General features: G+C 43.7%; 1 protein-coding gene across 1 annotated transcript; it reads left to right on the top strand.

Annotated features, from left to right (window-relative positions):
* The first annotated feature begins 13,391 nt into the window (after window positions 1-13,391).
* Window positions 13,392-104,495, top strand: BMP3 (bone morphogenetic protein 3). Its single transcript, XM_063919956.1, has 3 exons — window positions 13,392-14,230; window positions 67,300-68,198; window positions 100,788-104,495. The coding sequence occupies exons 1-3, from the start codon at window positions 13,927-13,929 to the stop codon at window positions 100,977-100,979; spliced, it is 1,395 nt and encodes a 464-aa protein (XP_063776026.1). The 5' UTR covers window positions 13,392-13,926; the 3' UTR covers window positions 100,980-104,495.
* Window positions 104,496-106,545: the final 2,050 nt, after the last annotated feature.

Below are 106,545 nucleotides of genomic sequence, written 5' to 3'. Positions count from 1 at the left end.
ATTGAGGCCCCAGAGTCTCTTAGGCCTTCTCCCTGCAGGGGTCCCACGTGGACTGGCTGCAGGTGCCTCCACATGTTGTGTAGGGGCTGTTTGGCCATGCAGGTGACTCTCTCCGCAGAGTGCACCTGTCTCTCGCCACACTCCATCGGACTGACTGGAGGGGGAACAGTCTCTGTAGGCTCATCTCCTCTCGTCAAACAAGCGAGCCGGGCTCCAGCACTCGGATTTGGGGCACGAGTCTGGGGTGCTTGGGATGCAGGACAGTTCATCCTCAGATGTCCGATTTTCCCACAGCCGTAGCACTTCTTCTCCAGTCATGGCACCGATGATCTCTGATCAGTTGCAGGGAAGCTGCGGTGCGGTTGCTGGCCAAGAGCACCTGGGTTGGAAGATGCTTGTCTTTGGGGGTGATGAGCTGAAGAGGGGGGTCCCCTTGGTGGTGCAGTCTTTTGGAGCTGGCCGCTGGCTGGGCGCTTCTGCCCCTGCGGCCGAATTGCCACATACTTGTCTGCTAACTGGGCAGCCATCTTTAAACTGGGTGGCTCCCGATCTAGCACCCACTCCTTCACTTCTGGGGCGCACCTGCGGTAGAACTGCTCCCTGCAGATCAGGTCAATCAGTGCGTCCCATGTAGTGGCTTCCGAATCCTTCACCCACTTCACCACGTACTGCCGCAGCTGGGTGGCGAACTGCTCATGGGTGCTGCTAGGATTCTTGGGCAAGTCTCTGAACTTCTTCCTGTAAGACTCTGGAGTGATGAAGAATCGCTGGAGGAGGGCCTTCGCAACTTCGTCGTAGTTCCCACAGTCCTCTGTGGCCACTCCTCGATAGGCCTCCAAGGCCTCTCCATGCAGAGTGGGCACAAGGTGTCTCACCCTCTCCGACTTGGGTAAATCGTGCAGTTTGCAAGTCCTTTCAAAAACTTGCAAATGTCCATCAATGTCCCCATCACTGTCTGCAAACTTGGCAAACTGAACGCGTCCCGATCTGTGTACAACAGCTGACAATGGCTCCTGCGGTACCACGGCCTGTGGTGCCCGCTCCGCATGCCACATCCGAATGACAAGCATGCGTTCTTGCTCCGTTGCCCTTTCCCCCAATTCCGCTAGCCGATCTGCTAGGGTATCCGGGCCACCCCCTCCCCCCGGGACGTTGGGATCCTGGCCCTGCTAGGGATTGCTGGGAAACATTGCTGCTGTGAGAGAGGGCGGGGCTTGTGGGTCTCAACGGTTCTGTACGAAGGTCCACTGGTGGGCCGTCCTCTGCGATGCTGACGCCATCAGTGCTTTCCACCTCCGCCCGATGGGACTCCTCCAAGCTCATGAGCGCCGCCTTCTTGACGCTTCTGGACGCGTTGAAAGGGATATCCACACCCTTCTCCTGGCACACGATCTCCAGATCGCCCTTGGACATTCCGCTGAATTCCACCATCTTGTGCGTTCTCCTGCGCTGCAGTTACTCCTCTCCTGAGTAACTCGGCTTCTCCAATCTGGTGATGAAAAGCCGCCTGGGATTATCCCACCGCTATGCCACCAATTTCCGTGACAGGACGGTCCCGTACGAAAGCACTCACCGCTTTCGTGTCCCGTCGGCTGCGCACAGAATGGAAGATCAAGTCACACGAGGCCTGACCACATAGGCCTGACCACATAGGGGATTCCCGCTTACCGTCAGTAACCGCCTGTTACTGACTCCACCCACTGCGTTGTGGGCGGGTTTATGCTGCCACCACCAAACTCCTAACCTGCCGTGGTGTTTGGAACCACGGTTCTGCTCTGTATGTGCCGACGCACTGCCTCACCACACCTGTGTGGTGTTGACGAATCCCCACTAGCCACTTGCTAGGCCTCTACCGGTAGCTGGCGGAACTTGGAGACGTTAGGTGCTTCCCTGGACAGCCGGAGGACGGGGCTATGTTTGGCATAACCCTGTAGGTCACAAGATGTAGCAATCTTCTTGAGGCAATGATGTTTATTTGCTCAATAATAACCTTTAAAAAGCGCCTCCCTATTGCTAGGGGCAACAGCATACAACAAGATGTTTCAGCAGAATAAAGATGGTACAATACAATTTCCATGGGGCAACTGCCCTCCTTTTATCCTACTCCAATACACATTACCACAGGGGGTAAGCCCGCCCTGTGGTGTACAACCAATCAATGTTTACCCATGAGCTGTGCATGCCTTGGTCACATGCACAGCTAACATTGTTCCCTATGGACAGTGGGGAGTGGTCACTCTCCTTTGACTGTCCCATCCTGGAGGATCAGGATACGCCCCGGTGCCGTTCAGTCTAGGCTGGGGGAAATTTTCCCTCCTAAACTGACTTCCAGAAACCTGCCCGGGACCTAGCCCACTGCCTGCAGCCTGGATTTGGGCTCCAGAGCTGGGCAGCCTAGCTCCCCGGTCCAGGTTTCCGGGCCACTACGGGTGATCTCCATGGAGCTCCAGAAAACCACTCAGCTTGTTTCAAAGCCGAGCTTCTTCTCTCTCTCCCAATGCCCCTTTCAAGTGTGAGGCTGGATGGGAAAGTATTCCGTTTTTGGGGAAAAGGTCTGGGAGAATCCATCAGCCTGCACAGCCATGGATTCCCCCCTCCTGGGACACACAACCAAGTAAGTGCATTTACCTTTAAATACATTTCATTTAAAACACACTGTACATTCCCCTTTAAGTACTGTGCCCAGCGCTCAGCGCTGGGCTCCCCTAGCCCTGCAGCCAGGCTGCTAGGGCTCTCTCAGCGCTGGAGGTATGGGGCTGGCTTCCCCCATCCTCCAGCCGGCCTCTGGGGTCCAGGGAGCTGGCGCTCCCTGTCCCCCCATTGCGGCATTCATTTTTGTAGCCTCGCCGCACGGAGCGGCGCACCCCCCCTGATCCGAAGCCCGGCGGCCCGGGACACTTGTCCCGGCCGCTGTGGCTCTGTCTGTTGCAGCGCTGAGGTGCCGGGAGCGTAGCTCCCGGACCCCAGCACTCACCAACCTAGTCATCCCCCCCGCCGACAGGGAGCCGGCTAGCCCGGTCCCCTGTGTGCGGCGCTGGATCTGTGGCCTCGCCGCAGCGTCCGGCGGGGAGCCGGGCTGCGGCGCACCCGCCCTGCCGCCTGGCAGCCCGGGACGTTCGTCCCGGCTGCCGCGGCTGGCCGCCTCCAGTGTGCTGAGGCGCCGGGAGTAGAGCTCCCGTCCCCCAGCACAGGCAACCCCAGAGCGCGCTGCAGCGGGAGCTGAGCTCCCAGCCGCAGCGGCTCACCCTTCTCCCCCGGCGCACACACAGCTCAGTGCGCCGGGGGCTGTGCTCACCTGCTGCCGTTGCTGCGAGCAGAGCTCCCGGACCCTGGTGGTCAGCGGCGCACTCCGATCGCTGCAGCGGGAGCTGATCTCCCGGCTGCAGCGGTTCACCTCTCCCCCGGCGCGCACACTCTGCTCAGTGCGCCGGGGGCTGCCCTCACTGCCGCGGTCGCCGGAGAGGTCCGGGACCGCGGCACACCATTAAAATACAGTTTTAAACATTAATAAAAACACGGCGCCTAGCGCCCATTTTCCCGATAATGGCGCCGGGCACTAGGGGTTAACCCCTTCAGTGCCGCGGCGGCCATTTTCCACGTGGGCTGGGGGCCTCTCCGGCCACACCCCCACTTTGACCACCTTTATTCTGTCGGTCAGAAAGTCCACGATCCAGGAACAGGTTGCTTCTGGAACCCCTTTGCGGAGAAGTTTGTGGTAGAGAATGCTGGGGGAGATTGTATTGAAGGCCGAACTGAAGTCTACAAACCGCATCCTCGTGTAGGTTCCGGGCGTGTCCAGGTGCTGCAGGATGTGGTGCAGGCCCAGATTGACAGCATCAATCTAACTCTAACTCTGCACATGATATATCTGCCCCCCCTGCAATGCACATGGTTTTGCCCAACTGCATTCAAATTTGCTGCTGCGATCAACTCTGAATTAGTCCCTTAATCCTTTGAGTGAATGCTTCTTTCATTAGGCCTGTGTCACAACTGAGGGCTGGAACTGACGGGAGGAAGACTCAGTTGCAGGGGCTGAGGTATACTTAAACCTGGGCGGTAGTATGGGACTTTTAGACATGCAGTATCCCTTCCCGAAGGCGTGACCACGACAACAGGAGTTAGGTTAAAAGTTTTATTCAAGCACTGTTCAGGTGGTACATCAACAGCAACGTGGATAAAATAAAAGAATTAATGAAATACAGTACCTGTGACTACAGCAATAATGCAGATGGTGATGGGTGTGGTAATAGTAGGTATCCATCTAGGCAGACTTAGGAGATGGAAATGTCCTTAACCTACACCCAGGTGCTTGAGTGGTGGAATAACAACAGGAACTGACCAGCAGGTGGGCCTCTGGAAGCTGGTAGTGTAGACTAGAAGATGAGTTAGCTGCTGGGTAGACCGGGTAGAACCGGACTGAATGATAGGATGAAGTGGAGTGCTTGATAATCCGATGTAGCTGGAGAGTAGCTAGATACACTGGTGATGCTAGAGTTTGCTGAAGGTCAAAAGAACGGTGACTGAGCACCGATGATTACTGGTAACTGATGGCGAGGCACCGATGATTGCTGGTCACCGATGGCGGAGCACCGATGATCACTGGTAACCGATGGCGGAGCACCGATGACTGTGGGTCACCGATGGCGGAGCACCGATGATTGCTGGTAACTGAACACCGCTGGAAGCTTGCCGCTGGAAGCCGGTGTTTTGGGCACTGCCAATTGCAGAGGGCAATGTAAGGACACTGCGGAATCAGGCTGCACCGCTTGATGTTGAACTGGTGCGGGTCTCTAGTGGAGTTGGAAGCAGGAGCTGGAATACCTGAAATAGCAAACAACCACACAGTGCCGTTTCTTGCGGCGGGCGAACCGTGCAACCGCACGAGGCGCCCGCCGGGGCACTTCCTGAGCACTTTTAAACCCCCCTCCCCTCTCCTCCCGAGTGCCCAGCTCGGGGGGCGGGGTTTTGCGGAATGACGCGTTTGCGTCGTGGCGTCACGACGCAATTGCGTCATTCCGCGAAACCGCGCCCCCCTAGCTGGGCACTCGGGAGGAGGGAGAAGGGGGAGCCAAGCCGGCCAGCGCTGCGCAGACGAGGGAGAGGCGGCTGAAGAGCGGGAAGAACCACTTCAAATGTAAGTCAGCCCCTCTCCCTCTCTCTCTCCCCCCCCTCCCCCCCACCTGCCGTACTGTGTAAAATGGGGACACTTGTCTGCCGGAATGTGTAAAATGGGGACACTTGTCTGCCGGAATGTGTAAAATGGGTACGCTTGCCTGCCGGAATGTGTAAAATGGGGACACCTGTCTGCCGGAATGTGTAAAATGGGGACACTTGCCTGCCGTAATATGTAAAATGGGGACTCTTGTCTGCCGGAATGTGTAAAATGGGGACACTTGCCTGCCGGAATGTGTAAAATGGGGACACTTGCCTGTTGTACTATGTAAAATGGGGGCACGTACCTGCTGCAATGTGTAAAATGGGGACACTTGCCTGCCGTAATGTGTAAAATGGGGACACTTGCCTGCCGGAATGTGTAAAATGGGGGCACGTGCCTGCCATAATGTGTAAAATGGGGACACTTGCCTGCCGTAATGTGTAAAATGGGGACACTTGCCTGCCGCAATGTGTAAAATGGGGTCACTTGCCTGCCATGCTGTGTAAAATGGGGGCACGTGCCTGCCGCAATGTGTAAAATGGGGGCACGTGCCTGCCACAATGTGTAAAATGGGGACACTTTCCTGCCGCAATGTGTAAAATGGGGACACTTTCCTGCCGCAATGTGTAAAATGGGGTCACTTGCCTGCCATGCTGTGTAAAATGGGGGCACGTGCCTGCCGCAATGTGTAAAATGGGGACACTTTCCTGCCGCAATGTGTAAAATGGGGACACTTTCCTGCCGCAATGTGTAAAATGGGGACACTTGCCTGCAGTACTGTGTAAAATGGGGGCACGTGCCTGCCGCAATGTGTAAAATGGGGACACTTGCCTGTTGTACTGTGTAAAATGGGGGCACGTGCCTGCTGCAATGTGTAAAATGGGGGCACGTGCCTGCCGCAATGTATAAAATGGGGACACTTGCCTACCGTGCTGTGTAAAATGGGGACACTTGCCTACCGTGCTGTGTAAAATGGGGACACTTGCCTGCTGTAATGTGTAAAATGAGGACTTTTTTTTTTTTTATCCTGTGGTGGCCGTGATGATGAGATCAGATGAGGCCACGCCTATCTTGACAAAGCCACGCCCATTTTAATGAGGCCACGTCCCCTTGCCGGGAGCGTGCGCGGCTGCGGCGCGCGCATACTTTTCCTCTTTATATCTATGGGGGGGTGGGCGCATTTTTTCTTATGTGAATGGGGGGGGGGCGCATTTTTAAATCTCGCACTGGGAGCCAAATTGGCTAGAAACGGCCCTGCAACCACAAGCAAGGAGACTGGTAACACTGGGATGACAACCAAAGCACTGACAGGAACAGGACCTTTATACCTGCAGCATTGCAGGGATTGGATGGTCAATCAGGCAGAGCTCAGCGGTGCAGCGGATTGGTGGAGATAATGTCATGTGAGCAAAACCAACATGGCTGCGCCCATGCTAGCATTTGGAGGGAAATCTGGCTTGTTGAACCATGTGAGGAATTGCAGCAATGGCAGCGGAGGTCGCAGAAGGCAATGGACGCCAACATGTTTCACAGAGATGGCGGCAGCGGCCGCGACGGGCAGGGATTGTTTGCGCATATGAAACATAGAGACAGCAGCAGAGGCCGCGACGGGCAGGAGACGCCATTCTATCCACATAGGTACACTGTGACAGCACCTGCAGAGTGACGGAGAGGAGATGAGGATGTCAGCAGCACGACTGAGACCCGGCCCTGGAATGCTTAGCCAGCTTTAGGAGACACCTAGAAGGTAGATAATGGCGTCCAGTAACCCCGGATAGTGACAGCCTGATTCTGATTCGCAAGCGAAGCAAAAAAGCAAGCAACTGGGCAAAACCATATTGACACTCCATATGGGCATGGGAGGGCTTGGCAGGGAGGCAGGGTACCATTTGCCCCCCAGGCCAGTACACTTTGCATATTGTATATGTGGTTGGCTGCAGAACGACAGGAAAGGGGTGTACAGTACAGTGAATGGGTCAAGGGAGTACTGTGAAATGGACACTGAAGGTGCTGGGGGCATGGAGTGCTGTAGGGGGGGGTGCTGTGGGTTGGATAATAGAGTGGGAGGGGGAGTGCTGTTATGGGGGCATTGAAGGGGCTGTGAGTTGTACAGGAAGGGGTCAAGGGAGTACTGTGAAATGGACATTGAAGGTGCTGGGGGCATGGAGTGCTGTGTTTGGGGGGGGGGGTGCTGTGGGGTGGATAATAGAGTGGGAGGGGAGTGCTGTTAAGGGGCCATTGAAGGGGCTGGGAGAGTGATGTGAGGTGGTTATTGAAGGGAGGAAGTGCTGTGTGGTAGACAGTAAAGGGATCAGTGGGAGTGCTGTGAGATAGACACTGAAGGGGCCGGGGGTGCTGGGACATGGACAGTGAAGAAGAGGAGAGTGCTATAAGGGTGACTTTTTCACTTTCAATTAGGTGCAAGAATAACAAAAAATCTCACACCTGCTGGGTTTTTGCTATTCAATTGGGCGGTGGGTTATTGTTTTTTTGAGCAGCTAGGGATTTTTTTTTCTGCATCCCCAAAACATGAACAATTTTTCCTAATATCCATATTTTTAGGAAAAATGGTTTGGAATTGCTTTGGAACTACTGCGGCAACAACAATTAACTTAATTAACTTAACTCACCTTCTGCAGCACTGCTTCCTCCACCAGTTCTTCTCTCCAGCGTCGCAGACAGCTTCCAGGGGGTGTAGTATGTTATGCCAGCGGTCGGGCTCCCGGCGGCCAGCATACCGGCGCCGGAATCTCGACCGCCGGCATACCGACAGCTGGGCAAGTGCAAATGAGCCCCTTGCGTGCACGGTGGCATCCTACGTGCGCCACGCTATCTATTCTCCCTCCAGGGGGGTCGTGGACGCTCAAGAGGGAGAAAGGCTGTCGATATGCCAGCGGTCGGGATTCCGGCGCCGGTATGCTGGTCGTCGGGAGCCCGGCCGCTGACAAACTGAAGACCATCCCTTCCAGGCACCAGCTGGACATAAATCATGGCTCCATCTGCGACTAGCTGCACCCCACCGGGTGCACCGCCGTGAACAAGTGGGACGCGTGTGCGTCGTAGATGCGCACGCACCCCATTCACTTTGAATGGGAGCATATATGTGCGCTCGGCGGCGGGCCGAGGCGCAGGTGCTCCTAGGTACACCACTTGCCCCCACCTGCGATGCAGCCACGCTCAATGAGCGTGGCTCAATCTGTAGGATAGGTATTCACTATCCCTGCACCCCCTCCCCACACACTACACTACCTCTCACCCTGCATCCCCCTCCCTGCACACTACACTACTGCCACTATCCTGCGGCTCCCTCCCCACACACAGTACACTCAATGGCGTATTTATAATGGGTCCAGGGGGGGCCACACCGCACACCCTGCACCCATTAATAGAAATACTTACCCTCCGGAGTTCTGTGGCACAGCAGCAGCGCTGGCGAAATCACTGGGAAAATGGCGCAGCACCATTTTTCCAGTGTTTTGCGCATGCACAATAGGTAAATCACTGGGAAAATGGCCGCCGCACCATTTTCCCGGAGATCTGCGCATGCGCTGTAGACTCTGGGACAGCATTTGGGTACCCTAGGGACCCTAATGCCTAGAGTCTACACAGCGCTGCCGGATAGAGAGGAGGGGGCCCAGCCGGAGCCTGCACACGGGCCTCCTCCTCTCTAGAAATGCCTCTGAGTACACTACCGCCTCTTCCCGAACACACAACACTACTCTACACTTACCTTTTCTGGACGGCTTCTTTCTTCATGCAGGGGAGCACAGGAGGGGTCAGAGGATGCAGAAGTCAGGCACAGATGTTAGCAGAGTGTCCATAGCAAGTGAATAGCAGAAAACCCTGCATGCATTATTTTAAATTGTATACCGCTGGTATTGAGAGCGCGCATACTGATGTAATCTAAAATTGAGCGCAAGGTCTGCAAGAGTTTTTTGCGGGTAAAACCTTGCACCTAATTGGATTTACCCCAAAGTTACTTTTTTGCTTTATTTACAAACATGAATCAGGCCCATTTATTGGATTTTTTTATTTATTTTGTTCTATTTAATATTAAGGGGTCTATTTATGAAGCAGTGAAAAGTGTGGAGAACTGAGCAAGTGGAGAAGTTGCCCATGGCAACCAATCAGCATTAATGTAACATTAATAATTTGTATACTATACAATTGTTTCATGAATAGACCTCCTCTGTAGAACCATTGTCTGGAGACAATGGCCCTCATTCCGAGTCGATCGCTCGCTAGCTGCTTTTAGCAGCAGTGCACACGCTAAGCCGCCGCCCTCTGGGAGTGTATGTTAGCTTAGCAGAAGTGCGAACGAAAGGTTAGCAGAACTGCTCCAAAATATTTTCATGTAGTTTCTGAGTAGCTGCAGACCTACTCCTACCTTGCGATCACTTCAGACTGTTTTGACGTCACAAACACGCCCTGCATTCGGCAAGCCACTCCCGTTTCCCCAGGCACGCCTGCATTTTTTAGCACACTCCCGGAAAACGGTCAATTACCTCCCAGAAACGCCCCTTTCCTGTCAATCACTCACCGATCAGCAGAGCTACTGAAAAGCGTTGCTCGACCGTGTGTGAAACTGCATAGTTTTATGTGAAAGTACTTCACGCGTGCGCACTGTGACCCATACGCATGCGCAGAAATGCAGATTTTTTTGCCTGATCGCTGCGCTGCGAACAACGGCAGCTAGCGATCAACTAGGAATGACCCCCAATGACAAAATACTTTTTCTGACTTTTCTGTGTTCATTAATTTGTCAGGAGACAGCAACTATGGGAGAAATGTATCAAACCTCCTGCATACACACCTATACAATCATCTGCCCATTCACCCCGATATAGGGGGCCATAGATTGTATAGCTATGGTGGTCATTTCGAGTTATTCGCTCGCTAGCAGTTTTTACCAGGCATGCAAACGCTATGCCGCCTCCCACTGGGAGTGTATTTTAGCTTTGCAGAATTGTGAACAAAAGGATCGCAGAGCGGTGGCAACAAAAAATTCTGCCGTTTTAGATTAGCTCAATACCTACTCAGCGCTTGCGATGACTTCAGACTGTTCAGTTCCTGTTTTGACATCATAAACACGCCCTGCGTTCGCCCAGCCACGCCTGCGTTTTTCCGAGCACGCCTGCGTTTTTTCGAACACTCCCTGAAAACGGTCAGTTGCCACCCAGAAATGCCCACTTCATGTCAATCACTCTGCGGCCAGCAGTGCGACTGAAAAGCTTCGCTAGACCTTGTGTGAAACTACATTGTTTGTTGTAATAGTACTTCGCGCGTGCGCCGCATACGCATAAGTGCCTTTTTTTGCCCCTATCTCTGCACAGCGAACGAATGCAGCTAGCGATCAACTCGGAATGACCACCTATGTAGGGTGCACCTAGTATAATTAATTGAAGCAAAAACAAACTCCATTATTAGTACCCTGAAAAAGCAGGTGTTTGATTCAACTACAAAACCAAACCACACAAAATAAATGAATCATTAATATGCAATGCTTACTGGATTTATCTTAATTGTATTTATCACATATCACATTTTTAATTTATTGAATGCCCTGAGGGTGCCCACCTGTTTCTGATTACCAGGAACACCAAGTTCTGCTTTGCAGTTTATATTCCAATTGAAATCTCTGTGGGTACAAAAAAAAAATAACATACTGTATATAAAGAAATTGTGTTTTGGACAAGAACATTTGAACTATTAATCAGTGGCACACTAGATATAAAGCTACATAGCATGTTGCATGTTGTATGATGTGAACTCAGGACTTGAGAAATCACGTGAGCGATTTTGAACTTTACTAAAATATTTCTTAATGCTAAATGAAAAAGCCCCACTAATACAGCTACTGTCTAAAAATAAGACCAGCACACAGTAGTTCAGGGCCGGATTAAGCCTTGGGGGTGCCCATGGCACTTAAAACACGGTGGCCTCCCCGATGGAAGGTGGGGGATGTATATTGAATTGTGCATATCTCCCAACAGGTCCCATTCCAGGGGGAACAAAATGCTCTCTACCTAGACTTCCCACTTAATATATGATTGGCGTCACCTGTGTTGAACTATTTAATTGATAAGAAAGGTACTTCAACACAGGTGATTGCAATCATAAATTAGAAAGGAAGTCCAGGTAGAGAGCATGTTGTCCCTCCTGGAATGGCTCATGGTCTGAGGTATAGATTGTTTATATGAAATTAAACCAATGGTGTATATTAGTTTTAACTAATAGTTTAAAAATGCCTGGGTACTGTTTTTAGCTCCACCTAATTGAAAGACAACTATTTTATAAACTTTTCTTGTAGTGGAACAAAGACAACTTAACCTTAAAATAAAATAAAATATCTTGTCACATGCAAGAATAGCAGCAGCCTCTGTACTACTTACACACTGGAACAGGACTCAGGAGGACTCTCTGTATGTGTCTCTATCTCTAAACCCAAATGGTTTAGTTGCAAAACAGTTTGCATAGGACTCAGATAAGATACCCAAGCAGGGAGGAGAAGAAGCTGGAATCCCTGTGTCACTTACAGCTCTCTCCACCCTCCTATCTCTCCTCTGGTCAGAAAGCTCTGTCGGTAGCTCAAGAAACATGATATTCCTGTGTCTCTGCTTGCACTGCATACTGTCCTGCTCGCATTCTGGCTGCTGGTTGTGCTGCTGCTCAAGAGGGAAAGCTAGTGATGTTAGTGGGCTCTGGCTGGGGGGCCCCCTGACAAAGGGGGGCCCGGGTACAGTATTCCCTTTATCCCTCCCTTAATCTGGCTATGCAGTAGTTGCTGCAGCAGCATCAGGAATTGTTAATTTGTGTGTCATGACGTCTGATAATTCAGTCAGTGCATGCAGATCCCGCCCTAGGCATAGGCAAACGAGGCAAATGCAGCTTCTGCTGATTAAAATGATATGCGGCATGCCTATATTCTGTGTGTGACTGCAGCTGTATCTGCATACGAAATGCTACGCTACAGTGTATTCCTGAAAATCACTGTAACGTAGCATTCCGTATGCAGATACAGTCACATTCACACACAGAATATAGGCATGCCGCATATCATTTTAATCAGCAGAAGCTGCTTGTGCATCCTAGCCACATAGCAATGCAAATAAGATGCATTTTCATCAAAAAAGGCACCCGACGTTAGCAGAGCTGCCAGCTGGCTCATGCCAGGCATCTCCTGCTGCATGGTGTATTGAGGCAAGATATATGAGGACACATCTGTATCCAAGCAGAGGCCCCTTACCAGCAAGAACACATCCCTTTTTGGGCTGTGCACCAAATGTGCGCAGTCTTCCTATTTAAAATAGAGGGGGTATGAACACCAAAATGAGGAGTGCAATGGGTGAGGGGTGATAGTGCTGAGAAAGGGGTGTAGGGTCAGAGGCGGAACTAGCGGTGGTGCTAGGGGGCACCAGCCAAAATCTTGCCTAGGGCATCATATTGGTTAGGGCCGGCTCTGAGTGCATGTTTCAAGCAAGAGGAAAAAAAAGTAGAGTTCTTTAGATACACCATAAAGTTATGTATACAGGAATACATAGGAAGAGGGGGGTGAGGCGGGGACTTGGGGAGTTAATCAAGCCGTAAGCCAAATATTTTCATCAGTGGTGCCTCCCATATATTGAGCCTAATTGGGGCAAATAATTCATAATTCACTTGTATATAATGAATATTCAGTATGCATTATAAGGCTTTTTTCTCAATGAAATCAACTGTTACTCCTACTATTATTATTATTATTATTATTATTATTATTAATTATTACTATTATTATTATTATTATTATTATTATTATTATCATCATCAACATCATCATCCATTACAGGTACTACAGTTTTACACAAAACTGTACATTCATTTTACAAACATATGATACAATATAAAGTAGTCCAAAATGAAAGCTAAAAGTATACGGATTAAAAAAGTTAAAGGGAAGAGAGACACCTGGATAGGTGCAGGCTGTATGAAGTGTTGGTGTCAAATACACTTGTGAGTTGCGATGCAAGAAACAGGGAGATTAGAGGAGTTCACGATAAATGTAAAAGTTGCAGAGAACGGGGACTGTTCCAGGGAAATACTGCTGGTATTCTCCATAATGCTGTTCATAGACAAGGGTGGCGGGGGAATTAGGCAAGAGAAGTGTTCAGGAGAATTAAGATCTATTAGACGATTGGGAGGCACCATCAGTACATAGGTGGAGTTGAGAGGTGTGGTTGGAGCATGAAAGCAAATGAACAGCAACAAGAACACACATCCACATACAGCAGCAGCGACCAGCACCAGATCTGCAGCAGCACTATACAGTCCGCTGGCTCTAGCAGTGCAGGTTGGTCAGAGCCAGGGAGCTGCCATTGGCTGACTGCTGGATTGGATCATCCCTGAGCTCGCACACAAAACCCGGCCAAGCAGCTCCTCTCGCAGCAGCAGTGACAAGCCTGGCAAAGGTCCGCCGGGAAGCACAGAAAACCATTACAGAGGCAGCGGGGACTGACCATCACTCTGTCATGCACAGGATCACTATGTTCACATAATATCTGCACCGATATTGATACAGTATCTTTTCTAATTATTTATTATATACTTTTTTTTTTTTTATTAATTTCTAAGCACATTTCTGGTAATACATCGGTGGATTGTAAATTAATAAAATATATTATTATTATTGATTGTTCTGACAAAAGTGAATGCGATCCCTTCATCAGTGTGGACTGTGCTGACTTCAGGTAGTTTGTCATACACTTATACCTGTCTTCGTGCGCTAACATCTGGAGATGGCCACTGAGTGCCCCCTCTGGGTCCTGCTGTGGCTGGGGTGCAGCAGCTGCCTGTGCCTTGGAGAACTGCTAAAGGAAGGTCTGGCTGGCATCAGGAGTGCTGGCTCCGGGACAGTGCTGGGTGCAGGTGACCATCAGAAGCACGAAGAGGCTGTGCTGCCTATGGGGGACACAGTGTCCGAACATATGCTTAGGCTGTATGATAAATTCCGAGGCGGCGGAGGAAGGGGCAGAGACAGCTCCAGGCATCAGCTGCCCCTGCAGGACGGTAATACAGTGAGAAGCTTCCGAGCCCTGGCTGGTGAGTACACAAGTCTTATGCATACTGTCTCTTGCCATACTTTCATAGCCTCCACAATAATACTGTACATCGATATGGTCTCTATAACCAACTTACCACGGGGGCGAAATAGTATTTATTTTAATGTTGTCCTTTATGCCCTAGATATGAGGAAATGGCAAGGTGAGACTCAGGTGCACACAGCCTACAGTACTTGTCCTAGTACTATATAGTCCAGAATAGTTGATATGTGTGAATGTCCTCTGCTATCAGCCACTTCTCTGCCCATATAAATAATCTAATTCATCCTCGATTTTTTTTTTTTTACTAAACAATTCAGATAATTTCTTAAATTATAGTTGTTATGTTGTTAATTATTATTGTGAACAATATTATTATTGATCAACTCACCATTAAATGATACTTAAGAAACGTATGAAGTGTGAGCTGACAACTATCTGACAGTAAGTGCTCTTAGAAGTTCATATACAGTAGTTGTTTGGAGCTTGTAAGTGTTAAGTAACCTATATTTAACTGTTTGCCATTGTTATGTAGATCACCTATTGCTTTAAAAAAGAAAAAAAAAAAGATTATTGTGTGTCTGTGACTCATTTATTGAGTGACATTATAGTGTTACAACTGTCACAGCTCCTAAAATAATACTGAGCTAGTTATAAATGATCTCAAAAGAAAACACATTCTGTTGCTTGTATTTATATTAATTTGTTCTATATCAGAAATTCACACGAGAGTTGTAAATAATACTGTAGTATAAATTATGTTTATAGTCCCTGTGTATGCTCAATTATATTCTGAGATCAACTACTGCCTTCAAAAATCATATAGTAAATGCTTTTGAAAGCAATTTACCAAAATTCATCAGTGGATGATATAGTTAATGAGTGCTCTATCTATCTATCTATCTATCTATCTATCTATCTATCTATCTATCTATCTATCTATCTATCTATCTATCTATCTATCCAGGTATCTGTGGGTGAGTGAGTGAGTGAGTGAGTGAGTGAGTGAGTGAGTGAGTGAGTGTCTATCTGTCTGTGTGTGTTTGTGTATGTGTTTGTGTGTGTGTGTGTGTGTGTGTGTGTGTGTATATATATATATACACACACACACACACACACACACACACTATATATATATAAATACTATATATATATATATATATATATATATAAATACGCTATACATATATATATATGTATATATATATATATACACATATATATATATATTGTATTTTTTTGTATGTGTGTGTGCCTGTATTTGTACTACTCTTTCATATCAGTAGATTGTGCAAATAACTCCTATAACACCCATCCTAATCAGTCTGTAGCACTCCTTACTTTATACTGAGGCGACTGTGCCAATCACAATAAAACTGTTTCAGTTCATTTGGTTCTGGCCTGATTAAGCAAAATAAATAATAAAACAAACATAGTTACATGTTTAACTGTTGTGAGAGGTTTAATCTCTGATGCACTGTTAGACTGTATGGGGATGTAAGTGTTGTGTGTGTAATAATGGGTACTAGGTTACATTTCTGTAAACCTGTCAGGGTAATGTATGTTGTTGCACTGTCACAATCCTGTTTATTTGCCTTACAATGGTCACATTCACAGAATAAGTGGAATGCTTGCAAGCATGTGTTTCTTATGATAATGTGGAAATGAAGCATCTTGACAGGATATTTGGAAAACTGTCAATTAATTTGCCTTACTTTCAGTCAGGGCTTCATTTGTTATTTAATTTCAAGGTCAGTTTTTTAATAATGTAATCATTCATGCTGAAGTTTTTGTGTGAGCTCTAAGAGGTTAATGTATGTGATGACGTTGTTGATAGGATCTCTTTGGTGTGTATGTGTGCAGTAAAGAACACTTCTAAGTAATAACACTTAGGATACATGTTGAATAAATGAGGTTGCTGAAGAATTCTGCCATGTAGTAGTGCTTGTAAAATGCTTGCAGGGATCCACAATACCTGCAGTCATTCACTCTCTCTATGGATCAGCAGTGAATCTCAGCTTTTATCAAGCGTCCACTCACATTTCAGACATCCGTTTATCTTTTCACAGTGGAAAAATCTGCAGAATATGCGCTCTAGCGCTGATTGTGATGAAGCCATGCTGTGTTGTATTTTGATCACACCTTTGGCAGCGGAGAGAGTGTGGAGTTAATTACATTAATCCATTCTCTGCCAGAGTAAACAGCAGAGAGTTGGAAAGGGCAGCACATGGGTAAGAACTCCACTGGGACATACTTTGTACATAGTGATACAGTGCAGAATAATCCCCTTTGTTAACTGCACATTGTTACCTCCATCTATTTTGTCTTTTAACAGTGGATTAGATCCACATTGTGAATATAGAATAGATGTTTTTAAGGCTGTTTTAAGATCCTAATTAGAGCTGAGACATCTGGGATACTAGCAATCTCAGTCAGATGTTTTGGCAGTGAGGAAAGTGTTAGGTCAGGCACAATAATCCACTCCACGTAATGTGAATTAATTAAAACATATACACCTTGGCCTGAGTAATCATTATCAAATTGTTTTTGGCACATTAGACTGCTGTTTAATCAGTACTTTTGTATCAAATGAAGTAATAGTTTTCACCATTCCCGTCTACGAGGGGGGGATTTTCTGTACTATAAATTCAGGGAGATTTCCATTAAACAAGTCAAATATTCCATCCTTTCATAAAAGGCATAGGGCATCAATTTACTAGTTCTGGTCATTGGAGGCTTATGGGTAATTGCATCACAATCAACATATTTAATGCGGATGTTATCATTTTTTTTTTATGTTTTTTTCAGAAATAATGAATATTTTCACATAAATGTATCATTCTGCTGTTGCTGGGAGACGGGCTGCAATAACAGCCCACCCCACAAAGAGCTGGAGGCAGACAGGTAGTTTAGGCATTTGGTAAACCTGACTGCATAACGGTCCCTTTTGTGGCTGGAAATGGAGGGACCGCGGCAGATTCGGAGATATCCTCCTTGGTAGATTCCGGGGATCCTTGATATTTGTGGGTAGGACCCAAAAACTGGAGATATCCCGCAAATAGCAATTGATAAATATGCCCTTTAGTCTATCTAAACCTCACTAGTGTATATCCCACAGAGAAAAACGTTCTCACTGCATCGAACCACCCAAATAATTCAGTTTTGTATATCAGCTTCTGGCAGTTCTACAGTTTCATTGACATGCCACCACATATATCACAAACGGGGCACAGCTCAAAATCCTCATATTATCCTACAGTTACAGTGTTAGAACTATCACATTATTAACACTCCTCCCTAATCTCTAAATCCCATACAATTTGTAACCTCTGCTCCGCACATGACCTCCTCCTCTCTTCCTCTCTGGCAACCTCTTCTCACCCACACTTGCAGGGATTTCTCTTGTGCTGCACTTACTCTCTGTGTGTTCTTTCCCTGGTGTCATAGCAGACACTCAGTCTTCAGGCTTTTCAGTAATCCTTTAAAACTGATTTTATACCTGTATAACCTTAAAGTGGTCTAAACTGTCTCATTTGGGCCTCAGACCATCATTTGAACTGTCCTGATGATTCTGGTTAAACTAAAGTATATTTGTGTGCTATCTTAATATAATATCTTACCCAGTATTCTTAAAATAATGTTGTTGTTGTTGTTGTTGTTGTTGTTTCACAATACGCACTTAGAAACTAAGTTGGGACTGAAATGAAGATTTTGAAAGGGGACAAATTCCCGTCTGATGACCCCCAATTCCTGAGAGTTTAAGATCTTTGTGGATTGCTAGCAGAAGTTTTAGTTTTGCCTTAAACTCAAGGAGAATGGGGGTTGCTGATGATATTGACAAAGTAACTGTTACATTAGCTCTCTTTATAATGTCACCACTTGCTGATTACAGTTGTCTGGGAGACCCCTTCACTTGCGGGTGTGTAGTTCAGTTCCTTGCCCCAGTGAAAGGTGCTAGCTGTGCAGGTGAAGTTTATCTTAGTAAACAAATATATATTTGCAGAAAAGCAAACAAAGCAATACCAACTGCCTAGAATTCCCATTGAATGGGGCTGTTATAATTTCTCAACAATAAAATAACTTTTTATTGCCTCACACAATTGTGTGTACACCATGTCACTGTACAGATTGCATAATGGGTGGAAACAGTACTTGTGTCTCCCAAGGATCATGTGATTTACCAACATTTATCATCTGCCCTTTTAACCTTACTCTGGGCGTCTAATTATTAAAAACATATGTTAGTTTAAAAAAAAAAAAACCCTATCAGCCTCTTAAATTGTCTGAATGTCTTTGCTTAGACACATAAAATCAGGCATTGTGTATGCAACACCTGCTTTGAATCTTAAGTTCCTTATCTGTTTGATACAGCATACATTTTCCAGATCTGTGGCTTTCAAAGTCATGTTTGTGTGATTGGTGGGAGTTATAGTTGGCTCTCTATACTCTTTATTCATTTACGAGGAACACAATTCTCTAGCCACACTAGCCCTGAACCTGGAGTTCTGCGTGTGCGTAATGTTTCAGATCAGACATCATATGATGTTTCTACAACTCTTTGTCTAGGCCGTGATTCCGTTTCTTATTGTAACTTTGTTATACATAGTGTGTTTCTTTTTTTTTTCAGTGTTAGTAACTTCTTCAGGGTTTTCAAAGACAATATTCAGATAGCTTTACTCTCAATAATACATCTCTATAATATTAAAGTGAAAAATTCTTAATTTATGGCCTTACATTATTTTTGGGAAATCTTTCTAAAGGTAACATGTTGTAAAGTTGCTGGCGCCTGATAGGGCAAATTGCGGTCGCATCGCGATTGCGATACAACCTGAATAAGACCCAGCGTTCCTTAGTTGGGATTTATGCATAATGCTAGTATATAGCTGTATAGCTATATCCTGCATGAGGCCAACTGAATGGGGAGACCATAGTCCCCATTATTCTGAGACTCTCTCTCTCTCTCGCTCTCTCTCTGTGTATATATATATATATATATAGTACCTTATTGCCCCGGCACTCCAAATATCCACTCAGGGATATGTCTCGCTCCGGTGCCTTCCTCCGTGGAGAGCTTTGGTGAGGCCCCCCAGGATATGGCGGTCACAAACGAGGCGGGACTCAGAGGCTGTCACAAATTCTTGTAATAGTGCAAACAGAGAAATCAACGTTTCGGGGACCAGTTCCCCTTCTTCAGGATATGTGTAAACACTGCACAAAAAACATTTAAATACTTAAACGAAGTACTTACCCCCCACCTCACACCCAATCACCTGGCGTCTCCCCTGGTCTCGCCGCCGTTCTCACCGCCCGGCACCGCCGGCTGCGTCCACTTCCGCCGGAAGTGACGTTGCGGGAGTATGCCGCGTTACCATGGAGACGCTAGCTAAACTCCATAACAACAACAATACATCTGTGAACCTTGTATTACAAGCAAATGCAGTGCGGATCAAGAACTGGTTACATCTTAGTGCATATCACTATAAGGTGCTAATATCAGCTACAAACATTAAAAAAGAAACCCACGTTTAAAAACAATATTAGTGCCTTTTAAAATCCCCTACTAAAAAGTGTCAATACCACATAATAGAATTATTTCTTACTCATAATAGCGCAAGCCGCTCCTGTTCTTCCTTATCATGAACCAACTTACTAGCAAATATCTACATACTCTGCCATTGTGACATATACGGGAATTTTTGTCTTTATGTTTATGCTTGACTCCCTCACTATATTTTAACCTATTCATCTGCTGGTTCCACGGGTGCAGGGACTTTATTCACTACTAGTACCCTGACCAGCTGCGGACCTCCTACCCACTACGTAATTCCTCCCCCCTGTCCATTTTATGAACCCACTGAGGTGAAAACTGTCCCACGACTAATGCTACCCAACCCCCTGGCGTCTAAAATCTACCTCCAGAGGTAGAACTAAAGAAAATTAATGAGGCCCAAATTTTCATTCAAGCCTCCAGGTTTCAGGGTTTGTAGTCTGTGAATCCACATGGACTCTAACTGTAAGAGCTTTTTACCTCTATTTCCCCCACGGGGGGATTCTGGCACGTGGTCAATAATTCGATGTTTAAATGTGGCCATGCTGTGTCTGAACTCGACAAAGTGCTTGGCGACTGGCTGTTCACCACTGCCCGTCGCCAAAGCGTTCCTAATCGCTTGTCTATGCTGAGCCATGCGCACTTTAAACTGGCACTCGGTCTTCCCTATGTAGTACCGGCCACACGGGCATATAATGGCGTATATAACAAACTTGGTACTACACGTTAAGGGCCACCTGATCTTAAAACTTTTTCCGGAGAACGGGTGAGCAATACTGTCTCCTGGAGACATATGCGCACACGTCGTGCAGCCCGTGCATTTAAAGCACCCGTTTTTTCTACTTAAAAAGTTTACCATAGGTATTAATGTCACTGAGAAGTCTCAAACACTCATTCGTGTAGTCAGGAGTACTTTGGATCACCACGGAGCCACCCTTATCCGCTCCGCGGATCACTATATCCTTTCTTTCACTCAGTGCCTTCAGAGCCCCTCTTATATAAGAAACCTACGGACCGTAACACGGTTTTGAGGTACGATAGTTTCCATCCAACCTCAACCATTAGGGGACTGCCTTATTCACAATTTCTGCGGGTCTGCAGGACCAACACAAATGTTGAGGTCAGAAACAAACAACTTGATGAAATGGAGGGCAGACTTCGGGACAGGGGCTTTCCCTCAAAACTGCTAAGTAAGGCCCGTCAAAAGGCCACAGCAAGAAGGAGAGAAGATACTCTCCAAACAACACCACCCAAGGATATCACCAGCAGTATCCCCTGGGTGAGTGCATATGATGTCAACAGTGGACAAGTTAAGAAAAGGATGAAAGGTTTGTGGCCGATAGTCACATCGGATCCCGATCTGACAATCTTTAAGAGTAAGCGCATTATGCCAAGCTATACCAGAGGGCGCAGTATAAAAGATCTTGTCGTCAAAACCGACATGGCCAAATTGAAAGCAGCCCCCACCCACCACTTTTTAAGTAGAAAAAACGGGTGCTTTAAATGCACGGGCTGCACGACGTGTGCGCATATGTCTCCAGGAGACAGTATTGCTCACCCGTTCTCCGGAAAAAGTTTTAAGATCAGGTGGCCCTTAACGTGTAGTACCAAGTTTGTTATATACGCCATTATATGCCCGTGTGGCCGGTACTACATAGGGAAGACCGAGTGCCAGTTTAAAGTGCGCATGGCTCAGCATAGACAAGCGATTAGGAACGCTTTGGCGACGGGCAGTGGTGAACAGCCAGTCGCCAAGCACTTTGTCGAGTTCAGACACAGCATGGCCACATTTAAACATCGAATTATTGACCACGTGCCAGAATCCCCCCATGGGGGAAATAGAGGTAAAAAGCTCTTACAGTTAGAGTCCATGTGGATTCACAGACTACAAACCCTGAAACCTGGAGGCTTGAATGAAAATTTGGGCCTCATTAATTTTCTTTAGTTCTACCTCTGGAGGTAGATTTTAGACGCCAGGGGGTTGGGTAGCATTAGTCGTGGGACAGTTTTCACCTCAGTGGGTTCATAAAATGGACAGGGGGGAGGAATTACGTAGTGGGTAGGAGGTCCGCAGCTGGTCAGGGTACTAGTAGTGAATAAAGTCCCTGCACCCGTGGAACCAGCAGATGAATAGGTTAAAATATAGTGAGGGAGTCAAGCATAAACATAAAGACAAAAATTCCCGTATATGTCACAATGGCAGAGTATGTAGATATTTGCTAGTAAGTTGGTTCATGATAAGGAAGAACAGGAGCGGCTTGCGCTATTATGAGTAAGAAATAATTCTATTATGTGGTATTGACACTTTTTAGTAGGGGATTTTAAAAGGCACTAATATTGTTTTTAAACGTGGGTTTCTTTTTTAATGTTTGTAGCTGATATTAGCACCTTATAGTGATATGCACTAAGATGTAACCAGTTCTTGATCCGCACTGCATTTGCTTGTAATACAAGGTTCACAGATGTATTGTTGTTGTTATGGAGTTTAGCTAGCGTCTCCATGGTAACGCGGCATACTCCCGCAACGTCACTTCCGGCGGAAGTGGACGCAGCCGGCGGTGCCGGGCGGTGAGAACGGCGGCGAGACCAGGGGAGACGCCAGGTGATTGGGTGTGAGGTGGGGGGTAAGTACTTCGTTTAAGTATTTAAATGTTTTTTGTGCAGTGTTTACACATATCCTGAAGAAGGGGAACTGGTCCCCGAAACGTTGATTTCTCTGTTTGCACTATTACAAGAATTTGTGACAGCCTCTGAGTGCCGCCTCGTTTGTGACCGCTATATATATATATATATATATATATATAAAATCTTCATCAGGCTAATTGTCCGTATACTGTTTATGTAGTTAATGAAAGGATAACTGAATGTTGCGTGCTCACCAACTGTTGTAATCAATTTCCAGTAATGCTTTGTTGTTGGAAGGTGAATCTGTAAATGTTTTGTGTGGAGCTCTCTATGTAAACATGCAGTATATTTACTATCTACTCAACGTGACCTGACCACTGCTTGTGGTTAGATTTTGATTCAGTTTTATTTTAAATACTTATATTTATCATATTTTAAAGGAGGGTTACACCTTAAAAGGTAAATTGTATATCTCCACATAATGTAAGAATTATTCTTCACCTAGAATTACTTTTATTATTCAGTTTATTTTTCCACTCTTCTTGGTTTATTTTTCTTGTTTCCAGGGTCAACCATAGAGCATCAGTCAATTCATTTGAATGCATTTTGGCCCCATTCAGCAACATCATCCACTGACCGTCAGTTGCAGACTGTAATCAATACTATTACTGGGGTTGTGAATTAGTGTATGATGCTGCTGTGGTGACGGCGGTGGTGACAGAATTCAACCTCCAGTCTAACCAGCTGACGTTCTGTGGTTATGGCTGAATATAGTCTCCCGGAGTCTGAGGAGCTTCCTCCAGTTGATTCAGTTTCCACCCACACTTTCACACTACAAAGAACATACTGATAGGTTAATTGGCATTGGACAACAATAAATTCTAGTGTGCATATGTATACATGTGGTAGGACATATAGGGGGACATGTACTAAGCAGTGATAAATGTGGAGAAGTGAGCCAGTGGAGAAGTTGCCCATTGCAACCAATGAGCTGCTCTGTATACTTTTATAGTATGCAAATTATAAATGTTACGTGGATGCTGATTGGTTATCATGGACTACTTCTCCACTGGCTCACTTCTCCACTTTTATAACTGCTTAGTACATCTCCCCCTTAAATTGTAATTTTCACTGGAGTAGTGACTGATATGAATGAGTCAATATTCTCTGTAAAGCACAGTGTAATATAATACGTACAGTAATTAATAATTGCAAAAAAAATATATAAATATTGTCATTTTGCTTATCAGTGATTTTATAGTGTATTACAGCATCCCTTACACTTCTGAAGTATGGCATGCATGGAAACACTGGAGAACAAACCATGTTATACATTTCTTTGTGTTTGACTAGCTCTATATGATGGGTCATATACATACCTTTGTACAATTCCTGCTTAGTTTCTTATACTTCCCCTATGTATGATTCAGTGAGGGTCCTCCCCCTGTGACCTCTGCAATCAGCTGTATCTAGCATATCGCAAACAATAGTAGTTTGGAAAGAAGAATGCATCAAATGTTCATAGAACATGTAAATTGTTACTGTAACACTTAAATTGATAGAATACATAATCGGTCCACTCACGAGACTCACTTACTATACGTTCCAGTAAGCAGGTAGGACGGTTGAGTCAACACTGCAGGACTCGCAATGGTCGCAACTCAAACTTTTCAAAACTTGATTGCAGTAACAGCCGCCATCTTCATATAGCTTTAGCCCCTGCAGCCTCTCTTATCGGAAGGAGGACCTGAATACAAAAAGGGATCTCTTCGTATCCCTCCACCTCCACTGGCCCTCTCTGTTCACATGAGTGAACTAAATTTGCACTTGTATTTCCAGACGTCCATTGAACTTCATAATTTATAGGCTTCTTAGAATTTAGGTGTTAGGGACACATGGGTTACACAGGTGCTGTGACTGGTTGATTTGAACCGATAGTAAGATAAAGATTTTAAAAAATAAACTCATCAGCTCCCAGTCTGCGAGCACAAAATCTATGTAAATCATGTTTTGCATTGGCAACCCTAACACGTCTGTAACACCGCTGTAAAGCCTACTGGCTACATGGGTAGCCAAATTGTATAAATGGACTTTTACATGCATATCCTTCTACTTTCTCTACCAATAATCTTTTGGGACAAATCTGTAACTATCTTAGACTTGACATGGAAAATAGTGACAGTTCACAATTATGCAGCGGGATGCAATAGAGTCCGAGATCGCTGGAGGTGCGAGTCGCCGGCCAATCTTGGACGCTTTTTTTAAAGGGACAATCACTTACAAAGCAAAACCACACCTTGTAAGTGATTTCCCCTTTAAAAAGTCAGCCAGCAACCCGCACATCCGACGTTTTCATACTCCATTACATCCTGCCGATGATGTTTATATGACCGTAATGCTCTTAGTTGTATATATAATCAAAAAGACATAACATTTTTGTATTATTATCAGTAGGGTTCTTTAGTAATTGTTTTTTTACTATTTAAATTTTGGAAAGTGTGTGTTGTATGTATGCAAGTGTGCAAATAATGTAATGTACATCTATTAAGATTCAAACACACAGATTAGGATTTATTCAACTAGATCACAGGTTCTCAAACTCGGTCCTCAGGACCCCACACAGTGCATGTTTTGCAGGTCTCATCACAGAATCGCAAGTGAAATAATTAGCTCCACCTGTGGACCTTTTGAAATGTGTCAGTGAGTAATTAATACACCTGTGCACTTGCTGGGTTACCTGCAAAACATGCACTGTGTGGGGTCCTGAGGACCGAGTTTGAGAACCCCTGAACTAGATGTTCTAAAGTGCATTACAGGAAAAGTTTGTTTAATTAACTATGAGCTATGTAAATTACGTCTCTAACTTATACCTTAAGTGACACTTGAGCTTGAATGTCACCAGCAGCATCATTATACCCTGTGACGGGTGTAGTATGTGTTACCGGCGGTCGAGCTCCCGGCGACCAGCATACCGACAGCGTGGCAAGCGCAAATGAGCCCCTTGCAGGGCTCGAGGCACGGGCACGGTGGCACGCTACGCGCGCCACGCTATTTATTCTCCCTCCAGGGGGGTCGTGGACCCCCAAGAGGGAGAAAAAGTGTCGGTTTGCCGGCTGTTGAGATTCCGGCGCCGGTATACTGTGCGCCGGGATCCCGACAACCGGCAAACTGAAGACCACCCCCTGTGACACCTGGTATGCTTTAAATACCAATGTCTCCGTAGGTGAGCCAGGTGCATCGTGATATCCTAGCCTGCACTTAGTGTTATCAGGCAGAAGGCAGAGAAATCCCTTTAGTACGGATCAATAAGCAGTATGTACAGGGATTTTCTCTACCTTTTACATTTTGATCCCTTATCTTCACTTACTGCATGGACTCCTTTATCTCTCTCCACTGTCTCTCTCTCCAAGGCTTGATACATCTTCCCTCTATGAGAGTATGCAGCATACGGCAGTAGCCAACCCAGTTCTCGAGAGCTACTAACAGTTCAGGTTTTCCCGACCACCTAGCTGGTGCACAGGTGTAGTCATTACTAACTGTCACATTTTCTAACATGCGGTGCATTTATTCCTAACCAACGCATTCTACAGATCCATAGTTTTTATGCAAAACATGAACTGTTGGTAGTTCTAGAGGACCAGGGTTGGCTACCCCTGCACTAGATTGAGGTGGGAGCGCAGACTCCAGGCTAGGGCTGATAGACAGCTCTGTGGAGGAACAGATCGTGCAACATATGTAGCTGACTGCGGGTAGCAGTGGGGTGGAGACCAGAAGGGGATGTGCGTGTCAGCAGGGAGTGTAAAGATGAGGGACAAGTCAGCTGAGGGCATGTTTAATAAGGTGAATGGTCCCTTGGGAGGTGCCTGCCGCCAAAAAAGTCAGGACGCTACTAATAGCTGAGGGCCAGCTGTGATTACAATAATGCTTTATAAATAAGTTATGGTCATATGTAGGCTTTCCATAATATCCCTGTATTCCGGGACACCTATGATTTACACAGGTTTTGTGGCTGATCAGAACCAGGTGAAATGCAGGCTAGCCACAGTCTGTCTGTCTGTCTGTCTGTCTTTCAGATTTACCTACACATATACACACATTTTTATACACAGAGACATATATGCTGAAAAATGTTTACCTAAGGGTGACCTAATTGAACTGTTCCCAAAACACTTGTATGAGAAACATTTATGTGTGAGCTCAGAGGCCTAGTAACACCCGAGGAGCACGTGAGCAATGCCCTTCTCTGTAACTCCATTGTTCCAGTGATATTTCCGTGATAGTACATGCTGAGAAAATAGCTAAGGCTCTGATACAGTGCCAGTGTCTTTGCAACCACCAGCACCCATATAGATACCCCGCTGTGTAAGCTACACCTGGTCAGCTGTTACCTACTGTACATTTGTGACCTTTTTGAACTTCTGCTAAGCACAACATTGGTTACAGAATGGCTACTAATCTTATCCTCAAGAACTCTTTAATGTAAACTCTACATTTTCAATCTGTTATAGTATCATACTTACAGTATTTTAGAACAAAACCTCATAATACAGTATTATGACATTAATGACTACTTAGGGTCTCCTCAAATTGAGTGAGACTTTAAAGCACCTGGTACAGTACATTGGGCCTAATTCAGCGTTGATCGCAGCAGCAAACCCACCCAAATCTAACTCTCTCTGCACATGTTATATCTGCCTCCCCTGCAGTGCACATGGTTTTGCCCAATTGCTATCAAAAATCCTGCTGCGATCACCTTGGAATTACCCCCATGCTTTGGCCCAACTGTTAACACATTAGGTGCCACAATCAACTCTGAATTACCCCCATTGATCGCTATGAAGACTGCATCCTCAGTGCACATACACATTTATGAGGTGGAACCAGTGAGGGATATAAGGGCAGGCTCACAATGCGGCACCCTAGTGGCTGGTGCAGCTCTATATCTCAAAAGTGATGGGCATGCCCCAACACTATGTGGCCAGGCCCGAGTAGTGTGACCTTACCCAATCTTGTAGACTTACAAGATTGGTACAATAACAATGTCACATTTCCAAATAACTTCAAGTAAGAAGGTGTTTATAAAAGGAGGTATATAAAAGGTGTATGAAAAGGGAGGTATGTAAAAGCTTTATTAGCTTTTATATACATAGTGCATGTTAGAAAGTGAATGAAAATTTGTTGTTATAGTTTAGTGCAAATTTCACACCTAAATGCAGTGCTAGTAAATTGCCTCTCTGGCTTAGTGGCTCTCCTATAGCTAGGTTTAGGATATGCTTGATAAATTGTGCAAACACTGCAGGTCAAGAGGATGCAGTCAGGGGCGCCGACAGCTGTGGTGGTCAATGCAGGGAGGTGTGACCAGCCCCCCTTCTTTAAAAATATTTTTTAAAAATTGTTTCTGTGTGCTGGACGGGGGAAGGGGGGGTTGACCGGGAGACTAGCAGTGTCCTCTCTCCCTGCTCCATGTCGGTGCTGTCTACATCGGGTGAGAGGAGGTGCAGCAGGACCTGGGCCCCTTCAACTGGCCTGGGTAAAGAGTACCCCTCTCTCAGCGCCACTGGATGTGGTAACCAATGAAAATAGAGGGACTGCAAGAGAAATCAATGATTTATCTGTATTATCACCTCTTCTTAACTCGGAGGACACAGTGATAACCCAGAAGCCAGAGAAGAAATAGAAATAGGGTTATCACTGCTGCATCATAAATAGAAGCCTGTTTTTCAGAAAATACATGCATTTTCCCATATTTAAAAGTCATCTGGACAGCTTCGGCAAAACAGAAATTTTGGAAACGAGGAATAAATATAAGTTTGCAGAGAGTTTAAAGAAAAATAAAGGAATACAAAATATACATTAAGTGAAGCAGACAATAAATCATAACATTCTCTTATTTTTTAAACAATTCTTAAAAGTTTAATTTATTTCTTCTAGTTTGGCACACCTGCTGAAAACATACTTGAGGTTTTGAAAACTCATGTGATATTCATAAAGACTCTTCATGGTATTGCATTATGGTCTGGCTACCAGAGTTATACATCACCCTGATACTAAACACAGGGATATCTTTTGGTGAGATCTTCAGATTTAATTTACATTTTAATACCAAAACATATACATGGTATATAGAACTTCAGCAGGGCAGTAAGTGATTGAAAAGATTATTACACCAGATAGCTTGTAAATATTAGCTTAGTGTTCTTTGCTTCACACAGTTTTATAAAATGTGATATAGGCTTTTGGGGCATGTTTAAAGATTGCTTGTTCCACAAGTGAGTTTGCAGATAAGGGGCTATTACGCACAATAACAAATCAGTGCAAATGGTAAAAGAACTCTCAATGGGATTCAGGGGGTCATTCCGAGTTGATCACACGTAGCAACTTTTTGCTGCTTGTGTGATCAACTAGACGCCGCCTATGGGGGAGTGTATTTTAGCATATCAGGGCTGTGATCGTTTGTGCAGCCCTGCTATGCTAAAAAAGTTTTGTGTAAAACAAGACCAGCCCTGCAGTTACTTACCCTGTGCGACCGATCCGGCGATGAAGGTCCCAGATATGACGTCAGACATCCGCCCTCCAAACGCCTGGACATGCTTGTGTTCGGATCTCCACTCCCAAAAAACGGTGAGTAGACGCCCCGGAACGCCTCCCCGCTGTCAATCTTCTTGCGATTGCGCTAGCGATCACTTTCTTCTTTATTCTGGCCGCTACCCGGCGACAGCCGTCACCAGGAAACGACGAGCGTGCGAAATGCGCCCGCCGCGCATGCACAGTTCCAACCCGTTTGCACTGCAGCGATGAACCGCTGCGTGTAAATGGGTATGAATGACCCCCTCAGTCATCTTATGCTGTCCCAGCATGCTGTTAATGATAAATTGATCAATGCCTTGTAAAGGATTCATAGTTACCTACTTTGTTTTGGCTCCCAGAGAGGAGAGATGTAGCCTGATACTTCAGGGGGCGGGACCAGAGTGCTGCATCACTAGGCCCCACCCCAGGGGCGCTTTAAGAGAGGAGGAGGCCCGGGTGCAGCCTCCTCCATTCGGGCCCCCTCCTCTCTGCCGGCAGCGCTAAGAGTCTGAGCACTAGAGCGCTCAGACTCTACTGCGCATGTGCAGATCTCTGGGAAAATGGCACGGTGGCCATTTTCCCTGAGATTTCTCTACTGCGCATGCGCAGAACTCCGTGAAAATGGCCGCTGGGCCATTTTCACAGAGTTTTAATACCGCCGTGGACGTCACCGCGGGGTGAGTATTTAGAAAATGGGTGCAGCGTGTGCGGTGGGGGCCCCCTCTGGACTCAGGGGCCAGTGTGCACCGCACACACTGCCCCCATTATAGAAACGCCAGTGACCCACCCCCAAAACATGGAAATGTCTGTGATTTGTGGGTCTGCGGGGCTAAATAATGTGATCTCTGCTTTTAGCCCCGCCCCTTCCACCCAGCAGCTGTGCTTTTAGTGTCTTTATCTTCATCCCTATCGCTTCAGTAGGAAGCGGCAGGGTGCAGGTGAGTTGCGGGAGAGCCACCTACCCTACCGGGGTTGCGGGGGACTACCACAAAAATCGTGAGTCTCCCGCAGCTTCCAGGAGGGTAGGCAAGTATGAAATGATTACCCCTTTAAAAAATTGTCCGAGTTTGGCCGACATCCCGCAGGTCTGTCGAACTTGGGTGTCCTTACATCCAGCCCATGTTCTGTATCACCAAAGTATTTTCATGTAGGTCACCAAGTTCATATTAATTTGATTAGTCTATCAAAGCTGGACTTAAAATATTAGTGCAACGTGACCTGTACATTTAATAAAACACAAGTAATGCACAGTATTAAAAGCATGCAATGAAATTATAAGATGTGTGGAATTAATATTGACAGTAAAGCTGTTATTTATTCATTGTTTTAGACTTCAGGCAATAGAATTAGATGTGCAGTCATAACAGGAAAACTTAATAAAAGGAATTCTTTTTTTGTAATAGGAAATAATGAATTCCAATAGTATTTTGATTTTGTAGTCTACAAATGTAAACTGATATCTGTGCTAGAGATCCACGTCTCTGATCTCTAGGGGGTCTATTTATTAGTAAAAATAATGTAAAAGTAAATTAATGTGAAAAAGGGTGTTTTCACACCCTTTTCACATTATTTTAGTATCACCTGAATGTATTAAAGGGCATTTGGAGCAGTTTTCATGAAAAACTGCTCCAAACCCTTTTTTCACTTTTTTTTTAGTAACCCACATCGCATTCCCCATACTTATAATGGGAAATGTGATGTGGCCAAACTTACTAAAAAAAAATTTTAAAAAAATAACGCAGTGTGCCCTGTGATAATCTCGCCAGCTCAGGCTGGCGAGTTCACAGGGCAGCACTGCGATGTGTCCAGCTTTCTCTGCCCCTGTCAGAGAAAGCTGAGCGGGTACCCGGCAGAGTGATCAGCTATGTGTGTCCAATGGACACACAAGCTGATCACAGTGTAAAAAAAAAACATACTCACCTGTCTAGGGAGCTGGTGTCCGCTGCTCCGGTGAGCGCTGCCGGGCGCCGGGTCCCCCATATGCTGCGCTGTGACCCTGGTGCAGTAAAGTGATGCTGGATAGCGGCAGCGCACATTACAGCACCAGGGTTCACAGCGTAGGAGAAGGACCCAGCGCCCGGCAGCCTCCTGAAGCAGCGCGGACGGGCTTCCTAGACATGTGAGTATATTGATTTTCTGGGGGGGTCCGCGGCGCGCGAGGGTAGTCGCAGCGGAGGGTGGGAGTCGACCGGGCGGCGGCGGGTAGCGCCGATGTCTGCGGGGGAGGCGCATGCACAGCAGGACATCGGGGTATTTTTTACGAAAAAATACCCCGATGATGCTGCGAAGTGGCATCGCAGGGACAGAGCTTGACCGCAAGCTCTGTTCCTGCATGTGATAATTGATACATCCCTGCAATGTAATCAATCATCGCAGTGCGAGTTTGGGCGATTTTATCACCTGTCAACTGCATCCTGGATGCGGATGGTGATAAATAGGCCCCTAAATCAGAAATACTTTATGAGCACAGTATATCAATAAAATTATCTGTCACATTAAGGGCTAAAGTACAGTTGGATGGAAAAGCAATGTGTGTCTCCCTCTCGTTTCCCTGCAGATTGCTCTTTTTTACTGTGAATCAGCACCAAAACTACTTATGCATACATTACATTACATAGCCATGCAAAATGAGCTACTGACTCCTTACACTAAGGGACTGGATGGGTGTTGGAAGGGATGTGTAGGTATGAGCTGTTAAGAGGCAGGTCACTTCAACATGATCAATCACTGGTGCACAATAAGAACTGTTGATTATAATGACTATTGGAGAATGTATATGACTGGCTGAATGCACTGGAATCCCTCCTGACTTATTTGCATTATTACATTGATATTTGCAATTGGCCCTCAGAAATAATGCTTATTTCCTTATATTGTACTAACAGGGAAGGCAACAGATGTGTGTGTTCATTTGATTTTGATTAAATATTTATTCTGTCTTTGTGCCTAAATACTTTTCATTTGGTGAATGCACATTTATTAGTTAACAATAACACTTATGTACTGTTTTGTGTATGACTTGTATACTGTATTTTAGCACTTAATAATACCACTGTGAAGCCACACCTCCTGGGGTAAACCAGGCTCATATGGTTCACTTGTCGATCTGGCATATACAGTCAGTCCTTGAATAACAGACAGATACAAACACTATTCTGAAATTGTATATACTGTGTCTTAGGATCTCATGTGGGCCACACACTATTGGCTTGTGTGTACAATCATAATTTCATCACACAAACAGGCTCCAATTATGCCAGAATTGAATGATCACATTTAACATAGACAGACATGACACTTTCCGAATATGGTTATGCCAGTAGGTGCCCAATATCATGAGATTTAGCAATTCTGTGCATTGGCTGAGCAGCCAAATCACTTCTGAGACAGTAGGACCTGTTAATGCGGGGTCAGAAGATTACACACACTGATATCCACCTTCTGACTTCATTTATCACCATGACCAATAATAATCCAATCAATTTCAAGCAGAATTTTATGAGTTCACCATGTGGACACATACTGGGGTTGATACTTGGAAGCAGCAGCAATGCTAAGATCTCATAATGCAGCGTCTGGTATAAGTAGACGTCTCCTGCATGCATGTGTGATTCAGTGCTGTATCCGAGGATTGGATCACCTGCGACACCATTGGCCAGCAGAAATTACTGCTCCAGGTCCTACATGCTGAGCGGAAGATAGAACACCCCCTAAGCACCTGCAGGATATCAAAGCTACTGCTGATAGCACCCATCACCCCTACCGCTGGAGGATCCGACGGAGAGGATCCGACTGTTCATTATTCAATATACGGCATTTCCGACAGGTTTTGTCCATTTTCGACAATGCTGATTCGACTTATTTTTGTCCGACTTGTCGGAAATGGCCGCAAATTCGACAAAATACGTGGATCCGCGGCTAATCCACCAATCCACGTGTTTTCCGACAAGTTGGAAAAACGGCAACTCAGTTGAAAAGGTCGAATCCAGATTCGACCCAAAAAAGTCGGAAACTGCAGTTTTTCCGAATTGACGGCAATTCCAACTTTAATTGAATAGACCTGAATCACCCCCACCGTGTGATATGGAACCATTGTTATGATCCATGATACCCTGGAAGACAATGAAGAATTATTGGCTAGATTCACTCTGTATAATGCTAAATTGTAGATAAAATAGCACTTACCAAAGAGACAATTTGAACTACAGTAGGATTATATTCTACACTGTGGTCATTTTGTAATGGAGATTGTTTCATTACCTGTGTATTCTTAAAGAGGAACACCACTTTTAGATAATCCAGTTTTGTAGACATGTCTGCAGTATGGAGTGAACACCATCGCATCTAATCACAGATTATTATCTTGTAGGACAATTTAATAAAAACAACAACAACAAAAAATACTTCTGCCCAGATAACAAAAGTCTGGGAAGGCAAAATTTCCTTTTAAATTGCACACTTTAGAAAAAAACACAGTGTGCAGCGCTTTCATGAACAGTAAATTCTCAAAACAAACTTTTAGTGTAGAGTTTCCATTTACAAAGCTTTTTTGATAACTTACTTCCAAATGGTTTAATTTAGAGAGGAACGCCGTCCTGCAGCAAAGTCTCTTATACTTGAATTCAAATATTGCCTGCTACGGAAATACCAAACAGGCACCATAACAGAGCACCTGCTGTCATTTACAATCAAGTCCGCAATGCAGAACTCTTGACATAATAAACCAACATTATTCTCCTCACAGATAGTTCACTTTGATAATCTGTGAGGGAGGCTGCAAACCTTTACAGACAAGTGCAAACCAGGCATGTTCTCCTTTATTGCATGTAAAGATACTCTCTTAGCTCTGTAAAAACCTGAACAGAAAGCGATAATAGGGATTATTAAAGGATTATTAAAGGAGTGGCTCATTCTTTGTTCTTTCACAACAAAGCTTGTTAGCACACTTAGCAAAACAGTTGCCTTTTTTATGTAATCAGTTATTTGATTTTCTATTTATTTTTACATGAGTAAATCATAATTATCAATGTTTTTATATATATATATATATAATTTTATTGATGACTTTTTATATGCTGTAAGCAAAATGTACAGAGAATCATAAGTCAAACAAAGTCCTCTTTACTCTTTATGTGCATTTGCCATATCCTTCTAGTGCTGCAATAGCTATAACACACTCAGGACCTTATTCAGTGATGAACGCAGATCGCTGCATATGCAGCCCGATCTGCGTACATCTCCTCACATGCTGGGGGCCGCCCAGCACAAGGCAAGGCCGACCAGCATGTGTGAGGTCGCCTCCCGATACAACCACAATTAGATTGTGGAGGCATTGGAACTAAGGTTGACCCCTGACAGCACAGCCTGGCTACGCTGTGAAGCGGTCTTCCGACATTCTTTATTCGGAGCAGCTGCGTGCGATGTCACGCAGTCACCCCGAAAATTGTCCTGGCCCACCCCTGTTCGGAACGCCCCACCCCCCAACGGCACCTATCCCCCGACTGCTGCCGCTGTCATCCACACTGCGGCTGCATCCTTTCTGGATGCGGCCGCAATGTGTAAGGTGGAGCACGCGCACAATGACCAGTGCGTGTGCACAGACTACCTGGATGTGGTCGCTGCGTGTAAACGCACGGCTGCATCCACGTCTCAATAGCCCCCTCAGTATCCACTTACTCCTCAGTATGCACTTTCCCATGATCTTTAAAAAAGGAATTTGCATGCATGGTAAGTGTTTTGATGAGTGCCTGGAACTCTTAATATAGAACATAGAATTTGATGGCAGATAAGAACCACTTGACCCGTCTAGTCTTCCCCTTTTTTATCCTTTAGGTAACCTCAACCCTATTTGATTTTTGTTAGTTTTTGTAAGGATATTCATATGCCAATCCCAAGCATGTTTAAATTGGTCTACTGTCTTAGCCTCTACCACCTCTGATGGGAGAATATTCCACTTATCCACCAACCTTTCTGTAAAGTAATCTTACATTTCCCCTGAACTTACCTCCCTGCCAGTTTCAGTGCATGCCCTCGTGTTCTTATACTTCTATTTCGTTGAAGAATGTCTCTCTCCTGCACCTTGTTAAAACCCTTGGTATATTTGAAAGTTTTTATCACGTCCCCCCTTTCCCTTTTCTGCTCCAATTATACATTTTCAGACCTTTTAGTAATTCCGGGTACGTTTTGTGGAGTAATACAAGCACCATTTTAGTTGCCCTTCTTTGTACGCTCTTTACTGTATTTATATACTTCTGAAGATATGGCCTCCAGAACTGGACACAGTATTCCAGATGAGGCTGTACCAATGGGGATGTGGTCAATTTGCCGGCTGTTGGAATCCCAACGCCGGAATCCCAACAACCGTCTCAACCCCGGCGCCAGAATCCTGAAATGGTCAGGACACTGACGTCGGAATCCCAAAAGACTGCTTCGCGACTTATGTAGGTATAGTGCCTGGGTTATGGTTAGGTCCGGGGGGGGAGGGGGGCTATTTAGTTTAGCTGACCCTGGGGAGGTTAGGGTTAGGCTGCGGGGAGGGAGGGTCACGGTTAGGCACTCACGGGGAGGGTTAGGCTGCGGGGGAGGGAGGGGCTGCGGTGAGGGGGGGGTTAGGTTTAGACACCTCCGCAGGGAGGTTAGTGTTGGGCTCTATAGGGGGAGGTTAGGGTTAGGCTGCAGGAAGGGAGGGTTACGGTTAGGGGAGAGGGGAGAACATTACCAACTCACCCCTGTTGGCATTGCAAGCTTCGGGATCTCGGCATGGGTATTCTGACAGCTGGGATCCCAAGCGCTGGCATATCATACTGAGATATGATCGTAGCAGCAAAATTGTTCTCTAGTGGGCAAAACCATGTGCATTGCAGGTGGGTCAGATATAACACATGCAGAGAGATTTAGATTTGGGTGGGTTATATTGTTTCTGTGCAGAGTAAATACCGGCTGCTTTATTTTTACACTGCACTATTAGATTTCAGTTTGAACACGCCCTAGCCAAATCTAATCTCTCTGCATATGCTATATCTGACCCACCTGCAGTGCACATGGTTTTGCCCATTAGAGATTTTGCTGCTGCGATCAGGTCTGAATTAGGCCCTGAATCCTACCAGTGACCTACAGTATACAGTGGCATTATTACTTATTTTTTCCTGCTACTGATTCCTCTCCCTAGGTAACCAAGCATATGACTTGCCTTTCTCGTTGCTTTGTTGCATTGCTTCTCTGTTTTTAAGCCACTTGCAATAGTGACTCCTAAATCCCTTTCCACTATAGCACCACTGATTTTAACATTTGGGTTTTGGAGACCCCATGATTTTGCATATTTTAGCATTAAACTGTTGTTTCCACGTTCTTGACTGTTCATCAAGTCTACCTAGATCATCAATCATTTGTTTTACCCCTCCCAGTGTGTATGCTGTTGCATATCTTTGTGTCATCTGCAAACAGGCATACTTTAAATTCAATACCATTTGCAATGTCACCAATATTAAATAGCACTGATCCAAGCACAGATCCCTGGGGTACTCCACTGGTAACATAAAATCTCTCCATAAAATGCACTCTATTTACAACTGCAACCAGGTTCTTATCTATTCAAATGTTTTAAAAGGTTTGCGGTTAGCATACTGATCGTCGGGATCCCAGTGGTCACAATACAGACACCGGGATCCCGACGGGGGCACCATATATACCGGCAAGGTAGGTGATTCCCCCTCTATGGGTGTCCACGACACCCATAGAGGGAGAATAGAACCTGTAGCGAGCAAAGCTTGCCACCGAGCTCGCCCCTTTGCCAGCATTCGCCCGCTTGGGATGCAGATGTCGGTTTACTGACATCCAGCATCACATGCGGTGGTAAATCATACCGAAACCGTTTTTAAAATCCAGTCCTACGTTTTTGAGTTTATTTAGCAGTCTATTGACTAGGCCATTTTCTCCTCAGCTTCTGCCTTTGCACGCCTGATCACTTTCTTTTCCTAACCCTTTTGATATAAAGGTCTGTTGCTTTTAGTATCGCACTTTTTAGTTATTTCAACCTCTCCTGCAGTCCTTCCAAGTTCCTCCAATCTGCCAATGAATTGCTAACACATCTCCCTTTGTTTTTGGGTGGCATGAGTTGGACCCTGTCTTTATACTAAACCGTACTGCTGGATGGTCACTGAATTCCAGGGTCTCATCCACATATATGTCTGATATCCTGTCACCATTTGTGAGTATTATATCTAATATTGCATCTTTGCGAGTGGGCTCCCTCACCAATTGCTTGTGGAATGCTCCCTGTAAGGAATTTAGAAATGTGGCACTTGTAGCTGAATTTGCAAAAGCCCCTCCCAATTTACATCAGGTAGATTAAAAAAATCTCCCATGATTGTGCCCTCTTTGGCCATTTAAAACAGAACAAGCAGTAAGACGCGCGCAGTGTGATATTGTTACAGCAACAATCCAGCTAACGGTGCAACACAGGTAAGTAAGGGGGTGATTCAGATCTGATCGCTGCTGTGCGTTCTCGCACAGCGTGCGATCAGCAATAGACTGCATATGCACCGCAATTGCCAGGCACATCGGCAAACAACAACAGGCATCACTGGTCAGTGACAGGCTGATGCAAAAAATTCTAATCGCACAGCCATTCACATGCTGATTGACAGGACGAGGCCGTTTGTGGGTGGTAACTGGCTGTTTTCTGGGAGTGTCAGGGAAAACGCAGGTGTTCCCAAGCGTTTTCAGGGAGGTTATGTGACGTCAGCTCCGGCCCCGATCAGCCTGTTCTCATCGCACTGTAGGAGTAAGTCCTGGGCTGCGCACAGATAGCACACAGTGGAAATTTGATTCAATGGTGAGTGTGGTGTGAATGGGTTTGCAGCTGTCCGCTGACTGAGGGATTTTTAGCAGCTCAGCATACACATGCGATCGCACACATGCACAGCGAATACACACTCCCCTTGGGCGGCGACTATCTGAACGCACCACAACAATTTTAGCAGCCCAGCAATCCGGTCTGAATCACTCCCTAAGACTGAACTCGCTGTACTACACTGAAATAATTGATTTAGATTTGAGTGATGTTATCATTTAAGTCTGACTTTTTGGACATTTTAAGCGCCCCCCTTTAATTTTCAGTTTTTATGTTACGTCTATGGACCATTTATCTCTGACTCAGTTTTTTGTTGTCAAAGCTCAAAGGTTCATATCTGCACTAAAACCATAGTGGCTAATCCACAATTATCTTTTATCTATCAAGTACTGATTAGACAATTAAAGTAAACAACTAAGTGGTTGCTATGGTTTTATTGCAAGCTGGCACCATTAAGCAGTATTTCTAAATAACCACTTAATGCCACTATGAGTGGCAGCCTTATCTCCCGTAATAAGAGTTCTAAATACAAATATGGGCACATATGGGCATACCGATGCCGGGATCCCGACAGCCGGCATACAGACAACTATTCTCCCTCTTGGGGTGTCCACGACACCTCTGGAACAAGAATAAATAGCGTAGCGCATCACCGTGCCCGCAAGGGGCTCTTTTGCGCTTGTCCCGCTGCTGGCATGCCGGCGCTCGGAATTCCAGCACCGGTATGCTGGGCGTCGAATTCCCAAGTGTCGGTATAACATAATCCACACAATGTGGGTGGACAGTACTTTCGTTACTGTGTATGGAGTCCTGTTAGTGTGAAAATTACCATCATATTAAAGGAATATTGCACAGTGGTTGGTACTGCTGCCTCTAGAGTCATGGATTAAGTTCTGACCAGAGCCGTATCTGGGTGGAGTTTCTGCAGTATGCTCTCCTGTGTTTGTGTAAGTTACTTCCAGGTGCTCTAGTTTCCTTCTACAATCTGCAAATCATACTGGTTAATTGCCAAGACAAAATTAACCCTTGTGTGTGTGTTTGTGTCTGTATGTAGATCATAGGCGTGCGCAGACGCCGACATGCGGGTGCTGCTCCGGACTCCCCCCCCCCCCCCTTCGACAGGTAACTGACTATGTCCTCCACCCCTTCCACTGGGACATAAGACTGCTCACCTGGGCCGCCCAGGTAAGCAGTCTATATCCAGGACAGGGCAGGTGAGAGCAGACTATAATGCCGCGGAGGGGGGGAAGTCCGGAGCGGTACCCGCATGTCAGCGTCTGCGCACGCCTATGATGTAGATAATATAGATTGTAAGCTTCACTGGGGCAGAAACTGAAGTCGGTGGGCATTCTCTGTACAAAGTGGTGAAATACTGTATGTGAGCACATATATATATATTCCCAGAACAGTCCACACTCTGGCCTTATCCACATATGCTGGGGTGACTTCCAGAAACTGATAAATCCTCCAGATCCATCAGTACCAATATACATTCAGTAAATAGGAGCACTCACCAGTCTTCATAATGTTTCTTATTTTTATTGTTAGCAGCAAGACATCAATCAAGGGGTGTAATCGACGTTTCGGTTCCAAATGGAACCTTTGTCAAGATCATAAAGCACAGTAAATGGTCCCCTTATAAACCCTAAAGTGACCCTCCCCCTAATTAATCAATTATAATCCGTCAAGTATTCATAACAGTGTAAAATATGATTAAAATCTGTTTTACTGCCATTTTTGCACATGTATTGGGGCTGATGCAGAGTTCGCAGCAAAACTGGCATAAATAACAAAGACACAGTGGACGCAAAAATAGATCAGTTGTGCAAATACAGTATGCAGTGCTGTATTCATTTTGAACAAATGCCATATTTGCCTACTCTCCTAAATGCCACCCAACCTGCAGCCCGCCACATCTTCCAACACCCCCACTCGGCAATAGTCCACAAGTGAGCGGTCCGATGATGTGATTTGCTGTGAATAGCATCATCGCGGTCTGCCTCCTGCTTCACAATGCCAGTAATCTCTGCATTGTCTAGCAGGGGCGAGTGCATGATGACACGGTCATCGTCCCCCTGTTCTGTCCCCTATTTGGCATCACGTCACCCACACCATTCCTCTCCGCTGTGCCTGCAAGTATGGCATATGTCCTGTCAAAGTTGAAAAATATTGCAGTACACACATAATGTACAAACTACACACAGGTGGCCTCCGTGCGCGTACTTGCTCTGCTGTGCGTGCGCATATTCGCAATTTGCGTATGGTCGCTCCCACGGTCCTGCGCATTAGCGCGTGGTATGAGTATTTACGGTAGAGTTTGTGAGCGCATGGAAGGCTATCAAAACACATTACATATTTAATCCAAATAGTGCACAATGTACACATAGTCTCCTTGCACCACATCAGAAATTAACAGCAGTTTAAATGGTAACAGAACAAAGGGATTCACCTTTACAGGATAGGAGGGGACAGAACAAGGTTACAAGGTGGTGTTTGGTATCCAGCTGTAGGGTATTTTAAGGGAAACATTCCGGTGTTGGTTTGAGGAAGATCGCATGTTCCTGCGGATAGTTATGTGCAGGAGCAGAATATAGATATAAACTGTATTTACTGTACATTATGTATGCGGCGGGAATCCAGAGGAGACCACCCACAAGAGCAGTGAAAATAGACATCGCCCACCTATTCAAACAGACCTATGACCTCTCCTGTACTGTAAATGACCATCCCTGTGTCCAATGGACAAAGAGATTACAGTATCCATTGTGTTATGTTTTGGATGAAGTGAATAAAGAGAGCCTGCAGCAGGCCTGGTCAGACACAAGGCTCACAACGTTATCTATCAGATGACCGAGGACCGGACCGGGTTGCGCAAGCGAATCCACTCACATATGTAACATTGACTGTAGCCATTTACTCTGTTATATTGTATTGTATTGTTTGTATTGTAACCCCCTTTCAGCAATAATACGCTGTGGTGTCGGAACCCAGTGGTTTAACTACAGACTGGTGTTGTGTATTTCTTTCTCTGCTAAGGTTTAAAGTGTAATAGCATCACACTGCATTGCTGCATAAGGTTTAAAGTGTAATAGCATCACACTGCATTGCTGCATAAGGTTTAAAGTGTAATAGCATCACACTGCATTGCTGCATAAGGTTTAAAGTGTAATAGCATCACACTGCATTGCTGCATAAGGTTTAAAGTGTATTCATTGGGTGTGTACGCGCTGTGTGTACTTTGTACCGTCAGCAAGGCGTTTGTACGCAAAGTCCGTACATGATACGGGACTCTGTACGCTAACAGCGTAAAAAGTACGTAAAGTGTGTTTAAGGTATAGCTTTCATTCCTGTATATAAATCAGCATTGTCAATTGGGGGCTCTCACGGGATATCACGTTCTTAATGATGCACTGTACATTACAAATGCGGCTGTAATTGACCGGCTCCAATGGACGCATTGAGAAGCTGATGAAAATAACATCCACGTTAATGTAATTTTGTGGTATCAGTAAGCCGCTGGTATGAAATTCAAGGGACAATGCGTTTCTCATAATATTTAAGATGCTAAAATGTATTTTTATTGTTGCAAAACAAGGTTCAAATAAGTCATATTGTGTTTGATTCAGATTGGATTGTTTATCTGTTAAGTAGGTTTAAAAGTACATTTAAAAGTTGCTGCATAGCCTTGATATAGTTTTTATTTTTAACTCAAGCCTAAAATAACTTCTGGTACTTGTATGATGTGTGATTTCTTTGTGACAAAGGAAGTCGCATGGTCTGTCCTCCATTTTGGACTAACCACATGGCCTGTCCACCATTTTGTGTAACGCTCATGGATGTGGAAGGGGGAGGAGCAGCGGCCATTTTGGGAAGGTCATTTTTCTAAATGGCTGATTTTCAGTCTGCTCAGAATAATCAGCTTTCCTTGGTCACATGAAACACGATTTATGAGTTACCAATGCATTTGTTTAACCCATGCCATAGTCAATTACAAATAGTTTCAATAGGGCCTAGTGAAAGTTAATAGTGAGATGAATACTTGATGTAAGAATTACACACAGATATAAACAAAGTTTTTTGTTTGTTTTTTTACCTCTAGGATTTAGTTAACTCTGCTTGCTATAAGATAGCCATTGAAATGCAAATTAACCTGTGTAACTGCTTTTTCCTAGCAGTGAAAAACCACCTTTACAGGCAGCCAAAAGCACATAGCATTGATATGCAAATTAGAAGCACTGAATGGGTAAATGAGTCCCATAGGAGACCAGTGAATAGTACATATATATAATATTATAATTATGTGTGTGTTTATATCAATGTATGTTCTGCAAGATGGCTATCCAATCTGAATCATATCATTTAAATTATTGATTATTGCTAGAGTCATTATAGATCTGTGTGAAATAGGATACATTTGTTGCTATATAGGTAAATTTATAGGTAAATCTGAAATAACAGTATTTTAAGGAAGTAAGCGTAAAGCACAAACACAGTCTGGCCTAGTTGTAAAAGTTTATACGGAACAAGTGTGTGTTGTGTTTAGTGGGCAATAGTAGTTTTATTGCTCACATTTATAGAAGTTGTGTGATCTGTTTTATTGCGTACGCACATTGGTATACGTGGTACGGAACGTGTGGCAGGCGTACAAAAACTTGCACGTAGCGCAAGGCCGCACACGTGGCATAGAGGTACGCACGGTTGCGTAATTGCGCAAGCTTGCGTAGGGTTGTGTGCGCATAATAAATCCACACGATAGGTTCGTTTAGTTTAAAGGTGGGACAGTAGCTACGCTACAATAGCACCAAACCACCCGGTTTCTAAAGAAATTTAGTATAAAAACAAAATTTAGTATAAATAATTTTTTTTTAATTGCCTCTGGGGGTAAAGCTGCCAACTTGAATGAATCCTAATTTTCTGTACAGAAAAATAAAGTGTATTTGAGTGAGCGAATGCAGGAGTGAGTGGATACTGAACCCAAGAACTGAAGTGGTCTAGGTGGTCTAAGCTAGGTGGTCTAGGTGGACACACTGGGTTAGTAGAGGCCCGGTGGCATAGGGTTCGCAACCCTGCGTTATTAACTAGGTGGTCTTAGTGGACTGAGTGGTATCCCATACAACTCTTAGTGGTCTGAAGTGGTCTAGGCTAGGTGGTCTACAGCAATCGTAGGGCATATAGATAACTAGTATCTATAGGCTGTGCTATTGCATCACATGTCTGATACTAAAAAAGATTTGGATCTCCTATCCACTGCGCTCCCCAAATATATAGATACGTGAAGAAGGGAATAAACCTCTACTTATCTTAGGCGGTCGGTATTATTTTCACACGTCCCACCTTCTTCTCGTTAGGTTTTATTATGAGTATTAATGGATGGTGTTATTCCAAAAAGGTCCAACAATTCATGTAAGAGAAAATAGAATACAATCTAGTGTATTACCGTCATACAGATCCCTTCATTAAATAAAAATACAACATGGGTCTATGGATTCAGATCAATAATAAGTGTGATCCACACGTATGTATAAAATACAATTTTTTAATACTAAAATAATTCCAATTATCAAGTATGCTTCAGTCACATTGATATATGACACATGTCCACTTTTACATCCAGTAATATGTGAGGGTGGCTTCCTACCAGATTTTGGAATTTAGAAGTGCTTATAAAAAAGCTGTGCAGATGTCTCAGCAGCCCCAGGGAAAACCAGCTTCAATGGTCAGCACCCCGTCTTCTCCTCATCTGGTATGTCCATCACAGATCCTCACCGTCAGCCAACGCGTTTCGATCAGATTCGCTGATCTTTATCAAGGCATAGTACTGATGACCTCCTCTTCCAACTCTTTATACCCTTGTGAATTAATATTCCTAATTGCTGGGAGGAGCCACTCTCACTCACAATCAATGACATTTTTACATTTATTAAATCATCCCAGGCTAATCTAACATAAAGGAACTACTCTACAAGGTGGTATGATATCCATATATATCATGTTAAAAAATACTAACACAATCATAAATGAATTAAAAACATAAAACATAAAATTTCGCTAACCGGAAGTGTCCTGTGTAAGCAGGATCAACTTCCGTCTTCTACTATTATGAGGGTTCCACACAGCGGAAAGAAGGAGTCCTATCCCTCTATCTCAGCGTCACATCCTGTCACGTGATCGCTCCCCCTCCAAGGAGGGGATTTAACAGCACATCTCCTCATTACTACAATATTATAAGTGTAGAAGGGCACTTATAATATTGTAGTAATGAGGAGATGTGCTGTTAAATCCCCTCCTTGGAGTTTTAAAAATGGCCGCTAAGGGACTTCCGGCCGAGGAGTATAACATGACCGGACATATTTTCGGAATGAACATGAGATACATTGATGCGGACCGCAGCGGTCACGTGACGGAGCGATCACGTGACAGGATGTGACGCTGAGATAGAGGGATAGGACTCCTTCTTTCCGCTGTGTGGAACCCTCATAATAGTAGAAGACGGAAGTTGATCCTGCTTACACAGGACACTTCCGGTTAGCGAAATTTTATGTTTTATGTTTTTAATTCATTTATGATTGTGTTAGTATTTTTTAACATGATATATATGGATATCATACCACCTTGTAGAGTAGTTCCTTTATGTTAGATTAGCCTGGGATGATTTAATAAATGTAAAAATGTCATTGATTGTGAGTGAGAGTGGCTCCTCCCAGCAATTAGGAATATTAATTCACAAGGGTATAAAGAGTTGGAAGAGGAGGTCATCAGTACTATGCCTTGATAAAGATCAGCGAATCTGATCGAAACGCGTTGGCTGACGGTGAGGATCTGTGACGGACATACCAGACGAGGAGAAGACGGGGTGCTGACCATTGAAGCTGGTTTTCCCTGGGGCTGCTGAGACATCTGCACAGCTTTTTTATAAGCACTTCTAAATTCCAAAATCTGGTAGGAAGCCACCCTCACATATTACTGGATGTAAAAGTGGACATGTGTCATATATCAATGTGACTGAAGCATACTTGATAATTGGAATTGTTTTAGTATTAAAAAATTGTATTTTATACATACGTGTGGATCACACTTATTATTGATCTGAATCCATAGACCCATGTTGTATTTTTATTTAATGAAGGGATCTGTATGACGGTAATACACTAGATTGTATTCTATTTTCTCTTACATGAATTGTTGGACCTTTTTGGAATAACACCATCCATTAATACTCATAATAAAACCTAACGAGAAGAAGGTGGGACGTGTGAAAATAATACCGACCTCCTAAGATAAGTAGAGGTTTATTCCCTTCTTCACGTATCTATATATTTGGGGAGCGCAGTGGATAGGAGATCCAAATCTTTTTTAGTATCTGGTTAACCTCATTGGGGTGAGGGTAACGCCCCTTTTTGGATTACCATTCCCCTGCTGCTCTAAAGCGCTTTTTTATACAGGTGTTTCTTTCTCCTTGCATCACATGTCTGTTTGTTCTGCACAGCGCAACGTGATATTATTGTGTCATATGCGCTGTGGAAGAGCATACGCAGACGTGATTGTATAGACAAAGGGGTTTTTCTTTGATGACTTTGGGAAATCTCCCTGGTGGGCTTCACTGGAAAGGGTGAAAGATAGTTATCTTATTTCTCTGTTTTTCACCCTACAAACAATTCCAGTTGAAAGATACTGAAAAGGAAATTTTCACTGCCTCTCTCAGGAAAATATTCCAAACAGAACTTCCACCGAAAGAAATTACGGTGTAAGGTCTGATAGGAGCCCTAAGTTGGGTACATTGCGATCCGCTACCAACAGTGTATCGTTGTACTGGCCAGCGTGGGCGAGAGCGAGTGGAAGGCGCTCGGGTATACTTCCACCGTCTACTTATATTGAGTATTTTGGTGTTTGTGGGAATTTTTTTTTTTTCATTATTAGAAGAGACCCACAAATATGGGAGCCAGTTGCTCAAGTAAGAGACGTTTAGACAGGGTTCAGGCAGAATTGTGGCCAAAAGGCTTAGCAAGGTTTATCATGTGTGAAAAATATGGTTCACACACAGAAGTTTTATGCAATGAGTAGGTATGTATGACTAACAATGATAGGGTACCATTCCCTAGAATGGGCAGCTTTGAACCAGAGGTATTACAGAACTTAAGGATAAGGATATGTCTGATAAAATCCAAGAAACAAAGGAGTAGACATACAGATTGTTTAAATTTATGGCAACAGGAGGGGGATATGCAAAGGGAATTAGCTCGCGCAGCAGGTTCCAAACCTAGCGGGAAAATAATGGCGACCGCACCACCACCACTACCGTATATTGCAGGGGAGAAGATGGCTACAGTCAATGGTATATCCGTAAAATATAGTAGTATGTAAAAACAATGTATTAACTAGAGATGAGCGGGTTCGGTTTCTTTGAATCCGAACCCGCACGAACTTCACTTTTTTTTTCCACGGGTCCGAGCGACTCGGATCTTCCCGCCTTGCTCGGTTAACCCGAGCGCGCCCGAACGTCATCATGACGCTGTCGGATTCTCGCGAGACTCGGATTCTATATAAGGAGCCGCGCGTCGCCGCCATTTTCACACGTGCATTGAGATTGATAGGGAGAGGACGTGGCTGGCGTCCTCTCCATTTAGATTAGATTTAGAAGAGAGAGAGAGATTGCTGTGATACTGTAGATTAGAAGAGAGTGCAGACAGAGTTTAGTGACTGACGACCACAGTGACCAGTGACCACCAGAGACAGTGCAGTTGTTTGTTTTATTTAATATATCCGTTCTCTGCCTGAAAAAAACGATACACAGTCACACAGTGACTCAGTCTGTGTGCACTGCTCAGCCCAGTGTGCTGCACATCAATGTATTGTATATAAAGCTTATAATTGTGGGGGAGACTGGGGAGCACTGCAGGTTGTTATAGCAGGAGCCAGGAGTACATGATAAATAATATTATATTAAAATTAAACAGTGCACACTTTTGCTGCAGGAGTGCCACTGCCAGTGTGACTAGTGGTGACCAGTGCCTGACCACCAGTATATTAGTAGTATTGTATACTATCTCTTTATCAACCAGTCTATATTAGCAGCAGACACAGTACAGTGCGGTAGTTCACGGCTGTGGCTACCTCTGTGTCGGCACTCGGCAGGCAGTCCGTCCATCCATAATTGTATAATAATATATACCACCTAACCGTGGTTTTTTTTTCATTCTTTATACCGTCGTCATACTAGTTGTTACGAGTATACTACTATCTCTTTATCAACCAGTGTACAGTGCGGTAGTTCACGGCTGTGGCTACCTCTGTGTCGGCACTCGGCAGGCAGTCCGTCCAACCATAATTGTATTATATACCACCTAACCGTGGTTTTTTTTTCATTCTTTATACCGTCGTCATACTAGTTGTTACGAGTATACTACTATCTCTTTATCAACCAGTGTACAGTGCGGTAGTTCACGGCTGTGGCTACCTCTGTGTCGGCACTCGGCAGGCAGTCCGTCCATCCATAATTGTATTATAATATATACCACCTAACCGTGGTTTTTTTTTCATTCTTTATACCGTCGTCATACTAGTTGTTACGAGTATACTACTATCTCTTTATCAACCAGTGTACAGTGCGGTAGTTCACGGCTGTGGCTACCTCTGTGTCGGCACTCGGCAGGCAGTCCGTCCAACCATAATTGTATTATAATATATACCACCTAACCGTGGTTTTTTTTTCATTCTTTATACCGTCGTCATACTAGTTGTTACGAGTATACTACTATCTCTTTATCAACCAGTGTACAGTGCGGTAGTTCACGGCTGTGGCTACCTCTGTGTCGGCACTCGGCAGGCAGTCCGTCCAACCATAATTGTATTATATACCACCTAACCGTGGTTTTTTTTTCATTCTTTATACCGTCGTCATACTAGTTGTTACGAGTATACTACTATCTCTTTATCAACCAGTGTACAGTGCGGTAGTTCACGGCTGTGGCTACCTCTGTGTCGGCACTCGGCAGGCAGTCCGTCCAACCATAATTGTATTATAATATATACCACCTAACCGTGGTTTTTTTTTCATTCTTTATACCGTCGTCATACTAGTTGTTACGAGTATACTACTATCTCTTTATCAACCAGTGTACAGTGCGGTAGTTCACGGCTGTGGCTACCTCTGTGTCGGCACTCGGCAGGCAGTCCGTCCATCCATAATTGTATTATATACCACCTAACCGTGTTTTTTTTATACCACCTAACCGTGGCAGTCCGTCCATAATTGTATACTAGTATCCAATCCATCCATCTCCATTGTTTACCTGAGGTGCCTTTTAGTTCTGCCTATAAAATATGGAGAACAAAAAAGTTGAGGTTCCAAAATTAGGGAAAGATCAAGATCCACTTCCACCTCGTGCTGAAGCTGCTGCCACTAGTCATGGCCGAGACGATGAAATGCCAGCAACGTCGTCTGCCAAGGCCGATGCCCAATGTCATAGTACAGAGCATGTCAAATCCAAAACACCAAATATCAGAAAAAAAAGGACTCCAAAACCTAAAATAAAATTGTCGGAGGAGAAGCGTAAACTTGCCAATATGCCATTTACCACACGGAGTGGCAAGGAACGGCTGAGGCCCTGGCCTATGTTCATGGCTAGTGGTTCAGCTTCACATGAGGATGGAAGCACTCAGCCTCTCGCTAGAAAACTGAAAAGACTCAAGCTGGCAAAAGCACCGCAAAGAACTGTGCGTTCTTTGAAATCCCAAATCCACACGGAGAGTCCAATTGTGTCGGTTGCGATGCCTGACCTTCCCAACACTGGACGTGAAGAGCATGCGCCTTCCACCATTTGCACGCCCCCTGCAAGTGCTGGAAGGAGCACCCGCAGTCCAGTTCCTGATAGTCAGATTGAAGATGTCAGTGTTGAAGTACACCAGGATGAGGAGGATATGGGTGTTGCTGGCGCTGGGGAGGAAATTGACCAGGAGGATTCTGATGGTGAGGTGGTTTGTTTAAGTCAGGCACCCGGGGAGACACCTGTTGTCCGTGGGAGGAATATGGCCGTTGACATGCCAGGTGAAAATACCAAAAAAATCAGCTCTTCGGTGTGGAGGTATTTCACCAGAAATGCGGACAACAGGTGTCAAGCCGTGTGTTCCCTTTGTCAAGCTGTAATAAGTAGGGGTAAGGACGTTAACCACCTCGGAACATCCTCCCTTATACGTCACCTGCAGCGCATTCATAATAAGTCAGTGACAAGTTCAAAAACTTTGGGTGACAGCGGAAGCAGTCCACTGACCAGTAAATCCCTTCCTCTTGTAACCAAGCTCACGCAAACCACCCCACCAACTCCCTCAGTGTCAATTTCCTCCTTCCCCAGGAATGCCAATAGTCCTGCAGGCCATGTCACTGGCAAGTCTGACGAGTCCTCTCCTGCCTGGGATTCCTCCGATGCATCCTTGCGTGTAACGCCTACTGCTGCTGGCGCTGCTGTTGTTGCCGCTGGGAGTCGATGGTCATCCCAGAGGGGAAGTCGTAAGCCCACTTGTACTACTTCCAGTAAGCAATTGACTGTTCAACAGTCCTTTGCGAGGAAGATGAAATATCACAGCAGTCATCCTACTGCAAAGCGGATAACTGAGGCCTTGGCATCCTGGGTGGTGAGAAACGTGGTTCCGGTATCCATCATTACTGCAGAGCCAACTAGAGACTTGTTGGAGGTACTGTGTCCCCGGTACCAAATACCATCTAGGTTCCATTTCTCTAGGCAGGCGATACCGAAAATGTACACAGACCTCAGAAAAAGAGTCACCAGTGTCCTAAAAAATGCAGCTGTACCCAATGTCCACTTAACCACGGACATGTGGACAAGTGGAGCAGGGCAGGGTCAGGACTATATGACTGTGACAGCCCACTGGGTAGATGTATGGACTCCCGCCGCAAGAACAGCAGCGGCGGCACCAGTAGCAGCATCTCGCAAACGCCAACTCTTTCCTAGGCAGGCTACGCTTTGTATCACCGCTTTCCAGAATACGCACACAGCTGAAAACCTCTTACGGCAACTGAGGAAGATCATCGCGGAATGGCTTACCCCAATTGGACTCTCCTGTGGATTTGTGGCATCGGACAACGCCAGCAATATTGTGTGTGCATTAAATCTGGGCCAATTCCAGCACGTCCCATGTTTTGCACATACCTTGAATTTGGTGGTGCAGAATTTTTTAAAAAACGACAGGGGCGTGCAAGAGATGCTGTCGGTGGCCAGAAGAATTGCGGGACACTTTCGGCGTACAGGCACCACGTACAGAAAACTGGAGCACCACCAAAAACTACTGAACCTGCCCTGCCATCATCTGAAGCAAGAAGTGGTAACGAGGTGGAATTCAACCCTCTATATGCTTCAGAGGTTGGAGGAGCAGCAAAAGGCCATTCAAGCCTATACAATTGAGCACGATATAGTAGGTGGAATGCACCTGTCTCAAGTGCAGTGGAGAATGATTTCAACGTTGTGCAAGGTTCTGATGCCCTTTGAACTTGCCACACGTGAAGTCAGTTCAGACACTGCCAGCCTGAGTCAGGTCATTCCCCTCATCAGGCTTTTGCAGAAGAAGCTGGAGGCATTGAAGGAGGAGCTAACACGGAGCGATTCCGCTAGGCATGTGGGACTTGTGGATGCAGCCCTTAATTCGCTTAACAAGGATTCACGGGTGGTCAATCTGTTGAAATCAGAGCACTACATTTTGGCCACCATGCTCGATCCTAGATTTAAAGCCTACCTTGGATCTCTCTTTCCGGCAGACACAGGTCTGCTGGGGTTGAAAGACCTGCTGGTGACAAAATTGTCAAGTCAAGCGGAACGCGACCTGTCAACATCTCCTCCTTCACATTCTCCCGCAACTGGGGGTGCGAGGAAAAGGCTCAGAATTCCGAGCCCACCCGCTGGCGGTGATGCAGGGCAGTCTGGAGCGACTGCTGATGCTGACATCTGGTCCGGACTGAAGGACCTGACAACGATTACGGACATGTCGTCTACTGTCACTGCATATGATTCTCTCAACATTGATAGAATGGTGGAGGATTATATGAGTGACCGCATCCAAGTAGGCACGTCACACAGTCCGTACTTATACTGGCAGGAAAAAGAGGCAATTTGGAGGCCCTTGCACAAACTGGCTTTATTCTACCTAAGTTGCCCTCCCACAAGTGTGTACTCCGAAAGAGTGTTTAGTGCCGCCGCTCACCTTGTCAGCAATCGGCGTACGAGGTTACATCCAGAAAATGTGGAGAAGATGATGTTCATTAAAATGAATTATAATCAATTCCTCCGCGGAGACATTGACCAGCAGCAATTGCCTCCACAAAGTACACAGGGAGCTGAGATGGTGGATTCCAGTGGGGACGAATTGATAATCTGTGAGGAGGGGGATGTACACGGTGATATATCGGAGGGTGAAGATGAGGTGGACATCTTGCCTCTGTAGAGCCAGTTTGTGCAAGGAGAGATTAATTGCTTCTTTTTTGGGGGGGGTCCAAACCAACCCGTCATATCAGTCACAGTCGTGTGGCAGACCCTGTCACTGAAATGATGGGTTGGTTAAAGTGTGCATGTCCTGTTTTGTTTATACAACATAAGGGTGGGTGGGAGGGCCCAAGGATAATTCCATCTTGCACCTCTTTTTTCTTTTCTTTTTCTTTGCATCATGTGCTGATTGGGGAGGGTTTTTTGGAAGGGACATCCTGCGTGACACTGCAGTGCCACTCCTAGATGGGCCCGGTGTTTGTGTCGGCCACTAGGGTCGCTAATCTTACTCACACAGCTACCTCATTGCGCCTCTTTTTTTCTTTGCGTCATGTGCTGTTTGGGGAGGGTTTTTTGGAAGGGACATCCTGCGTGACACTGCAGTGCCACTCCTAGATGTGCCCGGTGTTTGTGTCGGCCACTAGGGTCGCTAATCTTACTTACACAGCTACCTCATTGCGCCTCTTTTTTTCTTTGCGTCATGTGCTGTTTGGGGAGGGTTTTTTGGAAGGGACATCCTGCGTGACACTGCAGTGCCACTCCTAGATGTGCCCGGTGTTTGTGACGGCCACTAGGGTCGCTAATCTTACTCACACAGTCAGCTACCTCATTGCGCCTCTTTTTTTCTTTGCGTCATGTGCTGTTTGGGGAGGGTTTTTTGGAAGGGCCATCCTGCGTGACACTGCAGTGCCACTCCTAGATGGGCCCGGTGTTTGTGTCGGCCACTAGGGTCGCTAATCTTACTCACACAGCTACCTCATTGCGCCTCTTTTTTTCTTTGCGTCATGTGCTGTTTGGGGAGGGTTTTTTGGAAGGGACATCCTGCGTGACACTGCAGTGCCACTCCTAGATGGGCCCGGTGTTTGTGTCGGCCACTAGGGTCGCTTATCTTACTCACACAGCGACCTCGGTGCAAATTTTAGGACTAAAAATAATATTGTGAGGTGTGAGGTATTCAGAATAGACTGAAAATGAGTGTAAATTATGGTTTTTGAGGTTAATAATACTTTGGGATCAAAATGACCCCCAAATTCTATGATTTAAGCTGTTTTTTAGTGTTTTTGGAAAAAAACACCCGAATCCAAAACACACCCGAATCCGACAAAAATAATTCGGTGAGGTTTTGCCAAAACGCGTTCGAACCCAAAACACGGCCGCGGAACCGAACCCAAAACCAAAACACAAAACCCGAAAAATTTCAGGCGCTCATCTCTAGTATTAACCCTAATTATTTTTTTGCAAGATGTATCCTGTTTTTGAAGTCTTTTCAAGGTTATAGGTCACAAGAGGATGATGGACTTGCTGGCAGATCAGTTCCTGTATTTATTTACAGAGACGGAGAGACATAAGATGCATTGGAGGGAATGGTAATTGTATCGCTGGCCTGTAACTGTAATTGTATGTAACTGTATGTTTTAACTGCTTACTGTATGAGTTATAACTATAGGTATACTGTACTTTGTAATATATATATTGAATCTATATCTTTTTTTTAATAACAAATATATCCAGCCAAATCGCAGCTCTCCTCCAAGCAGTCACCTTGCTGCAGGAAACTCAGGTGGGGCCTGTCCGACCAGGTAGAGCAGTAACAATATTCCCCAATGAAAGAACTGGTGAGGTCACAGCTACCGGTAAGTGTGAGACAGTTCATTGCACAGAGACAACAACACCTCACAGTAAACAGATTAGGAACGGAATGGTAGGATTACACCCTGTCTTGGAAATAGTAACCACCAATGGGGGAACCGATAGTCAGGGAATAATCCTCACCAGGAATAATGCAATGTATTGCCTGTGGCCCACAGATGAGCTGCGATCAATCATTTCAGAATTCCCCGACCCTCGGAAGCATTTAGCCAGATGTCAGAAATTTTTCACAGATCTGGGTAATGCGTATGAACCGACAAACAAACACTGGCGGATATTTTTGAAAGCGTGCCTACCTCCTAATATTGACACCCAAAAATGTATCACTGATTGTAGATTAGAGTCGGATAGTCTTATGACTGACAAAACACAATCTGGAGAATTTAGAGCAAATTAACATGCAACTAGAGTTGTATTTCCCCACAACTGTTAAGTGGAGAAAACATTTTCTCCATAAAACAGAGGGAAAATGAAATGACATCTGAATACTTCCATCAGGACCTGCAAATAATAGATAGATACATGGGGGTATCAGATACAGGGAACGATGCGAATTACAGGAAGGTAGCTGTTTCTGTATTAATGGACGGACTCAATCAGACAGTAAGGGACAGGGTACAAACATTTTTTGCCTGATTGGAGAGGGGCCACAGTAGCTTGTCGTAGAGAGTGCGTGATTGAACACCATAAGAATATTGCTAGGCGTAGAGAACTGCAGGAGGAGAGGCTGGGGATTGAAAGTATACAGGCTCTTACACCAGAGTCTCATCAGCCTAAACCCCAAAAACCCTGGTGGTAAGAAAAGACCTAGAAATTGTTACATTTGTAAAAAAATAAAGGACATTTTGCTAGAGATCGCAAGAGTAGTAGAGCACATAGCCAATATAGACCCCTAGACAGAGAAAACAAGCCACGTTATTAAACACATAGACGGGATCAAGGGACATATAGTAAGGAGTCACGAGCCATATAGAAAACACAGATTCGGTTAATGGGAAGAATGGAATAAATGCAACTTTACCCTTTTGACAGAACTTATTAGGGTTAGGAGGAGGTCCCTAAACTTCTGCTTCTTTCTCTAGCAGAAGTGACCTCTAATTAATTTAACAGAAGTTTTGTTAGAGATGGTATACATATAGCGTGCTCCCGCCCAGCAAGTACGAATTATGTTGGATACCCACGAAGACTAAGGTTGCATTTCGCTGTTCTAGATACATGTCCATCACAGGTAGAGGAAATTATCTAAAAGATACCGGGTTCCCTATGAATTTAGAATGGACAGGACACTGGATTGATGGCTGGGATAGTCCCAGTAGAGATATAACACACATAGATTTTTTTTTTGGGGGGGGGGCAGACCGAGTAGAGAATCATTCCCCTTAGTGCCCAATCCAGATGTCAAACTTTGTAAAATCTTCTTTGCCTCTACCAACTTATCTGTTACTAAACTCTATGTGATTTGTCTTCAAAGCTTCCTCTTCATCTCTTACGTTCACCGACAGGGTTACAGTTGAGACGCCACAGGCCTACTCAATCTTTCAGAGTTCTGCCCAAATCCAGTATATCTCACCAACATAGGGACACCAGTATTAGTGTGCCTGGTCATGCACAAAGGGTGGAGAATGGGAATACGGGTGAAGGGAGACTGTATATAGACACCGATATGCATGATGGCGTGACAGCCTGATGGTGAACGCAAATCTGAAAAATTTTCTTTTTATTATTTCCTTTCTCTTTTCACTCTCCACAGATGGTTTACGTCACACAACTGATAATACACAACAGTTAAACACATTGAAATGCAAGATTTATGTTCCCTACAGAAAGGTCGTTGACCCGGAGAGAACTCGTGACAAAGAGCAGAGTGTAGAGAACCATGTATCACAAAAGTGTCTGTTCCGGGAAGGTTGAGAGGCAGGACTGTTGAAGGGCATCCGAGCACAGATCTAGAACGGTTGTAGTATCATTTTCCTGTCTTTTCCCCTTCTTATTTTCCTCCTTTCCCTAAACGAAATGGATCGATCACAAGAGACTGCGTTTAGGGTTCTATTAGTAATTCTGGTTTTCAAGACAGTTTGTTTTGGTGAGGGTCCCAGAGAGGTCGAGCAGGGATCTGGAATGGGTTCTGATGACGAGTATGAATTTGTAGAATCTCAGGAGCGGCACATCGCTCAAGTAAAGGATAGCATCAGTATGTGCTCTGGTAGTCAGGGAGCTCGGAGGCACTGTGAGGGGTTATTGTCTGATGAATATTGTATTTGTAGGAATTGTGAGAATATAGTTGAGGATGGGTGCATCCAGAGATGTCAGTCCAACCTTAATATCGACATGGACCGTCATCCGTTGAGTGATTACCACTCACTAGTGGGTAAGGTCTTAAACCAGACAGAATGCTGGGTGTGCTCACAGGTACCTCAAGGTCAGAGCAAGTCAGGATTAGTACCGTACCCTTTAGCAATAGATGAGGAACTCGAATTACGGGGTGGGAGACCGGTGGACAAGAAATTCAATATCTCTAGGCCCCCTAGTTTGAAGCTCCACCAGTATCATGTAGACAGGTCCTTATTATGTTTTAATATTTCCAATTACCGAAAACCGGGAAATTGGGAAGTGACGTGGAATAATCAGACAATGACCTTTTCACACAGAGCTGATAGGATACCCATAGACTCTGAACTTGTACACCAAATAGCCAACAGTGGGAGGTATTTTGGTATAGGTATACTCGTGGAAGCAAGACCATGTGGGTTGGAAAAGTATCGCCAGGTTATTGTGCCCATATCATCCAGCCCGATACTTGTACTGAGCAGATGGGAGAACTAGGGATTGGTTTCTTCACTTGGAAAGTTTGTAATATGGTGATGTCATATTTTGTCCCCTATGTTCTCCCAGATGATGCCTATTTCATATGTGGGAGGAAGGCGTACAAGTGGCTTGCCCCGAGCTCAGAGGGATTGTGTTATATTGGGAGAGTACTGCCAGAGGAATTATAAATTATAGGTATATCCATGCGCTAGCGAACTTGATAGATAATATCACTGAGATGTATGACGACACCTTCAGGTATACGGGAAGGGAGATACAAGCTTACAAGCAGGAACTGATTCCACGCAATTGGTTCTCAGGTTTAGGAGAGTGGGCTCAAAATGTCATCATGAGTGTAGGGAAGTTTCTCCTTTGTATCCTGGGAGGCGTCATAATTATTGGTTTGATATTTAGGTGTGTTCGAATTCTGACGCGGCGCAAGCACGGCACAAAATTGATGAGTCTAAGGAGCAAGGGTACTGTTACAGCAGCAGATTTAGTTTACGACCCATCCATAGAGACTGTGATATGATAAGGATTGCAAATGAATTTCATGGCCTGTTTCGTTCACCCGTTTTTCTTTTGTCTCCCCCTCTGCCCAGATACATCCATCCGGAAAAAGACATCAACCCTACCCAAAATGTTTATGTGAATGTATTTTATATATGTGACTTATCTTCATCTCTGCAACCTCCAGTTAATGACACACATAGTCGACAGGTGATATTCACACATACTAGCACTCACATACACTTCCCCCTCCATGTATCATCAACTAAATGTGCACCCCATTTGTTGGAACAAGAAGCCGAAAAGAGCTCGGTAGTGTTTGTTGGCCCATTTACAGACCCTTAATACGGGATGAGAAGGATTTAATGTATACTTCGCAATACCTTGAAGCTTATGTAGAACATATAGGGAACGATGATACATGCCCCTCAGACATGGATTCATACATACATACTTTTACTATCCCACTAGGTCATACATTTCCCACCTACAATTCTCCTTTGACAACTCCAAGCTTCTGTAGATATTGTGTAGATATTTTTCTGTTTAGCGATTAGATAGTGGCAGTTATTGGTGACTGCCAAAGGGTGGACTGTCAAAGTCGAAAAATATTGCAGTACACACATCATGTACAAACTACACACAGGTGGCCTCCGTGCGCGTACTTGCTCTGCTGTGCGTGCGCATATTCGCAATTTGCGTATGGTCGCTCCCACGGTCCTGCGCATTAGCGCGTGGTATGAGTATTTACGGTAGAGTTTGTGAGCGCATGGAAGGCTATCAAAACACATTACATATTTAATCCAAATAGTGCACAATGTACACATAGTCTCCTTGCACCACATCAGAAATTAACAGCAGTTTAAATGGTAACAGAACAAAGGGATTCACCTTTACAGGATAGGGGGGGACAGAACAAGGTTACAAGGTGGTGTTTGGTATCCAGCTGTAGGGTATTGTAAGGGAAACATTCCGGTGTTGGTTTGAGGAAGATCGCATGTTCCTGTGGTTAGTTATGTGCAGGAGCAGAATATAGATATAAACTGTATTTACTGTACATTATGTATGCGGCGGGAATCCAGAGGAGACCACCCACAAGAGCAGTGAAAATAGACATCGCCCACCTATTCAAACAGACCTATGACCTCTCCTGTACTGTAAATGACCATCCCTGTGTCCAATGGACAAAGAGATTACAGTATCCATTGTGTTATGTTTTGGATGAAGTGAATAAAGAGAGCCTGCAGCAGGCCTGGTCAGACACAAGGCTCACAACGTTATCTATCAGATGACCGAGGACCGGACCGGGTTGCACAAGCGAATCCACTCACGTATGTAACATTGACTGTAGCCATTTACTCTGTTATATTGTATTGTATTGTTTGTATTGTAACCCCCTTTCAGCAATAATACGCTGTGGTGTCGGAACCCAGTGGTTTAACTACAGACTGGTGTTGTGTATTTCTTTCCCTGCTAAGGTTTAAAGTGTAATAGCATCACACTGCATTGCTGCATAAGGTTTAAAGTGTAATAGCATCACACTGTATTGCTGCATAAGGTTTAAAGTGTAATAGCATCACACTACATTGCTGCATAAGGTTTAAAGTGTAATAGCATCACACTGCATTGCTGCATAAGGTTTAAAGTGTATTCATTGGGTGTGTACGCGCTGTGTTTACTTTGTACCGTCAGCACAGCGTTTGTACGCAAAGTCCGTACACGATACGGGACTCTGTACGCTAACAGCGTAAAAAGTACGTAAAGTGTGTTTAAGGTATAGCTTTCATTCCTGTATATAAATCAGCATTGTCAGTCCTTAGGTACAATAAGCATGGGTGCAGCAAATCATTCAAGATATGATATGCTCATTAGAGTCATATTTACTCAGCATCAGCCCCATAGGGAGGAATTCCACTGGGCACGAGGCTTAGTGAGGTAAAAAACCTTGCTTACCTCACGCCCAATTTTGGATTACCGCAGGTATGCGCGCTCCTAATAACCGCAGCATCCAATAAAAAGAATGGTTGCAGGGTTTTTAGTGGTGAAAACCCTGTTGCACGTGAAAAAAACAACAACTAAAAACACACTCACCTGTCTGGTGGTCTCTTGGGCTCCCTGATGTCTCCCCTCCATCTTGTCATTGGAGAGGGGGCTGCTGGGAGGCTCCAGGGTGCTGGGAGGCACAAGAGCTGCTGGCATATGTTGTTCTCCCAGCAGCCGGATTCAGGTGAGATGACACTCGCGAGGGATGGTCACACACACTGGGTGTCACTCACACACAGTCATGCACACTTACACTCACACACTTGCAAATACTCACACACACTTCATACATACTCACTGCTAGAGAGGACTGGCTCCTGACGGTGGAGGAAGAAGACCCCGCTTTGGAAGGTGAGTAATAACTGACTGATTAAGCCAATAGGAAACTTCCAGTTGCTTAATTAGTCGTCAGGGGGTGGTGCCACAGGGGTGCCAGAGCAAGTCTTTGTGATTTTTCTTAAAAATAACGATTTTAGAAAAAATCAGACTTGCTCTGGAGGAACATGAAAATAGGTTGTGCTGATTTCTATAAAAACCACCGCATCTCATTTCCTATCCTGAATATTGAATACCAAAACCCTGCGGGTGTGGGAATAACCCCATACTGCAAAGTGTTTTAAATTTCCCACCTGCAATTGGATTTCCCCATAATATTTGCTCTATATACTGTATGGTACTTGTAGAGTATGTATATACTGTACACAGAATATGTTTTAGTGTAAGGTAAATTTGGAAACCAATTGATAAAATGTACATGCCACTGCAATATAACATTCCTAAACATTTCAAATCACACGAATACCCCTTTTCCACCTAAAACCCGGGTCCATCCTGGATAACTAAACACGGTTTTTGACACAGCGGCTTGAAACCCCGTTCACACCGCAGGCTGGACCTGGGTTAGTTGCTGGTCTTCAATCTGCCGACACTTGGAGACATCTCCAAGCATCCGTGATCTGGCTCTCCATAGGCTTTTACTGGGACCTGGGTTTTCACTGCACTGTTACCGGGTCTAACCCTTGTAGGTACCCAGGTCATATTCCCGGGTCACTGGACACAGGTTATTTTTCAAGAACCCTTTTCTACTGAGCCACAACTCGGGTTGACCCGACTATAACCAGGGTTATTGTGGTAGTGGAAAACAGGGACGGATCTAGACTTTTCTTTAGGGGGGGGCGGTTTACTGTTTAATCTTGACTCCTCCCTCTACAGTCCCAACTCCTCCCATCTGCAATCCTAACTCCTCCTCTCTCAATTCTGACTGAACTTTTTGAGTGAGACTGAGATAGAGCTTTGTGATTGTTCTATGTACATGTGACTGTGCTGAGGGGTAATTGTATTTATTAGCCCTAGTACCCACACACCAGCAAGTGAGGGGCAAATACTCTGTAACCCTTGCTCTCCTGGATCCTCTATGCTGCTGTGGTATAAGCTGCAGCACATCGTTCTGCCTAAGAGCTCTCTTCTGCTCAAAAGTGGGCATGGCTATGACTGTGTTGGGGGGGGGGGGGGCGGTCGCCCCCTTCACCCCCCCCCCCCCCACCCCCACCCCTAAATCCGGCCCTGGTGGAAAAGGGGTATTAGTAGTAAGGTCTGATATTTTGATGTTATGTAATTTATTTTGTCAGTGGGATGCTACAGCGTGTTTGTGTATGGACACACTTTCTAATTTACAGTAGGGCGTGCATTATTCAGTCTGCTCACTGATTAAACTGTAAGACTCACTCTTTATACAGAAAGCATTTAGGAGAGTCTTGCATAATTTGTGTATAAAACTGTACATATATAAAGACATAAAGACAGTGGGGTAAATTTACTAAGGGGGTTCTATTTAACATGGGATGTTGCCCATAGCAACCAATCAGATCCCGGGTATTATCTTCTAGAAGGTGCTACATAAATTAGAAGTAGAATCTGACTGGTTGCTATGGGCAACATCCCATCTTAAATAGAACTTCCATCTTAATAAATTTAGCCCACTATTTCTTGAATTTTCAGAGCTCTATGCATTTTGTCCAATGAACAGCAATATAAACATCACCTATAGGTGGTCGTAACTAGTGAAAACTAAGAAAATGGTAAAGTGCAGTCAATCATACAGCAATGAAAGTTTGCATATTTTATATCTAAAAGGCCAATTTTATTACTGTTATCCTTAATTTATATAGAGCCAAAGTGTTCCACAGTCTCTCTTATGTTAACAGTGTGTAATTATAGTATTAAAAACTGGACTCATAAGGAAATTCCATTGTGTGGGATTGCATTGAGCTGTAGATTCTTGAATCAGCCCTTCATGGTGGGTTTCTCATTAGATTAGGAATAGTAACTCTTTTATTTCTAGATTGCTCAATTTAGAGTTAGCAGTGGTCTACAGCAGTAGTTCTCAACCTCGGTCCTCAAGTACCCCCAACAGTTCATGTTTTCCAGGTCACCTAGCAGTTGAACAGGTGTATTCATTACTCACTGACACATTATAAAAGACCCACTGGTGGAGCAAATTATTTCACTTGCAATCCTGTGAGGAGACCTGGAAAACATGAACTGTTGGGGGTACTTGGGGACCGAGGTTGAGAACCACTAGTCTACAGCACAATACAAAAAAAAAGTTAAAACCATCATAAATCATACTACTGCTATCAACAGCAGCTGGATTATACCAAGGAGACAGCGGCTGTCAATATGTTCATTAGAACTTGTCTTAGGGCAGGGCAAGTCATTTTGCTGTGGGCCTTCATTTTAACATTCAATAAATGAATAATAATTTTACCTACATGGGTTCTGTCACTCCTCCAAGTCCAATGTTCAAAACAGACCATGAGTTGTCAATACCCCTCCTCTGTAAACTCGCATGTATGTATGTATGTATGTATGTATGGACAGATCACGGAGGAAGAGCTTTGACAACACTGCTGTATGAGATATATGTATTAAGCCTTAGAAAGTGATAAAGTAAAGATGGATAAAGAGTGATAAAGTACCAGCCAACCAGCTTCTGTCATTTTTCAAACACAGCCTGTAACATGGCAGTTAGGAAGCTGATTGGCTAGTACTTTATCACTCTTTATTACTCTTCACTTTATCACTTTCTAAGGCTTAATACATTTGGGCCCATGGAGAAATAAAGAATGCATTCTTGGGCAGTGACAGAGCTCAGGGGACCCAGCAGATTGGGTGGATTGTTCATTCTTTGTATATGTCCCAAATGTCACTATTTTGGTGAACAACCACGATTTGTGAGCTTTGTCCCGCAGTCCTAATATAGATGTTTGGGAGGTATAGCCCTTTCACCAGAGAAAGGGTGCAGCTGTGGTCGACACTTAAAATGTACTGTAGTTTATACACAGTGAAAGGGACAGGGATGGCCAGTGCGTAGTAAGCACTGAGCATACCCTTGTGACACGTGGCCATGTCCCTTATCATATCAATGCCCAATTATTCTGATGAAAAGTTGGGAGTTATAGTATAATTTGTAAACCAAACTTCTTGAGCAGACTCCACTTACCGAACTTCATTAAAAATGTTATTATTAGTTATGGGTGATGTTTGTTTGGATATGGTGCACTTTGTGCCTGTCTCCTTCTGTTTATCAGTCTATGGGTGCATCCCCTAGTGTTAGACCTCTAGTGCTAGGAGTCGCTCGGAGACGGAGTTATATGATGTAGTTTCCTGTTCCTCCATCTCAGAGAGAGAGTGAGGAGAGTTTGACACACAGAGAGACTGAGAGACAGAGTCCTGGTGTACAAGTGTGCAGAACTGAGACTGGGAGCAGATCTCAGCTACAGAGACTCACAGTGTTCCAGTGCATACATCATCTTCTCTACAGTGGGAGTCAGACTGCACGGCTGTGCAGTCCTCCATGCTTCACCACCACAGACATCTCCTGATAAGTACCACTACCTAATGCTGTTACCTTGTGTGATATATGGGCTCCTGATTATCGCTATCAGTGTTACATCTGAGTCACCTGTGTTCACTAAATAAACCTGCATTACTGTTTAAGTCACAAAGTGTGTGGACTCGCGTCACTGACCCAGATAGCCCAGAACACTCTGCCAACAATGTTATCCTTTAGCAGTAGCTCCTACAATCAAAAATTTTGGCAGATCAAATTTACTATTGCAGCTGTATTTGTGATTGGTATGTAGTCAAAATGTCATTATTCAGAATGTTGATATGGACATTATGTCGATAGACAAAATGTTGACATTCACAGTTTACACATTGACATGTCAACGGGCACAATTCTGACAAGTCATGTTAGTGCTAGAGTTAAGGTTAGGCGGCGGTTAGGGTAGTGTTAGGGTTAGGGCTTAAATGCACGATAAACGCTATATCAACATGTGGAATGTCAACATTCACAATGTCCCTATTCTGGCATTACTAATATAGTGAATGTCGACATTTCACATGTCAGCATAAAGTCCATGTTTGAATGTTCACATTTTCTGCCACATCCTTTGTAATTGATGTATATAATTTTCATATGCATGTTAGATATGTTAGGCTTCATACTAATGGGCATTCCTTTTAACAATGTAATATTCATTTTTAAAGTTTATTTATCACAATGATCGCAGCTCTCGGCAGGACTGTGTAAACCAAAGCTTACTCACAGTGGCTGTCAGAACTGGTGAGCTGGGCCCAGGAAATCTGCCTTTGATAACACAGACCCTAGGCTCGGAACACATACAAAACAGGGGCGACGTGCTGCATTTTGTAGTATGGTCCCCATTGCTGCCCTCCACATGCCACAGCATGTCAATCATGTAGAATTATCAATGCAAAAACATGCCAGATCCACCTACAAACAGGACTTGCATGCAACTCTTTTTGTTCAATAATTCTGTAATATTAGAGCTTTCTCAGAGCACAGCAATTAGGTTAGTGTAATACAGCACATTGAGCAGCAATGTCTTTTCAGCCAAAGAAAGAAAGCATTCAGAAGTTATTTGACCGGCACGTAATATTCTCCAAGGGGGTAATTCTGAGTTGATCGCAGCAGCAAATTTGTTAGCAGTTGGGCAAAACCATGTGCACTGCAGGTGGGGCAGATATAACATGTGCAGAGAGAGTTAGATTTGGGTGGGTTAATTTGTTTCTGTGCAGGGTAAATACTGGCTGATTTATTTTTACACTACAATTTAGATTTCAGTTTGAACACACCCCACCCAAATCTAACTCTCTCTGCATATGTTATATCTGCCCCCCCCCCCCCCTGCAGTGCACATGGTTTTGCCCAACTGCTAACAAATTTGCTGCTGCAATCAACTTTAAATTAGGCCCTATGCTGCGGCAAGGCGTTATGAACGCACTTCTAGCACTGCTAATAGCGAGGACAAATACAAGGTTTCGGCTATACATTTGCATTTACTTTTTAACTTTATTGAGATAATGTTTGACCACAGACATGTCTTGTGTGCTCTTTAGCATCACTGTGATCCTATGGTGTCAAACAAATTAAACCACTGTCCTAAGTATAATTTTAAATTCTATTCAGTTAACCACAATAGGCCATTTTCAAGGTATTTCCTTGTGTGATCACATATAGGAAAATTACAGATGCGGTCACTTGTGAATGATCAGGGATATACAAGTTTGGGTATAAAGGTTGATGAAACACTGCAACAAATGTCTCTCTCTTTTCTGCTATTGCAAATGTGTAATATTGAAGTTTCAAAGTTAAGCAATTGTGTCCTGTACATGATTGGTTAAGCCAATAGTGTAGCCTTTGCTTATGGTGTTTTAGGCTCTCTGTTATTGCAATGTTTTAGAATACATCGCCATCTACTGGTCTTCACTATATTTTGTTACCACATGAAATCTGCAAATTCTTACAGCAGCACATACTTAGTGAGGTTTGTCTCAAACATGTTTGTTATATATTCATATATTCATTAATAATAACCAACACATCTTTCCGTTATCAGTTAATTTATATAGAAGGCAATAATAAAAGCATGCAAACATTTGGTGGTGTATAGGTTCATGTAAATTACAGACCACAATGGATTTGTACTCAGCTTATATTTATATCCCGTTACATGTGGAAAGCCAGCTTGGGCCATGGTAAGTTGTGTATAGTAAGGGACTGGTCTTATGGCATAATCAGACTTCATTACATTATTATATTGTATACATTATCGCGCTCTACACTATCAATGGGAGTAGGTATACACATTTGTATGCCTGAAGTGTCACTTTAAAATACTTCTGTTTAAGTGTGATATATCCTGCTGAGCTATATATCTCAGCATACACACACCTGGACAGATCGTATTATAGAATGCGCTACACATTTTTATTATTTTTTTATTAAATTAAACCAATTCAGTTAATTAACTGCCAAATGCAATGAATTTTTACTGCACCCCAGCTTCCCATAAAAAGCATTAGATAGTGACAAAATCATAGTCACGTCTGCTCACCCCAAGAGGACTGGTAAGAACCCTGTCTTAGGTGTCACCATCCAAAGGTACGGGGCTCCCAACATGTCTCTCTTCACCCAAACCACCACTCCAGTTACTGCTATGGTGAGTATGGATAGCATGAGGTACATAGGGTCAGGAGAGGGAATGATTGTACCTGGAAATAAACAGATTACTACTTTCCATTCCTGCCTCTCCCCATCTCAAAGTCAGTCACCATATTCACTCTGCAGTGAGTGGTTGATGACCTGAGGGGAGTGGGTGAGGGGGGAAGGGGGGTGGGGGGGGGGGGGAAGAGACAGACCAGGCTTTGAATGTCAATTAAACAAAAAATATATGTCGCACACACTACTGGACACACAGCACCCTGCTGACGCTGGCAGTCGCAGGCAGTATCTGGGAGTGTGTCCCCACACACAGCAATCCACTGCCTCTACAAGCTTTCCTCAGCACTTCATTCATTCAAACTGTCACACTTTACAATCAATCTAAAATCCTCAGGCAAAGCACTGATTGTCCAGCAATGCTTCGCGGTGAGGATTTTAGATTGATTATAAAGTCTGCCACAATCTGGATAAATGGAGCTCAGAGCTTGTAGGAGGACAAAGTTCTTGCAGGCACTCTATGTGCTACAGGGTGCAATATCGGCGGGCAGGGGTGGAGGTGCAGTTGGCAGAGGGAGATGGGTGGGGGTCTCAGTGCCCCCTCAAATCCCTCACCCGGGGCACGTGACCCCCTAGCCCTCCTCTAGTTGCGGTCTTGGCATTATACAGTACATAGCTTGCCAGAATTTCAATAGAGAAAATCAACCATCAGAGACATTTCAGATAAATGTGGATGCTGCGCTATGGTGTAGATCAGTGGTTCCCAACCTCAAGTACCCCCAACAGTTCATGTTTTCCAGGTCACCAAGCAGTTGAACAGGTGTATTCATTACTCACTGACACATTTTAAAAGACCCACAGGTGGAGCTAATTATTTCACTTGCAATCCTGTGAGGAGACCTGGAAAATATGAAATGTTGGGGGTATTGAGGACTGCAGTTGGGAACCACTAGTGTAGATAAGGCTTTTACAGTTGACAGTCACTTAGTAATCTTAAGAGGGAACTATTTTTAACAAATCTTCCACTTCATATTAAAGGGATTACTGCATAATTTAATGTTCTTATACTAATTAGTTTCTGTTAAACATTTATGACGTTTCATTTTTCAACTGCGCTTGGAGGATGAACACCGTATTGAAAGAAACATATAATTAGATTATTAAAAATTGGGCACATGGTGTCTGAGTGAAAGACTAAGCCTGGTTCTCATATTCTTTGGTCAGTTTCCAGTCCAGGCTGAATGTACACACATGCTGTACTTTACTTATATTTTCCACAAGACTCCGTTTTACAGCTCTCCAGTGTTTCTGAGCATAAGAGTCCGTGTTTCTGCCAGTTTCGCCAGTGTGGGCGCAGTCACAGCCCATGAAGGGAGCTTAGCAAGCTGGATAAAAAAAAAGTATGTTTTTCTCTTTGTATTGGAATTGTATCCATGGACTTTTACTGTTAGGGAAAATATCATATGTGGTGGCTTTTTTGCATGATTGCTTCAGAAATTAAATAAACTGAAGCAGCGAACGGAAAGTTGCTGGCTATTGTCTAGGTGATATTATCCTACATGTAAAAATCTTACTCTCTTGTATAGATGGCTTAATGAGAAAGGGCAACTATTTCTACAGAAAGCAGGTCTAAGGGGTTAGAGCTCCGATGTATGATATACATCACCAGCATCATTACTAGAACGAGTATAGATGCCTATGTTACTTTGCTGAATCTCAGTAGCATAAGGTCTTGGGACCCAGGCGATAACTTGTGCTTTTACAGAACTGCTGCTTACCATCATTTTGGTATTGGATACTTTGGGTCATCTGTGAAATATCCCCTGTTGTGTTTTGTTGACTTCATGTGCAGTTGACATATCCAAAGTATGTTAATCTTGTTAATGCCCTGGTTAAACATAAATGAAGTATTGTAACTTGTCAATATCAGACAGCAAAATATAACTGCAATACCAAAGAAAAGAGAGAGCAACATTATATACTGTAGGCCACAAGCTCAGATTTCTAAAGCCGTATTTTTAGGGGGGGGGGAAGAAGGAAACTCTCAGATCATGGACACTCTGCCTATATTTATAAGTAGAGTGCCACTTACCTGAGAGTTTCCTTTTCCTTTGTTTCCTAACTTGCTACAGTTTTACTCTCTTGGCGCACCTCCACTATTTAATATCTACATTGTTATATATTTACTAATTTGTGATACAGTGGACAGTCCTATAACTCCTACCATTATAACAAGGAGTACCAGTGCTCAACTACTCCCCCCCTACTCCAACTACTCCCCCCTACTCAAACTACTCCCACCTACTCCGGTTTGTTACTGTTGTCTGGGTTGTTATAGAAGCCATATTTAGTATTCCACAGATTGTAGGTAGACATGACAATAAATGAATATATGGTTGATGCTGTTGTGATTTTGAAGATGATTAATTGTTTTTCTTATGCCATTTTTTAACAGGGGACATAGAGAATTCAAGTCGACACATTTTCAATTTGACCTCACTTACGTCTTCGGAAAATATACTGTCGGCTACATGTCATTTTTACCTGGGAGATATTTTAAACAGCAGCTTAAGATGTCTACATTCACCCCAGTGCCATCGACGTGGGCACAGAAAGCCCGAACTATCCATTGATTTAACAGTGTCCAGTTTCTCATCTCTTGAGAACCAAACAAGAGTTTTGGGAAATTTTCTTATAAACATTTCTACATCCTACCGTGACTTTCCTTCTTGGCAGTGGAAGGACATTACTCAAGTCTTACGTGAGGCCAAACGATATGGAGAAAACCTCATTGGAATCAACATAACTATTGATACTCCAACTCAACGAAGGAAGCAAATCTTAGGACATAAGCCTTATATCTTGGTATATGCTAATGACTCTGCCATTTCTGAACCTGATAGTGTTGTTTCCAACTTGCATGGACAACACAGTCCTAGAGTTCAAAAAACACATCATAAAGTTGGACTGGTAGAGCACAGGAGTAGACGATCAACTGATATTCTGTTACCACTGCAAAACAATGAGCTACCGGGTGCTGAGTACCAGTATAATGAAGATGAAGAGGGTTGGGAGGAGAAGAAGCCCTACAAAACACTTCAAGTACAGCCAGCAGAGAAAGGAAAAGCTAAGAAAAAGCTAAGGAAAAGTGGGCGACAGAAAAGCCAAACACTACAGTTCGATGAGCAGACCCTGAAAAAAGCGAGAAGAAAGCAGTGGAATGAACCACGAAAGTGTGCACGGCGCTATCTTAAAGTAGACTTTGCAGACATTGGCTGGAGCGATTGGATTATTTCCCCTAAATCCTTTGATGCATATTATTGCTCAGGTGCATGCCAGTTCCCGATGCCAAAGGTACTGTAAATATTTTTATAGTATTTTTACACTAGCTTTTATATCAACATATATTTTCATGCAGTGCTGGGCAGGAAAGTGCATGTCTTTTTTATGAACTGTTCATCTTTTTTTTTTAATCAATAAAATATCCCAGCTGTTTTATTAGGGAGCCCTCTGAAGCCGTAAATAAGTAATATTTTTATGTCTGTTCTATAAGTGTAGTTGTTAAAATAGTGAGATTTAAAAACTGAAGGTTTATGTGAAGGAATTTCTTGTACAGTATCCAAACACTAATGCCTCGCTATGTAGAAAAGCACGACCTTTTGTCCGCTTGTGGAGGTTCATGTTCCACATCTTTTTGCATTTGTTATTATCCACATTTCACACGTTTACCAAAAACCAGGCAAGCTCTTATTCTCTCTCTCATCAAGTTCTCCTTAAAGGGAAAGTACATCTTCACCCATGCACACTTATATTTATTTTATATGCAGTAATATATATTTGTGAAACTTTTATTTAGGGAACTATAGCATATATATACCTGCATACCGTGTACAATGTATCCAATCCAACTGCACTGAAAACAGACATACTCGGCGGGATGTAATGGAGTCCAACGTCACCGAAATGTGCGGGATGCCGGACGATCTTGGACATTTTTTTAAAGGGGCACACACTTACAAGGCAAAACCATGCCTTTTGCCTTGTCAGTAATTATTCCTTTAAAAAACGTCCGAGATCGGCCAGCATCCCGCACCTTTCGGTGATCTCGAACCCCTGTATATCCTTCCGATCATATCTATATAGAACTGAGGGGAAAGGAATTAAAATAAAAGTGTAGCTATAGAATAACAGAAATATGTAAACTGAAATTTTTGTTATATATTTGGAACTATAAACATATATAGGCAAAAAAATTAAATAAATTATATATATATATATATATATTTATATTAATGAAATATATTGCTGACTGGTCACTGGTCTGGGAAAATTAAAATACAGCTTATACCTGTATCAAATACACCTGAGCCAACGTATACAAGCACAAAGCTGAAATGTATAAAGTATGTAGTCTAGTGAAAATTCTATTTTCCCTGTGATTTCATTGGTTTTAAAACAGTAATATTTACCAAAAGCAAACAACTTGTATTCAATTTGCCAGATTAGATGTTGTTGTCCAGATTTATTTTTATTGTCAAAAATAGAAAATATTGTGGTTTAAGAAACAGCAAAAAAAAAAACCCTGCAGTAAATAAAGTGGTTGTTGTAAGTGGCCTGATAGCTCAGTGGCATGGTGCCTGGGATACAGTATCTTTTCTGTCACATAGCAGAAAAATAAATAAAGATGAAATAAAGAATTAAAATGGAAACTTACTCCCTCGGCTTCTATAATTAATAGTGTTACTTGGCTTCAGACCTGGTCACCTCTGCACGCACCTAGAGATGCCCAGTCCAATGCTAAGCAGCTCCGGACAACATACAGTACCCATGTGGGTACCAGAGAAATAGTCAATAGTTAACTCACTAATAAACAGAGGCGGCTGCAGCACCGTTCAGAGGGGGCCCTTAGCACATATAAACATACGTGTTATGCTGTATGTAATATGTGTACTGGCTGGTTATCCTGGGGATTGGCAATGATGTGTGTATTAAGCTGCCGTGCTGCATACGGGACTCAGCATTAAGCTTCACTCTCCTTCTAAGCCAGCTCCCAGACTCCAATGGTAGTCTGGGGTGGGCTTAGAAGGAGAGGGAAGCCTAATGCTAACTCCTGGGTGCTTAATACACACAGTGCTGATCCCCAGGTTAAAATGCCAGCACATATATTACACACCACATCTCCTTCCCTCCCAATCCCCCGCTCTGTGTGGTCGGCGCTCCAGCCCACCACTGCTAATAAAGTAATAAAACATAGGGGGTCATTCCGAGTTGATTGCTAGCTGCCGTTCACTGCGCAGCGATCATTGAAAAAAAACGGCTAATCTGCGCATGCGTATGCACCGCAATGCGCACGCGCATCGTACGGGTACGAAGTCCTTTGTGGTTTTGCACTGGTTCTAGCGACGATTCCAATCGCACAGCCGAATGCAAGGGGATTGACAGGAAGAGGGCGTTTATGGGTGTCAACTGACCGTTTTCTGGGAGTGGTTGGAAAAACTCAGGCGTGGCCGGGCGTTTGCTGGGCAGGTATCTGACGTCATTACCGTGTCACTCGTCGCAGCAATCATCGCACAGGATAAGTAACTACAGGGCTGGTCTTGTTTTGCACAAAATGTGTTTGCAGGCGCTCTGCTGCACAGGCGTTCGCACTTCTGCAAAGCGAAAATACACTCCCCCGTGGGCGGCGACTATGTGTTTGCACGGCTGCTAAAAACTGCTAGCGAGCGATCAACTCGGAATGACCCCCATAGTTCCCCCACTGATCAAATAGTTCATAGTGCCTGACTAAATAAATAAAACATAGTGCCCCTGCTAAATAAAGTATAGTATCCCGGCGAGGTGTATTTTGTCCAGCGAAATAATTTTTTTTTATTATAAATGATACCCGTACTGATGAATACATCAAAGATGAATACACCATTGTCTTAATGAATACATAAGATACATCTCTAGGACTTCCACAGCTATAGATGCCCAGCCTAATTTGGTTTTGGCTCTAAACCATGGGTGGTCTTCAGTATGCCGACTGACGGGATCCCGGCGCACAGTACACCGGTGCCGGGATCCCGACAGCCGGCATACCGACACTTATTCTCCCTCGTGGGAGTCCACGACCCCCCTGGCGGGAGAATAAAATAGTGTGGCGCGCGTAGCGTGGCGAGCGCAGCGAGCCCGCAAGGGGCTCATTTGCGCTCGCCACACTGTCGGTAAGCCGGCGGTCGGGCTCCCGGCGCCGGTATGCTGGTCGCCGGGAGCCCGACCGCCGGCATATCGTAGTGAACCCCTAAACCATATGTAATTTGGAGGATTTCAAAACGCCACCCAATCCGCTGGATAATAAATCTTGCCGGCTGGAGGCGAAAACCATTGGCGATGTGTAGTGGTTTCAAAAACACCAAAAATGTGACCTAGTATGTTTACCCCAAGTATTTGTTGTCAAATTTGTTATATACTGGACTGGAGTAGAGAATGCTGTATAAAACATCACACTGTCTCTTGGCAATGCTTTATTTGGTTGCTGATATTTAACTTATGTGTAAAGTAAAAGTTTGCAGCATCTTATTGGTATCATTATTACAGAATTCATAATAGCATGTAAGAAAATGAATAGAAAATAGAAGTACTATGGGGTTATGCCTAACCACTAATATATGTCATTCCCCTTTAAGCTAGAGATGAGCGGGTTCGGTTCCCTGAGAACCAAACCCCCCGAACTTCACTACCAGAGCCCGGATCCGAGTCAGGCTGGGGTTTTCCCACCTGACTCGGAAACCAGAACGAGGCAAAACGTCATCATCCCGCGTCGGATTCTCGCGGGGTTTGGATCCCATATAAGGAGCCGCGCGTCACCGCCATTTTCACTCCGACTTTGGAGAGTGTAGAGAGAGGACGTGTCTCCGTCCTCGTGTCCTGCATCAGTCCAGTGGTGCTGTCTTGTGCTGCATCAGTCCAGTTTTGGTGTCTTGTGCTGCATCAGTCCAGTCACAGTGGTGGTGTCCTCTGCTGCCATATGTCCAGTGCTGCTGTATAAGTCCAGTCCATTGCAGTGGTGCTGTGTTGTGCTGCATCAGTTCAGTGGTGGTGTATTGTGCTGCATCAGTCCAGTCACAGTGGTGGTGTCCTCTGCTGCCATATGTCCAGTGCTGCTGTATAAGTCCAGTCCATTGCAGTGGTGCTGTGTTGTCCTGCATCAGTACAGTGGTAGTGTCTTGTGCTGCATCAGTCCAGTCACAGTGGTGGTGTTCTCTGCTGCCATATGTCCACTGCTGCTGTATAAGTTCAGTCCATTGCAGTGGTGCTGTGTTATCCTGCATCAGTCTAGTGGGGGTGTCCCTGTGCTGCTGTATATGTCCAATGGTACTGCCGTATATGTCGTATAAATACAGTGATACCGCCGTATAATTCCAGTGGTACTGGCGTATAATTCCAGCGGTACTGGCGTATAAATCCAGTCCAGTGATACTGCCTTATAATTCCAGTGGTACTGCTGTATAATTCCAGTGATACTGCCGTATAATTCCAGTGATACTGGCATATAATTCCAGCGGTACTGGCGTATAAATCCATTCCAGTGATACTGCCGTATAATTCCAGTGGTACTGTCGTGTAATTCCAGTGATACTGCCGTATAATTCCAGTGTTACTGGTGTATAATTCCAGCGGTACTGGCGTATAAATCCATTCCAGTGATACTGCCGTATAATTCCAGTGGTACTGTCGTGTAATTCCAGTGATACTGCCGTATAATTCCAGTGTTACTGGTGTATAATTCCAGCGGTACTGGTGTATAAATCCAGTCCAGTGATACTGCCATATATGTCCAGTGGTACTGCCGTATAAGTCCAGTGGAACTGCCGTATAATTCCAGTGATACTGCCGAATAATTCCATTGATCCTGCCGTATAATTCCAGTGGTACTGGTGTATAAATCCAGTGATACTGCTGAATAATTCCAGTGGTACTGGCATATAATTCCAGCGGTACTGGCGTATAAATCCAGTCCAGTGGTGCTGCTATATAAGTTCAGTGGTGCTGTCCTGTGCTGTATTTTATTTACTCCAAATAAAGGGGTTATTAATATTTAATCCAAATAGTTTTCACAGGGTTTGCCCTGTGTGGTGTAGAGGTATGCTCTCCTATGCCGCAGATTGTTATATAACTCCAGAACAAATAATGGAGAACAAAATTTGTAGCATAAAATAGGGAAAGATCAAGAACCACTTCCTCCTAGTGCTGAAGCTGCTGCCACTAGTCATGACATAGACGATGAAATGCCATCAACTTCGTCTGACAAGGCCGATGCCCAATGTGATAGTAGAGGGCATGTAAAATCCAAAAAGCCAAAGTTCAGTAAAAAGACCCAAAAAAATAAATTTAAATGGTCTGAGGAGAAACGTAAACTTGCCAATATGCCATTTATGACACGGAGTGGCAAGGAACAGCTAAGGCCCTGGCCTATGTTCATGACTAGTGGTTCAGCTTCACATGACGATGGAAGCCCTCATCCTCCCGCTAGAAAAATGATAAGACTTAAGCTGGCAAAAGCACAGCAAAGAATTGTGCGTTCTAAGATGGTATCACAAATCCCCAAGGAGAGTCCAAGTGTGTCAGCGGTTGCGATGCCTGACCTTTCCAACACTGGACGGGAAGAGGTGGCTCCTTCCACCATTTGCACGCCCTCTGCAAGTGCTGGAAGTAGCACCCACAGTCCAGTTTCTGATATACAAATTGAAGATGTCACTGTTGAAGTACACCAGAATGAGGATATGGGTGTTGCTGGCGCTAAGGAGGAAGTTGATGAGGAGGATTCTGATGGTGATGTGGTTTTTTTAAATCAGGCACCGGGGGAGACACCTGTTATCCGTGGGATGAAAAAGCCCATTGTGATGCCTGGGCAAAATACCAAAAAAGCCACCTCTTCAGTGTGGAATTATTTCTCCACAAATCCGGACAACAGGAGTCAAGCCGTGTGTTGCCTCTGTCAATCTTTAATAAGGGTAATGACATTGGACATTAACCACCTAGGAATATCCTCCCTTATATGTCACCTGCTGTGCATTCATCAGAAGTCAGTGTCAAGTTGTGAAACTTTGGGTAAGAGCGTAAGCAGTCCACTGACAACTAAATCACTTCTTCCTCTTGTACCCAAGCTCCTGCAAGCCACATCACCAACTCCCTCAACATCAACTTCCTCCTCAGTCAGGAATGTCAGTATTCCTGCAGGCAATGTCACTGGCAAGACTGAGGGGTCGTCTCCTAACTGGGATTCCTCCGGAGGATCCTTGAGTGATACGCCTACTGCTGCTGTTGCTGCCACTGCTGTTGTAGCTGCTGGGAGTGAATCGTCATCCCAGAGGGAAAGTCGGAAGACCACTTATACTACTTCAACTAAGCAATTGACTGTCCAACAGTCCTTTGTGAGGAAGATGAAATATGATAGTAGTCATCCTGTTGCAAAGTGGATAACTCAGGCCTTGACAGTTATGTTGGTATTAGACGTGCATCCGGTATCCGCCATTAGTTCAGTGGGACTTAGAGAATTGTTTGAGGTAGTGTGTCCCTGGAACCAAATCCCATCTAGGTTCCACTTCACTAGGCAGGCGATACCGAGAATGTACAGAGATGTCAGAAAAAGTGTCCTCAGTGTCCTAAAAAATGCAGTTGTACCCACTGTCCACTTAACCACGGACATGTGGACAAGTGGAGTAGGGCAAACTAAGGACTATATGACTGTGACAGCCCACTGGGTAGATGTATTGCCTCCCGCAGCAACAACAACAGCAGCGGCACCAGTAGCAGCATCTCGCAAACGCCAACTCGTTCCTAGGCAGGCTACGCTTTGTATCACCACTTTCTGTAAGAGGCACACCGCTGACAACCTCTTACGGAAACTGAGGGACATCATCGCACAATGGCTTACCCCAATTAGACTCTACTGGGGATTTGTGATATCGGACAATGCCATCAATATTGTGCGTGCATTACATCTGGGCAAATTCCAGCACGTCCCATGTGTTGACATAAAATTAATTTGGTGGTGCAGAATTTTTTGAAAAATTATAGAGGGGTGCAGGAGATGCTGTCGGTGGCCCGAAAAATTGCAGGCCTCTTTCGACATTCAGCCACCGCGTGCCAAAGACCAGAGCACCAGCAAACACTCCTGAACCTGCCCTGCCATCACCTTAAGCAAGAGGTGGTAACGAGGTGGAATTCAACACTCTATATGCTTCAGAGGATGGAGGAGCAGCAAAAGGCCATTCAAGCCTATACATCCACCTACGATATAGGCAAAGGAGGGGGAATACACTTGACTCAAGCGCAGTGGAGAATGATTTCCGTCTTGTGCAAGGTTCTCCAAACTCTTCGAACTTGCCACACGTGAAGTCAGTTCAGACACTGCAAGCTTGAGTCAGGTCATTCCACTCATCAGGCTTTTGCAGAAACAGCTGGAGAAATTGAAGGAGGAGCTAAGATGGAGCGATTCCGCAAAGTATGTGGGACTTGTGGATGGAGCCCTTAATTTGCTTTGCCAGGATTCAAGGGTGGTCAATCTGTTGAAATCAGAGCAAAGCCTACGTTGTATCTCTCTTTCCAGCAGACACAAGTGTGCAGAGGTTCAGAGACCTGCTGGTGAGAAAATTGTCAACTCAAGCGGAACGTGACCCCGTCAACAGCTCCTCCTTCACTTTCTCCTGCAACTGGGGCTGCGAGGAAAAGGATAAGATTTCCTAGCCCACCCGCTGGCGGTGATGCTGGACAGGCAGGAGTGAGTGCTGACATCTGGTCCGGACTGAAGGACATGCCAGCGATTACCGACATGTCTATTGTCACTGCATATGATTCTGTCACCATTGAAAAAATGGTGGAGGATTATATGAGTGATAGCATCCAAGTAGGCATGTCAGACAGTCTGTATGTATACTGGCAGGAAAAAGAGGCAATTTGGATGCCCTTGCAGAAACTGGCTTTATTTTACCTAAGTTGCCCCCCTCCAGTGTGTACTCCGAAAGAGTGCTTAGTGCAGCCGGTAACCTTGTCAGCGATCGGCGTAGGAGGTTACTTCTACAAAATGTGGAGAAGATGATGTTCATCAAAATGAATTATAAATTCCTCTGGGAAGACCTTTACCAGCAATTGCCTACAGAAAGTACACAGGTACCTGTTATGGTGGATTCCAGTGGGGACGAATTAATACTCTGTGAGGAGGGGGATGTACACACTGAAAGGAGTGAGGAATCGGAGGATAAGGATGAGCAAAATGAGGATATTGTGAGAGCAAAAAAGATGGCTTTTAGGAAATATAAGCAGACACAAAATAATGAAGACAAAAAGATATATCTTGTTAGACAGAAGGAGACAAAGAAGGTAATCAGATGTGCAAAGGCACAAGCTGAGGAGAAAATGGCCCAGTCAGTGGGTAAAGGAGGCAAAACTTTTTTTAGGTATATAAGCGAAAAGAGAAAAACAAAAGGCGGAATTATAAAACTAAAGACGGACACTGGGAGTCTTGTTGAAGGAGACAATTTAATAGCAGATCATCTTAATGATTATTTTTGCTCAGTATTTACTACTGAAAGAGAGGGGAAGGGGCCACAGTTAAGTTGCAGGGATATTCAGGAAAATGAAACAAGTACATTTACAGAGGAGAAGGTACTAACAGAACTCTCAAAGCTGAAAGTGGACAAATCTATGGGGCCAGATGGTATACATCCAAGGATATTAAAAGAACTTAAAGAGGTGCTGGTAGCACCATTGACAGAATTATTCAACCAGTCATTAGCTACAGGAGAAATTCCAGGGGACTGGAAAAGAGCAAACGTAGTCCCACTGCACAAAAGTGGAAGCAAGGAAGAGGCAAACAACTATAGACCAGTGAGTCTTACATCAGTAGTAGGGAAATTGATGGAAACACTCTTAAAAGAAAGAGTTGTAGATTATCTCAAATCCGGCAATTTACTGGATCCCAAACAGCATGGATTCACTGGGGGGAGATCATGTCAAACAAATCTTATTGACTTTTTTGATTGTGTGACTAAAGTGATGGATAAAGGTGGAGCCATGGATATAGCTTATCTAGACTTTAGTAAGGCTTTTGACACAGTTCCACATCGCAGACTGCTAAATAAACTTGAAAGTTTGGGATTGGATATTAGGATTATTGAATGGATAAGATCTTGGTTGAAGGATAGAAAACAGAGAGTTGTGGTAAATGGAGTGCATTCACAGGAGGGAAATGTTACCAGTGGAGTACCCCAGGGATCTGTACTTGGACCAGTGCTTTTTAATATCTTTATTGGTGACATTGCAAATGGCATTAAAGGGAAAGTATGCCTTTTTGCAGATGACACAAAGGTATGCAACAGGGTAGACACACCAGGTGGGGTAAAACAAATGATTGAGGATCTAGGTAGACTAGAGGAATGGTCAAGAGTCTGGCAATTACAGTTTAATGTCAAAAAATGCAAAATCATGCACTTGGGTCTCAAAAATCCTAAAGCTAAATACAGTATTAATGGCACTATACTGGAAACTACTGAGGAGGAAAGGGATCTAGGAGTCACTATTTCAGATGACTTAAAAGCAGGTAAGCAATGTAACAAGGCAATGAGGAAGGCTAGTCAGATGCTTGGCTGCATTGGGAGAGGAATCAGCAGCAGAAAGAAAGAAGTAATAATGCCACTGTATAGGTCATTAGTACGGCCTCATCTAGAATACTGTATTCAGTTCTGGAGGCCATATCTTCAAAAGGATATTAATACATTAGAAACTGTACAAAGGAGGGCAACTAAAATGGTGCATGGCCTACATCACAAAACATACCCAGAAAGACTAAGAAATCTCAATATGTATAGTTTGGAGCAGAGAAGGGAAAGGGGGGACATGATAGAAACTTTCAAATATATGAAGGGTTTTAACAAAGTCCAGTAGGGAAACATTCTCCAAATGAAGAGAAGCAATAGGACACGAGGACATGCACTGAGACTGGAGGGGGGGAGGTTCAGGGGAAATTTGCGGAAAAATTATTTCACAGAAAGGGTAGTGGACAAGTGGAATAGCCTCCCATCAGAGGTGGTAGAGGCTAAGACAGTAGAGCAATTTAAACATGCATGAGATAGACATAAGGATATCCTTACAAAGAAATAAGGATCAAATAAGGTTAGTGATAAAAAATAATATAAAATAAAAAATAAAAAATAAAAAAAATAAGGGGCAGACTAGATGGGCCAAGTGGTTCTTATCTGCCGACAAATTCTATGTTTCTATGTTTCTATGAGGTCGACATCTTGCCTCTGTAGAGCCAGTTTGTGCAAGGAGAGATTGATTGCTTCTTTTTTGGTGGGGGCCCAAACAAACCAGTAATTTCAGCCACAGTCCTTTGGCAGACCCTGTCACTGGAATGATTGGTTTGTTAAAGTGTGCATGTCCTGTTTATACAACATAAGGGTGGGTGGGGTGGCCCAAGGACAATTCCATCTTGCACCTCTTTTACTTCTTTGCATCATGTGCTGTTTGGGGACTAGGCTTTTAAAGTGCCTTCATGTCTGATACTGACGTACAACTCCAGGGGTACTGCCGTATAAGTCCAGTCCAGTGGTGCTGTCTTATGCTGCATCAGTCCAGTGGTGGTGTCTTGTGCTGCCATGAGTCCAGTGGTGGTGTCCTGTGCTGTATATTATTTACTCCAAATAAAAGGGTTATATACATTACTTATATTATTATCCAAATAATTTTTACAGGGTTAGCCTTGTGTGGTGTAGGGGTACGCTCGTCTGTGCTGCATATTATTATAATATCTCCAAATAAAAGGGTTATTATTATCCAAATTAATTTTACAGGTTTTGCTATGTGTGTGTGTGTGCGCTTTAGGGGGACGCTCTCCTGTGCCACCAATCTGGGCAAATTCCAGCATGTCCCATGTTGTACCGCACACTTGTGTCGCTTAGCTTAGTCATACAGCTACCTCATTGCACCTCTTTTTCTTCTTTGCATGATGTGCTGTTTGGGGCCTAGTTTTTTTAAGTGCCATCCTGTCTGCCACTGCAGTGCCACTCCTAGATGGGCCAGGTGTTTGTGCCGCACACTTGTGTCGCTTAGTTTAGTCATCCAGCCACCTCGGTGCAACCTTTTGGTCTAAAAACAATATTGTGAGGTGTGAGGTGTTCAGAATAGACTGGAAATGAGTGGACATGAATGTTATTGAGGTTCATAATAGGATCAAAATTACCCCCCAATTATGTGATTTTAGCTGTTTTTATGGTTTTTTCCCAAAATCATCCAGATCCAAAACCAAAACACGAAAGGGTGGTTTTGGCAAAACCAATCCAGATCCAAAACACGAGCATGGAACCAGAACCAAAACCAAAACACAAAAAGTGCCCGCCGCTCATCCCTACTTTAAACTGTATTTGTTACATTGCATAGAACAGTAATTCTGCCTAAGCCAAGTAAGTTTAGGTCACAATGGAGGTTTTGTATTTTACTTCAAGGTTTAATGCTTCTACAATTTGGTTGCAGTGTTTATCTGTGGAATTGAAGGTATGAGTTGGCTTCACTTCTCATTTGTGACATGGGGTTACGCTGAAATTGGCTATAACACATTTTCTAAAAGTAATATCAAGTTCTACAATTTACGAGCAGGGAAATTCTGGAAGCATTTGTTACATTTTCTGTAAGTTCAAGCACGTTGGTTCACCTGCATTCTGTGGAATTCCTGTGCCTTTCACATATTGGGCTCAGTGCCCACAGGTCAATTATAGCTGGTAGACATTGATAGCATATCACATGCCTCCTTCAGAGTGAAAAGCTTGTTGACAGGGCAAAATAGGCCATACCTTGTCAATGCTTTTTAGTACATACTGTAAATAAACTGGGGGTTAAACAAATGAAAGTTATTAACTCCATTAGTAACTATACTGTAAGACAATATTTGTATATTATAGGTTATATCAGTGTCTTTTCACAGATATAAACCATAGAGCACATGTAAAATTGAAATTCAACATTTATTAAACAATAAAAACATTCTATTGCAATTATTTTTCCAGTGCAAAACTACATTGTTAAAATATTCTGTATGGGGATGTAGTTATAATGCCGGCTGTCGAGATCTCGGCGTTCAGGAGCCCAACGTCAGAATACCAACAGCCGACATATTGCCGGCAGTCGGAATGCACACACAACCCCCCGTAATTCCCACTTGGTTGGTGGGTCCACGCCACCAACCAAGTGGGAATAGAACCTGCTCGCCACCGGGCCCGAAAATTAGTGAGCGCTGTGAGCCTCTTAAGGGGATTTGCTGCCTCACTGCCGGTATACCGCTGTCAGTATACTGACAGCTGCCATCCTACCAGCCGGTATATCATACCCTTTCCATTACTGTTACTGGAAGGACATACTTACCTGACATGAACCATATCCTGTGTCATTAGCAGCACTGCCATCTGCGGGAAGACAGCAGGAATTATCTTTCTCCTCCATACTAGTTTAACTACAATGTTCTTTTTTCATCCTCAAATAATAATACTCAGTGACTTGATAATTGATTTTAATTGTGAGATAAAATATTTCAAGAATCTCAGTAACTATAAGCAACAATAATTCAGTAACAGTATGAAATGTATTAACTAAAATTTTAACCCATAAGAAGTCATATATGTGAGAGAACACGTAATAATCGTTTAAGAATCCCTGTGAAGTGCCACACCTATTAATGTTGATTGGGTTATTCTGAGAGATGTTTAGTGGGTTTATATGGCCAGTTGAGCTGGGATTGCAATCAATTTGTGATTCCTAATTGGAGGCGTGTGGGAGCGACAAAATGACTATGGGTTTGATGCAATTTGTCCACAAATTGTGTATAATTACACTTAAAATTACATATGTAAAAGTAATGTATTTACACCTACAGTATGTGCTGATGCATACACTTTGCAAGATGTGTGCATCCATTAACCAATGGCATATGCGCCCGATTTACACCAGGCATATGATACATACACTTACAACCACTTTTTTTAAAATACATTTTTATTGATTTTTGCATCAGACAGATACAGTAACAATGAGAGAAAAAAAATGTGCAATAGAGTCAATTCCCCAAGCAAGTATTAGAAAACATACATACCAATATATGCTAGGGAACTATAGTGCCATTAAAGTTCATTTAGGTGACAAGACTAGGAAGATGGCTGTACAAGAAGGGCAGAAGGAGACGGGGACAGAAGGTACTGTAGTGTTCGTTTAGGGAGGTGAGGATGAGAGAGGGGGAAAGGTCACGTCTGGAAGCCCGGGCAACTGAAAGAGTACAATATATTTGTATTGGAGTTAGGTAGTGGACCCATTGTTGGAGATATAGGTAGAACAAATGCTAAAGAACATGTTAGGGTATTCATGAAGTACACTGGTGATATATTCCAGGTGGTATGTGTTCCAAATAGAATTGCGCAGGGCAGTAGACAAGGGAGACTTTGAGTTCTTCCATTCACTCAGAGACCAGGCTATCACTGCTGATCCACTAAAGGTTCTCACCTAAGTGAATTCCTGCTACACCTGAGTATCTAGATTTTACTTTCAAGTAGTCGACCCATGAGGATTGGCGGATGACTCAAATAGAAAGCCCCTCTGATACTAAGGGTTTCTTATATCGCTGTGTCGGGTATCCATGTCCGCTTATCTTTGATAATACTTACTATACAGTTAAGATGTTCCCCTGATGAAGTCTTATAATAAGACGAAACGCGTTGGGTATTCTTGTTCTTCCTTTATGATGTCACCTCTGAATATATATTGAAGAAAAAGAGGAGACTGTAGAGATTCACCTACTATTGTCCTCAACATCTTAAACGGAAATACACTAAGTGTGGAGTGACTTATTACTCCTTTTATAAATGAACCATGGACTTTGAACTTGTTTTTATGTATATATAATACATTTTATGATGGAACATGTTGCCACCATGTTTTGACTCTTAAAGGTGTGAATCATAAGTGCCTTTTGTAACACAGGGTGTTGACTCAACCCTCAGGCGCCAGCACACCTATTGTTGTATATTTCTTCTGTCAGTTCCTCCTAGCAAGGAACTTAGGTGAATTAGGCTGCCAGTCATAAATCTTTATCACCACATTAGTTATACTCAAATAGCGCAGAGAGAGAGAGTATTGTTTGTGTGTATATATATATATATAAAAAGAGGCAGGTAAGGCACTCCATGTAACCAGATATACCGCCGGTGCCGACGTAAATTCAAATAGATATATCCAAGCAAGGACGTGGCACTCGTGCATGACAAAATCACATAGTAGTTAGTAACGTTTCAGTGGACTCGCCACTGTCGTCAGACTTTATTGAAAAAGAAAGATAAAACATACCTATTTAAACCACCCGCGTGAACTCCCTCAGCTGATCCACGCCCGAACATCCGGGCGGGAGGAAATGAGGTCATAATGCTGATTAACATATTACGTGCATGAAACCATCACCATGGAAACCAGCAAAGAAGCGTCTCAAGCGTTATAGAATAAATAAAACCGTAGCAATGTATGATACATACAATGAAACAATAAACATATCAGGGGAGCAAAATGTATCGTTAGTACAATAAAGTGTCTTTTGTAAAGAAACAATCTTGAAATATCTACGGCGATACATCAGATACAATATGATATGTAAGGCTGAAAGATCTGTATAAACTGATAATAATGCCATACAAGCGCTGCAACATATAAATATATATAAATATATGTAAAATATACAACTTCACCTTATTGACTTAAACAATTAATTAATAATGCACAAGAGTAAAATTGTAAAGGCAAGGTTAGAAAAAGAGAGAAGGTTACAAAAAACATGCATATGATAGATGTTCATTGAGACCTCTTGGATGTATATATCAATAAGGTGAAGTTGTATATTTTACATATATTTATATATATTTATATGTTGCAGCGCTTGTATGGCATTATTATCAGTTTATACAGATCTTTCAGCCTTACATATCATATTGTATCTGATGTATCGCCGTAGATATTTCAAGATTGTTTCTTTACAAAAGACACTTTATTGTACTAACGATACATTTTGCTCCCCTGATATGTTTATTGTTTCATTGTATGTATCATACATTGCTACGGTTTTATTTATTCTATAACGCTTGAGACGCTTCTTTGCTGGTTTCCATGGTGATGGTTTCATGCACGTAATATGTTAATCAGCATTATGACCTCATTTCCTCCCGCCCGGATGTTCGGGCGTGGATCAGCTGAGGGAGTTCACGCGGGTGGTTTAAATAGGTATGTTTTATCTTTCTTTTTCAATAAAGTCTGACGACAGTGGCGAGTCCACTGAAACGTTACTAACTACTATGTGATTTTGTCATGCACGAGTGCCACGTCCTTGCTTGGATATATCTATTTGAATTTACGTAGGCACCGGCGGTATATCTGGTTACATGGAGTGCCTTACCTGCCTCTTTTTGTATAGATGATCATTGTTGAATGATCTTCTTGGTAACGGCAACCAGCTGCTATATTACACTATACAAATTATTCTCAAGACTTTCTCATTCTGGTCCTATTGCTGGACGTTTTAACAGAGTACCTGCTTAGGTACTTATGATTGAGGAAACCCGGTTTTGAAGACAGCGTGTCAGCGTGATTTGCAGTGGTTGCAGACTGTCGCAATCACAAGTGGCAATGGAGGAGAATCAGGAGCAGTGGAGTTTGTTCAACTTTCCTGTGGGTGATGTACTTTCCTATTCGGAATCTGATGCAGAGACGATTCTACATAAGAAAGGTATGCGGGATGAAATACATTCCATGGCCCCGAATACTATTTTTCGTGATCTTCTCAATTTAAAGAAAAAAGAGGTAGACTTTGACTTACACAGTTTATCACTGAGCGATTATTATCGTTCTAAGAAGATCCCTAGAGGATTCAGGGTACGGAACTGTCCCACTATTGGGCGACAGGATGCCAGTTTCTGTCGCCGTTGGATAGCTATCCTGAACAAATGTTCTTTAGATTTAATTCTTTTAGTTATTGAGCAATCTACTAAAGAACTTGAGAGTACTAGAACCAAAATTGCAGCTTTTGAAAGTTCTAATATGACTACGCTAATTGCAGATAAAGATGGGGACTGGGTAAACAAGTTACAAGCTCAAATTTCACAATACAAAAATGAGCTGATTGAATTCAAAAGACGCAAATTGGTAAAAGTAGAAGAGGACTATGAAAGACACTCTGTCTATAGATGGCTCTCTGGGAACAGACCCGATGGAAATAAACGTCCGTTTTTCCGTCGACAGCAGAAGTATAAATTTCGGTTTGATACTGATTCCTCACAGGAAACTACGAGTGAATCAGAAAAATCCCAGTCTGCTGCTGCCCCTTTAGGGGTCAATACAAAGGCCCCAACCGCCACAGAAAACGAAGATTCACGCGGAGGGGCCACCAATGCGACAGGCAGAGGGCGAGGAAGCAGGCCATCACGCACAAAGACCAAGAAATAGTACACAACTTGTCATCGTACGAACTCTCTGATACAGAACTTAAATTATTGAGCAAAGGTCTCTCGTTTGTGCCCTCTGTCCCTTTTGATAGTTTGCAATGGAATATTGAAAAATATTCGTTGCAACGGAAAATTAAACTCAGGGAGCACTTTGGCTCTAATGAGAACTCTGATTCGCAGTTGCCGTTTCCACCTAAACTACAACAATTTCGTAAAAAATCAGTGTTTGACCCCTTGTCTAATAATTCTAGCTTGAAAACGTTCATGAGATTATTAGATCATGAAGTTAAAGAAACTGTCTCTTCTGGTGTTACAACACATCCAAATCTTACTAGATTGGAAAGAGACGCCCTTAAGGCATTATCCATGAATGACAAGCTTATTATTAGACCAGCTGATAAGGGTGGATCGATAGTGCTTCAAGATTTTTGTGATTATAACACTGAAGTATTACGTCAATTATCAGTGACTGATGTATATATGAAATTGCAGGTCAATCCTACAGAATGTTGCAGAAAAAAACTACTTGAATTGTTGACATATGCATTTGATGTTAAGTTGATTTCTAATGAAGTAATGATCACCTTGGTTCCTCCTTTTCCTATTGTGCCTTTGTTTTACTTATTACCTAAGATCCACAAACAGGTATATCCTCCCCCTGGTCGACCGATAGTGTCGGCCAGGGGTTCACTATTACAACCTTTATCTGTGTTTCTTGATTCTCTGCTGCAACCCCTATTATGCGAAGAACCTAGTTTTTTGAGGGATACCACAGCATTTCTTAACAGATTAGAGTCTGTAGAATCGGTACCTGATGGTTGCTGGCTGGTAACCATCGATGTTGTGAGTTTATATACTTCCATTCCGCATGATATGGGGCTAACAGCAGTTAAAAGATTTCTTGTCAAAAGACAGGCGTTTGATGCTGGCAAGATTGAAATAATCCTGTTATTGCTAGAACTTGTTCTGACCAATAACTTTTTTCTTTATGACAAACAATTTTTTATGCAAATTCAGGGGTGTGCAATGGGATCGGCTGTATCTCCGACATACGCAAACATTTTGATGTTTGCGATTGAGGAAGATCTATTTTATAACAATGAGATTTTTAAAGCCCAAGCCATCCTGTTTTGCCGCTATATAGATGACCTGTTTGTGGTTTGGAAGGGAGACCGAAATGCCTTAATTGACATCTTAGATCAACACAATGTGAGCAATAGTACCATAAAATTCACTTTTGATATGAATCAAAGTGAGATTCATTTTTTAGATGCCAAAGTTAAGATCATTGACGGTAAATTAACTACTACCATCTATGTTAAGCCAACTGACCGTAGCCAACTATTACACGCACATAGCTGCCATCCATCATCTCTTAAAAGAGGACTCCCCTACTCCCAGATGATTCGGATTGTGAGACTAAATAGTGATACTAAATTGGCGACACAACAAATTGACAGCTTGATTGAAAAACTATTGAATAGGGGTTACTCAAATAAAGTGCTGCTGGCAGCTAAAACAAAAGCTTTGTCAGTGGATAGATCTTCACTATTAAAGAAGAATAGTACTAACGTGCTTCAAAGAGCGAGGTTTCCCTGGGTCAATAAATTCACCAATAAATCAGAAGCAATTGCCAAAGTGTCAAAGAAAAACTGGCCAATTATTGAAACAGACAAACAGTTACATCTGACTAATACCAATCTTATGCCATGTTACTCTAGGGGTAAAAATCTGAGGGACTATTTGGTTAAGACTGATGTCTCCAAAATGAATCTTAACGTTGGACAATCTGCCACACATTTTTTGGCAATACCTAACACTAAACTAGGGTGTATCAGATGTACGTGTGTAACATGCCAATTTTTATTGGCTGGTGATTCTTTTAATCACCCTCATACCGGTAAAAAAATCATGATCAAATATCGGCTTACATGCAACTCCACGCATACCGTGTATCAGATTATTTGCCCCTGTGGGCTGAGTTATATTGGGAAATCAGATAGGAAATTCAAAGAAAGAATGACAGGGCACCGTTCAGCTATTAGGAATGCCTTGCAAACGGGGAGTAGCGACCAACCCGTCGCAAGACACTTTGCAGCCTGTAAACATCCTATTAGCAGTCTCCGCTATAGGATGATCGATCATGTTCCTAATGACATTAGAGGGGGTGACCGCAGCTCCAAATTGCTACGACTTGAAGCAAGATGGATATCTAAACTTGATGTAATACATCCAAGAGGTCTCAATGAACATCTATCATATGCATGTTTTTTGTAACCTTCTCTCTTTTTCTAACCTTGCCTTTACAATTTTACTCTTGTGCATTATTAATTAATTGTTTAAGTCAATAAGGTGAAGTTGTATATTTTACATATATTTATATATATTTATATGTTGCAGCGCTTGTATGGCATTATTATCAGTTTATACAGATCTTTCAGCCTTACATATCATATTGTATCTGATGTATCGCCGTAGATATTTCAAGATTGTTTCTTTACAAAAGACACTTTATTGTACTAACGATACATTTTGCTCCCCTGATATGTTTATTGTTTCATTGTATGTATCATACATTGCTACGGTTTTATTTATTCTATAACGCTTGAGACGCTTCTTTGCTGGTTTCCATGGTGATGGTTTCATGCACGTAATATGTTACTCAGCATTATGACCTCATTTCCTCCCGCCCGGATGTTCGGGCGTGGATCAGCTGAGGGAGTTCACGCGGGTGGTTTAAATAGGTATGTTTTATCTTTCTTTTTCAATAAAGTCTGACGACAGTGGCGAGTCCACTGAAACGTTACTAACTACTATGTGATTTTGTCATGCACGAGTGCCACGTCCTTGCTTGGATATATATATATATATATATATATATATACACGTTATAAATAAATATATATTATACAAGGGTGGTGACACACTAGGTCTGGGGACTCTCAAGGGCACATTCATTACTCAGGACGGATATAGGAAAGGGGATATGAGGGCAACTTTGCATTTGCAGTAGTGCATCCAGCAACTCCCCTTAGGACATGCTTAATCAACAACTATGCATTTCTATTTATAGTGTGATAGGACTCAGTAGAAGGGTATAAGAAAGGTAACATGACATAATTTGCCAGTAAGCGAAAGAGTCCCAAAATTGTTTTCCTTACTTCTCTCACAATTGGAAGATTTGGCAGCATTTTCCCTAATCCTCTGCCCATTCTTCCAGCTCCAGGCGTTCCTCAATATCCAGTTTCTTTATCCACTTATGGGATTCCCTCCTGGGTTGATTGTAGGAAGTCAAAAGAATTTATATGGACAATATGAGCCCCCTTGATCTATTTTGAAATAGGCAAAAAGTTTTTAGTGGAGACTACTGTGTTCTAGGATGATTGTCCAAGAGTGAGGATGTCTTGTAGCTAAAGAACTGGTAGAAGCACTTGGAGGGGGAAACGGTTAATATACCGCCATGGAGGGTATGCCAAGCCTGTCACGGAGGGCAGAGTTTTCAGGAAAATGTCTGGAGAGGGGCGATATCACATAGAAATTTTAATTGTTCCTAGTCCAGGGTTTAATAGATACCCAGAAAACTTTTTCACAGACAGAGTCTATGACAAGCCTTCAAAACAGTTGTCAGCTACTGTATTTTATATGGTTCCTGTAATATCTATTTGTATTTATTTAATATGTAAGATGTGAGATTTTCTTACCATCAGTCAGAGACACAGTACTTGCTATAGTCAGGAACAAAGGTCTGTAACTTTAGCTGCTAGGCTACATTCAACAGTCCTATCTTATACTGTTCCACCAGTCATTCAATCTATTTGTACTATGCATATAAACATGAGGACATTCTGTATGTTTGTATTTTAGTTTTTTTTTTTAACAAAATGTTAACGTCCACAGTCCAACAAAAAATTAATAGCGCTAGTCTTTTTGCATGTAAGTAAGATTGAAAAAAGACAGATTGTAAAAGACAGATAGTTTTTGGCAAGTATATGTCACATGGGATTAAAGAACAGAGCAGTACACATGTGATGCCTTTGTCTATAATTTGTTCTTATAGGGTCTAGAAGGACTGGTTGAAATGTGTGTGACCGGCTAGTGCGTCTGACTCATACGTCAGATAGTATGCATGCATTTGGCTAACTCAGCAGTTGGCATTGCTTCAAAAGATCTTCTAAGACATTAAGCATCAATTAACATTGAAAGGGCCAGAGATTTGCCTGCCATAGGAAAAGGGGGGAACTAAAATAATATGAAGCCATTATCTATGAAAAACATTGTATCATTAAATATATATTTAAATGCATTTTAAGAAGACATTTTCCAATAGAGATCTTTGATTATATAAATGAGGAATAACACAAATTTGGAAACAAAATAAAACTGTGTTGCCCTAAGATCTCATATCTAATGCCTCTTATAGTTCTGTGTAGGATATGCTTTCTCTGCCACTTCCAAACCAATACTGAGGGTTTAGAAGGCTCTTCCTGGCAACTTCCCATTGATGTAAAAGCCTAACTAAAGAGGATCATACCAATAAAACAGGAAATGTACTATACACAAGTTATTATAATAGAATAAAATACAAAATCTAATTATCTTCAATCGTACAATAATCATGATTTGTTTCTGCAAGGCAGTCGAAATTACTAACCACTGTTAGAAGAGGTTATTATTCTCAATTCTATTGTCCTAAATGAATAGAAACAAAATTGCAGGGAGGGCTAACTTAAACCGTATCAGGCTTTTACCTTGAAGTCTGGTAGAAATGTGCATTCATAGCCAAGAATTCTTAACAATGGCTACTTGGCTACTTTTTCTGTATAATCATTGGAACATTAAATACAGACTCAGAAGCCCATGAGGAATTATGCTACAAGAGCAATTATTTTATTTTTAGATCCCAAAGTTAAATGTCACCTGGAATGTGCAGTGATTACTGTGCAGTGCTTCTGCTGAGCACAAATAAAAAGTAAGCTCAGTGGGCTAGCACCGAATTTTCCAAAAGGATTTTCAAAACATCTGGACTTTTGTCTGAATTTAGCTTCAGTGTAATGGAAATAAGTAGACATTCGGTTGTTTTATTTTATTTTATGTATCACTTGGAACTTAATCCTATGCATAACTTTGCATCTGAGTCAGTCTGCAACCCTTGGTTGTGGCAAATCAAGATTATCCTTGGTGGTAATGAAGACATGCTCTCAGTTCTCTATAACCTCCCTCAGATCACTCATATTCCTTCAGAACTTAAATAGAGAGACACTTGTAAGACTAACACAAATTAGCTTGTGATTCTAGACACATAAGACAAACCCTACATCTCCAGACTTTATAAAACTATTATATAACGTTGCTTTATATACAATTCAAAATAATGTTGTACCTCTCTTTCATTCCTGGTAGTGGTGATTATAAGGAGCCTTAAAAAAACCCAGAAGTCCCCAAAAGAAGTGGCTGTGGGTCCAGGATTATTCTCATTGGCCATGCCTAATGATATACAAGTCAACAGGTTGAGAATGTTGCAAAGATTTTAGGAGACAATGAACACAGGTGTTAAATAGTGCATCACCATTGTGGCCTCCCAGGTACCCCTCCCTGCCTAAATAGAGAACCTTGTCACTGCCCATGTGTAGTGGGATTTAGTGGCTGATTCAGAGGTGGACGCAGAAGTAGCTGCGCCTGTTGGAGGCGTCCCATCAGTGACTATATGCAAATGCGTCTATAAAGCCCTTCCCTGGTATACATCCATGTATCCAAGTGTGCAAGAACAGAGACGCCCACTGGCAGCATCCATAAACATTCTAATACCAATTGGCGTGTCTTTAGATGCACCATCGGTCACACCATCCAAACTTGCACTAGCTCTATCATAGTTTCTCCAGCCAAGTATGGCTTCCTATCAGGGACGTCACTGCTTCCTATGTGAGCTATTGAGCGCCTGTGTACGCAATCACTTTCACCAACATGACCGAGATACTCCCATAGCGCGCCCATACGGTGGACCATCTCCGTACATGTGCTAATACACCTCCTTGTTACCACCCAGGAAAGCCAACTACATTTTCAATATATGTCTCCATATGTGCTTCTGATTACAGCTGCGTATGGACACAATCAGTGTACATGTGTGATGCAACTTAGGCGCTTGCACAGTAGCAAACATTCGCTCCACTACATCAACATTTGTAGTGTGTCCACCTCTGAATCAGCCCCTTAAGCCCAAACTCTTTTATATATTATTCACATTCATGATCTGTTATAACTAGCACTTCTGCTAATCATTCTGTCTATAGGAATATTTCCATTATTCAAATTATCTAAGATCTAATCAGAACCAAATATTTTATTGTCATTAGATGTTTGTCTGAAAATATATGTAATTGATGTTATTTATTTTATAAGTCTTAATTAAAAATGTTAATATTACCTATATTAATATATACTGTGTGAACATAAGAGTGCTCCACTAATACCCCTTTCAGACCACCAGCAATAACCCGGGACTTGCGGCGCAGTCTGAAAGGAGCCAGTTGAAATAACACGGGTCATGCGACACAGTATTTCAACTTGGGTAGTGACCAGGGTTGAACATGGCTTCAACCCGGGTCGTGGTGCAGTGTAAATGGGTAAGCTGGGTCGATGTGATCTGGCACCCGTTCACACTATATAGGAAGAGCTGGCGCTTGCGCCGCCTCCAAATGTGATGTGGTGGCATCATCGACCCGGCAATAACTGGTCTCAGCCGGGACACACCCGGGATGTACCCGTGTACAAACCCCGGGTGCAACCCAGCAATTAAGGCCTGAAAACGGTATAAATGAGTCCTTTCCTCTTGCTTCTGCACACTGCCCATGTGTGTATGCTCACAAGCGGCTTCTGCCCTTTATAGAGCAGAGTGGAGGCCTTGAAAGCCTTTGCAACTCACCATTGGCGGTACCCCCTCTCTGCCATTCCCCATAGCTGCTGCTCCTCATGTACCCTCCACAGTAATGTCAGTCTGCCCACTATTCCAGCTTAAAAAAGATTGTACTTTGCATCGCTTCCTAATATCTCCATTCCTCCAAACCACAATGCCAAACCAATTAATCTCTTCAATTTATTCTCCTCACAAAAAAAGTCCACATAATTAACCCTCTCAAAGAATATATATATTTCCCATATCATGTATGTTCCCAGAAGGTCATTAAACTTTCCCAAGTTCATGATTGTGTGATTATTAAAAAGTAGAGATGAGCGGGTTCGGTTCCCTGAGAACTAAACCCCCCCAAACTTTACTACCTGAGCCCGGATCCGAGTCAGGCTAGGGTTTTCCCGCCTGACTCGGAAACCAGAACGAGGCAAAACGTCATCATCCCGCTGTCGGATTCTCACAGGGTTTGGATTCCATATAAGGAGTCGCGCGTCGCCGCCATTTTCACTCCGGCATTGGAGAGTGTAGTGAGAGGATGTGTCTCCGTCCTCAGTGTCCTGCATCAGTACAGTGGTAGTGTCTTGTGCTGCATCAGTCCAGTCACAGTGGTGGTGTCCTCTGCTGCCATATGTCCAGTGCTGCTGTATAAGTCCAGTCCAGTGGTGCTGTGTTGTGCTGCATCAGTTCTGTGGTGGTGTATTGTGCTGCATCAGTCCAGCCACAGTGGTGGTGTCCTCTGCTGCCATATGTCCAGTGCTGCTGTATAAGTCCAGTTCATTGTAGTGGTGCTGTGTTGTCCTGCATCAGTACAGTGGTAGTGTCTTGTGCTGCATCAGTCCAGTCATAGTGGTGGTGTCCTCTGCTGCCATATGTCCAGTGCTGCTGTATAAGTCCAGTCCAGTGGTGCTGTGTTGTGCTGCATCAGTTCAGTGGTGGTGTATTGTGCTGCATCAGTCCAGTCACAGTGGTGGTGTCCTCTGCTGCCATATGTCCAGTGCTGCTGTATAAGTCCAGTTCATTGTAGTGGTGCTGTGTTGTCCTGCATCAGTACAGTGGTAGCGTCTTGTGCTGCATCAGTACAGTCACAGTGGTGGTGTCCTCTGCTGCCATATGTCCAGTGCTGCTGTATAAGTCCAGTCCATTGCAGTGGTGCTGTGTTGTCCTGCATCAGTCCAGTGGTGGTGTCCCTGTGCTGCTGTATATGTCCAGTGGTACTGCCGTATATGTACAGTGATACTGCTGTATATGTCCAGTGATACTGCTGTGTATGTCCAGCGGTACTTCCATATAAATCCAATGATACTGCCGCATATGTCCAATGGTACTGCCATATAATTCCAGTGATACTGCCGTATATGTCTAGTGGTACTGCCATATAATTCCAGTGATACTGCCGTATATGTCCAGTGGTACTGCCATATAATTCCAGTGATACTGCTGTATATGTCCAGTGGTACTTCCGTATAAATCCAGTGATACTGCCGTATATGTCCAGTGGTACTGCTGTATAAATCCAGTGGTACTGGCGTATAAATACAGTGTTACTGCCGTATAATTCCAGTGATACTGCCGTATCATTCCAGTGATACTGCCATATAATTCCAGTGGTACTGGTGTATAAATCCAATGATACTGGTGTATAAATCCAGCCCAGTGGTACTGCCGTATAAGTCCAGTGGTACTGCCGTATAATTCCAGTGATACTGCCGTATAATTCCAGTGATACTGCCATATAATTCCAGTGATACTGCTGTATAATTCCAGTGGTACTGGTGTATAAGTCCACTGATAGTGCCGTGTAAATCCAGTCCAGTGGTACTGCCGTATAAGTACAGTGGTACTGTCGTATAATTCCAGTGATACTGCCGTATATTTCCAGAGATACTGCCGTATATTTCCAGTGGTACTTGCGTATAAGTCCAATGGTACTGCCGTATAAATCCAGTCCAGTGGTACTGTCATATAAGTCCAGTGATACTACCGTATAATTCCAGTGGTACTGCCGTATAAGTCCAGTCCAGTGGTGCTGCCATATAAATTCAGTGATGCTGTCCTGTGCTGTATATTATTTACTCCAAATAAAGGGGTGATTAATATTTAATCCAAATAATTTTCACAGGGTTTGCCCTGTGTGGTGTAGAGGTACGCTCTCCTGTACCACATATTGGGGGTCATTCCGAGTTGATCGCTCGCTAGCAACTTTTTGCAGCGCTGCGATCAGGTTAAAACTCGGCAAAACTGTGCATGCATATGCACCGCAATGCGCAAGCGCGTCGTACGGGTACAAAGAGGATCGGTGCTGGGCGATGGATTTAACGAAGAATCAATTTGCACAGTCGTTCGCAAGGTGATTGACAAAAAGAGGGCGTTTATGGGTGTGAACTGACCGTTTTCTGGGAGTGTTTGTTAAAACGCAGGCGTGTCCAAGCATTTTCAGGGCGGGTGTCTGACGTCAATTCCGGGACCAAAAAGACTGGAGTGATAGCAGCGGCTGAGTAAGTCCAGAGCTACTCAGAAACTGCACAAACTGTTTTTGTACGGCTCGGCTGCAAAGGCGTCCGCAAACTTGCAAAGTGAAAATATACTCCCCCATAGGCGGCGACTATCTGATCGCAGCACTGGAAAAAGTTGCTAGCGAGCGATCAACTCAGAATGACCCCCATTGTTATATAACTCCAGAAAAATAATGGAGAACAAAAATTTGGAGGATAAAATATGAAGATCAAGAAGAACTGCTTCCTCCTAGTGCTGAAGCTGCTGCCACTAGTCATGACATAGACGATGAAATGCCATCAACGTCGTCTGCCAAGGCCAATGCCCAATGTGATAGTAGAGGGCATGTAAAATCCAAAAAGCCAAAGTTCAGTAAAAAGACCCAAAATAATAAATTTAAATGATCTGAGAAACATAAACTTGCCAATATGCCATTTACGACACGAAGTGGCAAGGAACGGCTAAGGCCCTGGCCTATGTTCATGACTAGTGGTTCAGCTTCACATGACGATGGAAGCCCTCATCTTCCCGCTAGAAAAATGATGAGTAAAGCTGGCAAAAGCACAGCAAAGAACTGTGCGTTCTAAGATGGTATCACAAATCCCCAAGGAGAGTCCAAGTGTGTCGGCGATTGTGATGCCTGACCTTCCCAACACTGGATGGGAAGAGGTGGCTCCTTCCACCATTTGCACGCCCTTTGCAAGTGCTGGAAGTAGCACCCACAGTCCAGTTTCTGATATTCAAATTGAAGATGTCACTGTTGAAGTACACCAGGATGAGGATATGGGTGTTGCTGGTGCTGAGGAGGAAGTTGACAATGATGATTCTGATGGTGATGTGGTTTGTTTAAATCAGGCACCGGGGGAGACACCTGTTGTCCGTGGGATGAATAAGCCCATTGTGATGCCTGGGCAAAATACAATGAGGTAGCTTAGTCATACAGCTACCTCATTGCACCTCTTTTTCTTCTTTGCATGATGTGCAGTTTGGGGCCTAGTTTTTTTAAGTGCCATCCTGTCTGCCATTGCAGTGACACTCCTAGATGGGCCATGTGCTTGTGCCGCACACTTGTGTCGCTAAGCTTAGTCATCCAGCTACCTCATTGCACCTTTTTTTCTTCTTTGCATCATGTTGCATCATGTGCCGTTTGGGGCCTATTTTTTAAATCTGCCATCCTGTCTGCCATTGCAGTGCCACTCCTAGATGGGCCAGGTGTTTGTGCCGTACACTTGTGTCGCTTAGCTTAGTCATCCAGCTACCTCGGTGCAACCTTTTGGCCTAAAAACAATATTGTGAGGTGTGAGGTATTCAGAATAGACTGGAAATGAGTGGAAATGAATGTTATTGAGGTTAATAATACCGTAGGATCAAAATTACCCCCAAATTATGTGATTTTAGCTGTTTTTATGTTTTTTTTTAAAATCATCCAGAACCAAAACTAAAACACAAAACACGAAAAGTACCCGCCGCACAACTCTATTAAAAAGTAGTGATGTGCACCGGAAATTTTTCGGGTTTTGTGTTTTGGTTTTGGGTTCGGTTCCGCGGCCGTGTTTTGGGTTCGGACGCGTTTTGTCAAAACCTCACCGAAATTTTTTTGTCGGATTCGGGTGTGTTTTGGATTCGGGTGTTTTTTTCAAAAAACCCTAAAAAAACAGCTTAAATCATAGAATTTGGGGGTCATTTTGATCCCATAGTATTATTAACCTCAATAACCATAATTTCCACTCATTTTCAGTCTATTCTGAACACCTCACATCTCACAATATTATTTTTAGTCCTAAAATTTGCACCGAGGTCGCTGGATGGCTAAGCTAAGTGACCCAAGTGGCCGACACAAACACCTGGCCCATCTAGGAGTGGCACTGCAGTGTCAGACAGGATGGCCCTTCAAAAAAATTGTCCCCAAACAGCACATGATGCAAAGAAAAAAAGAGGCGCAATGAGGTAGCTGTGTGACTAAGATAAGCGACCCAAGTGGCCGACACAAACATCTGGCCCATCTAGGAGTGGCACTGCAGTGTCACGCAGGATGGCCCTTCAAAAAAATACTCCCCAAACAGCACATGACGCAAAGAAAAAAAGAGGCGCAATGAGGTAGCTGTGTGACTAAGCTAAGCGACCCTAGTGGCCGACACAAACACCTGGCCCATCTAGGAGTGGCACTGCAGTGTCACGCAGGATGGCCCTTCAAAAAAATACTCCCCAAACAGCACATGACGCAAAGAAAAAAAGAGGCGCAATGAGGTAGCTGTGTGACTAAGCTAAGCGACCCTAGTGGCCGACACAAACACCTGGCCCATCTAGGAGTGGCACTGCAGTGTCAGACAGGATGGCCCTTCAAAAAAATTGTCCCCAAACAGCACATGACGCAAAGAAAAAAAGAGGCGCAATGAGGTAGCTGTGTGACTAAGATAAGCGACCCAAGTGGCCGACACAAACATCTGGCCCATCTAGGAGTGTCACTGCAGTGTCACGCAGGATGGCCCTTCAAAAAAATACTCCCCAAACAGCACATGACGCAAAGAAAAAAAGAGGCGCAATGAGGTAGCTGTGTGACTAAGCTAAGCGACCCTAGTGGCCGACACAAACACCTGGCCCATCTAGGAGTGGCACTGCAGTGTCACGCAGGATGGCCCTTCAAAAAAATACTCCCCAAACAGCACATGATGCAAAGAAAAATGAAAGAAAAAAGAGGAAGGTCAGGCATCGCAACCGACACAATTGGACTCTCCTTGGGGATTTGTGATTTCGAAGAACGCACAGTTCTTTGCTGTGCTTTTGCCAGCTTAAGTCTTTTCTTTTTTCTAGCGAGAGGATGAGTGCTTCCATCCTCATGTGAAGCTGAACCACTAGCCATGAACATAGGCCAGGGCCTCAGCCGTTCCTTGCCACTCCGTGCCGTAAATGGCATATTGGCAAGTTTACGCTTCTCCTCAGACGCTTTTAATTTTGATTTTTGGGTCATTTTACTGATCTTTTGTGTTTTGGATTTTACATGCTCTGTACTATGACATTGGGCATCGGCCTTGGCAGACGACGTTGATGGCATTTCATCGTCTCGGCCATGACTAGTGGCAGCAGCTTCAGCACGAAATGGAAGTGGATCTTGATCTTTCCCTATTTTTTTAACCTCCACATTTTTGTTCTCCATATTTTAATGTGCACAACTAAAAGGCACCACAGGTATACAATGTAGATGGATGAATAGTATACTTATTATTATTAATGGATGACGAGTGACTGACGACACAGAGGTAGGTACAGCAGTGGCCTACCGTACTGCTATATACAGTATAATGGACCTGGTGGACACTGTCAGCAGACTGCTAAACTAGTACTACTAGTATAAAAAAAAAAGCCACCACAGGTATACAATGTAGATGGATGGTAGTATACTTATGGACGACGAGTGACGACACAGAGGTAGGTACAGCAGTGGCCTACCGTACTGCTATATACAGTATAATGGACCTGGTGGACACTGTCAGCAGAATGCTAAACTAGTACTACTAGTATAAAAAAAAAAAGCCACCACAGGTATACAATGTAGATGGATGGATGGATAGTATACTTATGGACGACGAGTGACGACACAGAGGTAGGTACAGCAGTGGCCTACCGTACTGCTATATACAGTATAATGGACCTGGTGGACACTGTCAGCAGACTGCTAAACTAGTACTACTAGTATAAAGAAAAAAAGCCACCACAGGTATACAATGTAGATGGATGGATAGTATACTTATGGACGACGAGTGACGACACAGAGGTAGGTACAGCAGTGGCCTACCGTACTGCTATATACAGTATAATGGACCTGGTGGACACTGTCAGCAGACTGCTAAACTAGTACTACTAGTATAAAAAAAAAAGCCACCACAGGTATACAATGTAGATGGATGGTAGTATACTTATGGACGACGAGTGACGACACAGAGGTAGGTACAGCAGTGGCCTACCGTACTGCTATATACAGTATAATGGACCTGGTGGACACTGTCAGCAGAATGCTAAACTAGTACTACTAGTATAAAAAAAAAAGCCACCACAGGTATACAATGTAGATGGATGGATGGATGGATAGTATACTTATGGACGACGAGTGACGACACAGAGGTAGGTACAGCAGTGGCCTACCGTACTGCTATATACAGTATAATGGACCTGGTGGACACTGTCAGCAGACTGCTAAACTAGTACTACTAGTATAAAGAAAAAAAGCCACCACAGGTATACAATGTAGATGGATGGATAGTATACTTATTATTATTAATGGATGACGAGTGACTGACGACACAGAGTGGCCTACCGTACTGCTATATACAGTATAATGGACCTGGTGGACACTGTCAGCAGACTGCTAAACTAGTACTACTAGTATAAAAAAAAAAGCCACCACAGGTATACAATGTAGATGGATGGTAGTATACTTATGGACGATGAGTGACGACACAGAGGTAGGTACAGCACTGGCCTACCGTACTGCTATATACAGTATAATGGACCTGGTGGACACTGTCAGCAGACTGCTAAACTAGTACTACTAGTATAAAAAAAAAAGCCACCACAGGTATACAATGTAGATGGATGGATAGTATACTTATGGACGACGAGTGACGACACAGAGGTAGGTACAGCAGTGGCCTACCGTACTGCTATATACAGTATAATGGACCTGGTGGACACTGTCAGCAGACTGCTAAACTAGTACTACTAGTATAAAGAAAAAAAGCCACCACAGGTATACAATGTAGATGGATGGATAGTATACTTATGGACGACGAGTGACGACACAGAGGTAGGTACAGCAGTGGCCTACCGTACTGCTATATACAGTATAATAAATGGACCTGGTGGACACTGTCAGCAAACTGCTAAACTAGTATAAAGAAAAAAAGCCACCACAGGTATACAATGTAGATGGATGGATAGTATACTTATTATTATTAATGGATGACGAGTGACGAACCAGAGGTAGGTACAGCAGTGGCCTACCGTACTGCTATATACAGTATAATGAACCTGGTGGACACTGTCAGCAGACTGCTAAACTAGTATAAAAAAAAAGCCACCACAGGAGTGTTTTCAGGCAGACAAACGTATACTGGTGGTCACTGTCAGCAAAACTGTGCACTGTACTCCTGCTATAGTTGCTCCCCAGTCCCCACAATTAAGCAGTGTGAGCACTCAGCACAGATATATCATGCAGCACACTGAGCACAGATATGGTATGGAGCGTTTTTTTCAGGCAGAGAAGGAATAAAAAAAAACTGGTGGTCACTATCGGCAAAACTCTGCACTCTACTCCGAGTCCTAACAGCTGTTTCCCAATCCTCCCCACAATTAGTAATAAAACAAGCAATCAACTGTCTCTTCTACAATTATAAACGGAGAGGACGCCAGCCACGTCCTCTCCCTATCAATCTCAATGCACGTGTGAAAATGGCGGCGACGCGCGGCTGCTTATATAGAATCCGAATCTCGCAAGAATCCGACAGTGGGATGATGACGTTCGGGCGCGCTCGGGTTAGCCGAGCAAGGCGGGAAGGTTCGAACCTGCCTCGGACCCGTGTGAAAAAGGTGAAGTTCGGGGGGGGTTCGGTTTCGGAGAAACCGAACCCGCTCATCACTATTAAAAAGTACCTTTGTTTCTAGTTAGTATAGCTGACATTCCCTGCACCAGGTATAAACCCACTGACCAGTCTGGTCCACTGCTTTGACTCAAGCACATTTCAATAGAACTCATATAGTGGGGAATTGGATGTATTTCAGTATTTGGGAAGCCCTTTATGTATTTTTTATCTGTGTTGATTATTATTAAATAATAATAATAATAATAATAATAATAATAATTCTAAAACTGATATAACTAAAAAACTACTAAATTACAATAACATGTATTTATGTTTATATTGGAAGTTAGCTTTTACAGAGGAATGAAGATGTTTTTGGGTGTTTTTTAAGTGTCTGACTGGCAATATTCAATTGTTCTGCAGATGGGTGTGAGTGCCTCAGGTACCAGATGGGTGTGAGTGCCTCAGGCACTAGATGGGTGTGAGTGCCTCAGGCATCCATTACTTACAGTATCGCATTTTTAGCACCCAAATACACCGGGTTTAGATGCGGAAAGTGGCTAAACCCATGTAAAATATTGGGCACTCTGGGCGGGTTGGGTATGATATCCCAGTGGACAGGATGCTGGCGGTCAGTATACTGACGCCGACATCCCGATGTTGAAGATCCCGACAGGGGTGAGTTTTGCTTTCTAATTCACCATCCTAACCCTAATCTTCCCTTACCGCAGCCGAACCCTAACATCCCTCCTTAGTGCATATCCCTAATCTCCCCAGTTAGTGTCTAAATCTAACCACCTACTCCCCGCAGCCTAACCCTAACCATACCCTCTTAGTGCCTAAACCTAACCCCCCCCCCCCACCCTGTGGTGCCTAACCTCCTCTTCCCTTCCCTGCAGCCTAAACCTAACCTCCCGCAGCCTAACCCTAACCCACCCAGGTGTCGACTAAAGCTAAACCCCAAACACCCCCTCCCCCATCCCCCGCAGCATAACCCTAAAAGTCCGTCTGTATTCACCTTTTGTAATCCTGGTGTTTGGAGTCAGGCATCAGGGTCCTGATCATTTCTGGATTCCGGTGTCGGTGTTTTGATGGGTGTCGGGATTCTGGCACCCGTATTTCTGCTGCTGGGATCCCAACAGCCGGAATCTTGAACGTATCCCTCTTGGGCACCCAAATGCCGGACTTTATGTGGATTTCTGCTCGTCACTTCAGGAGGGTACAAGCTGAAATAATGGGCACCCGTGTTATTCACACCCATCAGCGCAAACAATTGCATAGCTCCTGTCACTGTAGATGGTAGTAGTGGGTGCTCAGAAACTATTGAAGTCCCACCTTAAAACAATGGTTCTTTCACTTGAGTTCTACTATTTATACTGTAAGAAGTGTAAAAAATACAGTAGGCATTGCTTTCTGGCTAGCCATCAAAATAACAGTATCTACTCCTTTTTGTTTCCTACAGTCCCTGAAGCCATCAAACCATGCCACTATCCAGAGCATTGTTCGTGCAGTGGGTGTAGTGCCTGGTATTCCTGAGCCCTGTTGTGTCCCGGAAAAGATGTCTTCTCTCAGCATACTCTTCTTTGATGAAAATAAAAATGTCGTGATCAAAGTATATCCCAACATGACAGTGGAATCCTGCGCCTGCAGATAACATCTCAAACCTTCAATAGTGTTTAAAGCAATCTTCGTATTTGCACTTTCAGTACAACCATTTCCTTAAATGTTAAAGTTTAACAGAGACAGTAATGCAAAACTATATAGATTACAAACACTGGCAATGGACCTCTGCTGCATGCAAGTCGTACAACACAAGAAGATAAGCTCCCGTTTAAAATAAGCTCATAAATAGGAGTTTTTTACTTTTCCAAAGACGCATATATTTTTGTATCGGGGAAAAACAACGGAACTGTAAACAGCTGGAGCTGTAACGTGCCTTCAGATTCTCAGCATTCACTTGGCTATGATCTTTTCATCCTATATATATGTACAGTCCATACATTTCTTGTGTCTGTTACACACGTGTTACCATAGAACAGGAAGTTTAAGATTTGATACTTATCAGTACTAGAGGAGCGTCCTTTGCTGCATGATAGCAAGTGTAAATAGTTTGAAAGCAAACATTGAAAGTGGTTTGTAACAAGGAGTTTGTGTAACATAATTGAAAACTTTATTGATTTTACTTTTTTTTAACCAGCACTTTTTTTTCAGTAGTGTAAACAAATTGTATAATGGACATGACAGAGGAAAATTGTGTAAAATAAACAATATTTAATTTTGTTATACTGTACCACACAAAATAAATCTGCCTGCTGCTTCTCTATGAGGATGCACAATGTATTGTCATATGTATATGGTTTTCTTGTTAGACCACTATTTTCATATGTGTGAGAATTACGTTCCCACTTACTCAATACTTAAGGGTAACTCAGTTTTACAAAAAAGAGGGGTACTGATTAACAGTAAAACGTGGAAGTAGAACATTACAACCAATTATATTTTCTTTCAGCATTCTAACTTGTATTTCACTCATCAAAGCTTACTGCTAATGAATTAGTACGAGTGACATCAATATTACGTCTATGAAAGTAAAAATAAAAATCCCCGCCAATGGTTTAAATAAATAAGACAACAGATAAGAGCAGTGTTATCCTAACACCAGGTGAGAATTACACAGGCACAGGGCAGCAATTAAGAAGTTCTTATGCTGCCCTTTAGACCGATTCAGTATGATATCCCATCCCAATATCCCGACAGTGGCATCCCGACCATCAGAATCCTGACAGCCCCCCAGTAAGTACCCTAACTCTCCCCTGTTCCCTACCCTAACCCTCCCTTGTGGGTGCCTAACCCTAACACTCCCCAGTAGTGCCTTCCCCTCCCTTCCCCGCTGCCTAACCCTAACCCACCTCGCTTGGTGCCTAACCCTAACCTTCTCTTCTAAGTGCCTAACCTTAACCCTTTCCCCATCCCCGGTAACTAACCATACCCTTTCCGTCCCTGTACCCTAACCCCCCTTCTAATGCCTATACCTAGCCCATCAGCTGCCCACGCCCCCACACCGTGCAGCTGTAAGAACGATCAGGATTTTGGCTGCCGGTGTATTAACGCCGGCATCCCAAGCTCCGTCGGCATTTAGATTCCGGGCTTATGGCGTTCTTCAGGATTGTAGCGGCAGTATTTTGACCGTCGGGATCCCGTCCACTGGGATATTACCTGCACTCTGCATGTGCAACCTGCATGTGCTCCTGTTTCTCTCCAATATCTTTGTTAGTTTTCAGATAATTTCAGGCAGATGCACTGTGTCATGTGTACACTTATCACCTGCAGTTTGCCCTTCACTTATTAAAATAGTAGCTGAGAGGTAGGTGAGGATAGGAAGTATCCTACTCTTAATCAACCTTCGCTACTTACACTGTTCATGATCATGTTGCTAATATAGGAGAAAGTGCAGGTGATTGGAATGTACAGCACGGGTGTGGTATAGAAGATCTACAATGTCTAGGTCGACAGTCATTAGGTCGACCCATATGGTCGATATGTATTGTCAACACTGACAAAGGTCGAAACATGAAAATGTTGACATGTACAAAAGGTCAACACATGAAATGGTTGACATGGGAAATGATTGACAAAAAAGTCGACACAACTTTTTTAAAAATAATTGTGTCGTTCACTCTCAGAGGTGTGTCTACCATTGCCATGCCAACCATTGGAACTTGTCGACCTTTGCATCATGTGGCATGAGGTAGAGGAAATACCCTTCTATGGCATAGGTGGCCTTCACTGGGTAAAATATTCCTTAACATTTTTTGTTAACAATATTATTACATATTGAATAGATTTGTATTTTGAGCTGCATATGAAATAGTTTGCTTACAAGTGAAATATATAGATTTGCTAATATGCCCCTATAGTAAGTTACAATGATTTTAGAAGTCATACAGCTGTGATGTGCGGTCAGTGAGGCAGGGGAGGTAGAGCTTCACCTGTCATACCCCAAAGCTTTGATTATAAAAGTGATTAGAATAATACTTATAATAAATATCATCTTTCTATTATTCTAATCATTTTTATAGTCATAGATGTATTATTCTAATCATTTGTATGTGTGTAATTCTGGTTATGATACGAGCCAGTGCCTCCCTAAGCCATTGTCCTGCACGTCACTGTAATTCAGGATATATCGGATACATAAAGATATGTTAGGGGTATGTAGCAAAAATACCAGCTGGGATACAGGCTCTGAGAAGAACCTATGTCTACCAAGAGAAAATGTAAAGTGATCACTTACTGTACACAGGGGTCTATTCATGAAGCCGTGAAAAGAGTGGAGAAGTGAGCCAGTGGAGAAATTGCCCATGGCAACCAATCAGTGTTGACGTAACATTTATAAAGTGCATTCTATAAAATTATACGTAGCAGCTGATTGGCTGCCATGGGCAACTTCTCCACTCGCTCACGTCTCCACACTTTTCACTGCTTCATGAATAGACCCCAATGGGTTTTTTTTTATAAAAACAACTGTCACTAGAAAGTTATCAGGGGTAAAAAATGTCAGCTCACAATAAAAAACAGGTGCCCCTTATACAGCCAACTGCATGGGATTTACTTTACATGTGACAACATTTCTAAAAGCTGTTAAACATTTTACAAACTTCAAACAGACACGTTAACTGATTGACTCATAAACTGACCTCTCATTTTTAAAATGAAAGCATTAAGACTATAACTATAAGATCTATACATATATCATACATTGTCCAATACACTAATAAACATTAATATATTACAAGAGCATAGCCTAACCCTTAGCAATAAATGTAAACACTTGCATATTTGTCATAAATTTGTAAGAAGGAACTGGCAGATTATTTTATTTATTTTTTATTTATTTTATTTTTAATATTTTTGCTCAGCACTGCTGCTCGGTGTGTCCCTGGAAGTGCTCCTACTTATACTCTCTTCATAAATCTATTATATTGTCACAATTTCTCCCTGGAATCTTTTTGTTTTATTTTTATTTTGCTTATTGTTTTGATATTTTTCCAAATTTGCAATCAGGTTTTGTTTCTGAAGAGACCAGGGAATTGTCTAGCTGTAAGAAAACATGTTTCATATAGCATTATAAAATGTTCTGTTATGTCAATAAATGTATAAGCGATTTTTATTGTTTGTTCTTTAACATTTATTTTTTAATGATATAATGTACATATCCCTGCTAATGCATTATAATCTTAATACCTCTTTCACACTGCCAATGCCGGATCCTACATGGGAATTGGAAACGGGTCCTTCCCGGGTGGGATCCAGCATTGGCCGCTGCTGCTGACTTCCCCGACCCGGCAATATGCCAAGCGGGTTGCCACAGCAGCAGGGGGTGGGTGGAGCCGGCAGTGGAGGCGGAGGCGACGCTGGGAGATGAGATCATCTCCGCGCCGCCTCACCCTGTTGTAGTAAACGGGTCCCAGGTCGCATGGACCCTGGAGCCCGTTTACGCTGCCACTGACCCGGTATTCAACCCGGGTATAACACTGCTTTATTCCCAGGTTGAATTGCCGGGTCAGGCGATCCGGGATTTCTGACATGGCGCTTTCACACCGCACGCTGACCAGTGTCGACCCGGGTCGATACCGGGTTATTTGTGCGGTGTGAAAGGGGTATAATTCATTTACAAGTGTATAATAATAAGCCTGATTCTGAATCGCTTGCAGATCCAAATGTAACCTCATTCAGAACGCGAATGGATTGCATACGCATCACACCACTCCACCTTTTCAGTATGCAAGAGCAGCCATTATCATTGTCACTTACAGATGCCACATGCTAGGGAATCAGTCTGAATTTGGCAATCAGAATGCTTACGCATTAGTCAGAATAGTGAGTAAATCTGGCTGCATGCCCATTGGGCACCCCAACACACCCACTAAACATTTCTCTAGCATGTGTTTGTATTGTTGCTGCCCAGATGCCACCCTGAAATGCCCACCTAATGTCCGAAGGGAAATGGATTGGATACGCAACACTTGGGTATACGTTCGCAAAGATGCTTATGCAGCCAGGACGTGTGCACAGTGGCCCTCATTCCGAGTTGTTCGCTCACTAGCAGATTTTAGCAGCATTGCACACGCTAGGCCGCCGCCCTCTGGGAGTGTATCTTAGCTTATCAGAATTGCGAACGAAAGATTAGCAGAATTGCGAATAGAAAATTCTTAGCAGTTTCTGAGTAGCTTGAGACTTACTCCTACACTGCGATCAGCTCAGGCCGTTTCGTTCCTGGTTTGACGTCACAAACACACCCTGCGTTCGGCCAGCCACTCCCCTGTTTCTCCAGACACTCCTGCGTTTTATCCTGGCACGCCTGCGTTTTTCCGCACACTCCCAGAAAACGGCCAGTTTCCGCCCAGAAACACCCACTTCCTGTCAATCACACTCCGATCACTTCAACGATGAAAATTCTTCGTTCGGACGTGAGTAAATCTACTAAGTTTTGTGCTAAAATACTTTGCGCATGCGCACTGCGTACCATGCGCATGCACATTTTTGCCTTAATCGCTCCGTTGCGAAAATCGGCAACGAGCGAACAACTCGGAATGACCCTCAGTATGAGGAAAATTGCTGGATGCAGCTGCATTCAGTCCTACAGCAGGCCCAGTGTATTAATGTGTTGGGTAATATGTAATAACCTGCGAGTTGCAGGCTGTGCGGGAATTAGTGCAAGCCGGACAGTATATTTAAAGCGGCAATAATTTACGCGGCAAATCCAAGTTGGTTTTGCCGTGTAAATGAATGCTGCTTTAAAAATACTCGCACATAGCCCCGCACAGCCTGCAACTCGCAGGTTATATAACATGTTGTATAGAGTAGGAGAGCCAACAGTTTTTTGGTATTGACATTTTGCAAATTTAAGGTAATTTACAAATAGGCAAAATATGTCTAACACACTGCACCTACAGTATTAGTCTTCTTTTGCTCCTGATTGTGCACATACGACATGCATTATGTGTTTGCAATCCTCCCTGCCACCCATTGGCCCTCCTACCTTAATTAAAGTGCTGTTCCCAAACTCCTGTTGTTTTACTGTGTATTCAGCTCAAATCTACAATTTCATGCAAATGTAGGAGACTCATCAGACAACTCATTTTTGTGCATTTAAAGTCACCATCTTTTTAATGCCTACCTGAGCCAGGCCGATCCTATTCTGCTCACTGTGAAGGTAA

Source organism: Pseudophryne corroboree, chromosome 1 (assembly GCF_028390025.1).
Source record: "Pseudophryne corroboree isolate aPseCor3 chromosome 1, aPseCor3.hap2, whole genome shotgun sequence".
NCBI classification, from domain to species: Eukaryota; Metazoa; Chordata; class Amphibia; order Anura; family Myobatrachidae; genus Pseudophryne; species Pseudophryne corroboree.
Note: the sequence above shows the minus strand (reverse complement) of the source record. Positions and strands in the feature narration are given on the sequence as shown.

Excerpts from the sequence above, each read along its gene's own strand:
- BMP3 (XM_063919956.1), top strand. The coding sequence starts at position 13,927 with ATGGCCACTGAGTGCCCCCTCTGGGTCCTGCTGTGGCTGGGGTGCAGC. Across the intron at positions 14,231-67,299 it reads AAGCTTCCGAGCCCTGGCTG|GGGACATAGAGAATTCAAGT; the intron begins GTGAGTACACAA and ends ATTTTTTAACAG. Across the intron at positions 68,199-100,787 it reads GCCAGTTCCCGATGCCAAAG|TCCCTGAAGCCATCAAACCA; the intron begins GTACTGTAAATA and ends TGTTTCCTACAG.